The sequence below is a fragment of the Diadema setosum genome, chromosome 9 (genome assembly GCF_964275005.1).
Source record: "Diadema setosum chromosome 9, eeDiaSeto1, whole genome shotgun sequence".
Classification (NCBI taxonomy): Eukaryota; Metazoa; Echinodermata; class Echinoidea; order Diadematoida; family Diadematidae; genus Diadema; species Diadema setosum.
The window spans coordinates 36,184,984-36,307,097 of record NC_092693.1 but is presented as its reverse complement, the minus strand read 5'-3'; the positions used below and the strand labels follow the sequence as shown (position 1 = coordinate 36,307,097).

The 122,114-nt window shown below is 38.4% G+C and overlaps 3 protein-coding genes and 1 pseudogene across 3 annotated transcripts; 1 reads left to right on the top strand and 3 right to left on the bottom strand.

Annotated features, from left to right (window-relative positions):
- Positions 1 to 10,707: 10,707 nt before the first annotated feature.
- Positions 10,708 to 17,722, bottom strand: LOC140233076 (protein NipSnap homolog 3B-like; annotated as a pseudogene).
- Positions 17,723 to 21,543: 3,821 nt separating this feature from the next.
- On the bottom strand, positions 21,544 to 28,044 carry LOC140233425 (protein NipSnap homolog 3A-like). Its single transcript, XM_072313534.1, has 6 exons — positions 27,929 to 28,044; positions 25,749 to 26,019; positions 25,185 to 25,349; positions 23,242 to 23,391; positions 22,566 to 22,652; positions 21,544 to 21,720 (listed from the first exon to the last, which is right to left on the bottom strand). The coding sequence occupies exons 1-6, from the start codon at positions 27,968 to 27,970 to the stop codon at positions 21,647 to 21,649; spliced, it is 789 nt and encodes a 262-aa protein (XP_072169635.1). The 5' UTR covers positions 27,971 to 28,044; the 3' UTR covers positions 21,544 to 21,646.
- Positions 28,045 to 33,172: 5,128 nt separating this feature from the next.
- LOC140232607 (proteasome subunit beta type-5-like) lies at positions 33,173 to 43,192 on the top strand. Its single transcript, XM_072312705.1, has 7 exons — positions 33,173 to 33,321; positions 36,322 to 36,466; positions 37,331 to 37,442; positions 38,325 to 38,424; positions 39,179 to 39,208; positions 40,400 to 40,604; positions 40,969 to 43,192. The coding sequence occupies exons 1-7, from the start codon at positions 33,184 to 33,186 to the stop codon at positions 41,061 to 41,063; spliced, it is 825 nt and encodes a 274-aa protein (XP_072168806.1). The 5' UTR covers positions 33,173 to 33,183; the 3' UTR covers positions 41,064 to 43,192.
- An 11,157-nt stretch (positions 43,193 to 54,349) lies between these two features.
- On the bottom strand, positions 54,350 to 118,086 carry LOC140233447 (E3 ubiquitin-protein ligase Su(dx)-like). Its single transcript, XM_072313563.1, has 21 exons — positions 117,970 to 118,086; positions 104,842 to 104,945; positions 90,685 to 90,835; positions 76,354 to 76,478; positions 75,565 to 75,702; positions 73,606 to 73,839; positions 72,788 to 73,166; positions 71,998 to 72,093; positions 70,244 to 70,421; positions 69,208 to 69,265; positions 67,957 to 68,041; positions 66,779 to 66,910; positions 66,119 to 66,272; positions 63,961 to 64,049; positions 63,274 to 63,433; positions 62,326 to 62,459; positions 61,608 to 61,748; positions 59,435 to 59,555; positions 57,335 to 57,536; positions 55,640 to 55,712; positions 54,350 to 54,893 (listed from the first exon to the last, which is right to left on the bottom strand). Exons 2-21 carry the CDS (start codon positions 104,885 to 104,887, stop codon positions 54,794 to 54,796), a joined length of 2,796 nt encoding a protein of 931 aa, XP_072169664.1. The 5' UTR covers positions 104,888 to 104,945; positions 117,970 to 118,086; the 3' UTR covers positions 54,350 to 54,793.
- Between the last annotated feature and the right edge of the window lie 4,028 nt (positions 118,087 to 122,114).

Sequence of the window (122,114 nt, the reverse complement as noted above, 5' to 3'; positions counted from 1 at the left end):
GAAAACACTGAAGCGAGGGAGCAGATGAGCAGGATGAGAGTGTGGGCCCACATGAAGGGTATTATTCATTTTTAGAACTGAAATTCAACAATCTGGTACACTTTTTGGTGGGAAATACTTGGAAAATTGTTAATCAAAAAGCGAGAAATATATTCAAGAATAATCAGAATGGCTAAATTGAGGGGTCTGTCACCATTTTTTCCAATCTGCGTGCGTCTTCACTGTGTGCTAGAGTAAGTCAGGGGAGATGGATAGAAGGGAAGGGTGTGGGAGGGAGTGACCCCCTCCCACACAGGGAGCTTTTGCATTTCTATAACTGGAATTCAACGATCTGGTGCATACTTTTGGGGTTAATGTTCAATCAAAAAGTAAGAAAAATTGATATTCATAAGAATGATGTGAAGGGCTAAATTGTGGTGTCTGACACATATTTCTTTACACCGCGTCTGCGTCCTTTCACTGTGTACTATGAAAGTCTATGGAGATGAACCGAAGGGGGAGAGTGTGGGCCCGCACAAAGGAGATTTTTCATTTTTTGAACTGAAATTGAATGATCTGGTGCACTCTTATTTGGGGAAAGGCCCTCAAAAAAAAAATTGTATTTTGCAAAAATGTGGACCTTCTAAAATTTTTTTTTTTGGGGGTCATATGACTCTCACGACCCCCCCCCCCCCCCCCCCCGGAATACACCCATGTTACTCTGTGACCCATTTCCATGAGTCTGAAGAAGTCCTATCCGCTATAGTCTGTGGTCCAATCACAGTTCAGCTCATGATTCGATTCAATGATGATAGCTTTAGCAAACTTCTTCTGTGACGTCATACTAAGAAGCTCGCACCCTGGCAACACTACAAACTGTGTGATGCGCAGAAGACAACGAAGGCAACGTTACCTAGCAACACCTTCAATTACTCTTAATGACAGTTCAACTTCTTCATCTTCATATCAATGCTAATGGAGATCGGCACTATCATCCAACAGCGCCTCCGCAATTACTGGGTCTATGCGCCTTTAATATTTGGGGTCAGCAGGCAGTATTGTTTCTTCCTCAGACATCTGTAGGTCTAGATGGTATATATGGGTGATGTCCAGATTTTCTTGAAACGCTTCGAAGTACTACGACAACGCTTGCAACTTATCAGAATTGTGAGAAGTACACCTGGTACACCTATCCACCATCCAAAGTTTGGTAGTAAGTCGTTTGATGTGCCCAGCACTTCACCGACTGTCCGTGGTGTTTGCTGTGACACATTGGGCGTTCCTCCTGTCACCTAATACACCCAAGGATAAAACATAAAGATATATGTATAATAAAACAAGTCAGATCTATTGATAAAGTTGTCATTAAATGATACATGCAATTACATCATGCAACCAACAAAATGAAAAAGTAAAGAATCTGGATATCAATAAGAAGCAACTGTGATTTTTTTTTTTTTTATCTAAAGGGAGCACACAAGCATCTGTATGTCCAACATGCACATCTTGATGGACGTGTTTGGATTGCTGTTATTATGATGGGACACCTTCACTGTATTATGCATTGTCCCCAGACATGTGTATTGCAATGGGCAAGAAAGAAAAAAATGAAAAGAAGCCTTGGCCATTGTACAAGGCAACTATAATGAATCAGGGAAGGGAGCCTTTCTGGATTAACCTATTGACTCCCATGGAAGACATATCTGTCGCTTGATATATCTTTTCATCTTCCTTTTCACCGTTAACTGTGTTTCACGAGGAAGAGCTGAAAATTCTTCATATTAATTATGAGCTCTTTGTTGTTCACAATATTTTTTATGCCTCCGCCACACAAAGTGTCACTGGAGCTTGTATTCTGTTTTCGGGTTGTCCGTCCATCCGTAATCAATTTTGTGGACAGCGTAACTAAAAAAAAATGTTTGAGGTATCCTAATGAAACTTGGCATGTATATGTACGAGTGGGTGAGGTTGTGCCTATCAACTTTTGAGGGACACATGCTCAAGGTCAAAAGGTCAAGGTCAAATGCACAAAATTTCAATATTTCCCCCATATTTTTGCAATGCCTGAATTTTCTTGAAACTTAGTGTATATACATGAACTACCAAATAAAGATTCTCCAGAGTTTTTTGGTTGTGAGGTCAAAGGTCAAGTGAAAATATTAAAATTTCACTTCTCCATATCTCACAAATGGTTCAATGGATCTTCATGGAACTTAGTACATATATGCATGCACTGACTGGCAGATTATCTAGGAAATGGCCTAAGGGTCACGGGTCAAAGGTCAAGGTCAACTCCTCAAATTTTCACTACTTCCCTCTTATCTATGCAATGCCTGTAGGATTTTTCTTCAAACTTAGTGTATACATGTATTGCGTAATGGAGATCCTCTGGGATGTCTTTTTGCCATAAGGTCAAAGGTCAAGTGAAAGTGCTATACAGTTGTATTTCACTTCTTCCTTAAACTTATGAAAGGGTCAAAAGTCGAGTAAAAATTCTCAAATCCCCAAATACCTGCACTCTTAGACAATATAGCCATTCATCCAATTAAACCTAGTTCAAGGGAAGTGAACATTCAACACATTTGTGAAAAACCTGTCATTTTAATATTTTGCCAATTATGCGAAACTGTCATCACACATTGTCAAGACATTGTACTATCGACCTATTAGGAGAACCATGCATTATAGCAGAGGCATACCAGTCGCCATAGCGACATTTCTAGTTTCCAGTTGCAGTATTTTCACATCCTTTTATTCACTTATGTTTAAATGTTTAATGTTTTTACTTGAATATATTTATGGTAGCCATTGTGCTTCATGGTTTCAATGCATACCCAAATTTTCAAACCCATATTTCATTATGTGCCACCAAATTATTGGACACTCAGGTTTTGGCACCACACAGAATATCATGTGATTACATTAATCAAGTCACTGACTTGCATTTAGATAGACCGTACCCTATATTTGTGTGTATTCCAAATATGTACTGGCTTTACATCTTGCTGTTTTATAAAGTGTGCATGATTAAAGACATACTACTGACATGCGTTTTTCCTTCTTTTTCTGATAATGCATCAGCATAGTTATATCATTTGTTAATACTACATTAAATACAATACAGAAATCCACAACAAATCATATCAAACTATATCTACACAGCAGATCTGACTGGCAACATATTTGTTGAAATATCAACTTATGTATGCATTACTGCAATGTACACTTCATTATGCATACTGATTTAACTCAGTTCAAGACTGATTCCTTTAACATGGGTATGCAGCACTCATGAAAAAATGATTGTAACTAACTTGTTCAGTTGTCGGAGCATCTAGTTGATCGTCGACAAAGATTTCCACGGTGTCATGAAACACCTCTGATTCTCCTTCCTTGACAGACACATGTATCTGTCTCTGATCTTCTAATTCCAAGCCAGTCAGCGTAATTGACATTGTTCCTTGTACTTGGTTTTCAGCTATGCGAATGCGCTGACAAAACTCTGTTTCTATACAGATTGTCCCTCTAATGAAGGGAGTGAAGGTACCGTCGTGTATGTACCACCACTCAATCTGATAGTCCGATGTGGTCTTGTTATTCCGCGGGGGAATTTTTAACGTGACCTCTGCAGTTCCACCCTTTTTGTACATATCACGACTGGTTTCCAGCCATGCAAATGGTACTGCATCGTCTGTAGTCAGAGGCACCGCATACACTTGCAATGCAGGGAATATCACAGTCAAAAGCAGTATCAATTTTGCGTCCATTTTGTTTGTGCGATGAGCTGGGCGAGTTTATTGAACCTTGCTGATTGATGTGAAGCTGTCTGCTCTCTCGTATGTTCAAAGAAACCAAATCATGAAGCAAGTCGTTTTTGTCAGAGAGAAAAAAAAACACCACAGGACCGTTCGAACCTCGCTGGCGAAAAAAATTGTGCACGTAGTAGGCCCTTAAGTGCATGGGCACATCATATGATGTGGTCAGGTATTCATAGAGTACCTACATAAAGAGAGTAGCGACATAGAGTGTCCGGAATTTGATGGTTTAAGAACAAAATGGCCCCTGGAGTGATGTGACCATCAAAGTTACTTGTACACGTGTTATACGTGCACTGCGTGCGCGTGCGGCAGACCGGGCAAGTGAATTAAAATGGCATCAATGCGCAAGTTGTCGCTACTCGATCTCTTTATGTAGGCCGGTACTCTAGCTATTCAGTGTATGGAGCGCCCCTATGAAACATGAAGCATTCCATCAAGCACAGTATTATTTGTTTATATATGTATATATATATGTTCAAGAGAGAACAAATATATATCCTCTATAGTTTGTGTGTGTGTGTGAATGTAACCCACTTTCAACATTTGATCACAGGTGGAATCCATAAATATGATGATTTATGATCCATGCAGTCAATTAATTTACGGACTTGCATCTCGTATATATCACAGCATAAATGGATACCTTTGACTACCAGGCCAAGTGATTGAGTGGCATGTCAAGATTTATACAATGTTGAGATTATATTATATGGAGTCCTTGGGATAGTACAATTTCATGCAGTTACCAGCATTTATAATGACAAGTTATGTCCTGGTACCCCCCCCCCCCCCTTTTTTCTGCATCCTTTCGCATTTCAAAAAGAGGAAAGGTATATAATAGTGCATTGTGTTTGTGACTTATCCCCTGATTTCAGCACCAGGGCACATAATGGTATGCGTAGAGTTTCTGCCTGTGATAACCTGTCCACAAATTCAAGAAGAGATAAAAGAGATAAGCTAAGTTAGTGCTGATCCAGGGTTGTGCGGGGATGGGGGTGGGGGAACCAGCAACACATTTTCTTCTTCTTGAAAACAACTTGGTCAAATTTGTCACCAAACTTAGGGCAGTATCACAAGGGTGACAATTTATATGATATTAGGACTCCACAACCTGATATTTCAACAGTATAGTTTGCATTGTTCTCACATAATAGTCTGCAAGAATGTGTGAAAGGTGAACTTTCCATACAAAGGTCAACGCAAGACCCTTGGGTCTAATTGTTCACAACAGAATTTTGTCAGAGAACACAATGAACAACTTACTATTTTGTGAAGTATGAATGCAATGGATAATGCCTCTTGTCACAAAACTTAAATGGAAAGGACTTCTGACTTGCTTTACAAAGGATCCCAGTTCCTCTGTGACTACTGATAGAGCAAATCGAATAGCCAGGGTTTTTCTGCAGGATGTAGGTAATAATTGATAGTTTCATACCCTGAAACTGATTTTGAATAATGCACTACTTTTATGGTTATCATTGCAGAAAATCTGATTGTGTTTTTTTTTTCCTTGTTTTTTTTTTTTATTTATTTATTGTGAGTGGGGTGTGTGGTATAATGTTATACAGTGGAAACTCAGTATAGTGAGATCCTTGGGACCAAGACAATTTGTTTTTTATATCAGATACATTGTACTTTGTAGTATGAGTAGTCAATAACAATACAAAACAAATGAAACAAATTCTTTCGGACCAGAGAATGTAGTTTGTTGAGCTTCCACTGTAACTTTAACTTATTGTGATAAAAAAGGTGTCCTGAAATGTACTTTTTGTGGCTAAGAAATCCATTTGTTTGTTATTATTTCTTTTATAGGGGGTGCAAGCAGTGAGAAAAAGCATATTAGTTGTGTGAACTTGAGAAAGAGATAGCAGATGTGATTCTCATTCCTAAATGCATGTGACTTGGTAGGTCTGAGTGCGGTTGCTACATGTACATAAGCTTAGCATGATCAACGGAAATGGACCTACATGTAGTATGGTACAATACTTTCATTTCATGCCGAATTCAGTCCATAGACTAAATTAGATTATGGATTTGTTTTCCCAAATGACATAGGGACTTGTAGAGTCTTTTAACAGTGAAAAGATGGGGAGGGGCTATAATGGTACACAAAGTTTTACTCCCTCAAAAAATTACATTGTATATGTATACACAATGATTTGAATATCATCATCTTGTATTATTCTTTTAACTTCAAATTATCTGTTGTCTCTTCCTGCCAGGACAAGGAACAAAATATTTAAGTAGAAAGGTGTTTTGTGTATATTGAAAAGGAAAACATAAAATATACATGTACTGTCAAACAGTACATGGGCACAAGAACAGCACCACTTCCATCTAAAAAAGAATGGAAAAACAAAACAAAACAAAAACTGAAAGAATAAGACGCCATTTACAGTGAGTGAAAGGGCTGGGCTCGGCCGTGGCTGAGCCCGGCCTTTATTTCACGCTAAAGTACGCAAAAGGCCAAATGCGGTACCAAAATCGACCGCGCATTTGGCCAAACTCTGGAGGTAGTCTAGGCCGAGCCGCGGCTGAGCCCGGCCTTTTCTCACTGTAAATGCAATCTGGGCCAAATGCAGTACCAAACTGTGACCGGCGCGCTCCCAATAATAGTTGTTTGTTTACAAGTAGAGCGCCACTACGACAAAATATTGAAAGGTTTGAATTAAAAGCCTGAGCCGAGCCCGGCACTGTAAATGCACAAAATTGCATTATCGAGTACCGGGACTGAGGCTGGGTTTGGCCGCGGCTCGGCCTGGCCCTGTACTGTAAACAGGGTCTTTATAGTAAGGACAGTCCTGTGCATAAATGAACAGATTTCTGTGAATTGATACATCATAAAATACAAATTTGTTTCTTTTTCAAAGTCTTGTGCATAGTTTGCTGTCTCTTTTTACCAGATTACCATGCACTATGTGCCATCTCATTTCCAGTGTTGGTATCGAAAATGCAGACGATCTAATCATGGATCTGGAGCAGGCTCTTGAGAAGGCATAGAGTGCCCTCTCAGTCACATGGATTCCAGCTGCAGCTAGTTATCCACTAAACATGTGAGGATTTTATCCAGACAGCTGATGGAAACTTGATGGCACAACAAAACCAATGAAGCTTTTCTTTATATATTCTACTTGCATCAACAGGAGATTCTCCACACCTGTAGGACCCCTATTTCACCTTATACCTTTTACATCCACTTTCAGGTCATGTACTGCAGCTGTTTCATATAACAAGTTTTATGAAACAGGCCCCAGAAATGTGCATTTTAATATCACAAATTTCTTGAGAGCCAAGATTCCCCAAATTAAAATGCACATAAAAGTTCTTGTACTATATACATTGAATGCCAGTGGGAATTCGCAAAAATTTCATGCTGCGAAAAAGGCCGTCGGCTGCAATTTGCAAAAATGTCATGCCGTGAATATGTCGTTTTTCAATTCACACACAAGCACACAACACACACACACACACACACACACACACACACACACACGTACACACACACTATCTCTCTGTGTGGACCACTGAGAAACTAGCTGTTACTGCAACATTCTACTCATAAAACCTATTTGTAAACTTGTACATGGCCCATTCTCAGTAAAAGCGTTCAAATACGGAATTTTGGTGTCGCCGACATTCCATGACAATTTGCGGTTCCCTGAAACCTATTAGATACTATTTAAATGTTTATAATATATCACGAGGACTTTATTTGTTAAAAATAAACACGATCAAATGCGGTTGTCTGCCTTTTTGTATAAAATTTTGCTGTTAAACTTCGTTAAGACCCCCAAAACGCAGTGTCGCCGGCTATTTCAGAATTATGTTTTATTGCTCCTCTCCGTCCACAAACACACTTTCCAAATATTATTTTCATGGACAATGAGCATATCATATGTGCTAATCACAATACTCAGAAAGTTCCAAAATTTTTATTGACTTCTTTTTTTATAGCCTTTTGAAACCTGTCGCCAAGTTCACCGCCAGATACGTTACCAGTTTCTTTCGTGTTACAGCATTGCGAAAATAACAAGACTATGCAATGACCCTGTGTATATGAAACCCTGAGGATATACTTCATACATTGCAAGTACTTAGATTTTTTTGTGCAACAGCTCTTTTTTGAGAATACGGTACAATGTTTCAAATATCGGTTTTCTACACTTTTATTTGGACAGATACGTGACATACTTTTCACGCCACCCACTGCGACAGATATTGCAATGTCAGACAAATTGTATATCATACATTACTCCTCGGAATGACGCATCGATTCAACATTAAAGTTTAGTACAAGTGAGAAATATTTGGTAGATATCGCTCTCATAATAATACGATCGACCATATACGTTACCACAGATACGTTACCCCAGATACGTGACCGAATTTTGCTGATTGGTCTTGTGCTTTCTGGGGATCAAATCTGGTCAAAATTCATCCCTACACATTACATGCTTCGTTTTGTTGGACCTCAGGATTATATTCTTACACCATAAGGACAGAGAGGTGAAAAGATCAACACTTCCACATGATTTTTCTTTCTGCGTCAGTGTCTCACAACTTAATGCCAAGTTTTCCGACAGATACGTTACCACATAATCAAAATGCTGAAAAGAAATTGTAAATGTTTTTACAAACAAATCGTTGTGTGCTCATAAACTCCAAAGTTCTATTCTATAAAACCCAGTCACTTTCATAATCTATGCAACAACTTTGAACGTTTATTTTACAAGACGAAGCTAAGATTCAGCATATCAGTTTTTTGCTTTTCAGATTTAACAGATACGTTACGTATAATTCAGGGCACCCACGGTGGCAAATAATGTTATGTAAAACAAAGTGTTCATAAAACAATTCTGCATAGAATGACGCTTCCATAAAAAATTAAAGTTATGTTCAAATGAAGAATATTCAGTAGAAATTGCTTTGTAATTTCACCGACAGATTCATTTACGGTACGCCAGATACGTTACCAAACTTTGAAAGAGTAAAAAGTAGTTTATGAAACGCTTCCGAGAAAAGTTTCAGTGTTCTGTTGCATATTTATTCTAGTGTTTTTCAACATATGAAGAACTACTCAAGATTCATTGATAAGTTGAACAATTATTTATTCATTTTCATTAAAAGCGATGAACCAAATACGTTACCATAGGTCAAACAACTGTTTAGCATATCGAGTTCATAGAGACTGTACCTACTTCCTTCTAAATGCCTGCAAAAATATATTTTTTAAACCTTGTTTGCATTATCCATCAAAACTTAATGAATATTTATAGTCAGATGGATAAATACATTCAGACGTAAGATGAGAATATTCTGTGAATGAAGAAATCAGCTTTCACATTTAGGGCTCTTTTCCACTACATTTGATAGTTTAAATATTACGTACAATGTTTAAAATGGTTAATTTGGGCTTACATCATTCATTTTTACATCAATTCATGAGGTAAATAATTAAACAGGTGATATTTATTAATTCATACACAACTAAAATTATTACTTATATTTTACCAGATACGTTACCAAAGGTGATTCGATGTTTTTCAATAGTTATTTCCCTAGGAAAGCAATTCATATTTGTTTCCTGTGAAATTCCAAATTGGATCGTTCCCTTTGCATGATTTGTGGGATTCGAAACTTTATTTGTAAGCGAAATTTGCTAAAAATACAAAGTGAATCTTAAGATTATATTTCATTTCAGCAAAAAGCATATTTCAACCTACCACACAGAAATAATTTCTACCAGTTAGCAAGGGATGACAACATCTTTACCTCTTGAAAAACCCCAATATCTTTAGGGGGGACAGATGTCTTTTCCTAAACAGAAATTGGATCAAAACAATGAATTTAATTCAGAGTTAGGAGTCCATTACAACATGTAAATTTGCGGTAACGTATCTGATTGGTGATCAAAAATCATATATGATGCTCTATTTCAATTCATTTTTACTCAATGAATGGCCATCATTTAGAATGTTCCACTTTTTGTTTCGTATTTGACCGGTTTTGAAGTTTCCGAAAACACATCTTTGAATGTATTACTTTGTGGTTGATTTTTCGGTTTTACTCACATGGAATTGAACACTTAATCTGAGAATGGCCCACATGTACTGTTTAGATAAGCTACAGAAAAAAAAATACCAAAAAAATTGTTTGGTAACATTTAAGGATCACCTTAACCCGTTGAAGACTAGTCTCGAGTATACTCGGGCAGGTGTCTATGGGAAACATGTTTTAGCAAAATCAGCCCATCCTCAATGGGTTAAACATGATACCTCTATCATTGCAATACACATTACAAAACACTCATTGTGACCAGTAAAATCATTTCAATAAATATATGTTGAGATTCTGTCATATGATGGTTTTGAAAATTGGTGATAAAGGAACTGATTTTGGGGCAAGATAAATTATTCCTTCATGTTATATTAGAAGAGTTTTGTTATATCAGTGTTCTTTACGAGTATACTGTACCTTCTTGCTCTCTATTCTTAGAATATGATTAATTTGCTGTCATAACTCCTATTATAAGTCAGTCATATGAATTGTGCCTTTCATTGCCATATATATTTTGAAAGGAATATAATGTTCATTTTTATCATATATAGCATAGAGAGAAAATCAAGTTATACAGTAAACTGCATATGAAATATGCCTGTATCAATGTTCAAAATCCAGTTCATCTAATGAAATATTGTATATCTGTATGTTTTGATTCTGAACTTGAATTAAGACTCTTCATACAAATATATCTTTATACTTAAAAAACCAGCTCTTAACAGGCTTTGTTTGGATGTTCTCGGTTGTTGACTGTCTCATTCATTTTTCCTGTCATAAATCACTGCTAATATGTACAAATTTGTCATGAGAAACACTTAGAGTATTTTTAATAAAAATTTTATGTCTACACTTAAGGGTTGCATGTTTGCTGACTGTATCACAAGTGCTTTGATGCAGAAAAAAAAGGAAGCAGCAAAGATTAGTATTCACTAAAACACACATTACTGTTAAAGGCCCATTAATGAAATTATAGACAGTAAGAGAATAATTTGCACAAATCAAAGCTTTACAATGCACCAGAAGCATGGCAGCAATGACAACTTTGCATGTCATATTCAGGATATTTTGATTTTCAGGCCAAGTCATGAAAGGCTCCAAGAACCCTCACTTCATTCTCTGACAAAATGCAGCTAAAATAAACTTCCCATAAAATATCTTTCAATTGATTTTATTTCGTTGGAAACATATTGGGTAATTCATTACAAATACAATATCATAAATATCTCCAAGACCATCATCCCCACGCAACCGCCAGAACCAATCATGACAAGGGCATAATCAACTTCAAACAACTGACAAATTGCTCTTCATGGACGTAAATAACCACCGATTATTCATTGTTTCAGTATTAGCCACGAGAAATTATGGGCATACATACTCGGGTTGAACTAAAAGTGACAATCTCCTGATTTTTAGATGAGCGTAGCTTCCTCTAACCACTTGTCCCTTAATCACGAGATGGTTGGTTGGAGTTCACGACAAGACTTTTGTAACCTGTAAAGACAGGCCAATATCTTGAGCCTTCGTTACAAGCATTGCATGACATGGCAAATGTCTCTGATACCATCTCGCGCACAGAAAATTGTTGTATTTCAGGCAAAGAAAAAAAAATTAAAAATGTCCCAACTACATTTTACATAACCCCTGCTTCTATTTTTCCACTGCTTGCTCCATATCGCACATCATTAGTTACACGGGATCTTCCCTGTAATTGCCGTATACTGCATTACGCTGCACATAGAATCGCTTGTTGACCACGGCTATATAATGGCTCAGAAATCTCTTCCTTCCAAATCTGTCCCCCTTCCTCAACCCTTGAAAAGACCAAGCCAAGTTGGATGGCACATGACATAAACCTGCTGGTGTGCTCATCCGAGGGGTGAGAAGGGTAGTGAAAGCATGATCTTTGTCTCCATCTGTGGCGTCAGGGCATCGCACACCGCTGGGTGTGAAAGATTCAAAATGAAGAAACGACATACCAATAAAACAACCTATATTTTATTAATTGTCTAGACATTGCTTGTTGTAGAATAGTCTGTGAAATCATTTCACACAACAGTGCGGCAAATGACAAAAAGTTGCCAGTTTTGATACCAACTGTGCTGACATTTTTAAAGGGTGTGTACAGTTCTGGTCGGGGTGAGGATTTAGCTTTTAACGTTTTGCGAGATATTCAGAAACCACTCTGTGAGATGTCAAAGAGCATGCAATTCTTAGGGGTATCAAAAGTTTATTTGATAAAAATCTGTTTTGAAATGTCTGAGATATCCAAAAACAAGGTGAAACAAAGAGATCCTAATAAAGGTGGGGCATGTAGCCTTTTATTATTATCACTTTTGGGGATATCTCAGCCATTTGAAAACCAATTTTCATCAAATAAATGTTGAATCCTTCTTAAAATCACATGCTCTTTCATATTTCATAAGAGGTTTCTCATTATCTCACTTAGGAATGTTCAAAACATGAATCCCCACCTCAACCACTACTGTACAGTCCCTCTAATTGTTGACTCGGGTAATTTTTAATAAACTCACTTGTCATTGAAAAAGGAGGACATGCATATCAAGAACACCCCATCATTTACAGCCAAGTAAATTACTATAAATGAAAGCACATATCTTCATGCTACTTGGTATACCACTAGTAATTGTCACATACTGCAGATGGTGAAATAAGAGCTGAACACTTCTGTGGAGTTTTATTTCTGCTTGAGTAACGAGTGAAATACAATTTAAGCTAATGCCTGAAAGAATCATACCTGATGTTGATGTAGAGATAATTTGTCTATTCCATTTACTGCCAAATTTCAGAAGTCATTCCTTTAAAAAAAAAAAAAAAAAAAAAAGTTCATCAAATCAAAAGCACCAATTCCAAGTAACCTGTCGCGGTTTCCTTCACTAACACTTGATTCTCCCTGTACGAGATTATTCATACACCTTTCATTTAACAAATGAACATTAAAATGAACATTAAAACAATTGCTCTCCCTGAAAATGTATGTCATCATGCCATTTTTGTTCAGAAGATATGCTTGAACTGGGTTTAAGTTTCTCTACTCACGTAAATTCTTAAATGCATCCATTTCCAACACAGCGTCTCTGGCCATCACTCTTTTGTCAGCACTCTCCCAGCTGTACAGATGATACACTGACAAGCATGGAGGAAGGAAGAAAGCAATAACATTAAAAATGAATAAATAAATAAATAAATAAATAAATAAATAAATAAATAAATAAATAAATAAATAAATAAATAAATAAATAAATAAATAAATAAATAAATAAATAAATAAATAAATAAATAAAACTCAACTACTGTACTGTGTGTATCTTGATCTTTGTCCACACCTCTCTTCTACCTCTCTTTGTCTTCTTCTATGAATGGTGAATTAATTGACGATATGAATTGTACTTGATTTAATCTGATCTTTTGCACACAGCATACTTCAGCAACAATGAAATTTGTGACATTCAAAATCTGTGCACTGATCAATTACGATTCTCTATGCTTAATAATTTCATCATACCTACAAAACAAATATACATAGAATGATAAATAATATCAGCAGAGCTAGCTGCTTTTTTTGAACTGAAAGCCTAACAAATACAATATTATGAGAGTCCAAGTAGTGCAGTGCAGAAACATTACTGATAGACTTGACTGAGGGGTACAAATCATTTTCAGGCATTTCAATGTCTTGGTAATTTGCCTTATAATTTATCATTATCAGAACACAACGAGGACAATTTTGATAAATTTGCAGACAAAAAACGTCAATATTGTACCACTCGGTGTGAGTTACATTATTTCATCATAAAAGTTTGAATTACTAATCCCTTACACTACCCTAAAATATTACAACATAGAGCAGAAAATCTACGAAATAACTTACGAGTGTTAATGTGCCCTATCTCTCCAAGAAATGCCCCAATCAGTTTGCCACAGTCAAGCTTGGTGTAGGCTTCATCTCGGAGCAGAATTCTGGACTTCATATCCTCCGCTCTCCCAGGCTTCATAACATACTGTCGTAGTTCATACACACCTGGTTGGATGGTAGGAATATGGATTATCTAAGAACCCAAACGATCTCCCTGTCATGGCATTATTAGCCTAATTTTGTATGTCTGCAATCGATCACACATACAGGTAAAAAATTATGAAATATAGTGCACTCCCGTTATAACGAACACCATTATAACGAAATTCCAGTTGCAACGAAGTTAAAATTCAGGCTGCAGAATTCTCCGCTCTATGTTTTTTTATTGTTTATTTGTTTGGTTATTACGAAATTTCAATATAAAGAAAGAAAACTGCCGGTCCAGAGGACTTCATCATAACAGATGTCCACTGTAGTATTGAACATGCTCAAAGGCTGATTGTATATCAGACAGATATCAAATTGGGAAGAATTACAATAGACACTTCATTTTTTCTTTTTTGTTGTTGTTACACAACTATGTTTCTGGACTATTTAGTTTATCTACTTACAAATGATTTGACATAACCCATAATCAGGAGTCATCCCCAACAGAATGTAACATGTTTGTTGTGAATATTTCCACATATTTGGATCAGTTTCTTGCTCTTTTGGTTTTAAACATGTGGGATTTATTTTGAACTTCTCTTAGATCTACATCCTCCCCTCAACATTAACAACTGCGGGGAAAAAAAAACCTTGATTACAAGGTTCAATTACAACATAGCTGTATATTTCTTATAAGAGATTGATCTAATAAATATGACTGAAAAATTGTCTGCGTAACAATTTGTGTTTGAATTCAAAACATCACATAAGACATAACTGCTCCAGTGTCTCACAAACTTTACAGGTTGTACCTCCTTCTTTGAAAGGTTTGTCCTGGAGGGGTTTCCAAGGCAACCAGATCCATGGCATTGAGCATGGGACGCACTTTGGACATGACTTCCGTCTGCCATTTTTCGTCTGTGTTCACAGCGGCACGCACAGCTTGCCTGGCAGCATAACTTTCTGCATATTAAACAAAGATAACAGGAAATAAACATTGTGTAGATACAAGTGATTGTTTAAAAATGGAAATTAGGTACCAGTATCAAATGACAAACTTCAGTGTTTTAAGAAGTCGCTCACTTCCACATATTACATTCTCTAGTTGAATGTCTTTGAATGATCAGTTATCAGCCTTTCAGCTAAGATCACTCGCTACTCTGTAAAACTTAAATTGATGGCAAAAAACAGCAGATTTTCTTTGCAATTACAATTTCCTTATCAGATAAGACTTTTTAAGCTTTTGGCTTCTTTCACAAAAATAATTATATTGGTACTTATGTAATATCATTTCATATATTGGCAAATCTTGCCTTATCTGCCTTTCAGAACAACAGAATGAATTGTTATGTTCAAGAAACTATTAGAATGAATACTCTACTTGTACACAGTAAACTGGTCACACTCTTAAAAAGAGAGTTGGTTCTTGCAAAACAAACACTATGCTGATTTCGGTAATGGTTTGTTTTTCAATCTACCAAACTCACAAATTGCCCAATTACAAAAGCTACAAAATGCCGCTGCACGTATTGTTTCTTTGTCAAGTAAACGCAGTCATATCACACCTATCATGAAGAGTCTTCTTTGGTTGCCTGTACAGGAGCATATTCGGTTTAAGATACTTCTTTTGGTTTATCACGTTATTGAGGGAACAGCTCCTGCTTACAATGTTTGTTTGTTTCGTCAATACCAACCTTCACAAACTCTTCGATCCTCAACTTCAGGTCTCTTACATATTCCGTTTTCTAGGAAATCTTGGGGGGGGGGAACAAGCTTTCGCTCACGCTGGACCCACACTGTGGAATTCACTTCCTTGTGAGCTGAAAGACTCAAGCTCTATAACATCTTTCAGGAGTAATTTAAAATCTTATTTGTTTAGCAGTGCATTTTGAAGACCAGTGCCTTTTGAAGACAGACTTTCATGTCTTTTTTTTTCTTCTGCTTCTTCATCTTCTTCTATTACGGTGATGAACTTGTATCTTCAGTCTGTTTGCTTTGATGTACAATTGTAAAGCGCCTTGAGCATTTAATCAAAGTGGAGAACGGCGCTATAGAAATTGTATGTATGTATTATTATTATCATTTTATTCTTCAAGTAAATTGTAAAAAAATGTTATACATGTATGTTGTAATGTATTTTGGGTTGGTGAAAAGGGTAAAAACGAAGCCCATCATTACACTATACATCAATATGCATATCAATTTTACCAGTGTATCAATTTTAACATTTAACAACATCAAAGTCAAAGTCAATTTGAACATCAAATCAATCAGCATCAATTATACACTTGAAATAAAGACACACAGAAATAAGATTAGAAATCCAATTGCTCTAACCATATTCCCAGATGTGAACCACTTGGTTAAAGGCTCCCAACTCTGCTGCCCAGAATCCAACAAGCTTTGAATGCCGCGTACGAATATGAATCTTCTCGTTGACCAGATTCACAAAGTCTAAAAAGTTGGCAGGCTTGATTGAATAGGTTCGCATTTCATACAGCTTCTTGCGCGCTGGTTGCTGTGATGACACCTCATCGTGGACTTTCCTCGAACATATTGCTGTTGGAGTACCAGCTAGTTTTAGCTGAGGATATTTCCACGAAGTTGAGCTTGACAGCTTAGGAATGACCTGCATTGGCTGAAACAACATTAATTTCCATTTTTATATTAAAACGTGATTAGCTCTGGTGAGTACTTCTTAATTATATCTATCACATACGAGGTCTAACCTCCCGACAAAGCTCATTTTGTTGCATACATATAAAGTGAACAGACAAATATCAAAGTAAAACGTATGCTCACTCATTATACTGTAAATAAATGACGAGTGTAAATGCTCATTGTATAGGTAGGGTTAGCCCGACCAGACGCTGTTAATACGCTACGTAGGGTATAAGTTCCCACTGTTTGGAACACAGTAGCAGGGGCCGCGGAAGCGGGGGGGCTGGGGGGGGGCTGCAGCCCCCCCACACTTTTGGTTCGTAAAAAAAAAAATAAATAAATAAAAAATAAAAAAAAATCGAAAAAAAAAAAAAAATCGAAAAAAATCACAACACTCATGAATTTCAATTCCTTAGATTCTTCCCGTCTAAGCGGGGGGGGGGGGGGGGGGGGGGGGGGGGGGGGGGGGGGTCTTGACCTTGCCACCACCCCCCCCCCCCCCTCCCCCCGGTCCCGCAGCCCCCCCACACTGAAAAACGTTCCGCGGCCCCTGAGTAGGCCTACTACACATAGAAAGATACAGCCGTCTGGTCAGGCTAACTGCAACAGTGCCAGCTTGTTTTTTTTTTTGTTTTTTTTTTTTGATGTCAAAGATATTGATACCGGTACTGCAGAACAAGGGCAATATGTTTCAGCTTCAATGTACGAGTAATGTCAGATTAGACTAAAAAACAACAAAATCAAATTCTTCGAGAGTATAGAATTCTTATGATTGTGGCATTGTTTCATTTCCGTCATTTTGAAGCGGTCACAGCCTCAGCAGCCCCCGGGATCGCGACCGAGCGGTGCCCGGCGGTAGCGGTGCAACGGAGAGAAAGAACGTGGCACGCGGGTAATCAAGTATCCAAGCTCCTGCCGGCCATCCACGGATGCCTCCCACCTCCTCCGGGCACACCGTCGGGTAAGCAAAGCTATCCTACACAACTCGAGTACGCTCGGGCGCCCCTGGCTACTGGACGGAAGGCCTGATAAACAGGCCTGAACAACTTACCCGTTGACGGCAAAACAGCATCGATGAAGCCCTCAAAGCCATAGCAGAACTCCTGAGAGTGTAAATTCAGTTAACGCGACGGTAGTTTGAGCCAATGTTTGTCCGCCTCACTCGCAGCTCGACGACCTGACAGGACGGTTCTCTCAACCTAATATCCTACACGTAACCATAAAGATGTACGTGGACGCATACATGGGATGGATCATGGATGGGCAAACATCCACCACATGAATAGCATTGGGAAACTAGCAAAGCCCCCCATATAAGCCAGCTGCTATTTATAGCATTATAGCTAGCGTAACAACTAACAGCAGGTGCTGCGCTGCCATAATATACATTTTTTTTTTTAGCTTCTCGCCTGATGGGTCATGAAGAGTGATGACTGTCGTGTAAGATACTGACACCTCAACATTTGTTTGTTTGTTTGTTTGGTTTTTTTTTTTGGTTCCTATCTGTGTTGTTGTCTTGTTTCAGTCTCCAAAGTTAAGCATGAAGAGGAAAATAATTGGGTATGATAGATATGCAAAGATAAATGTTCACTCTTGCTACAGTTCAGCATTAGGCCTACTTTCTTGCACACTTCTTTGTTTACCTTTCTGCATTGGTCTTGTAAAGTCACATGGAACCACAGATGGAACACACACTCTGACTACCCAAGGTAGACAAACTCAAGCACATTCGGATACACACCACTATGAGCAAATTATACATTGTAGCCTATTTTTATACTTACTTACTCATCTTCTTGTGTGTGTGTGTGTGTGTGTGTGTGTGTGTGTGTCTTTTTTCTTGTTTTTTGTTTTTTTGTTCACTCATTTGATATTCCCAATGACTCAGTGTATAACATATGAAAACATGAAATATATTACTTTTATGTCACATGTTGATTCTCTGTGAATGGTTTTAATATGTACCGGTACAGGACTTCTGCATGACAACAAAACATTGGAATCTATGCATAAACAAAATAAAAGATATTTAATGATCTTTGACAAAATATCTGACAAAATGTTACCTTTTTCTCCTGTCACACAGGATGAAGACACGATGTACAAACATCATGTAAAAAAGTCTCAAAGTTTTTACAAAGTATGCAACATTATAGTTTGACACAAACATAAATGTTACAACAATGGCTCACACACAATTTTGTGACAACTTCTGTTGGCAGCTGGGTTTGAGACTAAATGCAATTGCCTACCAGTACGTATAGGCCCTACACATTGATTGCATTTCTGTAGGTAAACAAAAGACCCATTAACATATGTCATGCACTGCAAGATTTCCAAAATGTGACAAAATATGAAATTTGTTTGCAAAAACCGATAAGTCCATATTTGCCAAAGGGAGATATTTGCGATTAAAGGTCAAGAAAAATAAAGAGAATAACTAGAAAATATTTGCTTCTTTTGACCATAACTTCAAAAATATACCTTTATATGCAGTGACCAATATATCATTTAAAAGGTATTATTTTGTACTTTATGACAGAGATCGTACTTCAAAATCTTCAAAAATGGACTTATCGGTTTTTGCAAACAAACCCTTCATATTCAGCATTCCGTCAGTGTTTTGAAAAATAAGAGTTTACAGTAGGTCCTACTATTGACACCATGAGAGTTAAGACCTAATCTTTGAGCTTAGTGGATTCAACCTATCTATATGGAAGACTTGACCTCTGTGTACCTTGAGTGTCTATTGGCACAGAAATCCTAACAGTGTCCAGAGCACTGTGAATGGCAGAGAAAGGGTTAATCAAGTTTGAATGCATACCTTCATATAAAGTCTGAGAGGACATTAACTGGGCAAGAGTATATAAAACAAGAAAATAAACAAAACATTATAATATACATGTACGCCTATCTGGAATAAATTTCAAAGCACTGGATCACAGAAAATATTGGCAAACCTCATCGAAAGTTGGGAAGTTCTGACAATTAAAATGTAAATAACAAATTGATAAATAGGGAATAAGGATGACAGGCATCTGTACACACAGCCTGCTTGGTCGCACAACTCTGATGTTCATTCATACAAAAGTCATAATATATGCCTATCTGGAATAAATTTCAAAGCACTGGATCAGAGAAAATATTGGCAAACCTTATCGAAAGTTGGGAAGTTATGACAATTAAAATGTAAATAACAAATTGATAAATAGGGAATAAGGATGACGGGCATCTGTACACACAGCCTGCTTGGTCGCATAACTCTGATGTTCATTCATACAAAAGTCTTATCATATAGTTTTGTGCACAAAACAGCCACTATAGCAAAAAGACTGAATTTACTTTGTGTTGGTTGTCACAAATCATGCCTCAGTAATCATATGACATGGTACATTATACAATGAAAATAAGAAATTGTTGAAACCTCAAAATTTTTGTTTGCCATGCTTTGAACTATCTCCCTGCTACCCCATGTATACTGAACAGAAGACAAAGACTTCTTCATGCACTAATACTGAAAGAATGCAATGATGAAGGGTGCCATCTTACTGTTTTCACAAAGTATACATCCAATCATCATTCAAATTTGATTGCCAAACTAGAGAATTTCAACAGTCTCTAATATCTCAAAAGTTTCTTCTTTGCTCACTTTTGACACAATATTATTTATTGCTGGAATCCCATTCAGAATCATGTAAAGCAATTTTATGAGAAACATACTGCAGTAAATCATTTTCAAAAGAACTGAATGTTAAAGACAATATCCAAGAAGACTGAGAACTTGAGTTTTTACCTTGAGTACAACATGGAACTAAAGTGTGTGATAAGGTATACAAGACAAACATAAAATTACATCCCATGTTGTAACTTTGTTTCATTGCAAATACAAAAAGCAATCCTTTTCTATACGAGAAGTTGATACATAAAAATTCTACCATTCCATTCAGGGAATTTATCTTTTTCAAAATTGCTTGGCAAATTTATATGCTGGATGATATGCTCTGAACAAATATTTTGAACATGAAATAGCATTCAATTATATAAAATGAAATTGCAATGCAAATGAAATACAGCTACTATGTAACAGTCATATCCAAAATGCATAGCAAATTGCTATGCGATATATACCTGTAAAATTATTTACTGCCAGCTTAGTTTCATCAGAATTTGTGATTTTGGGATGAAACATGAATGTGGACATATAGCTATAATATCAGTGGTACCAGTTATCAAACATTTTTATAAAACATGTAATTAAAGAGTCACAGAAACATCTCCATCAAAACCCACTGACATCTGCAAATGAGATTAATATTGCTGTTTAAAATGTAGGCTTAAATTTTTTAACAGGAAATGTTTTGAAGCTTGCAAATGATTTAAAAATAAAGTTCCTTTAATAAGGCACTATTGTTGACAGAATTATCAAATAAGCACCAGTAATCACAAATTACTGTACAATGCTATCAACCCTCTACATAGCACACAATTTCTACACACTGCTTGTGTGTAAAACCTAATTGGTAATTACTTGCATATTCAAATATATATACAGTATAAATAAATATATATATATATATATATATATATATACACATATATTATATATATATACACATATATATATATATATATATATACCAGTATATATATGTATATACATATACATATATATATATATATATATATATATATATATATATATATATATATATATACACATATGTATATTCTGCTATTGTTCTCTTAGAATCAAATCACTTGCCAAAGAGCAGGGAGCCCAACAAATTTGTGTGTTCGTCAAGTAAATTGTTGGTATTGACAGCATGATACATTTCTTGAGTTCTGTTCTATTTTTGATAATTATATATATATATATATATATATATATATATATATATATAATCTTGATCTCTCTGAAGTCTCTTACGATCAATCTCCCTTGTAGTATATATATAAATATATATATATATATATATCTAAAGAGAGAGAGAGAGAGAGAGAGAAATTGATTGTAATGATGGTAGTTCATTGTAAAACATAAAGGATATGCCAGCTGCAATTTCACTTATCATGTCATAGAGCAGGTGTATTTTCTTCCCTCTTTTCACTGGAGGGGTGAGAATGGAAGTGGAGATAAGAGTTTGCTGTCCATTTGTGGCGTCAGAGCATCACACTTAGCTGTTGAAGAAACAAAACAAAACATAGTGTTACTGTTAAGCAATATCTCTCTTTATGACAGTTAACATTACATAATTATCAAAGTAAGCATACTCTCGTGTCAAGTGCTAATATATATCATGAGGGCAATGCGTCATATTCTATATCTTTCTGCAAATTCATTTCTAATCAATGTTTGCAAAAGTCTTGAACCTCCTTACAAGTATAATGAATACTTTCTTGTTCTATAGGGATCATCTCAAACATCTTTGTCACTTTTGGACACTTTTCAAACTTGTCTACTGTCTCTTTGCAGGAAGATGACCATCAACTGAAGGTTGGGCATCACAGGGTTAAAGACATCGATTTTGGCGCACTAATTAATCAGTTGAGAGATGATACATTTCCTTCTAGGCTGTGATAAGAAACAAAAAGACTCACCCAATTTTTAATCCACTTTTTATATACAAACCAGATAAATACTACTTCAAGTGACTTTAAGCTAGAAAAGTGTTCAAGAATGGCAACTTCAGTGCTGAGGTGTCTGCATCCTTAGCACCCAGACGAGACTATTAAAATTATACTATCATAACTATCATAATCATTACAGCCATACAAGCTCAATTTTGCATTCAAGCAGAGTCCACTATCAGAATGTGTGCATTACACGACATCTACACTCATTGCCTGTGTATATATACCCAGTGAGTATGTGTAATGTCTGCAGTAATGTCAGAATCTTGCACGATGAGATACAAAAACATATAAGGGATTATATATAACACGATGCTAAAAATGCATAGTTGCAGCATCAGGACCACACACGATGGTATTTCTTGGAAGCTGAAACTTGCCGCTCTACTTACGTAAATTCTTGAATGCATCCATTTCTAAAACAGCATTCCTTGCTTCCACCCTTTTGTCGGCACTCTCCCAGCTGTACAGATGGTAGACTGAAGAGGGAAGAAGATTTTGAAGAAAAAAAAATATTGTTAAAACTTTCCAGGTAGCCAGCAGTGAAAAGTAAACAAACACAAACACACTGTAGGCCTATGGCAGAGACTCCATCCTCTCTCTTTCTTTCTCTTGATTTGAGGCCTTTTTTTGAAAATCTCCTGCTCTTCTGCTTGAATTCAAATTTCTCCCGCTCCAGCTGTGCGTCTCCCACTTAAGATATAGATTTTTGCTCCAGGTTAAGACTACCTTTATCCTGCCAACTTAAGTTTTGTCCTATATGTTCAAAAATAAGGCTGAGATACCACCACAGAGCATCTATAACCTTAGAGCTTCCAGTGCCCCTAAACAGTTCCTTTCGCTATATCGAAATTTCATTTCAACCAAACAAATAACATAGAGCAGATAGTGTCGTGGTCTGAAATTCCATTCGTTGACACCGGAATTTCATTATAACCGTGTTTTCATGATGGAAGTGCACTGTATTCACAGCATAGTCAACAACATCCATCATCAAATCATTCTACTCACTATCCCTTTCCTTACTATCATGAACATCACTTTTATCTCCTCATCCTTATAACTTACACATGTTGGCATTGCCCAGGTCTCCTATCCATGCTCCGACCATTTTGCCACAGCCAAGCTTGGTGTACGCCTCGTCTCTGAGCAGAATCCTTGGCTTCAGGAGCTCCACACTCTTGGGTTGCAGGATGTACTGTCGCAGCTCGTACACGCCTGAATGATGTGACAGTGTGCATTTGAGTTTATAAAGCATTCTTGCCGATGATCATAACAACAAAAAGATAAATATTTGCTAGGTTGATAACAAATGTGATGTGGTATACAGGGTATTAACCCTAATCAGGCTGGGGGGGTGGAATCCACCCCCCCCCTCGACGTTTCGCGCAATATCTTCACAACGCGATGAGCTCCCGCCGCGATGTTTCATGACTGTTTTTCTTTCAAGTATCGCGCAACTTTTGAGACCCAAATTGTTGCGCCCGCGCGTACCGTTTTGACGCGACGCCCGTTCGAAAAAAATTTGTCAACCCCAAAATTGCTCCAAAACGTGATTTTGTGTACAAATCCAATGCAAATTGTGTTTTTTCAATTAATTCACATAAAAATTCATATCTTCACTTAGAATGGCCGAAATTAATTTATTTTAGCATAATAATGCGTTGAAAAATGTCTGTGACAAATTTTGGCCAAAAAACAAACAAAAACAAAAGGTCAAAAAGCAAAGAAATACATAAGAAATTCAAAAAAAACAATAAAATACATAAGAAATTGATTTCGATACAGATTTTTTTTTATCCTATGTCTCAGAAGAATGATACAAGAAGCATTTTTAAAAAGAAATTAGCTTAATTGGAGCATAAATAAGTGATTTAGAGCCCAAAACTGATTTTATGCATAAATTACAATTATTAATTAATATAAAATATAAGAAAAATTTTTCGGAGAAAGCAACCATACATTTTGATAGAATACGTCGCGGGCGTCGCGTGTGCCGATTTTCGGTGCGATCGCGCGTTCCATAGGCGAGATCTGAAGGGGGGGCGGAATCCGCCCCCCCGATATAGCATAGCCAAAAAAGCCCAGCCTGATTAGGGTTAAAGGGAAGATAAACCCCAAGAGCAATGTGGATTGAGTGAAAGCAGCAACATTAGTAGAACACATCAGTGAAAGTTTGAGGAAAATCGGACAATCGATGCAAAAGTTATGAATTTTTAAAGTTTTGGTGTTGGAACTGCTGGATGAGGAGACTACTAGAGGATATGACGTATGAGTGGACAACAATACAAAGAAAATATAAAGGAAATTCAACAAAAATTCACTTTTCTAGAATCATGAAAGAGCAATGGACCAACCTCTTTCAGAAAGCAGGGGGAATAATTGCTACCCTTAACATATGTCAGTATCAAGTTGATGGAATTTGTAATTTTCATGAAAAATGGATTTTTGTAGAATTTTCTTTATATTTTCTTGGTATTGTTGTCCACTCATATGTCATAACCTCTAGTAGTCTCCTCATCCAGCGGTTCCAACACCAAAACTTTAAAAATTCATAACTTTTGCATCGATTGTCTGATTTTCTTCAAACTTTCACTGATGTGTTCTACTAATGTTGCTGCTTTCACTCAATCCACATTGCTCTTGGGGTTTATCTTCCCTTTAAAGAATAGGGATAGGAAACAAGCTTTTAATGATTTTAAAATCATATCCAGTTCTCTGATACCCGAGTAGATAAAGATTCAGAAATTGCAAATTGTATGTGTATACCATAGACCAGTTAATATAAAGTAGGCCTAAAATGTCTTTGGTTTATACATTCCTAATGGCTGAAGAAAAACAAATTATAAGTATAAAAGATGTTATGAATATTAATGTCAGTATCTCTTCGCAAATTCCTCAAAATCTGCCTTTCATCTTTGTGCTTTCATTATGTTCTGTGTACTCAGTCTTATAGATTACACATTAAAAAAAAAAGCTTGGTAAATATGAACTCCACATTGATTACCTACCTCCTTCTTTGAATGGCTTATCCTGGAGGGGCTTCCATGGTAACAGGGTCATAGATGCATTCTCCTGAGCTTCAAACATCTGTAGGGCCTTTGAGAAATATTCACTCTGCCATGTTTGATCGCCTGCCAGGGCAGCACGCACAGCCTTTCTTGCTGCAAAACACTCTGTTGGAATATTAATAAACACATAGTGATATTCTGCAAGGGTCTGGACACAGGGTTTAATAAAATCTACATTAAAATTTAAAGTCACATGATAAAGATCATTCTTTTAGCACCCCAATTTTGTTCTTTTACTTTTATTTGTAAATGATGTAAACTTTGAACACAAGTCTCATTTGAAATGAGCAACTAAGAACAATTAAGAATGCAGTGCTTAAAAGATCTAATAATGTGCAGACGCCAAAATCCAGTTCATTTTTGTATATCTTTCTTTTACATAAACAACGAAGAATTGGATAATTTGGTATTCTTGCCATTTTCAATTTTATCATTTTAGTTTATACAGATACATCTTTCGTTTTAGTAAAATTTGAGGTAGGTCTCCATAATTCCAGTTCCTACCATATTCCCAGATGTGAACCACTTCGTTGAGGCCTCCGATGTCTGTCGCCCAGTAGCCGATCAGTTTGGAGTGAGACGTGCGAAGGTGCATCTTTTCATTGGTCAGCTTCACAAACTCCGGGAAGCTGGCAGGCTTGATCTTGTAGGTGCGAAACTCATAGAACTTGTTGTCCGAGGGCGGGTCCGAGGAGGACCCATCATGGTGATGTCTGGTAGAGGAATAGATGCTGGCACCAGTTGAAGCCTGTCCCCACCTTAATGACTTCGCCACCTGTTTGGAGTTGGTGGGAAATAATATCAGCTCCGGATCATCATCTGAGATTTGGAAACCAACTTTGCTCAATACAATCCCATGTAAAGTCCAAGTCATGTATATCTCGGGTAAGACCAGGATAAACAGGGAGTCTTTTAATCCAAAGTCTGACATGGATATTTACAAATTATCTTGCCCAGGATGGGGGCATGGGGAAATAACTAAGCACTTTAAAAGTGAGGTAAATATTGATTTATCAATTCATTTCCACTCGATCGTCAGGGTTATGCATGGAATTGTGTGACTCTGCAGTATCTCAGACACATTATGCTATAAACACACCACGCCCAGAAAAAAAAAAAAAACCAGAAGAAATGGTAAGTCCTTTAAAAATTGTGACAAATAGGGCTAATAGACCTTTTGATAACAGAGACCTCCTTTTGAAGTAATTTCATGGCACCAAAGGTGAAACTTATCACAATCTTGATGTCCTCATCAGAATGTCATGATGCAGTAGCAGATCCAGGAATTCCATTAAAGGGGGGGGGGGGGCAAATATATTTTTGGTATCACTTTCAGGTTTAATCAGCTGATGAGCAAAAAAAAAAAAAAAAGAAAGGCTATGGCCGTGCAATTTTTTTTCCCACTTACGCGTTTCATCGGCTGACAGGTAAAAAAAAAAAAAAAAATTGGCTGCAGCACAACTTCAGCTTTGAAAAAAAATAAAAGGGTGTCCCATTTCAGTTTTTTCCTAAGGGGGGGGGGGGGTGCACGCCCTGTTCGCCCTGCTGGATTCACAACTTGTGATATAACTTAAATTGTGCTAAAATAACCGATGATAAGAAATAACAAAAAATACCCCCAAAATAACTTTAAATGTAATTATGAGGATACAACAAACTGTAATAATAACCATTCCATGCCATATTTAATATACTTTTACCCTTGGGATAAGTGACCCTTTAATAACCAAACAAACACCCCTCCCCTCCCCCTCCCCCCCCCCCCCCCATGCAATGCTCCTCTGCCAACTATCCAGAGCTTAAATTTTCGCTCTTTAATATATGATGTATGGTGTAAATAATGACATAGAATTTTGTACATGTATACATTTCTTATTTCTTTGTCTTAAGTTTTATAGATGTAGATTTCAAGGTTTGACTCTGAATTTTGATGCATTTATGGCTTCACTAAAGTATAAACAGAAAATTGAATATGCTATAGCACAAAAGAAAGGTAAATTGCAATGCCATTTGAGGAAGTGGTCCATGCTTTTGTGGTTGATCCTCTACTTTTATATATTTTATCTCATAGACATCCATCTTCTTTTGTTATTCCATTATGGCAGACAGTTTAAGGTGACTTGTTTAAACCCTTTTTATTGCTATAGGCTGGTCATTTGTACATTGTTTATATTGTTTGTTTTGTTTGTTGTTTGGTTGCATTTAAACAATTAAAAAAAAAAAAAAAACCCTACCCGGAGCTGCGTAGAGTCAATACAGTATTGTATTAATACGTGTATACAACAGCCCCGCCCATCCCTCCCAATCTGATGTATTTGAGATACCGGTACCAATTATCTATTTAAAAGAATGGATCGGCTGTATTAAGATGAGTTTGCTCACACTGCTAGAAAAGCATTAGCAATGTATGTTTCCGCTCGATCTTGCCTAGTACCTCCTTGATTAAACCACTTGTTTACTGCGCACGAGGTTCTTCACAGGGTCAATACGGGGGTGGTCAAGTCAATAGGTTGTGCTCCTGACCATGCTGGCCGCAGCTACCTGCGTGGTACGGGACCTCTCTACTACAGTTAGGCATTGAACGCAGTCAGGATAGCGGACAGCCTGATTCAACAACTTGCTCGCTCGCTGATAACAGAACATCAGTAAACTAAAAACTTTTTTTAAACTACAATATTACTTACCTGTCTGCACATTCGTAGAGATGATGCTATACTAGCCATCATGTAAGTCCCTGGTGCGTTTATAGATCAAAGAAGAATATGAACTAATTCGTCGGTGAACAACGCACAAGTTAGAATAGGTGTACCGCGACGTTCACATACAGACCCACTTGGTGATTGTTTGGGTTGAACTTTGCACCTTGAAACCTGGGCATTGCAACCCTGGTGGCATTCTACGATTGTCTATTACAAAATGTCCGATAAAATATACGGTGACATCCAGTCAGGTTTATATGATGGCGCTTTAACCTGTGATTGCGATCGTTTTCCTCGATGGGTTGCAAGAGCAAAGGAAGTATATGAGCATGTAGCGATATGAACAAGTTTATAGTATGTAGATGTACATCTTCTTTTATGGGTCAAGCGCCTTTTCTGCAGAGAAGAGGACATATTGATATTGGATACAGCCTTTATGTCAAATCTCACTGCCAACTTTTTCTTACCACCTGCATATGTTTTACACTTCATTGGTGCTCACAAAATGTTTTTGTATTTAAAAATATGACACATTGCACACTTTTTTTTCACTTTTGTTAGAAAATTCGTTTAGTTCTCTTGTATATCAGCTTTCATCAAAACATTTAGTAATGTTTTCACTGTATCATCATAATATGCAAAATCTGATTCAAAACAACGTGTGCGTTGAATCGACATCTAAAGGTAAGTGAAAACAAATTTACCGGAAAAAAATAGTTTGGCTATAATCCTGTAGTGTTTGAACTTTAATCATTTTCGTATAAATGGACAATAACTAAATGTCATTGCAACAAATTAAGTATATGTGACATAACCACAAGGTTGTCAATCAAAATATGGAACAACTTTAAACAAACAGGTCTAGTCGATTTGGGATTGCCTGAATGGAAACGATAACATGCACTGCCGCCACTAGTGTGGATCGGTATCCTGTGATTTTGACTGACTGTAAATCATTGATAGTGAAAGAACATTAAGACACCACGATGGCTTGAGCATATAGACTGTCAATATTTCTATTAAGAGATATTATCTAGGGATCTATTAAACACAACAGATACAGCTCAACAAAACACTGCCAACCATGGACCATTTCTGTAATGTAAATTCTCTGCACGTATATTTCACCAAATACATTGTATTTTCTTTATACGTTATACAACCACAAAAGCTTCCCAATCTTGCTGGTAAATACTAAAAAGTATTCGTGTGAAATAAGAAACTCAATTAGGGGGAGCAGGTGAATAGAAATAGTGCATTCGTATAGCTGTATTGAAAGAAACGCCCATGAACTTTGATGTCTGTTATTCCAAACGTTTGTAATGAAGTCCGGTAATGAAGTGTTTAGGTTCGTTACTTCGAATGTTCGTTATTTCGTGCAACACATATAAGTTCATTACCGAGAGGAAATGAAAAAGCCATCGGAGCATTGATTTTGTGGTGTTATTCCAAAGGTTTATTAATCCGAAAATGAAATGTGGTTATCATTCCAAAAGGTTTGTTTGGAGTGAAAATGGTTCGTTGTAAGTTCGTTAATCCTATAAAGATGGATATAGGGTTCATTATTCCGAAGGTTCGTTAATCCGAAGATTAATTGAAATACATTACAGAAACAGGTCTACTGCCATGGCCTGTCCAATTACAGAGGTCACTCACTTTATATTCATGACATCGTAATACTGTGCCGAACGGGTGATTATTCACTTCAGTGTGAACAGACGGACAATGGAGCACGAGTAGGTTTGGCGGCTTATACGAATGACTGAAAACATCTGCATGCGACAGACGGAAACACGCTTGGAGTATCACTCCGCTTTTCTTCAAATCACTCAACAGCAAAAACAGAGGCACAGATTGAACAGACAAACGTTTATTGAAATACTTACAAAGGGTACGAAATTTATGGACTTTTAAAGAACTACCATGTTTGCTGTTGTTGTTTGTTTGTGTGGACAATCAAACAAAGATATATGATCCACCTATTGTATCTGTCCCTAAAAAACAACTTAGTTGTGGACTAAATAAATTGATTTGATGGACGAATGGTGAACGATCAGGGATTATAAGATTGCTGACACGTTTTTATCATAGGTGGTATCACAACTCGTCTTTATGATGATGAAATCTTACGGAGATTATGAAAAAGGATGCTTATGTATTATGCATTTTGGTATGCTTTTGTCCTGGAGGTATAGGCCCCTAGTATGAAAATAAAGAGAAGTTGGCAAATCGATATGTGATATTCTAGAACGTTCAAATCATGAACAGTGGACATGAGAGAGGACTCGAAAATCCCATTATTGGATATTCTACTGATCTACCTCTTGGTTGATTCGCCGGTCTTTGGTACTATAAAAAAAAAAATCAAACAACACGAGAAGAGAGAGAGAGAGAAAAAAAAAGTCCTCAAGCTTATATTGCATTAGCTTACATGGACTTCTTAGTATGTAAGTCTGCTTATAGAGGCGTGTCACTTCCTGAAAATCGGCTGATACGGACGAAAGTTATCATATTTTCATATTTTATGCATTCATTCAGTTCTAACTGCGGAACAACGTAAAGTACTTGTAACACACACACACACACACACACACACACACACACATATATATATATATATATATACATATATATATATATATTTAAATCTTGTTGTTCTTGTTTTTGTTCGGCAAGTTTTGGCGTCCGGCCTTTGCTGCCAGACATATCTAGATCAGTGGCGTATCTAGGGAAAGCGGCGCCCGGGGCAAGCACGAAAATTGCGCCCCTAATTTCTGAAAAAGTGTTCAACCCCAACCCCATCCCGGTAGCACTTAAAAGGGATCTGATTTAAATGTAATGAATTTTGATAGATTTTGGCGAGCGAGCCGAAAATTTTTGTATTTCAGCTTACAAAACATGGAATTCTTATCATTTTTTGCTTATTAAATCTCACAATTATAGTGACGACCTTATAGATAACGATTTATACCAACAAAGTGAGGACTTGAAAAAATACTCTAAATTAGTACGAGCGAGTGAGCCGAAATTTGTATATTTCTGAGTCATCATTACGTTTTTTTTCTTATCTTTTTTATTTTTTTTTTTGCGCCCCCCTCCCCCGTATGTTCCAAACCGTTGGCGTCCTCTTTTGATAAAATCGGCGATCGCTTCAGAACGAATGAAATTGCAGACGCTGCTCCGTGTAACATTTTTCCCGCTAAATATAAAATGACATGAGTGAACACAATAGACATTGTCATTTTGTCCGCGTCATCGTCACGTTTTGTTCTTATCTTCTTCTCTTTTTTATACAAATTTTGGCGAGCGAGCGCAGCGAGCGAACCGAAAATTTTTGTATTTCAGCATACAAATCATGAAACTCTTGTCATTTTTTGCTTATTAAATCTTACAATTCTAATCAAGATAATAGTGACGGCCTTATAGATAACGATTTATACCAACAAACCGAGGACTTGAAAAAATAATCTAAATTAGTACGAGCGAGTGAGCCGAAATTTGTATTGTTTGATTCGGGGTTTTTTTTGCGCCCCTCCCCCCCCCCCGTATGTTCGAAACCGTTGGCGCCTTCTTTTGATCCAATTGGCGATCGCTTCAGAACGAAAGAAATTGCAGCCGCTGCTCCGTGAAACATTTTGCCTGCTAAATGTAAAATTACATGTGTGAACACAATAGACACTGTCATTTTGTCATCATCACGTTTTGTTCTTACCTTCTTTTTTATATAGATTTTGGCGAGCGAGCCGAAAATTTTTGTATTTCAGCTCACAGAACATGGAATTTTTGTGTGAGCACAATAAACATTGTCATTTTGTCCCTGTCATCATCATGTTTAGTTTTTATCTTGTTTGATTTGGTTTTCTGCCCCCCCCCCCCCCACCATTCTCCCTCCCCCCTTCCGGGCGAGTTTGTTTTGTTTTGTTTTTTTCCTTCTTCTTCTTCTTCTTTTTTTTTTTTTCTTCTTCTTCGTTTTTTTTTTTCTTTTCCCGTTTTTTTTGCGCCCCCAAGGAGTGGCGCCCGGGGCACGTGCCCCCCTTGCCCCCCCCCTATAAGATACGCCACTGATCTAGATGCGACAAAATGTAGATCATTGCATGGCCGGCGGAATCGGAGGGGTGGGGGTGGGGAGGAGGGGGCTCGAGCACCCCCTTTTATTTGCACAATACATAGAAAAACATAGGGTGGAACCACTTTGCCCCCCCCCCCCCACACTTTTTTTTTTCACCCCGGAAGTGGGACCAGAAAAAAAAAAAAAAAAAAAACCAATAGATTATGGTCAAGCTCTTGACGTTTGCGCCGGTAAGGCCCTCGTTATTAGTTTTGTTTTGTTTTGTTTTGTTTTGACTTGTCTTTTGTTTTTTGTTTTTGTTTTTGTTTTTGTTTTGTTTTTTGCTTGTCAGGTAAAGTTGCACTGAAGAACTTTTCTTTCTTTTTTAACCCGGAAGTGTCACCAGATACTAGTATATAAAGTGGGCCCCACTTTTCAAAACGTGCCACCCGGGCCATTGTTGTTCCAGATCTATAATTGCATGTACTAATACTCGCGACTTGCTCGCAACGAAATGGCTGTGTAAAGTTACAGACTAACTATTTCTTAAATAAAATAGCTAAAAGTGGATGACGTTAACTATGATTTTTTTTTATGTACTCAAGTACACGTTATGCATGATGTAAGTAAACTCAGTGCCTAATGTGCCATGTGCCATCTTGAATCAAGAATCTTCAGCTTATTGAAGGAGGCAGAAGATGAAGAAGAAGAACCACTCGTGCGCGCTTTTATTATGTTCAATATCAAGCTAGGGTATCAAGATAGGGTGTGAGCCTGTTTTATACCGTAACCGAGAGATCTCTAACGTTAGGGAGCCGTTGCGGAGATGATCACCTCCTCCAGTGGGGCCCGTTGCATAAAACTCCAACCGGATTTTTTTCCGGTTGAAATCACAAATTCCGGTTGGAAGCTCCCAACCAGAGTTTTTATGCAACGGATTTTACATTCTTAGGTTAGTAACCTTAAAAATTCTGGTTGGGCAAATTTTTAAGGTTGCTAAAAAAGTTTTATGCAACGGGACCGACGTCAGGAGGTGCTTCCACCTCACCCTGGCTCCTCCCTAGGCCCTCCTCGCTTTTACATGCACGATATCACACGCGCAAGCACTTTGTAAAATCGGTCTATACGTACGTACCAGTCTTTATGGTACATAGACAGAGTAGACGTACACACCGTACACACACTCGTAAAAATGGCGTTGGCATCGGTATGCGAAGAAACTTTCGGGAAAAGTTCCTCCAGGTTATGCTCTCGACCTGCCTTTGGTGTAAATTTTGCGGGACATGATCCTCTCTCAGATGCTAAATTTACAGTTCCAGCTATTTCAGAGGTAAGAGGATGATTTGCCACTTACGTTGCCATCATGATTCATGCCAAATGCTTCGCTTCATCTGGACAGGAATGTCGGAATGACATGACAAAGCAAAGATTGTGTGTTACAATGAATTGGCCAATATGCGTATGGTTATTCCGGTCAATGCTTTAAATGGTGGTTCTATTCCATGCATTCAGTTCAATTTACTTAGCAAAAGCAGTGCATGGTAAATAATGGAGTTTATATGTTTTCATGTCAATGACAATTAACATGATTGAGGGTAGATCTACTGCTAGGCCCTAGATTCTAGAACTACCTGTAACGTTGGTTAGACGCTTGTAATTAAATAACGTTAGTTCCAATTATGAAACCGACGCAGCATGCCATAAAAAAGTAAGCAGCAGGACTTGTCAGATTAGGCTTGCTCAATAGAAATCAAAACAATGTTCTAACATTTTGTTACGCTCTTCAAAAGAACACTCATTGCAAAGTAAAAAAACACAAAATCGTACCTTGTGCCTCGGAACTTAAAAAGTAGGGTAAGGGCACCAGTATTCGGTCAGCCCCCGGTCTTCGGTCACTTATCACTAGTCACCAGCCAGTAAGTTCAACTGTCACAACACACGCAAATCACATTAATTCACATACTTGCACACTCATTCACAACAGGAAACTCCCTTAGCAATACTTAGCCCCCTCCGAAAATCCATCCAAAATCCCAAATTTTACCGTCAAAAGTGCAGAATCGGCGCTACTTTCCAAAAGCGCGCGTGGATAAGGCCCAGTTTTAAGAGTACGGGTCGCCGAAAAAGCGCTAAAAATCGAGAAATACGCCGTTCTCTCGCGGCATTTTTCGCCTATCACAAGCTTGGAGTGTAATGGTATCCTCAAAAACGCAAAAGAAAAACAAAATTTCCGTACGTGCCGATACAGTGTCCTAACGTACAAGGGTTGAATGCAAGTGCCGAGGCCCCAGTATTCGGTCACCAACGGTTGCCGCAATGTCCCCGATGCAATTTTGCGCCAACAAGGTAGCGCACGCACGCATTTTTCAGCTGCTTTGAACACGCATTGACTTTGAACGCGCAGATCGCGTGACCGAATACTGGAGCCGGTGACCGTATACTGGGGAATTTTCAAGGTGAAATATTTCAGGATTTTGCGCAATTCTGTGAGATATTTAACAAAATGAAAGTTGAGATTAAAGAAATTTGATATATTTCACATACATTGCTGTAGATATGATGTATGTATGTATTATTTTAGTTTGAAAAATATTGCAAAAAAGCTTAAGTGACCGAATACTGGGGATGTTACCCTATGCTTTTAATTAATAAAAACTGACCCTGAAATTTGATTAAATTTAGATGCAAGAAATTACGTGTTGATTTTTTTACCACAAACCACTGGCGATATCGCACGATAGCTGTGATCGAACCTGGTGCGCGTCCATATTTTTAAATGTGCGCTCTGAATTCTATGTTGTCTGCTACGTTGCCGCTCAGCGTCTGCTAGTGACGGGTGCGCGTACCCGTCCACGGCATCAGGAAGTACCGTTTCGCACAAGGCATTGCCTGAAGTACCGGTGGGCAGATTATGCTGTATTCGTTTGTTTTTCAGGGTGGCCTCGCGGCGTTCGGCGTCATGCGTATATGTCAAAGTCATATCGCTCATTACCGAAATGAGTGCATATGTCAACGGCTACCCACAGAGAAAGAAGGAATTTCTGAATGACTAGACTAAGTAAGTTAGGTTTTTTTTGTGTTTAAATTTAAATTAATGACGAAAAGGAAGCAAGTTTGTTGCGTGGCATTTGTATGATTGTATGCAAACTTCAACGTATACAACTCCTATAGACGCACACACGGGTTTGTTCCCGCGCGAGCGGAGAAAATGCAACAACATGCAAACTGAAAATGGTCTTGCAGTGCCCTACTTCCAGCTACCACAGACCTGTTGCGCTGGCTGGTGGAGCTTAGGTTGTGCATTGAAGAAATCGTTAATCACCTAAGCTTTCCAAAAATGTCAAGCAAAATAATGAAGTTTGCATTTAATATAGGTAAATAGACAAACAAAAACAAAACTTAACGAAACTTAAGCTTCAAATTTGGTACATGCCGTCACGAATCATCACAATTTGCGCTGAAATTCCAGCTTTCCGAAGGCAACTGTCACCTTTGTTGGTAAGTGAAAATCCTGTATTCTCGATACATATCGAAAAATACCTGTTTACACAAAGTGAACACTAATATCCTTCCACATTTCCATTGACACATGCACTAAAAATTTGCAGCGATAGCACAACAATAGCTGGCATACAGCACGAATGCCTATGTGGATACAGTGACGCACAACGCACATTGAATTTCGGTGCACATACGCGGCAGCGCCAGCTAGTGCCATTGGCAGTGCCTAAATAGATTTGCCATTGGCAGTGCCTAACTAGATTTCCAAATTTAACCACAAATGAAGAAGAACTACATTTGTAAGAAGACCTAACATTAAAGTTAACATTAATTAAGTTGTGGCATACTCATGAATAAAGCCCCACCACTGCGTGTCCTTACTAATACTACGGCAGCTTGCCTGATTATACTTATGAATTCAGCAGTTCCACTGTGGCTGTAGGTGTACATGCTGTACAGATTCAATGCAGATAAACGGACCAGTAACCTTGAAACTTGGAATGAAACAAGTCTATATGTGTTGCTATGTAACTTTACTTACCCGTTGACCTGCTTATGCGAGCTGACCTTGGGAGGGTCGAGACAATGATTTCAGGGGTCTGGCGACGTGGTTCACTGTTGTGCTCTTCGGAACACGTGTGGTGGTAGTTACATAGATGTTCTAGTTTGAAGTTTGCACTTGATTTGCGCCATTTTTATTCATGAACTTTGAGGGAATGCACTAGCTACCTTTATATTCGTAAGAGTGGTCTATTCATGGAATCCGTCGAATCAAGGGCAACATGCTTTACATACGTACACACTTTCACTGCCCCTTTCCCACATGTAGCCTGCTGATTTCCTGGCCAATATAGCAGACAATGAGAGCGGCCCCAAGATTCGGTTTCTCCATGGTACCACGACACTGGGGTTCAAGTTCCAACATGGTGTCATAATTGCTGTGGATTCGAGGGCAACAGCTGGTTCTTACATTGGTAAGACAACACTCTCCCATAGGCATGATCCAGGATTTGATAAAGATTTGTTGAACTGCCTTGCATGAACAGAAAGTGCATACGTTTATTGCAGAACCTCAACTCTCTTTGCTACCTTCCAGATGTACATATTAACTTGGCAGTCACATTCTTTGGTAGCCTTTCTGTAACTCTGTCTTAAATGATAAACTTAAACTTTGTCTGCATTTTTGTTTGTATTGTTTTTAGATGAAATTGACTTTTTCACAACAAGACAAGGTCATTCTGTAAAATTGTGTCTTGAAAAAAAAGAAAAGTTTTGTCCACACTGCCCAAGAAACATGGCATTAATGCAGTTTGTGTATTTTACTTTTGTACCAAGAATTTGTACAGTGGAATCAAAAGGGGGCCTGAGCTTTTGATCCTAGCAGAATCTTCGTCAGAGGCAAACTGACAAACAGGCAGGGACAGCAATCACATATAAGGACTACACACAAGAACAGTCAGGGGAGGGCTAGGGACACAGAACAAAGGAAACGAAGGGGAGGGTTGGAGGTCACAAGCAAGGAGCCCAATAGGTAAAGGGAGGGGAATTAATGAGGGTGGACAGACAAAAGGCAGAGGAGGGTCAGTGATGATCCCAGGACCATGGGGGCAACCTTTGAAGGATGAGGATGAATAGGGAGGCAACATCAAACAAGATGAGGAACAGCAGAGGGATAAAGAAAGGAAAAGAGTGATATAACAACAGCAAGAGTGAAGGGTGGGGGGGGGGGGGGGCTGAGCAAGCAGCAAGCCCTGTAGAGTCTTACTTTGTGAATAGCTTCTCAAAATGTCAATGTTTTGCCTCTGTTTAATATTTGTCATGTATTTTGACTCTTTAAGCTTCCCAGGCGGTGAAGAAAGTGATTGAGATCAACCCCTACCTCCTGGGAACCATGGCTGGTGGTGCGGCAGACTGTGCCTTCTGGGAAAGGGTGCTGGCTGAGCAGTGCAGGTGGGACTTCTTATGGGACCTCCTGTGTGCACCTATTGTGTGGTCAGGGGTTGCGATGGAGCCAGTCTATTTTTATTTTTTTTTTATTATTTTTTTTTTATTATCATTTTTTTTTTTTTTTTTGGGGGGGGTGTATTAAGAATAATTCTTCTGTCGCAGATGTTAAACTCCGAGAAAATGTGATAATTGTGATGATAAAGATCATCATCATTATCATCTCCATCAACATTGTTATTACTGATTAATCGAAGTAATAGAAGTACATGTAATAATGATAATATGTGATGATAGTTGATAACAATAATGATATCCAGAATTGTTATCAATTTGACCATTATTATCATAATTATGATTCTGATTTTTATTATTATTATTGTTATTATTAAATAGCAAATTATCAGTAATCTGAGCAAATTATCAGTAATCTGAGAAGAATTTATTGATAAAAAGATCCTCTTATTGATAAAGTTATTGATAAAGTTATGGTTATTGGAGTTTCAGGGGGTCATATATGGTATGCTGTTGGAAGACTAAAGGATCTTTCACCATTGTGGGACAATGACAATGTTTGAATAAGATTCTGTACGTATTACATTATATGTTGAATGTTACAAATTTTGTATCTTGTCTCTGAAGTGAATATCTCCATGATTGTGTTTCAGATTAATCTTCTGAACATCACCCTTGACCACACTTAATAATAAACATGCTCAACACTCATTCATAAAGTGTCATAAGAGGAGTCATTGTGCTTGGATGCAAAATTATTGCAAAGAATAGCAAAACAGCTAGAAGGACTCGGGTTATCATGTATCTATATGGAGTTCAATCCTTTTGCATGCCTTTTAGTGACTGAACCTTTGTAAAACTCTCGCTTTACAGAATTTATGAATTGCGGAACAAGGAGAGGATATCGGTGGCAGCTGCCTCCAAACTTTTGGCCAACATGCTGTACAACTACAAGGGCATGGGACTGTCTGTGGTAAGGAGGCCTTCTTTCTCACTGGCACAATGATGATGTTAAATTAGTACAGTACATTACGATATCAATAATATGGTATTAAGCACAATAATGATGATTAGATACAATACTAGTTTGTTTTTGTGATGATTTGCTAGACGCTGATGTTCGCAAAGATGAGGATATACCAATGATGATACATGTATGATAAATTGATGAAGTGACAGCTGAAGTTACCTAGACAAGTTTATAGTTTGTTTACATGGAACAGAGATTAAGGACAGAAGAAAAGGGCAGTATTTGATTGACTGATTTGGGGGGGGGGGGGGGGGGATGATGATGGAGTGATTACACATTGATGCCTTGCCAGGCACCCGATATGAACCTTTTTATGTATTTCAAGCAGTTCACCTTGAAGTTTTTCCATGGTAAACACATTTAATCAACTTGATGCTCGATCTCTCCCAACCTCTCAGATATGAGTAATCATCTATTCATTTTGCCAAGTGCAAGTCAGAAACTGGGGGAAAAAAAATGGATAAACAGTGTTTCTCTCTACATAATGTAGTTTAGTGGCTGTTATAAAGACTGTTGATAATTTTTCATCCGTCTTATTCTCCATTATCCTTTTTCTTTGTTCCTATAAATTTCAACGACACTTCCGTCTACAGTATCAGTATCTTTACCTGTATTCATCAGGGATCACATCTATTGATGGTCTTGTCTTTGTAATTATTCACACTCGATGTAATTCTCGTTTCTGTATTCTTCTCAGGGTACCATGATCTGCGGATGGGACAAGCGAGTAAGTTTTATTTGGGAATAACGGCTACAATTACAAGTCGCTGATTCTGTAATGAATTTCATGGATTGTATAGTCTTGGTTGAGTTGAGGGAATCAGATTTTAACTTTTTGCGAGATAATCAGAAACCATTTATGAAATGTCAAAGAGCACAGAATTCTAAGATGCTCTGCCATTTCAAAATCAATTTTCACCAAATCAGCTTTGAGTTCATCGTAGAATTGTATGCTCTTTCATTTTTCATAAGAGGTTTCTCATTGTCTCACCAAAAAAAAAGAAAAAAAAGTTGGAAACCTGAAGCCTCGTCTAAACCAAAACTATACCCTGTCCCTTTAACCCACCCATAGCAACCACCCAGAAGAAGTGGCACATGTTACTGCTATAAACAGGTGGTCACTGCAGACAGGTCAACAGCTGTTCTGAACTTTGAACACATGTAATAGGGTGTGAGATGGCAAAACAACGCATCTTCATGCAACTTCTTTTCCAGTGGAACAAGTTAAAGTTTTGCAAACGTACAGCTCCTTTGGTGTTTTTTCTTTGTTTGTTTAGGAGAAATATTCTCGAATACAGCACTTTTGAGCATTTCATGCTAGGGGTGTACATATATTATTACCAGTTTATCTCTCCCTTGATACCTAGCAGCTGTCTGTATTTACAATAACACTGCTGATAAAGGTGTCTCAAATACTGGTGGTCACTATAAATTTCTATAATCTCTGCTTCAATAGCAAAGGGTTGATTGATGTCCATTCCTCCCTGGTAGACCCTGGTACAAGGTTTGTAGGTCTATAAACAAGCAATCATCATACTAGTCTTTCAGCTACAGCATTGTAGCAGGATTAAGTTATAGTCTGCTGCAATGATTGGAATATGTCCCACTGTGTACTCTCGCACGATAATGGCTGAACATGTGTTTGTTTTGAGTGAGGTTTGGCACAGAAAGTTGACATCCGCATTGACAGAGAGATCTGGTTAATCAATAGCTTTGTAATCTAGGTCAGACTGTACTGATGACCTAGAATGATCTAACCTCGGGGTTTGAAGTGCTATTTTGGGGAGGTTAGAAGTCCCAAGACAAAGTTTAAGGACCTTTTTACCTCCCTCAGGACCATTTCAAACTCTTCAGACAGATCATTCCATATTTTCTTTCTCTCAGTGGTCATTTATTTACTCTTTTTTGCATCATTCAGGGGCCTGGTCTGTATTATGTGGACAGCGATGGCAACCGTTTGACCGATAACCTCTTCTCTGTCGGCTCCGGGTCAACGTACGCCTACGGTGTCCTCGACGAGGGCCACAAGTGGGAGTTGAGTGTGGAAGAGGCCTACGACCTGGGTCAGAGGTCAATCTATCACGCCACGCACAGGGACGCCTACTCAGGAGGAGTGGTGAACCGTAAGTAAAGCTTTTTCATTTTGAATATGTCATTCTTTGCTCCCATAATGCTGTTAAAGCGATTCAAACATAGGAAAGGGAGTTTCCTCAAAAGTATTTATGGGTGTAGTGAATGAAAGAAGAGTTGTGAAGCACCCAGTGAAAAATTTACAATATGTTTAAAAGTTATGAAAATTGCATGAATTTCCTTGTGAAATTCCTCGTATATTTTCTTGGTATAGTTCTACTTCTGTGGTATCACTCTCAGTTCAAGTTACGAGTAGAGTGAATTTAAACACAGGGACAAGTGTACAGGGACAAGTGTCCCTGTGAAAAAGATCTGCATATAAGCTTCAGTCTTACCATCTCAATCTCTCTCTCTCAGTATACCACATGCAGGAAACTGGCTGGATAAAGGTGTCACAGACGGATGTAAAGGATCTCCACTACAGATACGCTGAAGAGAAGGAGAAGAAATAATGAGTGGATTGACCAGGAGTTGTTCAATCGAGGAGTCGTTAAAACAAGGAGCTCATTTCCTGTGGTGACTATATAGAGCAGAAATAGTGATAAATATCATTCTTTGGTTTACAGAACATAATTCTGTTTAATCAGAAATGTTTGCGGCATGAGACTTTCATGAATTACCACTGGTATTCAATGCATCATGTAGATAACACACTTTTGCGAATCCCATCTCGCAAAATTCATGAATGCTTCATATACATGAAAATTTCTGGTTTTACAGATAGTCACTTAATACTCAATAGGGACAGCATAACATGAGAGACAATAGGAGACCATATTTTCACAATGATACTCATGTGATGAAAGTGAATGGATCAGTGGTATTGAAAGTGTGAGTTGAATTATTGGATTGGAAATGTGGTTTGAAATAACTTACTTCCCAGTAAAGCAGGTACTGCTACTTGCAATTACAAAGATGAGTGAGCATAATGATGACAGCAAAGCAATTTGTAATAGTACATAAGTTATGCAAGGCAATAATGGTATTGGCTAAGGGGATGCCATGCTCATGGGATTGTCCTAGAAAAAGATGCGTAGGAAATGCTTCTCGCTGCCCATTCCCGCTGTTCCCAAAACACTGATACATAATACATAGGACTAAATATGCATGCTGTGTTGAACACAGTGCCATTCAAGCCATTGACATCATGGAGCTACTGTGATTCTGTGGACCAAACCAAGGAAAAAACCTCATCAATTCCATGTATTTCTACATGTATGTACAAACATTCATTGCTTCATTAGCAGCCTTGTAAAATAAATTGTAGTATAACTTTTGATTCAAATCAAAAACACGTTTGTCATTTGTTTTTTCCCCCCACAGGAAATGGGCTTCTGCTAAAATAACCTCAAAGTCTGTAGAGTCCTGTTGAAGTTTGTATGACAAAGTGTAATGTTAGTGCATTGTAAATGAGTCGGAGTTGATGTCGGTCCTTTCCAACCGGAATAGAAATAGCACCTATCAAAGATGTGTAGCGGTAATTAAATGTGGACTAACTTGGCAAGGAAGCTCAGACCAGAAGGCCACCACCTTTTGGTAAGAAAGGTCAATGTGTTCCCATTGTACAATGATTCATTCACTGTCGGGGTGGTGTAAGGGATGTTAATCTCTGGTATTGCATGACCTTTTAGTCGCATGTTTTCTTGGCAAGAAATAAAGCACTTTTGCCTTATTTTCACTCATACTTGTTTCTGTGAGTAGTCGGTGGAAAGTTAGCCGGTACATTGTATACGATGAGAGTTTTTCAACACCTTGTCATTCAAACTTCACAATACAGAGTGTCCATGAGATTGCGTATGATATTTGGTGTTTGAGTAGTCGTTAATACAACTGAGCCAGGTGAGAATGATATTCTCTCTAACTTAACTGTTGTCTCATCATATTCTTGTTTATGTATCATGAGAAAGTCAAATCAGACCACCCTAGCAAACAACAAGAGAAAAATCAAGTCACTTTCAAATATTGGCATACTGGAGTGTTCACTACAAGTCTCATCAGAAGCACCTAAATCATACAGTTATTTAGTTAACTCAGTGAGATCTGTGCTTATCAAAAACCTGTTGAAAGTGTCTGAACATTCATGTGGATGATAAATGACATGATCACCGATTCTTCAATTTATAGTCGTATCATACTCAAAACATGCGGAAGAGTTAGCATTAATGTCATTATTTTCTTATGGTAGCAATGTCGTGGGTGTACCACAACAGGAAATGGATATCAGGTCAATGTATTGATGACTCTTAAGAGACTACATTACCTTCTTGCTTGGGCAGGAGGAATTTGTCTCTCTGAAACAAAACATTGAGATGATAAGAACAGCATCAATGAAATAACAAAATACCAACATTTCTGTCATGAGCTTGTGGTGTGCACTCAATCAATTCTGTATCTAATAGTCTTTCCTCACTGCTGGGAAGCAATAGGATAATTAAAAAACAAACAAACACAATAGCATAGAAATGCTTGTTTTAATAACATTCCCATATTTTCCCCATAACTTTTTGTTGGAATAATATGACATTATGTTATTTAGTGAAAATACATAATGAACTGTTTTTTTGTTTTTTTTTTGGGGGGGGGGGGGTTGTCAAGGGGTAAGCATGCAAGTGAAAAAATGTGTACATTTGTTTGTGTTTTTTCCTTCAGTCAGTGTGAGTAAAACCTGCCGTATGAGCAGAACGTGGTGAGAAACTGCAAACCTTTTTGATGTCTTTTCTTGGTTGAAGTGCAGTGTACATGATTCTGTGTTAACTGGCAAAATGGGACATGCACATCTGTGAGTCCCCGATGGTGTGTGGTGCTGATGTGTTAGCAGTCGTATCCCAGTGCTGTATATAAAGAGAGTCTGGCCAACTCTGTTTTCAGCTTATGAGTTTTGAAGCCTGTGATTAGTCAAAACTGATCCCATGATCTTCGTGGAGCCATGTCGTTACCAAAGTGCCCATTGTTCACCACCCCTGATTTGGCTTGCTTCCATTGTGTCTGAGCGTACACGCTAACCCTCCAACGTGTAATACGCTGAGTAACGACATGGCGTCCAATTTAGCAGTTGTCCAGACTCTCTTTATATACGGCACTGGCAGTCCCCGTGATAGGGTGCCCTCCTATGTTGGCTATCCAGATGTTAATACAATGTACTTGTACGTTGAAAAGACCTTCCATAATTACGTTGATTCCAGTAAATGGAGGAAGTTTTCATTGAATAGGAATTAAACCCAAATGATGTACATGTATCGTGGCTTGACACTAGCTTTTTTTCATTCAGGCCACTAAAATCTTTAAAAGTGAAATTTTGATGGCCAGAAAGATATATACGGTGGCCCAAACGAAAAGCAAATGTAATGATCCATTTTTATACAATCAAAGTTACCGATACCGGCCACCAAACGATAACCTTTATGAGATTTGGTGGCCCTGGGCAACTGCTAACATAGAGTCCTGTGTATGTGAGAATTTAGGGAATGCAGCAATATTAGTAGAACACATCAGCAAAGTTTAAGGAAACTCAAAAAAGACCAACAGTTTGTAACATTAATGAAATAAATAGCCACATTGACTGCATTGACTGCAACACACACCCAGACAGAGACATGGATGTACACACAAACACACACACACACACACACACAATGACGTGTGACTGTCGTATGTTAAAGAAGGGCACAACAAAGCAATTTTTGGTCCATTTCATACAATTTTCTGTTTATTCTTGTACATAAATCATACCAATCCATAATATGCTTTTTTGTAGTATTTACTGATTTACAAGTGCTTTATTACAAGTCTATTTTACACATTTTTCCACGCTAGCTGAAAACTCTCTCTCACACACACACACTCACTCTCTCTCTCTTTTCTCTTCTATCCTCTGCCACGAAACAAGCTCACACAAAATCAGAATGCAGAAATAAATTATGTACGTCATAAAATGGGGGGGGGGGGGGGGAGAGAGAAATATGCATAATTGCAGACAACAACAAAAAGCCTGTGTATGATACAATACTATAACTCTAACCAGACATTGAATACACCAAGTCAGATACAGGTATTTTCCAGACACATGGACCTGTTTCACAATTGACTGCTCTTTCTTTGTCCTCCCCTCTTTAAATATCAAACACTCGCTGCGGAAAAATATTTCTTTTTTTTTTCTATACAGAAAAGACTACTTGCTGCATTTCACCATTAATTTGCCAAATGTACATACGCAAACCCGGCAGCATCGACAGAGACACAGCATATACGCTCCTCTCTGCCCGAAGCCGACACTTCACAATCTCGTGGGAAAATGAAATCATAACACCCAAGTGTAAATGAGCTAAATTCAACATTAGACACAAAAAGCAACATACACGTACATCACATTTGGCAGAAATCTACAAGATGCCTGTAGATTATCGTACCAAGCTATAGCAATGAACTTTGTAAGAGAGTTCCATCAATTTCCATCAATTTCCAGCATTGGTACAGTTTTCTTACAAACCACACAAGATGACAGTCATCACAAATGTTCATCCGAGAGTGAAATACGTACCAATGCCAAGAGGGGGGAATTACAGATAGGCAACAAAACTGAAGAAAAAAATAGTAATCACAATTCTATGTATTTTAGTTAATCATATTTTGTCAGGTACTACATGTACTTCCTACATATGTTTTCTCCATCTGCTCGCAAGAAAACGTGTCAATATTTAATAACAAATACTGTAGTATGTTAAGACATCACACTTAGTTATAAAAAGAACAAAAAGACAAAATGCCTCATGAAGAAAGGAGGATAACACACTGACATCTATTGCCAAATATATATGCACATCATACACCAAACCGAGCAGGAGTCGAAAGGCTAATTCTGTGATAAGATGACGACAAACACATATCTGTATGTGGGAAAAAAACTACAGACGAGTGACAGACCGCGCTGACACGCTAATACATCATAACAATGGGAAGCTATCTTTCTAAAGTGAATTACATAATTAACTTGATCTCCTCTTCAATCTTTTTTTTTTCCTTATTTTTCTCTAACCCTTGGCAGTACGCTTACAAAGCAGAGTAGAAAGATCTAACTTCTCACGCACTGAGAAAGTTCTGAAGGCACTTTATAATATGTTATTCGGACTTGCGATTACCAATGAATATCTACCAATTCAGTGTTTTCAGAGGAGATCCTACATTAAAGATACATGCTGTACGACATACACCTGACTGCATAATTGCACCACATGTTAGTCTACACTCCACACTGCATAAAGGAAAACAAGCTGGACTAGTCACAAACACAAAACGTACACAGCCAGTGACGGATGCCCCTTTAAGGCTCGTCTGTTTCACTTGCGCCGTGACATAATTCCAAAAAATTTGTACGAACTTCTGCGTTACATATACAGAGTGATACGTTGTCTGCCAATGACACAAACCGCTGTTGAATGTTAAGGAAAATTAATCGGTGACAACTAGACATTATCTAGAGGAGTTATCTTCTTTTGCCTACCACAGCTGATACGGAGGTAGGCAGAGCACAAGACTACCTATAAATACTCTGCACAAAAACATGTCTAAATCATTCTCTTCTTCTAAAAAAAAAATAAATAAATAAAAAAAAAATCCACCTCTAATCCGCAAAACAGGGCTATGACAAATGGCCAAAGATCTTTCACACTCAGCAGAGATGCAATACTGTGAAGCAAGATATGTTTGCGGCATGAAATTTTTGCAAATTGGAGCCGACGGCCTCTTTTGAGAATTGCCATCGGCATTCAATGCATATACAGTAGACCAGAACTTTCGCTCTCATGAAATTCGCAAAATTGAAATGTACACAAACATTTCTAGTTTTACAGTAATCTTTCCTCCAAGAGAAATGTACCTTTCTGTACATTTCCTTACATTTCCTTTCCTTTTTATCCGACATGAAATATAGTGAAACAAACAAGTCGAACCAAGTTTAAAGCTAAGGATCGAACTGTGTAGACCGAAAACAACTAAGATGCATGGCATTAAGAAGGTAGGTATATGCTACTGAAAAAAAAAAAATATGCAAAGAGATAGACAGGAACTGTAAGCTTCTGTCTTCATTTTGCTTTGCTTCACTACACTCGAATGGTGGAATGCAATGGAAACTGTGGGTACTACTATGAAAATAATAACAATATCAAATACAGTGCACTCCCATTAAAGTGAAAACAATTGAAACAAAGTTCTTGTTAAGACAAATTCAAAATTCAGGTCCCAGAATTATAATCTATATATCTTTATATACTTAAGTGTTCGGCTATAACAAAATTTTGATATAACAAAAAAAAAAAAAAAACACCTGCCAGTCCCTAGGACTCCGAAATAACAGGAGTCGTCTGTACTCATATGCCTGTTCACATTGCGAAAATGTATGATGGTTCTTACTCTCGTACAACAAAGAGTTTGAATCCCTGCACATACAGACTAGCTCCCTCAAGATAACAGAATGCTCCATACATTAGACAATCCTGCCCCTTATTCAAACCATACAATGCATCTCATTTTATTCTTTTTTTTTTTTCTTTGGTCAATTTTCTGCCAGAATAGTAAAACCATATATTGCCGTAAGAATACCAAATGAGTTTCCTTTTCCAGATCCACTGTGGGGCACCTCTACTTTTGTAGAACACTGGGTCCTTCATTACATTCCACATCTCAGAAGCGAAGAGCTTTGATTTTTTTTTTTCCATCCAAACTAAAAGTTATACTAGTACCTCAAATAGTTAAGAACCTTAACGTCTCTTTATTCTTGTTTCTTTTTTCACAGTAACATTAGACCATCTTGTCATAGCTATGCAGGATTCAACATCTGGTCAGTGTGTAAGCCTTTGGTAGAGAGAACAGGTGCCCTAAATGATGCAGCTAAAAGCAGAGGACAAGACCAAAATCACCAGCCAGGGGACCACAGATACCTAGAATCTCAGACATTAAGAACATGTACTTTAGTTGATGCAAGTATGAGACCTGGACACAGTGTGTGGATATCATTTGGACTGTAAACAGAGCATGCCATCGCAGTGCGACTATCATTACTTACTTTATTTGCTTAAAATACGAAAGAAAAAGAAGGTTGCGTCATCCATGGAAAAGATACCCTTGAACTTCTCATCATAACCACAGTGGTAAATACAGCCAAATTCAATAGCAGAGCTCATTTGTACATTTTATTAGACAAAACTACCATCATATAAAAATATGCTGCACCAATGCATGATTAATTGCACGAAGGAGAAGAAAGCGAAATTTCCCAACCGAACACGAGATTCCCAACAGATACACGGTAGCAGCACTTTAAGAGTCACTCTCTTACCCAAGAATGAAATGACTCGAGTTTCAGACAGATTCTGTCAGTTACTGCAAAAAAATTAAAGATACACTGGTGTACAAGAAACTGGAGAAAGTGATGAAACATGTGACAACTGAAAAAAAAAAATGATGCAGTACATGTTAACAATACACAGCAATGCAAGTAGGATCTACAGATTAGAAGTACTAACAGCTTTACAACACAAATAAAATAGTAATACCTGCATCTTCTAATATATCTGTTTTCATAAATATATACAAATGCATAAATTCTGAAATATTGACAGGATCGAATGCAAAATTGAACACTTGTTCACTTTTTGAAGATTAAGCATAGAAAACAAAACAAAAACAAATAAAAAAAAGCAAAATAACATGAATATTTTCTTAGTATTCTGATAATTCAGATGACACCATAGGCTGAAGTACTTAGTTTTAATTATCTTAAATCTCCCATTGTACTTGGACAGCTCTTTACTCCACAATCGCATAGACATACCTCTTTCTATGTTTGATGGGGTACACAATCTTTTAAAAAAAAGGCCACAGAAGAAACAACTTTCTGCCATATCTGACCAAACAATCACCAACGTATCTATCTCAGCTAATTAGGTGATCCGAGTATCCTCTCGGATCACCTTCTGTATCTGTACGGATTCTTTGTTGGGTCTTCTTCTTCTTCTTCTTCTTCTTTCTTTATTTCTGGACAAAATTTGTGTATCGATTAGCTCAGAAAGTGTTCTTCCTATCAATGTCAAAATTATACCATATATGTATCATGTCCCAGAGACGACAGGTCAAATAAAATCATAGTGATCAGTCGACCGTGACGTCACTATGACGTCATTATATGAAAACACATTTTCATTCATATCTCATTAATGGAATAGAGTTTTTCAATGAAATTTACGTCACATATATTTCAAGTTATGCGGATTCTACTCATATTCTCAAAATTCATATTTTCTCTTAAAACGTGCGCGTACGCGCGCGTAGAAATATTTGTATGCTCAAATCGAGCTCAAAATTTTTTTGCACACGTTTCAGACCATTTGGAGCATTTTTTGAAAAATTGAAAAAATTGGACGGACGCGTACGCGCGTGCATATATACGCACGCACAGCTCATATGTCATAGAAATTTCCCGTTTTTTCACACTTATCGGATGCCTGAAATGTCAAGGAATATTTCTACCAAGTTTCAAGTCAATCCGACTCAATATGACGTCATACAGACCCGTCAAAGTTGAAATTCCGCGCGCGCGTCAATGGCGATATACAGTCCAACAATGCCAAAAAACCGCCAATTTCAAATCCGATTTTACTCGTCAGGATGGACGGTGACCCCCCATTTTCTTTACATATTCTGAAAGCTGATGAGTTGTACATGTCATTTCATGGGTTGACGATGCTGAAAAAATGATTAAAAGATATCAAATTTCTTAATAAAGTAAAAAAAGTAAATTTTCAAAATGACGTCATCAAATTTTAAGTTCATTCGAGCGTATCTCACTAATCCTTTGCCAATTTTCACCTAGATTTCAGTATGTTGTAGCTTATTAAATGCTCTTTCGGTAATATAATAACAACATTTTGATTGGATGACGGCATCATCTCGTAAAAATGGATTAAAAGTAACATTGTTAAATTTGACCAGTTTACGTGTTATCTCTATGGGAGTGCAGTTTTTCTGGAAATGAAAACTGACATGACTATCTTTATCGAGCACTAGCTCACTTATGCTTCGGTGAATTTCTCCCATATTTTAGTATGTTGTAGCTAAGACTTTGGGCTATCGTAAGTGTGCCCTTCGTTTTTTCATACGGAGTCGGCATCATGCCCAAAAACTTGGTTGAAATTAAAGCTTATCTTCCATGTATTTTCATATTCCTTTCTTTCTGCAACTTTCTTTGCAATAACTCAAGAAAAACAAGCTCTATCAGCCCAATATTTTGCACATGTTTAGTTTATGTCACGTACATTATTTCATAAAATAACAACTACTTGATCGGACACCTTCTTGGGTATGTAAATTAGGGTCAAAGGTCAAAAATGTTTCATCCTGTATCTTGGTGAATACATGTCTTATCTTTCCCATATTTTGCATACGTAAAGAACATGTTACAAGAATCATTTCACAAAATAACCACTTTTTGCTCAGACGCCATCTTGTCTGTGCAAAGTAGGGTCAAAGGTCATATGTACTTCTTTCTTTATCTTCATTATCACGTGTTATCTCTATGGGAGGGAATTTTTCTAGATGTGAAAATTGACATGATTGTCGTTATCGACGACTAACTCAATTACCCTTTGGTGAATTTCTTCCAGATTTTAGTATGTTGTAGCCAATTTAATACTCTTTAAGTTTTGTTCATCAAAATTTTAATCGGATGATGTCTTCACCTCGTGAAAATGGATATAATGTAACCTTGTCAAATTTAACCAGTTTACGTGTTATCTCTATGGGAGGGAATTTTTCTGGAAATGAAAATTGACATGACGGTCTTTATCGAGCACTAGCTCACTTACTCCTCGGTGAATTTCTCCCAGATTTTAATATGTTGTAGCTGAGACTTTGGGCTATCGTCGGTATTCGCTCCATCTTTTCATACGACGCCGAAATCACGTCAAAAAACTTGGTTGAAATCAAACTTATCTTCGATGTATTGAGATATTTCTTTCTTTCTGCAACTTTCTTTGCAATAACTCTAGAAAAACAGCCCCTATCACCCCCATATTTTGCACATGTTTAGTTTATGTCACGTACATTATTTCATAAAATAACAACTACTTGATCAGACACCATCTTGGGTATGTAAATTAGGGTCAAAGGTCATAAATGTTTCAACCTGTATCTTGGTGAATACATGTCCTATCTTTCCAATATTTTGCACACGCAAAGACCATGTTACAAGAATCATTTCACAAAATAACCACTTTTTGCTCAGATGCCATCTTGGCTGTGCAAAGTTGGGTCAATGGTCAAATGTACTTCATTCTGTATCTTCGTTATAGTTTATACCAGGGAGGTACCTCCCTGGTTTATACCGAATTTGATACCAAAGATGGTAGACCTGACTCTCTTTTGTAAATGAGAATCCAAATATCACACGGCCAATGTCTCTAAACACAGATGAAACCTATATGGTCATGCCTATTGCGATCAGGACTCGAATCATTGATTAAAAAAAAAAAATCGGATCACCTAATTTGTCAGTCTTGACAAATTCCGAGTCTAGTTTGTGTTTGCGGTTGCAAACCTCACTGTAATACATGTACATACTGCACGAGGTGATCCACTCTTATGCAAATTTCTACATAAATGCAGCTACACAAGGCTTCTATCAAAGATGATGTATAGAAGTACAATGCAACATAGATTATACCATCAGAACTGTGTAACTGTAAACTGTGTTTTGTGTAAACAGATTTTCATTGTTTCAATACACACAAGACAAATCAACACTAGAATCTGTCTGTCTGAGCAAAACCCATCAGAATGTACCGCCATGATTTCATTCGACCTGGAAAACCTGTACAAACTCGCTGAATTTCCTCTACATTGCATTTCTCTTGGTGTCCTGCACAATCACAGACAGGCGACAGCTAATTAACAATAATAGAATTACCGCGATACCTTCACTTTGCGGACATGATTTGAAAAGCTTGGGCTCAGAATGTGACTACCTTACTGGCCTGGGCCTATCAAAGGGGGGCTTTTGCCACTATATATTGCCTTTATATTCTTTCTGCCAGTCAACGCTGCTTCATCGAGCATGTGGAGGGGGGGTAGTGATCACATCACTAGTGAGTACAGTAATGCCTACAGGCTGCAAGCTACAAGGTCATCAGAGTGATGATCAAATTTCAAAGAAACACAATACTTGCTCTGTGAGCTTTTATACACGAAGGGCTTTATCTCTGCAAATATTATGACTGAGTGGATTCAATTTTAGTAAAATTGTCATAATTACATTTACAATCATTCAAATAATATGTATATAGTTATATATTTAACATAATAATCTACAGGATCATTACCCAATTACCCATTACCCAATTCGAACAAACTTTGAACATTCCTTCTAAAAATGTATAATCAATACCAATACCTAACAGGGGATATTACATTTCAATTGTGGGAGACAAAATGTAAGCAAAAGTAATTCCTGTAGGGCTCATTCTTTGAATATTGCGGTCTGTAAAAAAAAAGTAGCCAGAGCTACACTACACGTACTGCGTCAGGAAACAAAACATGTTGATGCCACAACCACTGTAGGTGCTCATGTGGGTGTAGATACAGTGTATGTACCCATCCCAAGGGAGGGGCTACATCACACAAGACCAAGTGGGAGGGGCAGGATGCTAAGAATGCATCTCATACATCGAGAGCACTGGCGCACTGATGACATGCGGTGAACATGGGAGCATGTCCACTGGGGCCTTCATACACACTGCATCTGGTTTCATCCAAGCTGGCGATAAAAGTCTCAGGCATCGTCTTCAGTCAACCATGCTCCAAAATTAGATATTAATTTCTTCTTTTTTTTATATCTATCAAGAGAGAGAGTAATGGAGCATGTTTCAACCCAAAGCATCTTGCCGTCACACTCTGCAGCATGGGACAATGAAACTACTCCACAACTGCTCTCAAGTAAGCATTCTACAACAAATTACACTCTGCATAAAACCCCACCAAATATAACAACTAAGAAAGAAAGAACAAAAGACACCAACCCCCAAACCAACCAAAGTGTGCTATCATAGCCATTCATTGCCATGGAAACTGATAGAAACAACCTCATCGGGCCACAACATCTGTGAACAATATTGTTGGTAACCATGCCCTTTCCACGGCAGTTGAAAACCATCGCTCTCAACTACTAGTCAACCATCTAATCTTTGGGCCAGTAACCACTGACTGTATGATGTTAACAACCTGGTAGAATGGGGATACCACGGAGCGGGAAGGTTGGCCCAGCTCGAATATATTCGAGAATGCCCGTAATGAATTGTGTATAGCTTCATCACTGACCTCTTATGTAATTACACACATCCAAGGAATCTCAACTGAAGTCTGCTGTTATTGACGAGTGTACACTTGAAATGGACATATTTGCTGACCAGTGTGAATTGGTGATTTTTTTTTGAAGGTACCTCACTGGGCAGCAAATGAATGGGACCACATGTGAATCCTCATGCTTTAGGGCCTTTAATTCTGTAAATTGTCACTGGCAGAGGGGTGCAAACTGCTGAATGTGCTCCAGCAAGCAAACAAGTTGGATGCATTTGCACATTCACTAACAAAACATGAACACAGCACTCTCTTTCTAACCCCCTCCCCCTTCACACCTGACGAATCACTGGCATAGACAATCTCAGTCTGAATAGACCAACTTCCACTGAACAGAGATTCTTAAAAACCTGTAAACATTAAAACATAAAGAGTCCAGATGAAATTAGCTGCTGCATCGACTTCTATTCATACACATGAAAGTTAGACAAATATCCAATGAACTTTTTTTTTTAGAGTGTTTTGTTGTTGTCATTTTTGTTCTTTTCAGAAGATAGGATATGACCGTAAATGCTTGGCTGACACAAATAAGACTTTGCAACCAATAGAGAATATGTTAAAATAGATGTATCTATCTATGCTTCGTATGTACAGTGCTTTAAAGCATTCACGCAGGGAGGTTGAGTAGAATGTTTTGCAATGATAAATCCCTGATAGACATATAAACATTGCATGATAAAAGTCATGCAGGAATTAAGGTATTAAAGCTGCTTATTTTTTTTTCTAGGAGGCAACTCAACTGTAACATAATACAGAGCAGTCACAGCCCACATCGAACCAAGCTAAGATCTTGAGATACGAATGACTCGACAGTGTGCCATCATACAGAAGCACTACAGCATGTTAGTGAATGAAAATGAAAGTTAAAATGTGGTCATGAATAACTTATTGAATGAAAAAAAGGAAAAGTCACGCCACTTGCGATTCAAACACAAGCGTAATTCCAATGACAAACTCTCCAAGTGGAATCAGACGACACAATGCTTCTGTGAAAAGCTTTGATGAGTCCTCGCGATAAAGCCGTACAGTTCTCAAAAACTCTCTCGTCTGTCTCCTCGAAGCTCTCGCTGATTCCCTGATCATGATACTGCTTGTTGACTTTGAATCGAGGACGAGGTGATTTTACTAGAACACTCATTACCCATAGACACCTGCCCGAGTATACTCGGGACGAGTCATCAATGGGTTAAATGAGTAGCAGCAACCCAACGGAATCCTCCGATGATTTAGTATAATTCCTCTATTTCCCTACCCCCATCATAAAAAAGAGGGGAAAAAATTATGATCACAAAATTTTATGTGGGTGTGTATTACATGTTCCTCACATGCAAGGCCATGTCTGGCATATTGCGTGTAAGCTGCACTCTAATTGGGCAAGGAACACTGCTGCATTTACTTGACGATCACATGTTTCGAGCTGGTATGGTTCAAGTCATCAAAATGTTTAGGTGGTGTATCGCCAAAGACGTCCATGTGTCCACAATTGATGATCTCCTCTTCCTGGGTCAAGCTGAATACATCAGGAGATAAAGTTCATTCACCCAGTATATGTAATCAAAGATGCATTTCATATTTTGCAAGTCTATCTTTTGCGAAGAGAATCACACGACCATGTATGAATTATCTATCCTAAACCCACTCCGCGACTGGCTGAAATGATGCCACAGTCGCAGGCGATTCATAAGTGTTCTAAGTGTCATAATGGTCGTCCAATAACGATATCGCGCTGCACTGAGGAAATCACCAGGGCAGTCAGTCCATGGGCAGGGGACAGAAGGGGCTCTTATTCCTGGCCGAAGCCTTCCGTCTCTTCAATGGCAAATGTCAGCTTCTCCACCAGCTGTTCGTAGCTCTTGTACGGGGGTAGATCCAGACGGTTGAAACTGTGGGGGGAAAATGAAGGAGGTAAAACAACAATCTGAGGATTCACTTGCGGGCAATCAACACAATTCAGAATTGAGGCCACCATAAGCTTTATCTAGGGGAGCAAAAACAGCCAGATGTAATATGAGAACAATACAGCAACATTTACATGTTAACGTCTGCACACCTATGTACCTTATGAATAATTGATTTTATGCTCCCTAAATAGTACCCTTCCAGAAACAATCACTGTACAACTCTGCAAAAAAAATTGCATAAATTTTACAGTCTACGCTTACAGTTCCCTTTTTTAACAGAGTACATTGTAGCCTTTACCATTTACACTGTAACTGAAATTACGTAACTAATTTAAGGCCAATGTATGCAATTGTCTTCAACAAGGATTTGCCATGCTCACATCTCACAGTGCAATTATTCCCCTTTCTGGTTGGAAAAGTCTTTCAAATGAGACATGAACCTCTACAGATACACTATGATGAGCTGCTTGCAAGGCAGCAGCTCAACTAGTGGGCTAAAGTAGATGACAGAAAAGGGAAGATGAGCACAAGAAATTCTTGGACTTTGAATCTCCGCTCACAAGCCCTGTCTTGACAACTGATGACAACTGTGCTGACTACAAATATCTATTCACTTTGGTTATCATGCTGCATATACAATTGTGGTGCCAGAAACAAAGAAAAACTTTCTGTATGTGCTGCAAAAAACAGGCTTGCATCACCACTACCAAGGCTGGGGGCAAACGTACCAGGTGTGACTCCGTGGTAGCCAGGTCTCCTTGCCAACCTTCTCAATGCAGAACTTCTGAGGACCATTGCTCCCTGAAAGGTGAGAAGGAATGGCACAAACAATCAGTAACAAGATACACCACAGTCCAAATAGCATAGCAACCAGTTGCACAGATACAAAAAAAGAAAAGAAAAAAAGATGTCAACCAACAACCTACAACAGATATAAATATACTCTCTGGCAAAATATTTTTGACATCTAAGGGATACAGCTCGAGGTGCAGAGTAGAGAAGTATGTGCTGTGACTGGTTCATGTTTCATTTTTTTTTTTTAATGGACTGAAACCAAGACTACTGCTTCAAAAATAGAATGGAACAAAGAAGTAAAAAAGGGGGAAGAGTGTGCTCACTATTTACCATATTTATCAGCTTCAAGAGCATACTCTCATGTAATTCAGTTTGATTGGTTCAAGCTCATATCTGAGCATCGATCTTGAGTTGCTATCTACACTTTTATGTCAGTGCTCAACATTCTTCAAGATGTAAGTAGTCTACAAAATAAATCTTAAACCATTAACCCTATTCTAACTGGGCTATTTGAGACCAAGTTTTTACTGGGGGGGGGGGGGGGGGGGTCAATTTGACCCCCCCTTCAGATCTCGGCCGCCGATCGCGCGATCGCCGCAAAATTTTGCCTGAACATAGAGCCGGATGTCAACTACAAGATTACATGATCATACAATAAAAAAATTTTGATTTCATATTTTTTAATAAATTAATTATGCAAATTAACGCATGAAATCATATTTTCACCTATAACTCCATCAAAAAGACTGAATCATTATTAAATTTTTGTGTCAGAGTTCCTCAAGACACATCAAACAATTTTCTTGTAAAAAAATAGCGCAATCAAAATCATTTTCTTTTGTTTTTTATTGTTTTGTTAATTTCTTATGTATTTTATTGTTTTTTCGATCTTTTGTTTTCTATTGTTTTTTTGCCAAAATTTGTTGGTGGCACTTTTTCAAGCTTATCTACATTAGAATTGATTTATTTCAATGGTTAAAAGTTGAAATAATCTAATTTATATCAATTAAACAAAAAACCACAGTTTGCATTGGATTTGCACATGAAATCATGAATTTGAGCGGTTTTCGGGTTGACATGCATATGCAAAACATTGCATAACTTCAGAACGGTGTACCCGGACGTCGCAAATTTGGTCTCAAAATATGCGGGAGACTCAAATGAAAAAAGTCATGAAACGACGCGGCAAAATCTTTGCGCGTTGCGGAATCGTGGCGCGAAACGTCGAGGGGGGGGGGGGTCAATTTGACCCCCCCCCCCAGTTAGAATAGGGTTAAGGACGAGTCCCGAGGATACTCGAGCAAGTGTCTATGGGAAATGCATGGTGTAGCAAAATAAGTCCGTCCTCAATGGGTTAAGGAGCTGTTTCAGCAGTTCCGCTTTGCAACAATATTACAGTAATCAGTATTTTTCAGACTACTAACTCTCCACTTTCCATCTGAACCAAGTTACTAAATATATCAATGAGTTTTAGAAGGGAAACATTGCACACACCATCTAAACTCTAAAATGTATCACACAACCTCTAGTACATTAAAAACGCACTGCACAAAGAGTGCATCACTAATGATCATCCCAATCAGAATAAGAGAATCACTGGTGGGACAGGACTAAAGAGGCGGACTCACCCATGAGCTCCGTGAATCCTCCGACGGGCAGCCGGCACGTGCCCGTGACGAACTGCAGCAGCCGCGCCCTCTTCTCGTTGTCCATCTCGCGCACGGCGCGCCAGAACCACTGCACCTGCTTGCTCTCCCGCGTGTAGTGGCGGTAGATGGTGTGCCGGTACCAGTCGTCCACGTCAAACTCTTGCATCCCGCATAGCATCAGCTGAGAGTGGGGGGGGGGGGGGGGAGGGATTTGAGAGAGAGAGAGGGAGAGGTAGGTGTCAGAGTGGGTGTGTCAAGGGATGACATTTAACCAAGGAGGTTGAAGACATAAAGTTGTAACATTCTTATTCCCTTTGATCCCATGTTTGATGCTGCCACTTAGAAATATTATGAAGTACATGCCAAACTGGAGATGCATCAGAGATAGAAAGACAATGGATTCATAGGTCATTGCATAATTACCAGCCACTCTCTTAAAGGAAGATATGTCTTTATGATGGTAATTACTTTTCGCCATTCCTTCTTATAAAAGATGAGCTGTACATACTGTTACAGACACAAGGATGTGTGAACAGAAATTGTGCAAGGATTGATGAAATAAAAAAATAAAAATTATTTGACTTTACACGTCTTCACACTTATCTGACATACCGTATTCGCCGGCGCAAAGGCCGCAGCGCCGTATAAGCCGCACCCCCGATTTGTGCAACGCAAAAAAAAAAAAAAAAAAATACTGAAAAGAAACGTGAAAACCTGATGCTTGAAGACGAATGATGAAGACACTTTACAGTAAAAAAATACTTAAATTTTCACGGAAATAAACAAGTGGGTACCATACAAAATACGATGTTCTCGCACGATTGTCACACACGTAGATAAACTACATCGTTCAATCGAAAAACTCGAACAAACACTCCAACAAAAACTCACCTCCAAATTTTTGCCAGTGAGGTAATAACTTAACAAAAATGAACAAAACACGCTCAAAAGTACGATTGTACTCTGAAAATAATGTGTAATGATACAAAAGCAAAAGAAAGAAAATGAGGGAAAGGGACAGGAGGAAATCTAACGCTAGAGAACATACACCACAGGTGTGTGAGTTGCTAGTCGATCGAGTCACATTGTACAGTGTAATAGCATAGACAGGTGGTTGTCTCTGTACATGCAAGTCTATAGACAGATACATTGTAATATAGTAGACAGGTATTCATGTAATAGACAGGTGGTTGTCTGTACAGTCTATAGACAGGTACATTGTAATATAGTAGACAGGTAATCATGTATAGACAGGTACTACGGTACATTGTCATAGACAGGTTCATTGTAATAGACAGGTAATCACGTAATAGACAGGTTCTGACAAACACTTTATTACTCATTATTAGTTAGCACAGCGCTACGCTTTGTGTTTGAGCTTAAGTTTTATTTTTGCCTCATCAAAATTTCATAGAAAAGACAAAGAGGACATACTGATGAGGAACAAACACGGAATGCAGCTTTGCTTGTAAGATTTATATACCGGTATTCATATCATCGGGGGATGGTTGCCTCCTTGGTTGCCTATTGTGTAGTCCCATACATGCATAAATGTGTTAGTTTTTACTCCCGATTTGCCGGGTTGCAGAGAACAATTTTGGTTTTGCCGCCAGATAGGCCGCACCCCGACTTTTCACTTTTTTTTTTCTGAAAATACTGCGGCCTATACGCTGGCGAATACGGTATAACTGAATAAAAAGCGATACTTGAAGATTACACCAAATCAGTATCAGCTGTCTGAAGTGATCAGAAAAATGATAAAATTGGTGGCGAGTGTACATTTTCAAATACTTTCACCACATACAGCTCATATTTACACTTTTGCACCTATTTCTGGATGGGATTTACTTATGTGTCTTACGTTTTAACAGTAGGTGAAATTTCATTTCGTTTTTATAGATAAACATGCAAAATATAACCAACACTATGTTAGCATTCAAAACGAATTTTCAGATTGCTCAGAAAGATAGTGGCACTAATGAATGCTATGGTACACAAAGAAATAAAGGCAGTATTCATTTTCATGTTCTCGGTGATTGAAGCAGAGTGTGAACTGGTCCAGGAATCCCGTTATCTCACCTCTAGCTCCCTCTCGTCAAAGTACTGGAGCCACTGCAGGGGGACCACCTCGTTCATGCCTTCCAAGAAAGCCTTGGTCTGCTCCTCGATACCTCGGTTGAAGCGGAATTGGGTCATCAGGCTGGTGAGTAGATGAAAAGCAAAACTTAGTCACACTCATTTCACAAAATCACCTTTTCAAATTCATAAGATGGGGAGAGAAGAAAGCAGAACTGGGTAACACCCATCTTTTCAATATCCCCCAATCAGCAAATTAGTGGGAGGAGAGGAGAGGACTAGGTTACGCCCATCCCTCAAAAACCATCCAATCAACGAGCAGGTGGGAGGAGACAAAGAGAACCTGGCCCCACCCACCATCACCAATCCCCTATTCACAACTGCCAGTAGTTCCAGACATTTGAGTCAGGGACATGTATAGCCTTGTAATGAAAAACCAATCTTCCTAGCTTTCTGGGAAATGTTTGGGACTGTAGCACCCCTTAGCTTCCTCAAATTTTCATGATACGGTACTGTAAAACCAGAAAATTTCATGTGCATGAAATTTTTGTGAATTTCGCAAGGAGCCAAAATTCACAAAAGTAAAAAGCACACAAAAGTTTTAAACTAAACAATGCGTGTTTACATAGTAATATTTGCAATTTTTTTCATGGTAACGAGTTGCGAAAGTTTCATGCCACAAACGTTTCTGCTTGTACAGTGAATATCTACAAATTTCATCATCAAAGTGATTCTGGCTTCACTAGCTGGAGAAGGGTCTGTGATTACTACAAACTTTATGGCATGCTATATGACAAATAGAACATTAAGCTGAAGCACAGCATAAAGGTCACAATGAATATGGATGATTTCATCTCTTCCAGCTCACCTATCCACCACTCCATCAGCACGAGCTGAGAAGCTACTTTCACAACCTTCCATGAACAATCAAAACTGAAGCGATACCCTTAAATAAATCATGCCAATCCACTTCAATGCTCAAGGTAATATAAAACAAGTATACATGAAATGAAGGAATCTATCTATTTCCTTGAATGACACACTTGCTATTTCTGGATTGAGAAATACAGCTGGGGTCAACATTTTCCCTTTACTGAATAAGGGGCCTGCTGGGGGAAACAATTTCGCCAGAGTGCTGTCATCTGAAGTCAACCCGAAGCCTGGAATCTAAATCGGGCTCATGGCCGGGGAGAAGTGAGTCACTTAGAAACTTTAAGCCAGGCATGATAGTGGTGTGAACATGACCTCCTTCAAACCCAATACCTGTCACTGCCTCATTCACTCCAAGGATTTGGCAAGTGGCTCCAAAGGGCAGTGAGTGTTTGTCAGGACTTACTACAGTACCATATAACTGACTCATTTCAAAACTCACTCGCCTCCATTCACTATTCTCATGCATATAAGGGTGCCAAATTCCACGCTCTTTCAGATCACATTAAACAACTTTCAGCATGATTGATTCATACGAAAATAAAGAAAAAAGAAATGGTTTCACTAGAACGTCCCCTAAAAATTATAAAATTCAACTGAGGGCATCTTACAAAAACAAGCACTTTACCTATAAAAGTAACTTTAGATGTCAATACAACAATGTTCAAACAAAATACAAACATGTCACAGAGCATTGTGAATCTGTCATCTTTTCAGGGGTCTAGCCAGTGTATGCATTTGTGTGTGGATGAACAATACATTAGACTGATAATTCATGACAAGCGAGATAATAGAAAGACTGCCCCAAAATTCGAGAAGAACTTTGGAAGTATGTGTTATTCATTTTCTTCTTCATGAGATGGGCAATCACAGCACTATTTGGGCCATGAACTCTTCAAACATTACTGTATATACCACATATTTTGCTTTTTTTTCCCCAAAATTTTCATGAATTTTGCAAATCAGATCTTTTCGTTAATGTTAAAACATTCACATGAAAAGAGTAATCCAGATCCTGACATGAATGCAACATGCGAGTGTACACTTTTCCATCCAATGCCATACTCCACGGTCGCAATTTTACCCACTCGCAAAATTGTCGGGAAGTCCCATTTCACACTCACTAAAAAATAATAAACTTGTGAAATCGATGGTGTATGCAGTATGCTATTGCAAACATTATGTCATTTAACAAAAAAAAAAAAAGAGTAGACAAACACAATTCACCATTCCACTCCAGACTTACTGTATATATTCTTCCTTGTTTTCCTCTGTGACTTCAATATCTTTTCCTCCCTCCTTGAGCTCCACTGTCTCCACCTTGCCCAGGATCTCAAAGTCGGCTACAAACGTCATGTCCATGTCCAGCTCGTCTATGTCATTATCCCTAGTAGTAGAAACGTAAAATTGGACGTAAACAAAATGTCATTTACACCCATTCAAATACTCTGAAGCCAGTCATTTTCATGGATATAAGTACAAACGCTGTGCCCCGATATGGCACAAGATTTCAAGGCAGCAAGTTGATTTTATCTATTTTTTCCCCTACTAGCTACAATGAGAGAGCATATATTTGTACAAAACTAATTCAAGGGAAGTTATGCAACCTGGATTAACATTCATAGCTTATGGATTATCCATCTGGGCCCTGTTTTATGAAGAGTTATAATTGATTGTATAGTTAATTTCTATCATAAGTCTATGGCAGCCTGTGTGGTAAGGGAATTTACGATCAATTTTATCTTTTGATAAAACGGGGCCCAGGACTATAGTTCTGACCAATTTGATATGCTCACATTCATGGGCAGAAATTCAGACAGCTCTGAATCATGACCCAATGACAAAGAAGTCATATCACTAAATTCTAAGTTGACAAATCTAAACAATGCTTTTCTTCAGATGACAACTGTAACAAAGAAATGAGGACTTTGGACTGGGGAATGTCGAACTACAGCGAGACTCACTTGATCCACACCAGCGAGTTATAGAACTCGGGGTCTATACTCTCCAGGTCACGCAGCGTGAGGGGCTTGTTGAGCATGCGCTTGTAGAACGGCATCGTGAATCCGCTGTAGATGAACTTGCCGTGGTAGAGGGCCTATTGAAGAATTGAGAGTTACACAGAACAGGAGAGAATGAGTGCTTCAATTACTGACAGATAGCAAAGGAAGATTCAACTCCAGAGGGCCTAGGCTTACTGAGTACATAACACAGCTAACTCCACACATTCTCTAATCTCCTACAAAGTAGGTAGACATCAATAGTTCTTCAAATACGGAATGCCATCTTTTCTTTGTTTTGAGCAGTAATGAAATTGTCATTCCGAACAGCGATATTATGTTTTGCAACCAAAGAGCATATATGTCCTTAATAATCCATTGCTGAACACATCTTTTTGCTTTTTTTTTTTTTTTTTTTTGCTGCAGTTTCATGTTGCATGAAAAACACAAAAATTTCCATACTGCAAAAATTTCCTTTTTTCACAGTAATTTCCTGAGTGCAAAGTGGAAAAGATGCCCTAATTTCTCAAACAGATTTCATCACTAAAGTCAAAGAAGAGAAGCATCAACCAATTATAAAACAAGTCCTGAAACCAGTTCCATGACATTTGCTCCTGCAACAATTGCTCCAATTAAATATCTGTACTATAAGCCAAACATAAATTCTACCCACAAACATAACCCTAACCCTGATCCTAATCCTCACATCAAACTAAACCTAAAACCCTATCAAAACTCTAACTCTAACCCTAAGTCCTTGGAGAAATAAGACCAGAGCAATTGTTGCAGGAGCAAATGTTGTGGCAAATGTTGTGGCACCCCTGAAGCTACATCATGACAGACTCACTGCACTATAGGCGCATTATCATGCAAGAGCAAGAAGTCAAAACGTTTCCCTATATCACCACTCACCATGGCAATGAACCTCCCAACGAAGCGGAAGTACTGGAGATGGTCGGGGTTGACGGAGGAGGCGGGGTTGATTTGCAGACAGTAGTTGTTCTTGTTGGCGTACTCGAAGAGGCAGTACATTGGGTTCAGGACCTCGTGGGACAACATGAAGAACCACTCCCTGGGGGAAGGCACATACAGCAGATGGAGGAGGTCAAAATCATATTACAACATATAAGATGTGACCACTGAATGTTGAGCAATTCAGTCAAAATTTATCTCAGTGGAATACTGCTGATCATGCGATTATGACATAACTAGCACTGACCTCCTGATCTTGGGGGTGGAGGACCATTTTTTTTTTTTTTTTTGAGGGGGAGGGGAGAATTTCTTATATGACTGCTGAGAACAAATCAACCAATTACACATCTTCGAAAGAATAAAATCTAATGTTTCCGACGAATAACAAACAGAGCTCACTGTTCCTTTTCCTGCACAAAAGTGCAGTTTTCTACATAAGCAACAGCTGACACATTATTTACATTTAGCATAACTTCCAATGGTCAAAATTAAAGAAAGAAAAATAGCAAATTTTTCATTTTTGTGCTGCTACTAATGGTAAAGAGTTTTACACTGCTAAATTCAATGCATTTTTGATATTGCGGTGTAGGAAAAAGTTTTGAAGCCACCCCTTCTGCACTCTCTCACCTTGCCACACCTCCGTAATCGAGACCCTCCTCTCCTCTGAAGATGATGTAAAGTCGCCTCCGTAAGTCGTAAGCCTGTAATCTCATGATCTGAAGGGGGGGGGGGGGATGGGAAGTGGGGAGAATTAGTGTGAATGCACTGTTATTTATAATCACACTGAACAGACATTTAGGGACCTGCTTAACGGAACTGTCTGTAAACGTCATAAACTGTAACTAATTGCAGTCACTGCGGCAACAGTGTCAATGCTTACATCTAATTGGTTATTTCCTGGATGTTGCCATGGTGACTGTAACTATTGCAGCTCACAACATAATTGCAAGTTTAAAGTGGGCCCGACCACCCAAGTTTACATCATGTCACTATTCCATCAGACCTGTCACAAAGATTTAGTCTAATGCTAGTCTCACATGCTCACTGGCTTTTACAAGATCTGACATTTTGTTTTTTGTTTTGTTTTTGTTTGTTTGTTTGTTTTGTTTTCAGGTAAGCATTAGATTAAAGCAATCACAATGGTGAAACATCAGGAGGATTTCATGGAGCAGGTTAAGATAGCTTTGCATACATGTCACAATGCAAATTATTCTACCCGTTTCTGTCAGATTTGGAATGTATTAAAAAAACAAAAATGTTCTTCACTACTTTAAATACATACAAAGCAAGAAGAAAAAACAAATTACGGAAGGTTGCATTGACCAGCCATTCAATTTATCAAAAGGACACAACAGGCAAAGGAAGTCCATCTACAATGTAAGTATGCACAGATACGGAGCATACTCTGTTGAAAACAATACTACTACTACATGCCTCTTGACTTAACAAAACTGTATATTCAATGACAGCTTTAACACTGCTTTAGTGTACCGCACACTGTCCCCAGGGGTGACTAGACGTTGTATCTCAAGTTTATGAATTCTAAGGAGAGCAATGAAACTTTGCATTTTTGCAACATTTTTGCAAAGTAACATTAATGATGACATCAAACAATGCAGAAACATTGTTTTGGATTACACTGTTCTGCTTTAAAATTCATACCATTTTTTCTTTTGTGTTAAGAAATGAGTTTGGAGGTTTTCCAATAAATGCCAATTAAGACAAGAGGTCTAGTCATTCCAGGAAAGACATGCTTAACTCTACACAGTACTTGTAGTATTGCAACTGATTTACAAATAGCCCTTCATTGATGTAAGCAAGCACCACTTAATAAGTGTTCAAGAAGTACCCATGATAAAAAAATCAAGGGCATTCGTACTCTGGTTGGATTCGAACCAACGATCTCCTGATTACCAGACAGGCGTCGTATCCAGCGTGTACTGCATATTTATTTACGTCGATAAAGGCCAATTTGTCAATCAGTTGCAAATATAAACAACTTAACACAAATTCATTAATATGAATAACTTGTAGTATGATGCCTGGATCTCAAGTCTAGCTTGCAACATGATTCCAATCTTCTCTACTTTATACAGCTGTTACTTCAATTCCCTTCCTCCTATAGGGAAACATGATTTGTTATTTCTTCTCCAACCACAGGAAGCTAGAGGTAATGTGAGTGGTGGGAGTCATGGCACTGGAGCGGCTCAAGTGACCAGGAAAGACATGAACCACAAGCTAATGCTTGTGAACAGATTGGGATCTACAACCATTTCACTTTGTGTGTGTGTGTGATTAGACGAGCAATGTTATACGTATAATGCACAGGTGAGAGTGCATTAGTGGAGATGCAATGCCCTCGAGGGTATCTACAATGTACAATGGTGCAATGCACATGACATTGTGAATACCCAAGAATGCAGTGCATCTTCACTAACAACTAAGATATTAGACCTGTGCATTATTTGTTTTATAAAATGGATCTTTGACCTAAGCTATCAGCTGGTAAAACTTTGCACAGCAATGCAATGGGGCCACTCTTCAATGGGCCATGCAAACAGTGCGATTCAAAGCTTGGGTTCTCGCCGGATGCACAGCTAATCTGCACAGAGCAATCAGTAATCTGCCACAGGATAACACGCAGTGCAGTTATGCTCTTTGTTTTGCACTCCTTTTCTGTTAGTGAAAAATATAATGAATGCTCACATGACTCATTTCAGAGCTCCCGATTGGCTCCATTCTCTGAACCCAATTTATAATCTGCAATGATATGCATGCTCCTTACCTGGTGGAAGGAATCTTCAAACAGAGTGTTCCTAGATACGCTGATCTTGACGTGGCTTGGCAGTGCATTGATTTGACATAGATAGCGGAACTGGCCCAGTTTCCACCTAAAACTCCTCTCGTACGCTATGGGGACACCAAAGGCTCCCTTTGGACTGGATGGCAAAAGTAAAACATGAAGCAGATCTCAACATGAACAACATGAACAAAATGGTTTGACTTTGGACGGCTGCTTGGTTAGAAGCATACAGGCTCTATTTGAGAATCTATTCAGAGAAAGTTTCTAAAAACATAGTTGGGGCAAACTTATGAAAAACATAATGAGCATAACATAACATCAAATATTATCATTCTAAACACCATAACCATATCCAACATCATCACCATTATCTTCATTATCATTTTCATCATCAACACAATTACTACCATCAGCTTCATAACTCTCTTATCATCATCATCATCATCATCATCATCATCATCATTATCATCATCATCATCATCATCACCATCATCACAATTATCATCACCATCACCATCATCATCATCACCACCATCACCACCCTCACTATCATCACAACCATCACCACCACCATCATCATCATCATCATTACAACCACCACCACCACCATCATCATCATCATGAAGGACATCATATACTCACCCCTTGGAGGCATTGGGCCGGGGATCGGTGAAAGTCGTTCGTCTGTTGTTGTGGTCCACAAAGTAGCGGACGCCCTCCTTGGTGTATCGGATCTCCCAGCCGTCGGGCAGGGGTGCCTCCTGCATGTTTGCCCTGCTTTGAAGCGAGGGGGAAGAGAGACAAGCTCTTGTCATCTAAATGTCCGTTGCCAAACTTTGCTAGATGTGAGATGACTTACAGCTATTGCCAAGCTATATGTTGATTTACCTTTGTTTGTTTGTTTGTTTTTTTAATACCATCATCCCCTGGACCTATGTGTCTACCACGAAGTTGAAGCTAATGTCTGTTTTTTTTTCTTGCACTGAATTGGGTCTTTCTATCATTCAAGCATTACCTACAACACTCAGATCATATGTGAACACACCCCATTTCCTTGTGGTACAAATATCACTTGAGAGTTAACTTTCTAGCCACTGAAAAAATCTGTCTACTCAGTGAAAGCATAAACCGATACCAACAGGCTGACATATTAGTAAACCAAATCTGCGTGTACAAACTTTGATCGCATATCATGCTTATCAACATTCTGATTTTCTGCATCAGAATTCTTATGAATATTCTTTGACTGTGATCTGTTCAAACTGGCAGCCAACTGTCTGACGCATCATCTAAGGCTTTTATATAGCATACAATAGCTTCAGCAAATGGATGTGGAGCTTTGAATTTTTAATGGTAGTCAAATCGTGCACATTACAATCAGAGCATGGTCTCTTCCATAATTGAATTACTTTGTGGATTTAAAGAAAAAAAAAGTCTGTTTCCATTACATGTCCTTTAGCATGGACACATGCATGGAAAAATATACTAAAATCTACAATTCTTTGAAAAAAAAAAAAACCACCCTACTTAAATCATGTCTTTTAGCAATGGGACATGTACAGAAGGAAATATTCAAATTGACAATTCTTTGGGGGAAAAAAATTGTTTACATCATCTGTTCTTTTGCACAAACACATTAACGGAAGAAAATATTGAAATCTGCAAATTTTGGAAACACAATACACCTCAAGACTAGAAAATACAAGCGGTGAGAAGAAACGGGGGGGGGGGGGGGGGTGGAGGGGGTGGGAGGGGAGAGAAAGAAGGGAGAGTGAAGAGGGAGGGAAAAAGGGAAGTGATTCCAAGTTGGTGATACTAACCCCTGTGTCCTGGGGTCTTCCCATTGTGTTGTTCGGTTCAGATGATTGACAAAGTAGACTCGGCTATGGGTATCCGTTCGCTTTTCTGTCGACACAGACAAACAAGCAAACAAACAAACAAATCAAAAAGGCGCTCTTTTCTCTATTCCTATGTACTGTCAAAATATTTGAACTCAGTCGGCCCAGGCATTGTTGACTGAGCTATGCACTATCAGTCTTCACATGTTATACAAATAATGAATGTTTGTGAGTGCAATGGACAGAATATTTCAGGAGGTGAAAGATGAAATGATCCATTCAGCAAGGCGCAGCCGAGTAGAGTGGATCAAAGATTTCATCTTTCACCGAATGAAATATTCTGTCCATTACACGAATAAAAAACATTTATTATTTGCTTTATATAACGCCTAAAATAGATCCTTGTCATTTGATGTTTTACTTATTCAGAAACAAGAGAGAATCTGAGATCGAAAGAGCGCTCACTGATAGCTTTACGCTATAGCACGCTGTCGTTTACACACACTGCAAACGCAAGCCAGGCTCTTGGCGTGCATGAAATGAAGCATATCGTATGGATCCAAAATTGCACAGTAAATAGAGCCACAATTGCACCGATGATGATGTCACAGTGAAATGGGACGAATGATCAATGTCAAACAACCAATCAAATGACAACGATCTATTTAGGCGTTATTTAATAACTTCCACACTACAAAGGAAAGAGATGATAAAAGATTTTACTATCAATACAAGCACAGAAACTTAAGTCACTATTGAATGCTACGCTGTTTCATATAACAATTGAAATATTTACTGATATTACTGCTACTTCTACTTCTATTACTACATGTACTCTACTTCTACTACAACTTTTACTGCTAAGAAGAATTATTATTTTCTGACTTTGCACCTCTCAATCCTGTGAGGTTGCTGAAAGCATTACACACAAGCCTTCTCAAAATGGCATAGATGACATAATGTACCATCAAAATTTGATCTGATTTCTTTTGCTATTGTTGTTGTTAAATGCCTAAACAACATTTCTGGGGTCCTGGATTACAGTTTGAGGGTGTAGAATTTTCACTTGATTGACTTCACTGTAAGGAAATATGTACATGTCAGGTTGGTCGGAATACAGAGTGGATCAAATAGCAGCACATCAAATCTCCCACCATTCCTAGAAAAATACAAACATTTCTCGTGTTCATTCAGAGCAGGATAGAGAGAAGCAGTATCTTGTGAATATCTTACCCCAGCCAGCTGGCAAAGGTCCCAACGGATCACTGGGGTCTACTCCTCCTGCGGCTTGCTGTAAGAGTGAAACAGAAATCAATTCATTACCTGAGAATTAGTCTTACACCACAGTCCCACACACCCTTCCCAATGTATTTATTCATTCTTTTGTGGGCAATCTAGGCATCATCTCACTTTAAAACATTTTGTTTTTGTAACACATATGTAAAACCAAACAAAAATGCAAACACACACCTAAAAGAAGTTAAAAAGAAAATAAAACTAGAATAAAATCTCAAATTTACAATCTTAACATACAGGCCCAGTAACATCTATGCTATTGTCCCAATGGATATATCAAAAAAAATTATGTGATCTCAAACTAAACCACAAGAGTTCTCCCACTCAAACCACTTTTTCAAAGCCAGCATTGCTTCACACACAACCTCATCATTTATTGACTATTGTGTTATGACCTCATACCCAGCACATTGTGTGTCGGTCATTGTTGGCTCAGAATAAAACCTTAGCTTCAAATCATCCACTTCCTCCTCCGTATTTTACCTAAAAAAAACATACTGCATGTCATGACATGGAATTCTTAGTGGGTCATTTCAGTTCCTTTACAATCAGCATTTTCGTCTTGATGCGGAAGACGCTGAAAAGGCCTACGTGATATCAGTATCCATTTTCTACAATCACGTCGAGGACAGTATGTCTGTCTCCTTTTAGTGCTAACAACAGGCCGGTGGATGTGTCACAATGGTGTAGATGAAGGCAATTCATTCACACAAAAGGGCATGTGCTGGAAGGCATGACATTTATCTTCCCACTGAAGGCAAGATATTCATCTTCCAAACATCCTGGGGGGGGGGGGGGGGGAAGCTACGCTATAACAGAGCCAAGTCAAATAATATCTGTGATAAGCGGTGAACTCTGCCTCTTCCCCATCTCCCCCATCCCTCCCCCTCCCCCTCCCCCTCCCCCTCCCCCCCCCCCCCCCCCCCCATTCTCCTCCTTCCTGCAAGCGATCTGCAGCATTAAGCCGACTTACCGGCAGGTAGAGACGCTGCTGCAGTTGCTGCATGGCAGATTGCTGGAGTTGTGCGTGCTGCACCTGCCACTGCTGGTAGTTGCGGACAGAGTCCACTGTGGGTCGTTGCCAGGTGGTGGTGCGGGTGTTGTGGTCGACGTAGTATATTCTGCCCTGGGGATCTTTTCGACGCTCCCACCTGATGCATAAGCAAACAACATGAAAGAGATGTTAAGAGACATATCATTAATCTGCTTCTTGGAGCAGCTAACAAACTGGACATGATTTTTCAGTGATTAATTTTCAAATGCCTTTTTACATTATGAGATGAAAGAAAGATCTGCTCATCACAGCCTGACATGACTCTTATGGCAAGCTGCCAAATTGCTACATGAAGTGTGTTCCTGTATCTGATTAAGTATGCTACAACTGTATACATGCAAAGACGTCAGTGTTATTCATAAACAGCTTCTGCATAACTTTGGCATTTCACAACCACGATCTCACTCAAAAGTAAACACTGCAACACAGAAATAGTCATGGATCAGAGTGACCACTTTGATTGTACGACTAATTTGAAAATTGCTACAAAAAGGTCAGAGTCCAGTTTGCCTTGTGTTGCCACGGTCTAGGGCACAGCAAACTGACTGCGAATACCTTCAGTCAATGAATGCTATTGCAAAGGAGAGGAAGGCTGCATATTCAAGGGCATTACATATATATAGATATATATATATATATGTCACCGACGGGACAAATAGACGTCCACTCGGTATTTAAGTAAATACAAAAGAAATATAAATATTAAAGAGGGAGAGCAATTTTCTAAATCCGTTGTTCAAATAAGAAGACGGGGGGAGAAAGAACGACGCATTATTAGCAATTCTTTTAAATTGAATATTAAATTTATTTTTTTTTAGAAATTCTGAATAACAATTACAAAATAATATATTTTGGAATACAAGAATACAAAGAATGAGATTAAAATTTAAACTTAAAACAACGCAACACTGTGTTCAAGGTAGAGAGCTAAACCATCTCCATCGCGATCCAGGCGTTAAAACAGGAGACAGACAACAAAGTCCTTCTGACAAACTCCGTGATGGCGAGAGTATGCCTCAGCCACCGATATTAACTGGTGTTAAATGTGGTTTAATTATCCACAAAACAAACGAGAGTGCGGGGTGTCCGGTAACGTTGGACTCGGATCAGCTCAGTGGATGGAAGCGTTCTTTTGTTATGATTTCTTCTATGACAACCACAAACAATTGCGCATGCGCATTACCAAAAATACACAGAAATAAGCAGTAGTGTAGTAAAGGGGGCATACGTGTTGAAATATTTTGTATCATAACATATATATATATATATATATATATATATATATATATATATTTTTTTTTTTTTTTCCCCACCAGCCCCAATGGGCTTGTGCAAGTGCTATACTCTCAACATGCAAGCAGCATCACTGATCTCTACAGAAAATATCTGGATATCTCATTAGCTCATTCACGGTGTACAGAAAATTGAAGCCACAGCGCCACCATGCTAACAGCATGTTTTCCAGCAGAGACTGTCGCCAAGATCATGTGATGTCATTAGCTTGCGATGTGTGTGATAGGATGGTGGCTCGGTTGCTTCAAAACATTGGCCTATGAGACATTCAGATATATCCTCTAGAGATCAGTGGCAAGCACCCATTTCATTTATCTACTCCAGTCGTAAGTTTTACACGCAAGGGGGAGCGTGGACATGTCGCAACCCTGCCAACTCACCCCGGTGGTAGTGGCTGGGGCCTCTCCCACGTTGTGGTCTGTGTGTTGTGGTCCACGTAGTATGGCCTACCATGCTGGTCCAGTCTCATCTCCCAGCTAACAAAAAAAAAAAAAAAGTTGACGCAACATTAATCAATTGCATACCAATGTGTACTGACATCAATTTATTCTCCCTCAAGAATATATATCATGTGATACTTGAATTGGAATTTTCATCCAGAATTCAAGAATTGTTCTACTTCTGATATTCTTCAGTTCACTAATGTAAGAAAAAACATACATCTAAATTTGGCTCTATCTACAACATAAATACTGAAGCTCAGTGAAATTTTTGACTCTTTGTCAAAGTGTTCATTGAAGATGACAATTACAAATGAACTGATACAATGACAGATATTTACAATATGTGTATAACCAGGGCTCCACACTAACTTTTATTTTTGGTGGCCCAAAGGCAAACATCAGACCTTTTTTGGTGGCCCAATCAGGCTACCAAATTCTTCATTTCTGAAATTTTGGTGGCCCGATGTGCGTTTTTGGTGGCCCCGGGCCACCGGGCCACCATTAGTGTCGAGCCCTGGTATAACTGATGACCAAATATCACAATGTATGAGCTTTTTCAGTTTGTATTTCATAATCTTGTCCAGCTGCTTTCTTATTTTCATCCATTTGTTGCATAATTACAGATGGATGCACAAAGGGCATAGGGAATCTATCTGCGGTGATATACCCTATAGAAATGAGGTTTATTATTATGATTATTACATGTGTGTCTGTATTTGAGACGTACTTTGAAGGAAGAGGTTGATTGTTGAGGTCTACGCTCCTGCCCACAGGTGCCCCAGCACCCACAGGTCCGGCCCCCGGTGGAGCCCCAGTGGGTGCTCCTGCAGGCGGGGCACCTGTCGATGCCCCTGATGCAGCTCCTGGGGTGGCTGCTTGGGGTGGTGCGGCGGCTGCTGCGGTCCCCTGGACCGCCCCTGCTGCTCCTGCTCCTGCTGCTGCTGCTGTAGTGGCGGCGGCAGTGGCTGCCACGGCTGGGCCCGCCCCAGGAACCTGGGGGAGGGGCCTATTGGCCATGCTGTTGGCTGTGGTAGTGGAGGATGTGCGGCTGGCGGCAGTGGTAGTGGTAGTGGACCGTGTGGATGCAGCTGCTGAGGATCTTGGAGCTGTAAGTCATACAGGTAGAGCTTATTTACACAGCTCACACTAAAGGCTAGCTGCAGCGTTTAGTGCAAACACGTCATACATAGGCAATCATCATGTAGCTTGTCACAGATCAGATGCCTGTTTCAACAAAGCCTAGACAACTTATCAAAAAATACTGTCAAATACTCTTTCTTAAATCAAGTAAATGACACATTTCCCCCTCTACCCGCCCATGTCATCTCCTTCTTCTGTCTACCCTCAATCTTCACACACACTGGAATATAACACCTTTTCTCTCAGAGTTCTGACAAAAAAAGAAATACGAACTTGATATGATGTAGAATATATGCTAATTCTTTTTCCTATTTCTTCAATGTGCCATGGAGGATTCACACTTAAAAAAGAAAGAAAAAAAAAAAAAGACACAAAAGCACGACCACCAAAATTTGAACTTTGTACCTGGAGTGGGACCATTGGGTCTGGACGGAGGATTCTGAGGCCTGGCCGGTGCGGGGGCCCGCCTCTTGGCTCCCCCAGCCGACGGGGAATTATTGGCACTGCCACCAGAGTCCTGCTGGTTGTTTATGGAGGCTGAGACGGCCGCTAGAGCGGCCAGGCGGCTGTCTGAGCGGCTGCCGTTGGTCAGACCATCAGGACCTGCAGGCACTTCACCGTTGACCTGGGAAGACGGACCTTCGAGGTAGAAAAGAGGGGTGGATGTTATAGCTTACCTGTTTCTAAAGCTTTAGACTAAGACTGACAACTTTGCTTTTAAAGCAAAACTTTGTCTTTAAACCATTCTATAGCTTATGATATCTTAATGTTATCATAGATATGCCTAATTAATGATTAATGGTTACTGTATCATATAGAGCATTAATCATTATGTCAAATAACCAACTGCAAACACAGACTCTGCTTTCTCCTAAGTCTCATGACAGGCTATTCTATAAACCAAGTGTCGGATCACTAATTGCTTCTTTTTTTATTCCATTTGAAGATTACAGCAACTCCTCTCTGATGGACTGATTAGGAAACTGCTGACTTCTCAGACAGACATCTCTAGATAGTTGATGCCTCATATAGAATCAGAGAGAATGCCTGACACCACAAAGAAAACTTTCCCAAACCTTGTGCTCTCCAGCTATAACAAAATCAAAAGCACAGGGTAAGTGACCTACAATACGGAGCCACTGAGGGAACCCAGTGTCTAGACCATGGCACTCCTGAGAAGCAAATTAGGAACCAAAAACAAAGTGCCCTATTGGATGGTGGTTCCCACCTCCACAGTAAGTGAGAGTGAAACAAGGAAATAGACTGATGTATAACCAACATGAATGGTGTCATTTCCAAACTACTAAAGCAGAAGCTATAAAAGGGAAGGTGGTCTCTTCAGAAATTCTACACTTCACACGAATGTTCCTGTTTATTTTTCCACTGGACGGTCCCTGCCCGAAGACAGGAATGTTCAATTCACCCCGGCATTACCACAAGCATTAATTTGTACAGCTGTATGTTTGCAAATGCTTAGCTCAGAACGTAGCACACTGTTATCATATCCGTAAAAACATGTTTGCCTTTAATTTAGTTGCGTGTATGACTCAATATTTGGCACATGCTGCAGTTTCAAAAGTTGCTCCCGATTCCAACTTTCCCATTCCCATTCCTTACTGTACAATGGGAGAGAATTTCCACTCCTGAACATACATGTTCAGGTGAATTCTGAATTTGCAGTTATCTTTCATGGCTGTGTTGCTTTTGCATACTAATTAATTAATTCCTTTATTCATTTATCTTTTAGAATTTTTATGAGTGATTTTGTTCACTCTCGATATGCAACAAAATATCTTTCGAGAATTCCAGCTAACATGGATCCTTGGTTCAATAAATCATTTTTGTTCTTCTTTTTAAATAGGCAGGATACATTCAGGAACCAGTGGTATTTATGTTACTATTTCTATGATCGAAACGGTTGGGTGTGCCACGGGCTGCTAATGATCAGGTAACAAATTCCACAAGGCACCACCACTACGCAATCAGAGGGAATACTTGTGTCTACTATGTATCTCAGTGGGTGTAATTAATTTCCAAACTGGGGAGACTATTGTGTATTTCCCTCCCATCAGGATATGAAGAGATATGTTAAAGGTAAGCCATACTTCTCAGAAGGGATTAAAATTTATCTGCCAACATTTGGAAGTTTGCTGCATTTTTTACTAATATTTTGCATTTTCATCATTACCCAACTGAAATTGTGCTATCACAGTGTTATTTCACACACTTCTCATGCATGTGTGTACTTCTTAGAGCCAGAATTGACGGTTTCTGTAATGAGAATTGTTTTCCCTCCCACAGAATCAAGGGGAATTGGCAGGTCTGGGTGTGGTCGTGCAAGGACACGCCCTCGCATCATCTCACCATTTTGGCTGACTGCTCCCAGGGAGGACAGTAGCTCCTGGCTGACCGTCATCCCGTCCAGGACGATGTGGAGGTCTCCGCCCTTCTGTGACCCCTTCCCCTCCGCCTTCAGCTCCACAGGGAGTGCCAAGTTACTCACTGGTGGTAGGAAAAGAAAATACAGATCATACAAAATAGCAAGAAGCAATTGGTACCTGTAGTTGTGTACTGTAAAGCCTGAAAGTTTCACAAATTTCACGAGCCAAGATTTGTGAAAGTAAAATACTTGCAAACGTTTTTGTTTACACAATGCATTGAATGCTACAGTACATGTAGTCAACTCGAGGTCAGCAATTTACGAAAGTTTCACGCCGCGACAAAGGATGTTGGCTCCAATTCGCCAAAGTTTCATGCCATGAATGTTTCTGGTGTTACAGTACGTCAAAGTAAATCCATCACAATATTGCCTACTGGAGCTTTGGTGCAACATAATGGACTATCTTCTAATTTCATCACAACTACCTCCACTGGACAACTTCTGGGTGACTATAAAGACACTTCAATTTATGAAATGAAAATTATGGTTACTTTGTACAAGTAGGATTTGAAGATGTTGACAGAAATTTAACTTTCCAAGTACATGTACACTGTAATAAAATGACAATGTATACAACCATAAATATACATGGACAAATGCAACAACACTGATGATGTAAGCCTTTGTAAAACAGTGACCTGTATTACACAAGTAGGACTTTGTCCGTTTGATTTGGGGCAATTATCAGGTCATCATTTGATGTGTCCACAAACCTTTGCCGTTGTGCTTGGCCAGAAGTGGCAGCAGTTTGACCTTTGCTGTGCCAAGGATGACGTCGCTCTTGATGTTGAAGTGGTTGAGCACTCTGAACTGGAGCTCTGCCGTGGGTTTGACCAGGCTGTGTTTTCGGTATAGAAACAAATGAGAAAGACAATCCATGAAAGTAGATACGAGCTGATAAATGAAAGTATGATGTGATTTCTAATGATGAGTGCAACCCAAGCAATATATACAACGTATGCAATCGGAAACGTATGCCTCCAAGAACACTATAATTGCTTTAGTTTGTTTGATTGTTTGCTTTCATTTTCCGTCTGAAAAGATTGCTGAACAGCCCACATTCAGCTGCATGACATGTAGCTCGTCTTCCATGTGGTCTAGTTTGTCTGAGAAGACTGAATATTCAATTAATAAGTTGCTAAATGGCGAGAGATTCAACCGGCAGGATACAAAAAAGTACAAATACCCCCATCCCTTTCCCGTCGCCCATTTCCAACCATGAAGTTATGATGAAATTAGAAGATAGTCCATAACTCATGACCATGGTAAGTTTTGTATGTGCATTTCTGGCAAGAATCTTCATTGCATACAATAGTCATATAATAGCTCCTTCTGGAAAGGTAAAGTAAATAATCAGATGATGAAATTGGATAGCTTCCAAAAAAAAAATATGCAAAGACACTTTCTCATCCACTAATTTATGCCATGGAAAGGGCAACTATTTTCATGTGCAAATTGCACAATGTGCTAAAGGGACAATTGTTATGTATGATGAATGTCAATGAAGATTATGAATCATTTCTGCAGAACTTGCCTGAAATGAATATCTTACTAGGACAAGATGACAACTTTTAATAATTTTAGCAATTAGGTTGACACTATATTCCAAAATATTCCACAAATTTCCCTTGTGTTTGGGAGCACATGGATATATAATTGGATAGTTTATTGGGCTGAACAGGACGTCATGATATACAAGATTAGGGTCTCTTAGGCCTGAAAAAAATCATACTCTTTCCTATTTTCAATTCAAATCATGGTATACTTGATAACAAAAACTTTCATATTTTTTTTTTATGCACAAGTCTCAGATTTGATGTAATTGAATATAACATAACCAGCAAAATTATAATTCATACTTAAAAGAAAGGATAATCAGTAAAAGGCAATTACGGTTCAATCACTCTCTTTGAAATATAACTTCAAATTTTCCCCTCAAAGTATACTAAATATCCCCCACAACATGAGATAAATGTTCAGGAAAGAGAAAAATTATATGTTAGTTTTACAGTTTTACATGTTCATTACCTCCGCTAAGGGAGGAGGTTATGTTTTCGTTACCGTTGGTTTGTTAGTTAGTAGTTAGTTAGTTAGTTAGTTTGTCCGTGTGCAAAATAACTCAAAAAGTAGTAAACGGATTTGGATGAAACTTGCAGGAAAGGTTGAGAATGACACAAGTAACAAACGATTAACTTTTGGTAGTGATCCGAGAATTTTTGGGGAATTTATGAAGGATTTTTGACATTTTGGCAGGTAGGGTTAATGAACTTGGGAGTTCAGGCTAAGCGTATTGAGGTTTGCAAGCGCGCACTAAAGTGCGTGCTCTAGTTTCTGCTGGGCGAGGCGCGCCGTGCAGCTGAGGGTTTATGACGTAACAAAGGCTTCTATATTGGGAAATCGGGCAACTTTCAGCACACAGGTATGGGTGGAAATCACTGATATCTCTAAAGAAGAACAAGATCAGTGGTGGAAATCACTGATATCTCTAAAGAAGAACAAGATCAGTGGTGGAAATGAGCTGCATGCTTGGCGGAGGTCTGCGCTCTCAGAGTGCTTTTCTAGTTATGAATATATTAGCTTTACATGTTCATCATAAATTTCATGAGAGAGTATCATTGTCTGTGTATGTATCACATACACAGACAATGTATCACATACACAGACAATATACTGCTACCATTGAAGAGCTAAAGTAGTCGTACACAGTTTAGGAAGCCATCCCTTTGCATCTTTCTCATCCCCATCCCCCACCCCCACCTTTTATAATACAGCAAATCACATCAGTGATGACATGGTCTACATACAGTTGTACATGTACATGTCTGTGGGAATCTTGTGATATACATGTATTTGCCACAATTATACAAATGTGTAATTGTCTGTCGAAACCTATCCTTACATCAAAAGAATTGTTCATTGTATTACATATTGTATTTGGTACTAGCCAAATGAAGAGTAGAACATGAAGTTGTCGGGGACGACGAATACAGAAGAGCATGACCATGATTCTCAGGCTCATCATGCGGGCTCCGTCTACACGAAAGCTGATCTACCCACTCCCGACATCATGATGATGAGTAGGGCAATGATGGTAACACACCCTCACAGTGCACAGTGGGTACCGTGTTTCGACTGCATCTCCCGATCTTATTATATGAGATGCCCCAGATTATGTGGGAAGTGAAAACGGGTCAGAAGGCATCCATCCCTTGCCCTCTGTGGTGTGTAATCTCTACTGAACAGCACATGATGTAAAATCAGGCGCACTTTTAACCACAATGCATTGAGATCTGTCAAGACGTACAAAAAAGACGTCAAGGTGCTAAAGGTCGCTTCACGCCCAACTGCTCACAGGGGGCTGTGTGTATGTGTGTGTGTATGTGTCTGTGTACGAGTGTTTGTGTGTGTGTGACGCAAGTTGATATCTATAGAAACTGAAGATAAATAGTCAACTGCCTATTATTGCTTGATGCCGGGTACATACGTGGTGCCTGAGCTGCTATCTAATCTGCTTGTACAATGCAAGAACCAACCACTGCCCAGGTACAAAGAACACTCGTGCTATTTGCTCTGATTGATTATGTACAATACTGCGGGGTACGGTGAGCATGCAGATACATACAAAATGTGGGGACTGGTTCTTTTGGCAAACATCTCTCATACATGACCACTAATTTGACAGAAAATTTTATCATACAAAGCTTCGTTGCCTGCCTCAATGGAATCCTGATCACTCTACCAACGACTTTCTACTACTAAAAATCTGACAAATGCAATGCACATGAACATTCCCAGGCTACTGCCAAAACTACTGTTTGAAATGTATGTAATGATAAAGAGTGTGTCAGTAGTTTTGTTTTCATTTCATCATGTCCTTAAAGTGTCATTCAATCCTCTTTTCAAGTCATGTGCATAGCGGAGCTTGAGATGTTTTGAAGATGATTTTGAGATGGTGGTCATAATGAATTCACTGTCATATCCATCACTATATTGCTATATTGTCACAAATACTTGTCTTTCTCTCTTAAAATTAACAAGGCTACCATATAAACCATAATTGATGCCATGACTAATGGACTACTAAATGCTAATAACCTCTTGTGATAATAAAATACTCCGGGGTAAGATCAACGATATCCTCATTACCAAAGGCTTGTAGGAATTGTAGAAAAACTACATGAACATGTATGAAGGCAAGCCAGAGTTTCAGCAGACTGGTATAAAAACAAAACATTACTAGACTCGGAATTTGTCAAGACTGACAAATTAGGTGATCCGATTTTTTTTTAAATCAATGATTCGAGTTTTCACCTGAGATTAGGGACATTCGTCGTGTGATGTTTGGATTCTCATTTTGAAAAGGGAGTCAGACCTGCCATCTTGGGTACCGAATTCCATATACACTATCAAAGATGCAGAATGAAGTATATTTGACCTTTGACCCCACTTTGCACCCCCAAGATGGTATTTGAGTAAAAAGTGGTTATTTTGTGAAATGATTCTTGTAACATGGTCTTTGCGTGTGCAAAATATGGGAAAGATAAGACATGTATTCACCAAGATACAGGATGAAACATTTATGACCATTTACCCTAATTTACATACCCAAGATGGTGTCTGATCAAGTAGTTGTTATTTTATGAAATAATGTACGTAACATAAACTAAACATGTGCAAAATATGGGGATGATAGGGGCTATTTTTCTTGAGTTATTGCAAAGAAAAATTGGAAAAAGAAAGAAAGATGGAAATACATCGAAGATAACCTTTAATTTCAACCACGTTTTTGGACGTGATCCCGACACCATATGAAAAAACAAAGGGTCACGTACGATCGCGCAAAGTCTCAGCTACAACATATTAAAATCTGGGAGAAATTCACCGAAGGGTAAGTGAGCTAGTGCTCGATAAAGACAATCATGTCAATTTTCACATCTAGAAAAATTCCCTCCCATAGAGATAACACGTCATAACGAAGATAAAGAAAGAAGTACATATGACCTTTGACCCCGATCTGCACAGACAAGATGGCATCTGAGCAAAAAGTGGTTATTTTGTGAAATGATCCCTGTAACACGGTCTTTACGTGTGCAAAATATGGGGAAGATAGAACATGTATTCACCAAGATACAGGATGAAACATTTATGACCTTTGACCCTAATTTACATACCCAAGATGGCGTCTGATGAAGTAGTTGTTATTTTATGAAATAATGTACGTGACATGAACTAAACATGTGCAAAATATGGTGGTGATAGGGTATGTTTTTCTTGAGTTATTGCAAAGAAAGTTGGAAAAAGAAAGAAATATGAAAATACATCGAAGATAGGCTTTGATTTCAACCAAGTTTTTGGACGTGATCCCGATACCGTATGAAAAAATGAAGGGCACACTTACGATAGCCCAAAGTCTCAGCTACAACATATTAAAATCTTAGAGAAATTCACCGAAGCATAGGTGAGCTAGTGCTCGAAAAAGATAGTCATGTCAATTTTCATTTCCAGAAAAACTGCACTCCCATTAAGATAACACGTAAACTGGTCAAATTTGACAAGATTACTCTCAATCCAATATTACGAGGTGATGCTGTCATCTAATCAAAATGGTGTTATTATATTAATGAAAGAACATTTGTGACCCGCTACAACAAAAAGGTCCTAAAGTCGCGCACCGTCGAAGCCGTGAAAATCGAGTTTGAAGTCAGAGCATCATGATTGGTCAAAACTTACGATTTTCTGATTTTGACATATTATTGGAGTCTGACATGTCTTCTATCATCTGTCGAAATTTTGAAGCAAAATGATGAAAGGAAAGACCAAAAAATAGTGTTTTTCTGGGCCATGTTTTTGGCGTTTCAACCAAGCAGAAACCGGTTCGAAAATTTGGATTGAGCGCCACAGACAGGCTCCGCCCCTAACAACGACCGGAGTGATCTCATTGGTCAGTTTGCTGCTTGCCGCTAACCGAAGCGTGAAGCTCGCACACTGCCAAGTCGACTGGTTCGTGCGGGCGGGGTGCGCTATGCCCAGCCGCTTCTCCTGGCATCCTGGTCACTGATTGGTCGGTGAGGAGACCGCGGACGCTGTGCTTGAATGAACATTTCGGGGGTTGCTAGGGTTTACCTTCTATTGTCCGGAGGTGAAAACTGACTACATGCCCCTTGATCGCGATTGCGTCGCAAGGAAAACTTTTAGGGCGCTTTTCTCGAAACAGTGATTTCCCATACGTCTTGACATGCTCTCTTTTAAACATTGATATCTCCGCACCCGATTATTTTCATAAGATGTGTTATATATCAATTTAAAGCAGAAAGATTAGGGAATTTTGTCATGCAATTTTCAAATAATCGACCTCACCCGACTTCAGGATCATTTTGTTGTAGCGGGTCACATTTAGTAAGCTACAACATACTGAAATCTGGGTGAAAATGGGCAAAGGATAAGTGAGATACGCTCGAGTGAACTTGTAATTTGATGACGTCATTTTGAAAATTTACTCTTTTTATTTCATTAAGAAATTTGATATCTTTTAATCATTTTTCCAGCATCTCCAACCCATGAAATGACATGTACAACTCATCAGCTTTCAGAATATGTAAAAAAAATGGGGGGTCACCGTCCATCCTGACGAGTAATATCGGATTTAAAATTGGCGTTTTTTTGGCATTGTTGCACTGTATATCGCCATTGACGCGCGCGCGGAATTTCAACTTTGACGGGCCCGTATGACGTCATATTGAGTCGGATTGACTTGAAACTTGGTAGACATATTCCCTGACATTTCAGGCAGGTGATAAATGTGAAAAAACGGGAAATTTCTATTGCATATGAGCTGTGCGTGCGTATATGCGCGCGCGCGTACGCGTCCGTAAAATTTTTTCAATTTTTCAAAAAATGCTCCAAATGGTCTGAAACGTGTGCAAAAAAAATTTGAGCTCGATTGGAGCATACAAATATTTGAACGCGCGCGTACGCGCACGTTTTAAGGTATAGATGAATTTTGAGAATATGAGTAGAATTCGCTTGACTTGAAATATATGTGACGTAAATTTCATTGAAAAATTCCATTCCATTAATGAGATATGATCGAGAATGTGTTTTCATATAATGACGTCATAGTGACGTCACGGTCGACTGATCACTTTGATTTTAGTTCGATTGCCGTCTTTGGGAGACGATACATATATGGTAAAAGTTTGAAATTGATAGGAAGAGGACTTTCTGAGCTAATCGATGCACAACTTTTGGGGAGAAAGAAGAAAAAGAAGAAGAAGAAGAAAGAATCCGTACAAAAACAGAAGGTGATCCGAGAGGATACTCGGATCACCTAATAAATCACCTACGTACAACCTATGAATCAGTCCGCTTTACTCACATGTTCTTGGTTTTGTTTTGGGGTTTTTTGTACACAAGAAAAAGAAACAACAACAACAGCTAAAGGGTTTGGTCACTCATAAGCAATGAATAGTGCTTATTAATTGTCTCTGCAAATCTGTGACTTTTGCATCTTTTGTTCTAAATCTCTTCACTCTAATTGGGGTGACATTCTCATTTCTAGATGACCAATCATGGTGATTTTGAGGACGTCTTTCTCAAAATTTGTTCAATTTGACTGCATGGCCAGTGCCTAAGATATGTTAGCACACCCACATCACTCTTTTGAACAATGAAAAGGACAAATGGGGAGAAAAAGGTATATTGTATCTCTGGAATATTGCCATACTGTAAATTACTCAGGGATCGGTTCTGACATTCAGTATATTCAAATACTCCTTTTTTTTTTTAAGTATTGTTAACATGGGAACAACGGATGTAGCTTTAATGGACAGTGGTAGTGCATGTTATTTGTGATGACTACAAGCGCAGAGTTCTCCCTTGCCGATGCAGCATCTTTAACCATGACATGTCCATTCCAGTCCACTGCCTCCTCAAGTGTCCAGCCAGAGGATAAACTGACATTCAACTGACACTACCACTGACCATCACATCCTCCCTGCCAGTCTGCATACAGAGGAACATCATTCCAGTATCCTGTTGACATTACAGTATGTGGTACACCACTCTTCCCGGAAGTCATCAACACCATCTTGAAGTGGCATGTAGGGTGATTTCAAGTTCGGTGCTAACATGTTACTGCTGATGCTGTCTGCATATCAAGCTAGCCTACCAGCACCGACAATCAGATCAAGGAGGTTGAAGAGATGGAGTAACAACAGAGTTATTCCCTTTGATCTATGTTCGAAGCCGCCGCTCAAAAATATTTGAAGCATGTGCCAAACAGGATCTACCGCACCGATACAAAGACAATTGACTCGTGTCTCATTGCATAATCACCAGCCACTTTCAAAGGAAGATATGTCTTTGTGATGGTAATTACTTTTCGCTATCCCTTCTTATAAAAGCTAGGTGGTACAGACACGAGGATGCGCGAACAGAAATTGAGAAAAAAATGCTGAAATGAAGACGAAAATTACTCGACTGGGCATACGCGGGCACTAATCTGATATATCTATCAATAAAGAATTATACTTGAAGATTATTGCACATTAGTTTCATTTGGGGAAATTAAGTCGAAAAGTGATAAAACAAGCTTTCCAGGATGGTACAGTTTTAAACATTTTCACATAATACAGCTCTGATTTACACTTTTGCGCAAATTTCTGAACGGAATTGACTTTTGTTTTACATGCTTTATTATTAAGGGAAATTTCATTTCATTTAATAAATAAATAAGCAAAATATGGCCAACATTATGATAACGTTCAAAATGAATCTTCAGATTGCTCAGCAAGACGGCGGCTTGGAAAATCGATCATCAAAGGCACAAGTGCACCTGTGAAATTCTTTTGTACATCAATAGCAATCTGACAACTGTTTGAATAATTACAGCCAGTTGGAACTCCAAAACCTCCTTGATCAGATCAATACCTGTACATGCTACACCAATCACTACTATGGGTCTCTTTAACCATACCAAGTGTTACTGTACATGAAGTATCTCATTTTGTATGCTTTGTTTGAGACAAATGATGCGGAAGGAAGATTAAAGGTCCATAACTTTCTGAATCACATAGGGAGACCACATGCTTGCTTTTATCATTTTCTCTCTTTTTTTTTTGGGGGGGGGGGTGTATGGCTGACAAGAGAAAACTGCTCCAAAATTGGCAATATGCTAATTACTTATCAAATGACTGTGATAAATCGAGAGTAAAATCAAATTTTTTTTTTTCTTCTTTTATGCTAAAAAGGTTACATGGTTTATAAGTGACATCTCTGTGGAGACAATACCATCCAAAAGTACAGGGTAGTAACTGGTGTCATGGAACAGGGAACCACTGGAACTACTGAGCTACATTGTACATCTGAGGTAACTATGCATACTGAGTGCGTTGACCTCCCCGCTATACAGTCAGAAATGTTTAAAACATTAGAACTAAAATTTCTCTTGAACCCTCACAGATCAACCAGTTCTGTCTCTCTGCTATTCATTCCACAGATTTACCGTAGGGATGTGTTAACATGACAAGATATGACAGCCTGCGACGATATGTATGATATACATACACTATATTGTACATAATACACTGTACATATCACTTCACTTCTCCATTCAGATAACGCATAAAACTAGGAGTTATCCCAAACCTGACATTTTCACATTTGGGACTGTATCATATGCAGTACATGTGAATATTAACTAGCTGTACACTATACACACTTTTGAGTCTGGGTAAAGGCCATACAATGTTGTACGCATTCAATATTGCTTTGTCATTACCTTCTTATGCTAATTTCTACCATTGGCCACTAGCCAACAGGACCAGCCAGGGCCACAATAGGGACTTATAGATTTCGCACCCACAATGTGGACTGCGACGTGATGACGTCATTTCATGATATTGCACATGCTCAAGATTTTCTGGCACGTCCAGCGCTAGAATCGAGAACGTGTCTTCGAAGGATTTCACGTCCTCCCAAATTGAGGACAAGCAGCGTGCGCAGCATGTAGTTAGTGTGATGATTATGAAGTCATCACATCTGTCGAGTCGTACTCACCGTCGACTGAAATCTAAAATAGTTTTACTCTGGTGTCGACGGGAGTCACCGGGAACGGTTGGCTCACACTTGCGGGCGGCCTGTCCACTGCCGTGTCCACACAATCTAAAAGGCCCTAATGATATACCCATGATGTGTTACTGGACAACAATACACCTGTATGAAGACAGGATTTAGATGCAACTTATGTACACTCTACACGTACCTACTACAAGTGTATGTACAAGTGCTCACTATACAATTGTGGTTGTATCAGTTCTGGACTGTAATGGGGAATGATTTCATAGTGCCCAACTGTGTAGAATATGAACTGTGGTTGGTTAGGATGACTAGGCTCCATTTGACTGTCACTGCCTTCTGGTCATATTCATCTACATTATACATAATACATACGTGTAAGTAGGCCTACATAGTCACGCACTATGGCCATGGATTTTTCAAATAGGCAATCAATATGATTGTATCCTCCTTGAATACTTATAACTACGTACAACAAATGGTGACTGAAATGCATTCACTATTCATCACAGATTATGCATTTCAAATGCACACTTACACATGTACATGTGGATGTACAGTAATTAGCCTCCATCTCTTTTGCCAAGGGTATTACAGGGCACTGATGGAACAAAATTGCTTGTGGCCTATTATATTGCATGGTTGTGCATATAATCTACCATGGTAGTACGGTGCACTTCACCATACAATGGTTAGTAATTAGTGACCTTGGAACCCCATCTAAAGGGCTGCGGTGCGAATTTATCGCATTCACAGTCATGTGCTTCACATGTGTGTCATATCTACAGTAATCCTGTTTACAAATGATCCCTCCATGTTTGACTAAGATGCAGATAATCTACATATTTCCTTTTTAACTGATTTAAATGACTGATCCTTCCAAACAAATTGGACTGAAATCTACATAGTACCTGCATGTTTTCCACATACCGGTAAAAAGAATAAAGTCCAAAAAAGTTCAACACTGGGCTGTATTGTTCAAAATTGGGAGTAATAGTGATTTAAAAAATGTTTGAGTTACCACATTTGATGCATGTGATATGTATTGGTCAGTTGTATCACAAAACATCCTACCATATGAATAGAAATTTTGCAATAAAGCCTAAAATATAAGGAGATATCACTAATTTTCTCAATAAACCGTACTGTAGAGGATTTATTCTACTACAAGTGTATTGTTCACATTTTGTATCTATATATTTATATTCAACAATACTTAACATTGATTATACTGATTATCATGTTTACATTGGTTATTTCTATCCCTAACTCACATTCTTTAACTATTTTGAAGCATTCTAAATAGAAAGCAGGGTTTTGTTTCATCTGCAAATTGTAAATAATGCCTTTAAATGGCAAATAATGCCTATTAAATGGCATCACACAACATACTGAACATGTACATATGTCTACATGTACCGGGTACCTAACCACCCACTGACCGCTTCTCAGCAAACTAGATAAAATGTACGTCCAATAACTGTAAAAGTGGAAATTTGTGCGCATTTCGCGCAACCAGAAACTAGTGCGAAAATAAAAGCACACAAATATTTTTGCTTGCCATGTGTTCGAGTAGCTGATGGCTTGATTCCGCGGAATTAAAAACACATGAAACTCTTCTCACTTGGCCGAGCGCGAAAAATTAGTCGCGTGAAAATATCAATTTTTACAGTAATATTAAGGGCCATCTCAGCATGTTTCGTTTGCATTTTAGAGCTTGCTGCCTACACAGAGCTGCCTTTTTTCTGGGTCGTCAAAGGACACTATTTAAAAGATAGCGACCACAATTCAGTGACAAGTACAGATTCACTGTAAAAGAGAACCGATACCAACATACACTCAAATGTAGGGGGATTACTGGTACCTTAGTAATCAAAGCCAACGGCAATCTGACATTTATAAAGGAAACTACAGTCATATAGCAGGCCAAATATGAATGCATGGTGCTACTGCACATATGAACGTATTACACAAACAACAGCTGCTTATTTTTTGTTTTGTTTTGTTTAGTTTTTAAAGTTCTACTGGCATAAAGTCTGTCACCACGGTTCCGGTTGAAGGACATCCAAAACACGATGCCATCTATAGTTTTCAACACAGGGAAGTTGGTGCCACTAGAGGGGAAATCCCTGTTGCTAAGGCAGACCGTGCTTACCAGTAGTCAATCTTTTCATGCACCCCTGAACTTGTAGGACAAGAGCGTATGGTGCAGAACCACCCTACAGTGTATTCAATTTAAGAGGATACATGTATCTGTAATAATGAAAATAACCTCAAAGGGGTTTTTGCATGCTGCTGCAGTTGAACTGCTCATTATGATCGGTTCCCCCTCTGTACGCAATGCAAATGGCATTTCGCGTTGGCAGTCCCGAGAGCTTTTAAAGCATGAGTGATGACTCATGTCAATCAAATCAAATCTCTTTCAAGATAAATGTCGTCTTGGATGTGGGCTTTTTCCTAGCAAAAAATACGATATCATCTTGTGCAATCACAATTTACGAAACTCCAAAGAATTCATTAACAACTGAATAGTTCATAACTACTGGATGGATTGTCTGATTTTCCTCAAATTTCAGTTAATGTGTTTGCCAAATATTTCTGTATTCACTCAATCTACACACATGCATGGATATTTGAGTTTCATTCCCCTTTAGCAAAATAAGTTGGATCAACCTATCACAAGAAATACCAAGTACAGGGGATGGGTGCACGAAGATCTCTGGTAGCAGTGTAGGCAGGGGACTTGCAAATTTTTTATTTATTTATTTTTTTTTTTTTTTATTGATATGCACACACCTGCCATCATCTTGAAAACTAGTTTGATTTTGAAAAATGACAACGTTCAACCAAGCTGAGACTCCTATGGTATAACTTTCTGGAATGACAACACATGACATATGTTGTTGTTTTTTGGAACATCACTCTGTTCGGAAGATGGGAGAGATACCTAAAGGAGGTTGGAGGAGATAAAATTCCAGGATGATTCAGGAGGGAATGCAAGTACACACATACTGATACATGTCATACTGCACTCGAAAATCATTTCCGTCAGACCATTTGAGAGAATGCTGAATAATCAGCCAGCACATCGCAAGCAGCCCTCTGTGAACACATGATCCGCCCACGATACAACAGCATTACTGCCGCATGAAATCCGCATCGTCAAATATTTCGCTGGCACATTCTTTCATTCTTTTTCTTTTTCTCTTTCTTCCTATCATAATCCTCAGGAGACTCAGGCATACAGGAAATGAACACAGTATTATCATATAACACAGCAAAACAGAAAGAATTCTAATGGCTGACAACTATGTGTATAATGTACGCATTACAGGGATCATTTTGCAAGTATCGGTGTTCAGGGTCTTCATTTCCTTTACATGTGGGATGTCTCCATAACTCTGCTGATAATGAATGAGTGTGTTGCCAACTAAACAAATAGAATGACATTAGCTAGCTTCTCTTTATCTATAAAAGGGAATGCAAACCCAAAGAGCAATGTGGATTAAGTGAAAGCAGCAACATTAATAGAACACATCAGTGAAGGTTTGAGGAAAATCGGACAATCGATGCAAAAGTTATGCATTATTAAAGTTTTGGTGTTGGAACCGCTGGATGAGGAGACTACTAGAGGTAATGACGCATGAGTGGACAACAATACAAAGAAAATATAAAGGAAATTCAACAAAAATTCACTTTTCTAGCATTATGAAAGTGCACTTGACTAACTGCTTTCAGAAAGCAGGGGGAATAATTGCTACCCTTTACATACAGTATGTCAGTCTAATCAAGTTGATGGAATTTATAATTTTCACGAAAAATGAATTTTTGTGAATTTTCTTTAAAAAAGAGTGACTGTAAAACATGCTATTCATTTGCCAGTGCCTGCACTGGCGTAGACCTGTTCAGTTTGGGCATTGTTTTTAATGTTTATGTCTACTGTGTAAGCTGTTATTTATGCGTATAGATATTTTCGCAAATGAGATGATCTCGGACATTTTCGCAAGATGTTGTTTTTGCAAATTGAAATCTGGGGGTATTGCAAGTGTACTATTACCCTAGCACATGGCAACATTTTTGCGTGTCGTTAAAGGACAAGTTCACCTTCATAGATATGTGGGTTGAGTGAATGCAGCAATATTAGTAGAACACATCAATGAGAGTTTGAGGAAAATCGGACAATCCGTTCAAAAGTTATGAATTTTTTAAGTTTCTGCTCAGTCACGGCTGGATGAGAAGACTACTATAGCTTGTGATGTCATATGAGTACAACTATGTAAAGAAAGTACAAAGAAAATTCAAGATATTTTCTCTTTCTCACATAATAAAAGAACACTCGACTTCTCTCTTTCAGATGTCAGGGGAAATAATATTACCCTTAACATAAGTCAGTAACATGTCAAAGAAATGTGCACGTTATTCAAAAAGTCAAGTTTTGTGAAATTCTCTTTTTATTTTCCTTATATTGTTGTACGCATGTGACATCATACACTGTGGTAGTCTTCTCCTCCAGCAGTGATTGTACAGATAACTTTAAAAATTCATAACTTTTGAACGGATTGTCGGATTTTCCCCAAACTTTCACTGATGTGTTCTACTAATATTGTTGCCTTCACTCAATCCACGTGTATATGAAGGTGAACTTTAAATTTAAATTCTAGGTCCAACAATGATCACGAAAATTCGCAAAAAGAACAGCTACGACAGTATTTCAGCCATAACTGAGGGCTTCAGTATGCCTTAATAGTTGATTTATGCACCAACACAGCAATCCACTTGACTCACTGCATACAAGTGTATCCCATTTAATCATCTTTTCTTCACTTTTTGGAAGCCCCCCAGTTATAGCCGACATAAGTTACAGTGTTTTAAAACAGAATGGGTCTACTCTGACAACAGAGGTGACAAAGCATTTGATCTCCAGGACAGCTGCTGGTAGAAAGGAGTGTTCAATTTACTGCACCACTTACACAGTAAAGTGTTCATCCCACTTAGGATTCCAAGTCTTCTTCACGACCTCCGTCTTGCGAGGCGGTTGGGAATCGACGACCATTTCCACATAGGGATCGCCCTTTCCACTGAAGAAGCTGCTGTTGTTGTCCTTCAGGTTCGCAGATTGTACTGGATTGAAATAAAAAAGAAAAGAAAGGCAAAGACAGTTAGAAAGCCATGTAAACGAAATTAAAGGGATAGTACAGTATTGGTCGGGATGAGGATTGGGCTTTTAACTTTTTGCGAGATACCAAGAAAACACTTATGAAATAGTACAGAGCACACCATTTTAAGAGGAATTCAAAGTTTATTTGATGAAAGTCGGGTTTGGAATGACTGAAACATCCAAAAACGAAGTAAAACAAAGTGATCGTAATAAAGTGTGGGTCCCACACTTTAATAGAATCGCTCTTTTTTTGATATCTCAGCCATTTCAAAACCAATTTTCATCAAATAAACACTTAATTCCTCATAAAATTACGTGCTCTTTCATATTTCATAAGAGTTTTCTCATTATTTCACCAAAAAAACGTTAAAAACCTGAAATTAGGTCTCAACCAAAACTGTACGATCCCTTTAAGTTACACAACTTCTGATCCATTAACACACATGCTGTGGGTATTCATTCACATGTACAATCACATTGACTACAGCTGTGGGAAATATCAGTCAGTAATTTGATAAACATGAGCACATTACAGTGAAATATTTTGTTTGTTTTCCCATGGGGATTTTTTTTTTCTTAGTGTACAGCTGTCATAGCAAATACCAAGCCACAGAACATTATTTTTAGCACAATCAATAGATTTAGCACAATCCTAAAAACCAAACAACATATGATTTGTGACATGTACAGCAATTATGTCATATAAAAATGCCATGTGACAAATCTAGGTACTGCACAGCAGTTTGACAGTGCTGGTTGTGATGCTGAAGTTCAAGGTACAATGTAGGCCTTCAGTCTGTTCTCAGAGTACTCTAAATACTCTTACAGCACGTGAAAACTTAATTGTGTTTTGAGATTAATAAAATCTTCTACACTCAAGATTTGACATGCTAATTGCTTAAACTTGCTGGAAATTTCTAGCCATTTGCTGTAGCATGGCAAAGATTGAACTAAGTGTACCCCTTTCAGTAACTCTCTGGTGAGGGCCAGGCCTGGACTAGGACATAAAATTTTGTGTTTACGAATGGCGCCGGCCAAAATGGCCCACACCAGGCTCGGGCTGTTTTGGTGCTGCTGTAGCGCCAGGCCCATGCCAGGCCCGCGCGCCAGTCACCGACCAAATGGTTTCTGAATGACAGCAGCACCAGGCTCCGGCCCAAATTCCCTGGCCATGCCTCCACCAGAGCATGCGTTCAGTTACCATGGCAGTTATCCCTTGCAAAATTGTATGTGGCCGAGTTTGTGAATAAGTCGTCGTAAAAGTAGCGCAGCTCTGCTACACGTATAGTTACTGAATGCAATTTTTACTGTTTGGCACAGGCTACTTTCAAAGCGCAGGCCAGGAGCTGGCCAAAAATGGCCAAAAAATTTGGAACGCATCGTATTATACTATATGCCCGGATTATTTCATGGTGTTTTTATTTTCACATAAATATCATTTATTAACCAATATGGGAAATCACTAACTTTGCACTTTGGAAAGGAATACAAAGTGTAATAATTCTTTCTCATTCTGCCAATGTGGTTCTCCATTGCAACTTCAAGCATTTTGGAAGAAAAAAGTCTTAAAAATCAAAATTCACACACACACACACACACACACACAAATGTGGCATATACAGTAGTTCTGAGTCTTCACAATAGTTTACGATTTCTAAGCATGTTCATGTTGTACACTTCAACCTCATTTCATGAAGTACATGTATGAGTAGCAAGAGCACTTGTAACAACAAGAGCAGGTAAGTATTATGACAAGAGGAGTAAGTATTATGACAACAGCACGGTAATAAAACTCTCTACTCTTTCAGCTAACCTTGTACATGTAGCTAAAGAAGCTCCAGTAATTCTTAACCTGCCATAAAATAGCATAGCTCTTTACGTTTACAAACAGAATCACGTTTCATTCTTCGAGAAGTTTCTTGGATTTTGCTAGATCAATAACAAAAAACAAAAACAAAAAAATGAAAAGTTGTCATTTGAGAAAGCTGCCTGCAGAAATAGACACAGTATCACCTTTGTACTGTAAATGCACATGTGATATTAATCGAGTCTGCAAGCACGAGACTACAACTGACTGCGCCTTGTTGGTTTTCATACTTCGCATAAGGTTATCGTGTCAGCCAATACACGGATGGAGAATAAGACAACCGAGTGTGCGTTAAATGTCAGAGTGATGATGCGTGCCGTAGAGTATGCAAGACAAACACAATTTGGCTTGTCCCCTTTCACACAATTCTACTTCCCATCATCATTGATGCTTTCTCCTATTAAATGGCTGCCTAGAAGCTCTGGCCATGAAGAGATGGTCCGACACACACGGCATAAGGGCAGAAACAGATCAATTCAAAGGAAGATACTCCATCAACTGATAGAATAACTGTCACTTGAGCGCCAGAATGACATTCTGTGCCCTTCTGGTGTTTTCTGTTTACGTGTCTATGTTCTACATCGTATTTAGAACGGTTAAAAAGAGAACATGTTTTGCAAGCTATCATTACTGCACACTGCAATAAAAAAAGAAGATGCCAGACACACATTTGATGCCAGGTTATCTTCTGTATCTGAACGCAGACTGGACTCATGTTTCTTTAATCCTGCTTTGGAGATCATGTTCGACTAGAGAGTGCATGTTTGTCCTCTGAATGGCTTGCTCATGAAAACACTTGAGGAGGGAGAGCTCAGTTTGATGTTGTACATTCACTTCCAACCAACATAACCACTTTCCCTTCACGTACAGTAAAAAATTGTGTTTGCATGCATACATGTACACACATGTGTATGTTGTGTGCATGTTCTACATACCAGTACTCTTGCATGCATGCATACTGGGAGCTGTGTGTTTGAATGATATACTCATAGGCCATGGAGTTCGCAACACAGCTGTTGTGTGGAATGTTGTTTGCTGTTTTCAGCAGGTCTTCATGAGATCCCTGTCAGCCTATAAACAGCCTGTGACTCTTTTATCATTACAAACACACTAAAAAGACATGATTACAAGTGCGACATTTTGGCCATCTGAAGACCATGACCTTGCACTTGGGTACATTGCTGGACCTTACTGAACTCTAATGTCTGCAGCATAATTGAAACATTGGTAGTTACTATTTTGTTGTTGTTGTTACTACGCATATGATAAGAGACAATTTGCTTCTAAATGTAGAAAAGCCCTTTCGAACATATACACACCTTGTTTCACTGGTCTAGACACTCACATACAAAAAAGTTTGTCCTTCAGAGAGCATTCTTGTTTTAAACAAGACATTACATCAATATATTATGTATCAACATAATCTAAAAAACAACAACAACAACAACAACAACAACAACACACACACACACACACACACACACACACACACACACACACACACACAATGTATTGTAACTTAAATATTCACAATCATTTAAAATCCTCTCAGAGGTACTTATCCTCCTTGAAAATATGTAAGAAGTACACAGTTGTAGAGGCATATGAGCCTGCATTGCTTGAATGTAGACTAGAAGAAGAAGAAAGAAATTTATTTCATGGTTTCCTTAACTCTTATTAAAGATAGTCATTACTTTGGTACTGTTACAATGTACAATAATAATAATAATACATTTATAAGGCGCTTAATACAGATGTTTCTAAGCGCACAGTCTACCGGAAAAATTAATATTTAAACCAGAGTAATACAAAAATACCAAAATACAAGTAACACTGTAGCTATGACTTCAATCACTTGTACATGTACTGTACGAGCTGAAATTTTCGCGTACAGATATTTTCGCGAATTGCTACTTGGAGGACATTTTCGCGTGTTGTTAATTTCGCGGTTGCGAGGGTCTAACTGAACTTAGTTATTCGCGCGTTATTTTCACGGTTCAAAGGCGATTCGCGAAATTCGCGAAAATTAAACCACCGCGAAAATTTCAGCTCGTACAGCATTAAAGCGTACAGAGAATACCCTGAGGTAATCATTAAGCGCTTTGTTACTCCAAATTATTATCACTATCATTTAACATCATTATAATCATTACTATCATCAACTGCTTCACCAAGATACGTGTAAATTACATATCATGCCTAAAGGGCTTCATGCCCTATCCTCTATCTTGGAATATGTTACAGTCTTAAAAGGTGTGTACAGTTCTGGTTGAGGTGAAAATTTAGCTTTTAATGTTTTGCGAGATATTCAGAAACCACTCTATGAGATGTACATGTAAAAGAGCATGCAATTCTAAGGGGTATCAAAAGTTTATTTGATAAAAATCGATTTTGAAATGGCTGAGATGTCCAAAAACAAGGTGAAACAAAGAGATCCTAATAAAAGACGTGGCCTGTAGCCTTTTACTATTATCACTTTTTTGGGATATCTCGGCCATTTGAAAACCAATTTTCATCAAATAAACGTTGAATCCTTCTCAAAATTTCATGCTCTTTCATATTTCAAAAGAGGTTTCTCATTATCTCACTTAGGAATGTTCAAAACATGAATCCCCATCTCAACCAGTACTGTACAGTCCCTTTAAAGCATGCATAACGGGTAATTTACGATGGTTGAATCTTTTCTCTATCCCTGTACAAATATAGTTTCACTGACCAATAGTAATGAATTAAAAACAAAAAATCATAATTTTCAGCCCAAGGCACTCATTTGTAAACTCTAAGAGGTAATCTTTAACTCTTCTTCGGTCATTGGCAATAAATAGACGATGTCATAAAGTTTATTTTGAGCTTGTAGTATATAAGTACACTGTCTGACACACGTAACTGAACCACCAGCTCCTATCAGTCACAAGAACAAAACATACAGGAATTAGACTTCGCCCTGCAGAACTTACGCTTTGCTATGGGAACCAACCGTGGCCGAGTATCGCGCAATATTTGCACACTATCTAAAACCTGATAATGCAATCACAACACTGTAAGACAGACTGATAAAATAAGACACCAAACAAAACAATACAAAACAAGACTAGAGCAATTAGACTGCTGTGCAGTTGACTACGTAGTAAGAAGCCTGGCTTCTTTTAATTATGCAATCACTATGTACATTTCTTTTAATGAATAATACATAGTACTTTATCTTTAACATTTATGAGGAAGTTCATAAAGGATTGACTTAGCTATCTTCTCTGTACTAAGGAAATATTTTGCGTATAAATTTGTTTCCATCTATCATCCCAAATAATAGTATTATTACATTTACAGTGTGCACAGTGTTTGCCTAGTGGAACTTATGGCCAGAAAATGACATTTAGCATTCACCACTACCATTAAGAGAGATAATTCTCTATTTTTACCCTTCCCATCATGAAATATTACCATTGCACATTCCGACATGAAACACATAACAATTGAAAAACAAAATGCCTCTTAACAAAAGTTCAGTCACCTTTGACCTTCATGAAAATTGCCTGAAATTTTACTAGCATACTGTACAGTGTACAATCTTGTATAGATACAACTCATGCAGCTTTCCCTGGACCAGGTACTATGAAATTCAGTTGTTTTGTTTGATCTGAAATTGTGATAACGAAACGTGGGATGGACAGACAGACAGACATAGATTGAACCAACGGACGACCTGAAGCACACAGGTGTATTAAAAATGCCTTCATCACTCTTCAGGGCAGAGGCATAAAAAACATACACTGTAATACAACAAAACAACATGTACATGTGTAGTAAAACCTGAAACAAAATGATAAACTAAACATCTATAGGCCTACAAAGACACATTCATAAACACAACCATACTAGCATTCAGTACTTTACAGACATTGAATTTACAAATATAAAAGAATCCTGAACAGTGTCAATTACAATGTACGTTTGTAGTTCACTACTACGGTATACCACATATCTCATAGTGGTCATGATAAAATAACAGATGCTGCCTACTGTAGATGCCCAGTCTTCAAGCTACAAAATACGGGGTAACAAAGGCCACTTCTACTGTAGGCTAGCCATATTGTGGCTGTGATTTGCAAGGGTGTACAAACTTGTGCATCAGTACACGTACATCCCCATTCATTTTGTACATATGTACATTCACACAGAACACCAGGTACAACCCCTGGTACCTGGATTGTTTCAGATGAACCATGAGCATTGAATAGGACCAGCATGTCCCATACTCATTTACAGCCACTTACAAGAATTTATCTTTGGTGACGAAAGGGTTATCTATAAATGAGCTTCAGATTCAATGGTTTTCTATTCTCCTGAGAACCTTGCACTGAACTATTTTTACACTAAAATGGCTCTGTATAGATTAAACCTCTTTTCCAATGTGGTCAGTACTCACATCACAGGAAAGTGTTACCATTTCCGCAATGCAGGAAGTAAGTGTCAAAACAAAAGCAGTGACCTCATCTGACCGTAAGCCCCTTTGGCAATTCCCAGAAAAAGATTTCTTCACTGCCTTCTTGCAGTAAAATATTGACTGTGTTCATTTGCGAAATGGTATTAAATTCAGCTTGTAAATTGTAGTTTTGAGACTGGACAACCCTGCCCCCCTCCAAAAAAAAAAAAAACAAACAAACAGCAACAACCCTATTAAAATAAACAAATATACAAACAAACAAAACACCACATTTATCATCTGGTAACAATGAACACAAAGATTCCAAATTAACACCCCCTTCCCCCTCCCCCCCCCCCCAAAAAAAAAATGATACATTTGTAACCATTAATATCATAAATCATTATCACAGAACTTTCTTATGAAGACATCCTGACAGGGTTTGGTGATATTCTCTGCTTGCAATACAGGTAATTTTCCTTCTTTTAATCTCCATCAATCAGAGTATAATTAACATCAGGAAGAGACTGATTACCATATCTAAAAGAAAAAAAAAACACTCTACTGGGCAAATGATTTAATTCTAAAAATAATAAAAACAATTAGAGTGAATCAATGGACTCAAAAGGGCATATATATATTCAATAAGCAGTAATAGACTATTTTAGTCACTGACACTGGGGATATTCTGAGCTATTTTCTTCACCACAATGTAGGTCATTCCATTATTAACAAGGTTTCATGTCACGGCCAATGGCATATTTCCCCTGCACCTCAATAAATCTCGCAGCGAGACATATATTCAATGAATCAGATTCCTGTGCTTGGGTCCTTATCGCCACTCCGGTCCGAGTTATCTTGTCGCAGCATCGTCCCCACGGAGAGCACGGTTCCCCTAACACTGCATACATCCCCCCTAAAGACAAGCCATGTTCGTGTCAACGGGAAACAATGTGTCACTCCGTGCCAACTACGACTTGTATTGCCTCCCTCCAGGAAAGGGAAACTAGCAAACTGAAGTGCGATATCTTTCGGTCTCTCGTCAAGCACAAGGGCCCAGTTTGCAGAGTCTGCTAATTGCGTTTCTTTTCCCTCCGTTCCACAGGAACACAAAATTTCCACGACAGCAGGCCTTGACTTTTATTCAGAAATCCACTTGGATGTTATCAATTTGGCACACCTGCATGCACGGACAACTAAACAATACATGCATCATACAGCAGTGCTGCACACTAAACCATTTTTTTTTTTTTCTACTGGTCTGACCTGTCTGTCAGACCAATAGGTACCCAGTTTTTCTATTTTTTATTGGGACATTCCTGAAAAAGTTACTGGTCTGATAGTGATTTTTACTGGCCAGGGACCATCGGACCAGTGCTAGTGTGCAACGTTGCATACTACAATGTATGTATTCCTTACATTGTATGTTGATGTACAGTCAGATATTTCTAATGCACATGTCTGGTATTTAAGCCACAGTGTATAATAGGACTCCTCTTCATTTCTACAGTTTGTACATTTCGTTGAGATTTAATTTTCTAATTAATGTTGCTGACATCTCAGACAACATACAATGTACACTGTATATCTAAGTTTGACTCCACATGATGTTTATTGCATTGTTTCCTCTAAAAAGTCTACAATTTCAAGAAACTCCCTGGAATGATTTCAGGGAAGTTCCATTAACATTGAGCATTGCTTGGATTGAATGTAGTATGCAAAGACAATCAGGGTGTGTGAGTCAGACACATCTCCCCCACCCCCACTGTATGTAACAGAACAATACCATGAGAGATTTTGACAGAGTATAATCTACAGTTCTGAAAGCAAAGCTAAACTGTAAACACATAATTCTTAAATTCATCTTCTGTTCTTTATCTGTGTAAGATATAATGTATCGATATATACTGGACATTATTAGCATACAAATATCTAATTAATACAGTTAGAGTGACATCATAACCCTGAATGATACTAGTATTTAACAGTCCAGCACTGTAAGTAAGTGATCTGCCACCTTGGGTGTCTGATCTGTTAGCATAAATCAATATCAGCATGCAGATCCACAATACTCAGTAGCTCAATAGGGTGGGTTACAACTTCCAAGAGCAGAAATGTACCTGTCTGAAAATTGCATACAATGCACACGTACACTGTAGGCTCATTCTCCTTGGGGGAAAATTGTGACTTAAAAATTCAGCAAGCTGCACACCATTACATGACAACAGCCTACTATCCGTCTCGGGTGTAGGGCCTAATGATTAACATTTAGCCATTCGCAAGTTAATTTGCACATTCATACAGCAAATGTTGAGTGTAGTGCATGGGGCAATATTCATGATTTTACTGTGTGTCAGTGTTCTGGTTGCAAATCATGACTGTACACACCATTAACAAAAAATCGAACTTCTGTGTGCTACAGTGTATGTCACACATTTTACAGTAAGTACCTAAATTATCATTTTGCATCATACTTCTTCACTGTCAGTAAATGACCCTTTTGACGTACTGTAAAATGAGGAATATTCGCATGCATTTTAATTTCGTGAATTTCGCGAGAGCCAAGATTCGCGAAATCAAAATGCACACAAAAGTGTTGTCTACACTATATATGCATTGAATGTTAGAGGCAGCTTGTGAAAATTTCATGCCGCGAAAATATCATGTTTTACAGTATCAATTTTTTAGGTCCTTTCTTTCTCTCTCTCTCTCTCTCTCTCTCTCTCTCTCTTTTTTTTTGTTGTCGTCTGGACTGGACGTGATGATTGTTAATCCTATGGAAATTGCAGCCTTTTTACCGGTATTCTCATGTACAGCGTTGTAGATAGCCAAAATGGAATGAATTTCACCTCCTAAGAACTGAGCGTCGACAGAAAGTTCAAATTCTTGTAAATCAAGAAAAATACGAAACTTGGCACGGGAATACTGCTTGCTATAGGTTAGTGCGCAAACAGTAAAATGTACTGAAGAACCAGAAATATTTGTGGCATTAAATGTTTCGCGAATTGGAACCAACTGCCTTTTTCACGGGATGAAATTTTTTGTGAATTGCCCCTTGCATTCCATTCATACAGCCTAGACAAAAACTTTCAAAGTTTCATGTGCATTTTAATTTTGCCAATCTTGGCTCTACAAATGTAGCAAAATTCGCAATATTAAAATGCACAAAAAAAAATTTATGGTTTTACAGTGCTCAGACCTATTTAAATCACTGTGATACATGGATACTGTATACAATGTCATAACTGCCCTGTTGAAAGAACTTGTGAAAGTTTACATATGTGTACAAACCGTAGTTTATAAAGTTTGTAAATTGATACAACGGAACTGCCCATATCTTATAATTCTCAAGTTACTAATCAGCGCGTGGTTTCTGATCAAGGAAACACAGCCTACAGTTTTGACAAGCAACAAAAAGTGCTGTTCAAGTAAAACTAAACAAAACAAAGAATAGTACGAAAGAACATTACAGAAAACCAAACTAGACACAACATATACCTCGAAAACTGCACTTGAGATCCTCTTATACATGTACTTTGAGAGTCCCCGCATACGTACAACAGCTGTGAAAGTTTTACAGTGACTCTCCACATTGTATCCACTCATAATTTTGTATGACTTTTTAAACACAATGATGTAAAAGAACTGCACTGTACTGTATAATATCAAGTCAAATCATATATTTCGAATCATTAATGTTTCATTCATTTGGACTATGGAATAATCAAGTCACAGAAATTTGAAGTTTGACATGTTTCTGACAAACACTCGAGGTGCAATTCACAGTTGTATAAGTACATATGTCTATAAAATACCGCAATAACAATCTTTTGTCACTAGTTCAGCAACTGCATGTACAGCTGTACAGTGTATGGCAAACCTTACACTTGTACCTATATATACCATTCGCACTACACAATGATCAAACTTTAGAATTTAAAATGCAAACAATAAAATACCTCTAGGTAAGTTATGTATTATTTTTTTTTAAAGGTATCATAATAGCTGCATTCAAAATTACAAAATAGCAGGATAATGATTGCGATCCATATCTTGAGACTTTTTGCAAGCAGTCACACAGACAGAACTAGCGGGATTGTGATAATGATCCAAATCTCAAGATTTTTTGCAAGCATTCACACTCACAGAAATATCCCGCCAACAGTGTATGTGCTTCTCCATGCCCTTTGTTCTTGCAAGTCACAGTGGTGAAGTGCGCATGCTGTTGTGATGTGTGCTTTGAATGATGGGAAAATCTCAAGATTATTTGGTCCAGCGTTCACATGGTTAACGCGGGGTCAATCATCACGATAATTCAAAATAAGTGCAAGAGTTCTTGGGAGTTGCATCGCGATGGTGATCGCGATAATTTTGGGATTTTTGTGTCCACACTGGCAAAAATCTTGAGATTTCAATCGTGTTGCAAATTATATCTCAAGATTTGTATCCCTCTAATTTGCATATAAATGTGTGAATCCCACTAATGAAGATTTTTGTGATATATACATCCCGGGTTTTTAAATTCAAGACCAGCACATCAATGCTGAAGTTAGCCAAGGAGCAGGAGTCTCCAGTATCCATAGGAGGCAATAGTATTGTTTCAAGTGGACAGAGTGATACGATATCAAGTGAATACGAGGTCACGGTGGACATACAGCTGTAACTCCTCCAATGTGTTTCACATTGTGAATCAGCAATCAAGCCTATTTTAATTGTTGGAATATACCTCCCAACAAACATTTGGCCATCTGGTGATTTGAAGAACATCTGTGATTCAGGTTGGTTTTCATAGGCGCAACGGTATACTTTGTAGTTCAGTATTTAGTAACAATTGTAATAATAACTCCTCCGATATGTTTCATAATAAATGAATCAGCAAATCAAGCCTACTTTAATTGTTGGAATGTATACCTCCCAACAATGATTTCACCATTTGGTGATTTGAAAAACGTGATTACACATCTGTGATTCCGGTTTGCTTTCGTTGGCACAACAGTATACTTTGTAGTTCAATTAGTATTTAAAAAACTGTTTCGAAGCATCTTCCTGTACGAGTTCTCTATTAATAGCTACCTGAAAGAAGTTATTTTGCATCTGACTTCAGCGGTGCAGTCATTATCAGAATGTTATGAGTGAAATGTGCAAGGAATGTCAAGGGAACAGTGTACCAAAGTGTCATTGGCTTTACCCCATTTAACCAAAAAGTTTTCGTGGACTGGGTGTACGTACACGTATACATTGTAAGGATTGGTAAACCGTAGCACTTTATTCTACCACAAACGGTATCTTGGTAGATCGTGATGGGCCACGATGAAGCACTGTTTCTAATCTCCAGGACCCCGCTGGCAGATTGGGAGCACGCACGCGTGCCGGTCACTGTGTTTCTTTGAACTGCGGCTGAACTCGTCCCCGGAGAGGTCTGCAACCCCTCTGCATCAGCAGGTTATTTTCAGCGGGACCAGTGGGCAAGATGGCGGTGACTGGCACACAGCTCAGCATCCTCCACGCTTCTCCCTTCTCCCAGGGGATATCCTCTGCCAGCAATCTGCGTAATCACACTTGCTCCAGCTCCCCAGCATGATTCCCCATCCTCCGCATCCCCCACCAATCCCCCCCCCCCCCTTTCCTCAACATTTCATCATGCTGCTCTTTACTGAACATGACTACAGTGGGGCTTGGTTTTGTGTCCCCTGTAGAATGTTGTAAAAGTTTAATTATGTCTCTTTAAGGTCAAGAAGATGCTTAACAAACAGAATACATTAACAGAAATGGTCAGTTTTATTAAAGTAGAAACAAGAAGAAGGTATTTCAATTGTCTTCATTCCCTCCCCCTCCCCCTCCCCTCCCCCCCCCAAAAAAAGAGAGTACTAATTGGTTAGTCACACCTACGTGAGCATGTAAACACTCAACCAATATCACTGTCTCACAACTCTTCTATTGGTCTTTTTTATTAGATATATTACTAAAATCAAGTTTTTAGTAACTACTAAAAATCATTAAACCATATTTTTAGTAACTGATTTAGCAACTACCCCTCAAAACTTATCATTGCTGAGTTATCATAACTCTACGATGAAGTGACGCAATGGATGTAACATATTCCACATCATTTGAAACAAGAGCATTCGATTCAGAAAATCGGTACGAAGGTCAATGCGACTGTATCATCATGTTATCTATCTTGAATGACTTTGATATCATCACTGTTCAAAGAAAGAATATGAATTCTTTCACTGAGCTGTTCTCATTGCGACTGATTGACAAATTGCCTTTCATTGACATAAATATGCACCCATTTTTCAGTGTTTTTTAGTAATAGCCATGCTAAAAATATATGTCAATCAGTTGAAATAAAAACAATTTGACACAAGAATTATTAATTTGAATAAACAGGTGGTACCTGCTGCCATAGGGGATCAGAACCGTCCCTAGCTATCAGGCAGAAACTTGGTGATCTAGTAGATACGATGCCTGTATAGCAATCAGGAAGTTGTGGGTTTGAATCCTACCCGAGTACAATATGTATGTATGGCCCATCACCTGATTTTTTTTCCCCAAAAAATCATGACTACTACTAAAAAAAAATAATAATAATAAAAAAACACTGAATGATTAATGTAAATCTAAATCAGTGAAGGTCAATTGCCAATCAGCAATCAATCAGCTATATGAAACCATTTATGCCTCATTTCCTACTCTATGTTCCAATTTCTATAAAACATTATCATTCCATTTGTTTTAATTCACTCTACATAACAGATGCCATGCCCATATTTACAGATTACCGATACCAAGAGATTACAATGGTACATTGCAAATGTTGTTGTTGCACTGCTTTGTTGCTTTGCTGTTTAATTCCCTTTCTCCCTTTCTTTTCTTTTTTCTATTTTCAGATTGACCTTTTGGCAAGCTCTTCTCAGGAAGTATCTAGAGTAATATCTGGGCTTGTCACTGGATAGATGTGTCATTATAGTCAATACAGTTTGGTTGGACTCCAATCTTTTTTACCACTGTGATGACATCATCTAACCAATCTATCGCTAAAAACATTGTCATGTTTGTTTTGATTGGTCGACAGTTATGCAGATCAAATGACTGAGAACAGTTCCCTCAATGCAGTCTTTTCACCACAGCAGCAAGCTGCTAGCAAGTTTACAGCATAAGGCCACTTCTTGCATTTCGACAAAATCTCACCAAAAACCATGCTAGAAAGAGATAACGGTTGAAAAAAAGACATTTCCTGCAAGGATACATTTCTCCTCCATACATTCAGTCACATCATATGTTCCATTCAGCATCCCCTTCTAGTTTAAATCGCATGCTAACAGATCTACAGTACCTATACACAGCAAGAATTAGCTCTGTTTCCCACAAACACTTTGTTTCAATTATGCAACTGGTGATATGCCCCAACTCTTGCTTTCGATGTTACAGACCACATACTGCAATGACGGACACACTGCAAGAAACAAAACAAAACAAAACAAAACACAACCCCACCCCCACCCCCACCCCCAATGCTTTTTAAATACATCCAAATACATCACACATGCAGTCATCATGCATTTATCTATTGAATTTGTTTGACAGAAGCAAGTGTTTCCTAATATATAGCATACATGGGCAGTCTGGTTTGAATTATCTTTCAAATCTACCTCTGGTGGTAAGAGGAAACTTACTTGTCACATGGAGTTGGGATAGTGGCCCACCGTCCTGTTCCGCCATGGTTGCTCTTCACGGAAAAGAAGTCTTCCGAAACCAAACTATTTCTGTATGACAACACCTGGAGGATATAAATGAAGGAAAGATAGGTAGAGAGAGAGAAAAGAAAAGTAAAATATGGTTATTGGTAACAATACTGAAGTTGAGCCATCTTAGACATTTTATGATTTTTTTTTTCTTTTTTTTTTGTGATGAGTGATTAGCGAGGAGGATTGTCAGGCAATCCAAGTTCATTACTCCAATGTAGCCTGAACATGACCGCAACCAACTCAACTTCAAACAAAAACAAACAAACATAAGAAAAGAAATGGTCTACCATAGAAATATGAGCACCTCTGTCTCACCATCAACAAGGCTTGCCTGAACTGGTCAAAATGACTCCATGTTCTGCCTCTTATAATATGTACGTACAACTTGTAAGACTAAACAAACATGCAAGTTTCATAAAAACTGAAAAACAAAATGTTGTGGAAGTTTCAAGTTTCACATGTTCATGTAACAGAGACATTATTCCCAACTATCATGCTAACTATACAAAGTGACAATATCACAGACTTATTCAATTCTTCACTGGTTTGTGTAATATAGAGAACAGGTTTCTGGTCATTCATTTACTGTAGTAGATCCATCAATCCCTTTCCTTATGAGGGTCATCATTGGTGAGTTCCTAAAACTGTTAAAATAATCTTATGTGTATATACTGACTGACTGAATGTAAGAATGAATGAATGAATGAATGAATGATTAAAGTGAATATAATTCCTATTGGAAACACACAAGGTCATCCGTGCTTTTGCAACAGCCAGCACAGAAACACATTGTATGTGACAAGCACAGAAAAATTGTGAATTACACTTCTAAGTCCATGTTATAATCACACACTTATCGTTTTCTGTCATGAAAATTGCCTGATGAGAAATGTCATGGTCATAAATATCAGAAAGGTGGCCCAGTTCCTTCAGAAAAAAAAAAAATACAAAGCAGCGGCACTGCTTTGATTTATGAGCCATTTAGTCTTACTGCTGAAGACTACCTTTGCACAATTCTGTGCATTGACAGAGAGAGAATGAAGGGCGTGTGACATTTTGACGAATATAATCATATGGAAGTATGTCACATAATTCCATTCCAACAAACACAGGTGCACTTTGCAGCAATTGAATCTCACATCCTCGTACACACCTTTGCTGAAAACACTTTCCTAGTTTCAGCTGTATCTACCTCTTGATTTAATACCACTATTCACTTCATGACAAGTACGAGTATACATTACATTTACAAGTTCTTTTTGAACGCCCCCTTTAATAACAATAAGCATCCACAATAAGTTGCTCTTACTTTACACAGTACAATTGTATGTGCATGTCTATCCATTGGATGTTATACTGTATACGCTGTTATTTTTGCGTACAGATATTTTCGCGAATGACGAGGTCACAGACATTTTCGCGAGATGTTGTTTTCACGAATCGACGCGGACGCTTATGTTAATGCTCTATTAACACAGCGCATTTTCATGTGTTGTGAAATTCACGATCCAACTGTGATTTGCGAAATTTGCGCAAATTAAAACCCTCGCGAAAATAACAGCTCATACAGTACATTGCATTTTACCTGATCATAGGCAGACAAATATACTGTAATACACGCACACACATAAACACAAGCTGTACACACACACAAAGGAGCTGAAGAATAAGAAAAAGAAGCAAAACGCAAGTATGACATTCCATCATTCAAGCCCAGAGTATATCACCATGGAAACAGGCTTTCTTTTTCTTTTCTTTTTTCTTTATGAATGTGAGCATAAGCACAGCTGGGCATGTACATTGGAGCTAATCACATCACACAGTTAACTGTCTCTGCTCTTAAACTGACCTTTATTCCTTTGTGTGAGGACCGACACCCAATACCTCCCACATTTGCATTGTAATAATCAGAGTCACAAATTAACGATCAAATTCAGTATGGAATGATAATTACACTTCTGCAGCATAAATAGTACTGAGAAAACATGTACTGTACTGTACCTACAAATAAAGTACAGTTGTACAGCTGTACACACAATGCTTACCGGTAATATCTGTTTGGTGCTCTGCTGTGAGAATGCATACATGTGCGCTGCCATAATTTGAGAATTGCATACAGTTTATGCCTTTTTGACACAATGTCAGATTCATGGGAGTGCGGACAGTTAAGTCAGATACAGAGAGATATAGGCTTACAATATATTAGTACAAATATCAGACAACCTAACCATATGGGCAATATGGCAAATATCACAAGAGTATTGAAGAGCCTATAGTGTAAGTTTTAAAAGCTAATATTGTTCTGTTTCAGAGTATAGTGTTTTGCTGATTAGTCGGGGGGGGGGGGGGGTCTCCATCTACACTGTATGTACAGTATCATACACCATACACCATATTGTATAATACATCCTTACAATGTTAAACATGCAATGATTCGTGGCATACTGCACATGCTCAGTTGATTTGCAGCATACTCTATTAAACTACACTATCCATGTGAGCATAAAAATTATCAGTAGGCCTATACGTATATTGTACAGCACTTTGCTGCATCTTCAATGGGTTGTGTAACTGAATCTGTACAATGTATGAGTTCTATGAAAAATTGAAATGCAGTGCAGTGATCCACACTGCCACACAATAGCCTTACTCATAGTCACTCCCATTTCTCCCGTCTCTCACTCTGCAACAGTATACCGCCATGGCAACCATAGTGCTATCTCAATTACGCAAAAACGAGGCATAATAATGACAAATGCACTCGGGGTTTTAAATTCTTTTATAGGACTGTACCCTATTAAGTGCTCTGTGTACATACGATAGAATTACACTGCACTGTATGAATATTAAACCAGCAGCACAGATACATATGCATGGCATCTCTCTGGTATAAATAGTACAGGTGATGCATTTCACCCGTGCCTGCACTTCATTAATATTTATAACTAGAAAAGCACTCTGAGAGCGCAGACCTCCGCCAAGCATGCAGCTCATTTCCACCACTGATCTTGTTCTTCCATAGAGATATCAGTGATTTCCACCCATACGTACTTATAGCATTGTGTGCTGAAAGTTGCCTGATTTCCCAATATAGAAGCCTTTGTTACGTCTTTAACCCTCAGCTGCACGGCGCGCCTCGCCCCAGCAGAAACTAGAGCACGCACTTTAGTGCGTGCAGGCAAACCTCAAATACGCGCAGCCTGAACTCCCAAGTTCATTGACCCTACCTGCCAAAATATAAAAAATCCTTCATAAATTCCCCCAAAATTCTTGGATCACTACCAGAAGTTAATTGTTTGTTACTTGTGTCATTCTCAACCTTTCCTGCAAGTTTCATCCCAATCCGTTAACTACTTTTTGAGTTATTTTGCACACAGACAAACTAACTAGCGAACACACACACAAACCAACGGTAACCTCATAACCTCCTCCCTTGGCGGAGGTAATTATTCATACTCTGACCACATGCATATTGCAGGCCGTGACAGTTCAGTTAATCATGTACACTTTCTATTTAATACCCATCAACTTTGACACATGAATGAGCACTATGTGACAGTATGAAACATGAGATACTTTGACAAATTATACAATTGTGTATCTCCTACTGGGCCTCTATTATGCTTAATCTGTACAAAATGCATTCTAATACATATTCTTGTCACAAAATACGAAACAATACATGTATATCAAATTTGATGTACAAAAATGTGCCATACTGCAGGCTGGCAGTCAAGCTACATAATCATGGTCTCTTTCAATGAAACTTTTCAAAGGTTTGTTCAAAATTGGGGCAGAGTTTCCTTTTGTTGAAAAGCTTTTTATGAGTCATTTCATGTCTAGACAGTAGACAAGGAGAGGAATAGGTGAATATTGTGTCGGATGCAGATCTACAAGTAAGGTTCAAATCCCCTGTCAGTTGCTTTCGATAGTGTACATGTACATGTAGGTACTTTGTATAGGGGCAAATTTCCCTGCCAGTGTCTTCCCAAGCACTGACCCAGGCTCTGTTGCATGAATAAGAAATTCTCATGGGAAATATCATATGCACCAAGCTGACTGGCTGCTAGCCAAGCTTAGTTTGATCTTTTGGCATATCACAACTCCTAATACAGTACACAGATGTATGTACAAAGGCCCTACATACTGTAATTATACCTGCAGTCCACATTTCTGCAGTCAAATCAGAATTTTTCATTGTGTCCCACTCCTGGAATATATCCCCTCCTAATCAAAATATCATGTAAATTCATTAGAAAAGCAAAAGGGAGGGCACACATCTACAACTGCAGAAAGTGACAGATTGTTGCTTGTATGGTAAGTTGTCAAATCTTTTTGCTTGTTACATATTGATCACTTCCCTCTGACAAAAGAAAAGTAAAGGTTGAAAAGTATACTGCATTCAGACACACAAATGAAGCTTTGTAAATTCAAAAGACAAAAGAAGTACATTGTATGAAGTGAATACACGCACCATGGAGCTACAATGTGTACAACAGATCTAGTAGCTCCATGCACTCATGAATAGGCAGATGTTGCGAACAATCCTTGGACAATATGATGCAGAGTGTACATACATATGATATTCCTAAGGTTCAGCTTTCATGACTTGTCCACAAAAGCACAAACTCCCCTCGCATGCATGACTGGCTAAATACTCACAACAATTCACAGAAGGTCAGGCTCTAGAGATTAGCGTAAAACCAGGGAGGTGGGTCGTGCTAAAGGCATGTTGTACAATATGGCTTTAATACACTGTATATATGCAGCATGGAAGGAATCAACACACATGTTTGTATGGAAACTTAGAGAAGAGGATGACACATGCAGAGCAACAAGCAAAAATACTTGGCGTACAGTTACAAACACAGTGAGTCTTATTTATAAGCGGGATAGGAAGTGGCCCATTCACAGGTGTGTCTTGCAGCACCACTGAACACCTATCCACAACCACGAGGCAAGTTGAATGACACTGGGCATAAATGGGGGTGGGGGCTCACCATTTTTTTGACAGCTGGGGGAATAAATGGAGGGAGGGAGGGAGGGCAGGGGTACAGGGAAACAGGTGCCTGGATCATTGGAAACAAATGCTGCTCATGACTCAACATCCAATTCTCCGCTTTCGGGAAGTGGAAAACGGGGATACTCCTAAACAGGTCCCCTCAGCAGGACCTACCCCTATATTTTCTTTAATTTCTATTTTTCTTTTTTGAATAAAGCATAGGCATACCTGCTAAGGGGAAGAACCCTAATACAGACTAACAGTGTCATGGGAGAGTCTAGCCAGAAGGTCTTCTATGATAATCCACAGAATACAATAGATGCTGTTGATAATAAGCCACAAACAACATGACAATATAAGGCCCGTTCACACACAAGGGAAAAAGTGCGATTTCAAAATCGATTTTCTTATCGCGATCAAAATTTCGTTTTTTCCTGTGTGGACAGAAAAATTTCAGTAATTTTCGCGATCCTAATCGCTATCCAACTCGCACTATTAGTGCGATTTTTCAGAATAATCGCAATTATTTTGCCAAGCGTCGTGTGTGTGAGCGCGATCGAGATTCGGAAATCGGTATTTTTAATCTCATCATTCGTAGCACATGAAACTCAACATTGGGACCGCGGGGTCAGTCTTCGGTCATGCAAGTTTCGCGCATGCGCAATTTGGCCACTGATCGTTCTTTCCTTGGTGCGAAGTGCGATTTTTCCTTGTGTATGAACGGTCGGAAAAAAAAATCGAAATCTGGATCGCGATTGTAATTTTGATTTTCGTTGTGTGTGCACGGGCCTAACAAGTGAAGGCCACATGGGCAGATGAATGCAAATTAGATTTTCCGCAAAACCAGCACCATTAAAAGCTTCTGGGCGACAGCAGCAGATATCACCGAGTTGTAAGCAAACTTGTCATCCGTGACCAGTTCACCCATTCATAGGTTGAACAGATGAGCAACACACATTCTGTTAACATTTCAAGTCTACATAAATGTATGATACAACAATTACATGTACAAATACTTGTAATATAGACTGACAGAAAACACATACATGAAATGATGGGTCCTTCCTGTATGAAAATTCATTAAAAATTAATATCATTGATTGCTGTCATGGCAAAGGTTGGGGATTTTGACAGTCAGACTTAAAAGTCATAATTTATGTTAATACAGGTTGTTGCTGTTTTTGTTTTTGAAAGGGACTTTCCTTCCGTAAAATGCTAGGAACATAATATCAAGGGTTTCAGTTTTATTGTTAACATGTTCTTTATTAATTAAATTAGATTTTAAACTACTAATCAAGCTGCCAAGCACATTTAGGCATCCTACATACACGCTTATTGAGAGCACAGGCTCAGAACTACTCCGTACGTCTTAAAGGGTGTGTACAGTTCTGGTCGAGGTGAGGATTTAGCTTTTAACGTTTTGCGAGATATTCAGAAACCACTCTATGACATGTCAAAGAGCATGCAGTTCTAAGGGGTATCAAAAGTTTATTCGATGAAAATCGGTTTTGAAATGGCTGAGATATCCAAAAACAAAGTGAAACAATAAGATCCTAATAAAGTTGTGGCATGTCGCCTTTTGTTATTAGCACTTTTTGGGATATCTCAGCCATTTGAAAACCAATTTTCATTGAATAAACGTTGAATCCTTCTTGAAATTACATGCTCTTTCATATTTCATAAGAGGCTTGTCATTATCTCACTTAGGAATGTTCAAAACATGAATCCCACCTCAACCAGTACTGTACAGTCCCTTTAAGCTCTGAAAATCAATTTACTCCCCTGCTACTGATGTATATTGTACATGTACAGTTGAACCTCTCGTATCCGGACAAGTCGGGAGCGGGGCTCATCCGGATAAGGGATTTGGCCGGATACGGGAGACTCAATGCTTTATACATACAATACATATACATACACATGTACTGATGTAGCCCATTGTAGTACCACATGTAGTAATGTGTATACTGCAACCTTTTCATTGTTACACTCAGTAACAGACCCCCAAATAGAGGTGTATATTAATGTTGGAAGTAATATGTAATTCATGTGTGTTTGTGTAGGAGTTCTCAAGGAGTTGGGAATCCCCCTTTCCTCCCGTAATTATTAAAAAAAAAAAAAAAAAAAAAAATCATGGCGAGATTGCGTCCGTATAATAGAGAGATCCGGATAAAGGGAGGCCGGATAAGAGAGGTTCAACTGTATTATATTAGTCTGTAGGCCTATTGTACACCTATGTCCTACAGCCATTGTTAATGCCCACGCAATACATGTAGGCAGTTCACATAGCTCACAGAATGTTTCAGTAGTCATACATGCATAACAGGCATTGCTTGACCGAGGGTAAATCTAATTGCATCAGCTTTTGCTCTGAGCCGTTATAATGGAGCAAACTCGGGTACTCTACCGACCGTGTAGTGTGTTCACACTTGTGTATGTGTTAAAGGGACTGTACAGTACTGGTTGAGGTGGAGATTCATGTTTTGAACATTCCTATAAGTGAGATAATGAGAAACCTCCTATGAAATATAAAAGGGCATGTAATTCTAAGAAGGATCCAACGTTTATTTAATGAAAATTGGTTTTCAAATGGCCGAGATATCCCAAAAAAGTGACAATAATAAAAGGCGACAGGTCACGCCTTTTATTAGGATCTCTTTGTTTCACCTTGTTTTTGGATATCTCAGCCATTTCAAAATCAATTTTCATCAAATAAACTTTTGATACCCCTTAGAATTGCATGCTCTTTGACATCTCATAGAGTGATTTCTGAATATCTCGCAAAATGTTAACAGCTAAATCTTCCCCTCAACCAGAACTGTACACACCCTTTAAGTCTTAGGGTGACTCTGCCAACGCAGAAGCAACTAACAACTTCATGTCTGGTTTATTTGTTGTCATTTTTGTGTAGTTTGAACACTGTGTTCTGCAGTTGTATGCAGTCCCACCTTTTGTGTAAAATCTAATAGAGTGGTTTCATCCACCACAAGTAGGGCAGCACATGCAATATTTTTCTGCATGTGAACAAAAAGTGAGGGTTGCCCTGCCTGCCTCTGTAATTTTGCATTCAAATTGTTGTTTTGTTGTAAAGAATGCGTGCATGTTGTTGTTGCTTCTTTTTTCTTTTTCTTTTTTTTTTTTTTGGGGGGGGGGTTTACTATAGTCATGTACAATTGTAAATGTAGCTTGTCCTGCTACAATACATGTAGGTGTACATATTGTAGGTCAAACTCATTTTGAATTTATCTTGCTTATAATTTCTGGAATGACAGTACTTCTACAGGTACATACACAGTCTCTAGTATCTTAATGCTCCCCCAAAATGTTTGCACGTTTAAATTTTGGCGCTTGTTCAGTGAAGTGCAAAATATGCACTAAATTTCTATCCCCCCCCCCCCCCACCAGCGTATTCTACGTTTAGAGTAGCATTTTAAGTGTCAAAACAAAGGACTGCAGCTTGCAGCTTATGTTTCATGATACCCACAGGACACAATGTTCATTCATGATTCAGAACTTGTACCGGTATTCAAACAATCATGCTGCATTTAACTGATTTCATTCCAAGCATTCACTGAGCTGAGCTGCTGTTTCAATCAAAGTCACATTCTCCTCATCGATAAATTCACCTACCCTACTTGTACAAGATGGTCAAATCGGCGAACTCGACGGCCACTGCTTGCAACAAAGAGGGTCATGGTTCACCAAAGCGTTTAAACTCCTTGAAATAAAGCTATGTCTGTACACAATACAGTGTTACAGCCTACTGAGCAGTAACAGGTAACTGTATACTTTTTATGTACATTTCGATAGATTGGAACTCGAGCTAAAGCTAGGGCACAGCCCTGTACCTGAGACATCGTACAAAGCCCTACCCATTGTTTGCTAGACATAACAATACCACTGTTCACTCTTTTGTTACTTGCACAATGACCGCTTGCTATGATGTCTCTGTTCAGTACTACAGTATCTCTGGCCTCTTTGCTATCAAGTACAATTCCACACTATTTTTAAGACGACTGTTTAAAAAGAGAATAAAACAGAGTGACAAAGGTTTTCTCAAATCAGACATTGCAATCAGAAAGTAATGAATTTTAAAGTTTCATGTTTTTTTACAAGACAGTAATACAGGAGGTACTAGTAGCAACCACACACAGTGCACCCCCATCATAATGAAAATGGTTACAACAATATTCTCTACAATGAAACAAAAATTGAGGTCCTAAAATCATCATCTCTATATCTTTATATACTTTGTACTATTCAGTTATAACGAAAGAAAACTGCCAGTCCCCAGTACTTCGCTATAACATGAGTGCACTGTACTCAAATTACAAGATATACCAATGTATTATAAGTTGATGATGTCACAGCTTCGCAAGTCTCTAGTCTCCCATTGATCTACACACAAATCTTCACTCTTACCTTTTATTTCAATGTTGTTGTTTTTCACATGATATCAATTGCAGCAATAACCCACCTTACCAAAGGCATTTGTTATTGTTCAATAAGCTGGTAATGGTGACTTGTTTTATTTTGTTTGTTTGGCTTTAGGTTGTTTGTGTCTTTTTTTTTGGGGGGGGGGGAAGGGGGGAATTATGACCCTATTTAATGTGTATTGTAAAACACTGTCAAACACACAGAAAGTCAGTATCACCATCCCCTTTCTCATGGCCATTACGTCGTTGTCACTAATATCACTCTGCAGTAAATACATAAATAAATAAATAAATAAATAAATCTAAAAAATGTGAAACATTAACGTACACCTTATTCCAAGTCCATTCATTTACAGCTGTAACTGCAATTTATCCATGCTCGGATTTGTTGTTGTTGTTTTTTTTTATTTCTTTTATTATCAGCTACACAGCACATGTAGGGACTAAAGTGATATGTACATACAATGTACACGAATGTGGTTGTATTATTATCATAAATATAAATGCACATCCAGAAAATGTTTTGTGTGTGTCTGTGTGTGCGTGTGTGTGTTATACATTGTAAGCAAATAGGTTCTTTCTCCCCTCATTTTTCTTCTTCTTGTTTTAACTTTACATGTCACATAGGCCAACCTGATAAAATCTAACAACAAATTACATTTACAGTGAATTGTGAAAGTAAACACTTAATTCATTCTTGCGATCTCATTTGCAGTCACTAGAGAAATATGACTTACAGACTTACTGTGCGCGTACATTGTATCACTATCAAAGCCAACACACACTTTCTATGTTTACACATCTTAAGGTCTACAAAAGAAAACTTCATACTCTCCCTTCTCTAGAGAATTAATCACACTAAACAAAAGTGCTAATGAGGAGGTTCTAGACTCTTCCTTACAGGAAGGATCTAGGTAAACATTACTGTGTCTCAATTACTTTAGTTATAAAGAAAAAGTGTGTGCCTTTCCTGCTCTTTTCTGCCAAGTCAATATCATTTCCTGCTCGTGTTGCAAGTAGTGTGACTTGCTCACTTGAGTTGGCCCATGGACAAAATAAAATATTTATAATCTGGTGGGAGGGGAGATTAGGGTAGCCAACTTGCATTACACTATACAGTGTACCTCTTTTTTTTTTTTTTCATCTCCATGATGAAACTTAACTGTCATAAAAATTGCTTGGCCATTTTCACTTTGAATGTTGCACACAGGGCAGCTGTTTTTCTTTTGTTTTTTGTTGTCGTTTTTTTTTTTTTTTTTAATGCAACTCTCATGCCACTGGTAAAAGTGCACTGACAGGACTTACTTGTATTTCAAGAGTGCCCCTGCATTATAAGCATTTTTCAAGTTATTGATGAACCATCAGAAACTAATTGTATTCATCTTTGACATATAATGATCAGCGGAATTGCGTTTGTTCCTGCCTGAATGTAAAATGACTTTATGTAATGTACAGGCCTATGTAATCAACATGTGCATAAGGAATAAACAACAAACTTTTGGTTTGTGCCATCACAACATTTTTTTTTTTCTTTTTTTTTTTTTTTAATTGGCAGAAATTTCAAGGAATTATAATCTAATTCACACTTGCTATCATTCAACATCAACGTACACCTGGTATGTAAATTATGAGTTCACCATATGAACACTTACATTAGCAGGGCCGGCAGAACCATACAAAGGAATACATAAGGTGTCACCACTTTGCCCCCCCCCCCCCCCCCCCACACACACACACACACACTATGTATCAACATAGAACACAAAACAAACATACGTGTACAAAAACGTCTCACATCAGATTTCTATATCTATGTTTAACTGCTTGGTGTAGTGGTCAGCATGTACAGGTAGCACAGCCACTGACTGACTCAGCTTGTACTGATTCACCAGGGTCCCTCCTCACAAAATGAACTTTCTCGCTCTCTCTTTTTTCTCTCTCTCTTTCCAAAGAAAGAAAAGTATCTCACTGGTAGATACAGGTGTATGTAAAGCAGTACAACATGTACTGTAGATCCTTCTTAATAATGAGAGGTTAAGTCTTCATGTATAGTAGAACCGCTTCTCTAAAGAACATTATCACTTACAATAAGTTGTAGATATGCTCTATATGTTAGCAGTGTAATTGTAAGGGTCTCTTTGTATATGCTTGCACACTACATGGTATTACTGCCTGGCATACTGGACAACATGGTAATTCCAGAAGCGCAAATCTCTGCGTAATAATGACATTCAATACACGCAGGACTTCAAAGACTAGCCTTACAGTACTGAGCATTGAATGAGCCGAAATTCGCAAAAATGTGACACACGAATGTAGAAATGCCAAGAAATTGACATTTCACCTCAGATTTTAATAGAAGAAGATGTCGATTTATCACAAGATTTTATTGTGCAAATTGTTCGAAATGTTCATGTTAAATCTTTTACCATACAATACTACTGGGTCTCATTTGCCAATTTTTGTTGTCCGCTCGGTACGAATGTGTACATGTACAATGCATCGTGGGTATGAATTGTGATTCTGGTGCAAGGACAAGATGTGAAAGACGTCAATTACTCCATTACAAAAATTGTGTCCAGAATTTAAATGCGATTTTGCACTGCGCTTAAAGTCAACTTTTTGTAGAAGGGTTAATTTGAAGTGTATTTTTCAAAAATTGGAGTGAATAATTAACATAATTTTGTATCAGACTCACAAAGGGGTTGCCTTCTGAACACCTGGCGTTACTCTGCTTTTCATTACCAAACAACTGTAAACGAACATCAAAGTACAATTTCCATCTTTTCGCCGTCCCCACCACCATGCCGCTGGACGTAGACTCTAAAGTTATGTCCTAACAACACAACAGTTTGCATTTTATCCACATGCCACACAACCACTGGAGTCATTGCGAATCTTAATGTTACTGTGTTCCTTTTTACAGCAGAAGCAGACTTGTGTATATTTTAGTCTAGCTAACGTTAGACTCTGCATTGACTGGGGAAGCTTCAAGAGAATCAACTGACATGTACGAAGTAGAATCTAGGCCTTGTAACATGTTAGACGTCTACTTGTAGAGCTATACTCATAGAATTCCACTTTCCAGTAATAACATAAATTTACAAACATAAAAAAAGGCAAAAAAAAAAACATTGTCATGATTGTCGTTGACATTAGTAAGTGGACCTCTCCTGACTAACAACGAACGTTACAATTTACACATAACATAACCAACAAGGCCAATGAAGGCCTACCAAAAAGTCAAAGACTTTCAAACAGAATAAAACGAAGGGAATATTTCTTCAACTTCGGCTGCTACAGTTTAACTGTTCCCTCCCGCAGGCGCAGCCTACATAATATATATTTTACAAATGCTCTTTTTCCAAACGCTATCTCTTCCATAGACAACACTGCGACTGACTGCACTGCATGTAGATAGTCAGTGTAGCCTATTTTTACACACAGAGCATACACAGGCAATGCATAAGTCATTGAGACCCATTGACCCACACGAAGAAACATTCGTCGAACGAATTTTAAATCCCACGGAAGTGCCAAATTTTAACCTATCAAAGTGCATGTTTAGCTAAATACGAGTACAAGCAGCATGTAAATACATCTTGCCGACATACGTACCGATTCTCAGGTCACAAGCTGTTGAACATAATTATAAATTCATTTAACAAATAGTCCAGTGATCATGACTGTTCGTTGTCTCCGGTATTCGTTTCAATGGGTTACATGTAACAAACAGCAACACAAAATACGTGGGGGTTGGTCTCCCTGAGCTGCCTGCTGCGTTCCGTTTTCGTACAGTCAGTTCCAGTGCCAGTCACAAGATGGATTCGTTAAAAAATAAAGAGATCACGTGATCAACTCACCGATGACGTGATGTTCCGGTGCTCTCTATAGAGGGCGACTTCACAGTTCCAATTACAACGAAGTTGTCACAACGTTACCTTTGGATTTGTTTTTCCTTCTTCGTACAAGAAACTGCAGCAAAAAGGATTCCCTGTTGTCTGGGAGTTTCATCTTTGAAGATGCTTTATTTTACGCGAAGCTGCCGGATGGGTGGGCCTGATAGCCGTGATCTCCATGGTATTATTATACCCACCCCACCCCACTAATGAACGATGCCAAAAGATGGTCTTCTTTCCGAAGTTAAGGACAACACAAGAAAAAAAAAGTCTTATTCCAAAACAGGTTAAAATATACCTTGATGTACTGAACAATAAAAGTACCAACTAAAACGCAAAGCATGCAGATTTATTTCCATATTCATATCTATACTAGACGTCTTGTATCTATATGTGTATACCATTCATAATTATCTTAATCTGTATCTAAATCTACCATCTATCGCTGTTTCTCTTTCTATCATTATTGTAATATGCACTCAGCAAAAAAAGGGATAGTAAACACTTTTTCGAGTTCATAATTTTCATAGAAGATTTTGATGAAAATCAATGTATCATATACCACATTAATGGTAATTTAATTGGCTCTCAACCTTGTAGGTCAATATAGAGCAAAACTTTACAAGGCCGGGTTAGGTATAACAGTGATTTCTCCGAACCCTTCCCAATTGACAACGGTGTAAAGCAAGGTTGTGTTCTTGCACCGACCCTGTTTACCATCTTCTTCAGTATGATGCTCAAACAAGCCATGGAAGAGTTCAATAACGAAGATGCTGTTTACATCCGGTACCGCACAGATGGCAGTCTATTTAATCTGAGACGTCTGCAAGCTCACACCAAGACGCATGAGCTACTCGTCCGTGAGCTACTCTTCGCAGATGATGCCGCTCTTGTTGCTCATTCAGAGTCTGCTCTCCAGCGCTTAACGTCCTGCTTCGCAGTTACTGCTAAAGCATTTGGCCTTGAAGTAAGCCTGAAGAAAACCGAGGTTCTTCATCAGCCGGCTCCTCGACAGGATTACCAGTCCCCCCACATCACCATAGGGCAAACAGAACTCAAAACAGTTGATCAATTTACTTATCTCGGCAGCACCATCACATCAAACGCAAGAGTCGACAAAGAAATTGACAACAGACTTGCTAAGGCAAGCAGCGCCTTTGGTAGACTGCACGACAGAGTCTGGAAAAACAACCACCTGAAAAAGCAGACAAAGATCAGCGTGTACAGAGCCGTTGTCTTACCAACTCTCCTGTACGGATCCGAGTCATGGGCCCTCTACCGGCATCACCTACGCCTTCTTGAGCGCTTCCACCAGCGATGTCTCCGCTTCATCCTAAACATCCACTGGAATGACTTTATCACCAACATCAAAGTTCTTGAGCTGGCAGAGACTACTAGCATCGAAGCCACACTGATGAAAACTCAACTGCGCTGGGCTGGTCATGTCTCGAGAATGGACGACCATCGCCTTCCGAAGGTCATGCTGTACGGTGAGCTCTCTTCTGGACACCGAGACAGAGGTGGACCCAGGAAGAGATACAAGGACTGCTTGAAAAAAACCTTGAGCACCTGCAACATCGATCACCGACGGTGGGCTGCTATCGCCTCTGATCGCACATCTTGGCGCCTTACTGTTCGACGAGCAACAGCCGCCTTCGAGGATGATCGCAGGGCCCGACTCAACAGAAAAAGACAACAGAGGAAAAACCCAACACCCAACATCAACCAACCGACTTTCCCGTGCAACCGCTGCAACCGTGCCTGCCTGTCCCGCATCGGACTCATCAGTCACTTTCGAGCCTGCAGCAGACGTGGACTTCCTTAAATCTTCGTTCGCGAAGCAAAGCCATACACATGAGTGAACAGTTTGTCCTCCAAGACACAAATGTAAAAACTGCAGAAATTGACATTACTTTTTGTCTTTCATTTGCAAATGCCCTTTAAGATAACAATGATAACAAAAGACCAATTTAACACAATGAGAGACATGAATGAAATGGCAAAAATAAGTTTTCGTTCCCTTTATCTCTTTATAACTTCAAACAAAATCAAAGTTCTTGTTGTTGTGTTTTAAAAAAAGAAGAGAGAAAAGGGCGTCTACAGGTATAGTAATTGCCCCAGACAATACTGACATAAATCAAACAATAAATCTTAACGGTATCAATAACATGAGTATTAGATAGTGTATCACATAATGTGTCGACGAGGGATCTCATATTGGAAGTCTCTGCAAGGGGGCTAGATGACATACAAAATAACTCCATAAAGGAGCTTATGCAAATTTTGATCATTATGGTAATATTATTCAGTACTAAACATAATAGTAAAAAGTAATAAAAATCAAAGTGAGAAACTTAAAGGGTAAATTTTTTTTTCTTCTGACAACTCACACTTCAAATGAAGTATTATATGGAGTAAGGGCACGAAGATGATTAGATTAACAGAATATCTTTATTTCATTCATTAAATTTAGTTATTTAAGAATTCATGAGACAAATCCAAGAACCAAATATGATTTACAATTTCCCTAATTTGAGAAATCAATTAAAAATCCTACTATTTTTTGTCAATATTACTTTTTCTTAGAATTTGGGTTTGACAGAAAATGTTTTCCTCCATTATTTTTAGCCTTCATAGATATCTTGGGCTTCAAAGATATTACAGAGATTAAAGGTATATTTTTGCAACTGAATTCATGTTTTTCATTGTGTTGCATTTTGTCTTTTGTTCTTATTGTTTCATGGAAGAGCATAATGTACGCATGAATGGCAACTTGCTCATTTTTGCAATTTTTACTTTTGTGCCTTGGAGGAGAAAAACAAAGGTATTCACTCATGCGTAAAGTTTCCCTTTTTATTGACTAGTTGATAGCAAATTAAACAACCTTTCATATGGTATATAATACATTAATATTTAGTAAAAAATTCTATGAGAAATATAAACTTGAAAGAGTTTTTACTTTTTTTTGTTTTTTGGCTGAGTGTATGTCATACGTAGAGAGGGCAGCGTCGGGCAAAATGCATTTTCGTTTACATTTATTGTTATTGTCATTGATCTCAAAATCACCAGGCTAAAATTTTTCACCAAACAATTTCAAAAATCACCAAACTGATCACCTTTTTGGGTTGCCGAAATCACCATCTGGCAACGCTGAGAGAAGAAGGGGGATGGAGAGAGATAAGCATATCTGTATAATTCGCATATTGTGTGCACATTTGGTGCCATTGGCAGACCAGGGGGTGTTTCATAAAGTTGTTCGTAAAGTTACGAACGACTTAAGAACGACTGGTGATCAGTTCTCATGCAGAATTATGAAAATTCTGGTAAGTATAGCACATCAGAACTGATCACCAGTCGTTCATAACTTTATGAACAGCTTTGTGAAACTGGGCCCAGGTCTGTAGATAAGAAGATTATACGAGAAAGGTAAGACTGATAACTCTGAGTACCCTATTCTATACAGTCATGATGAAGTTATTTTGTGTGTCACAAACGCGAGCAGGGCCTGCTTCTGAACACAATTGACTCAACACACCAATGAAAGGGTTATAATGTTCTATTTTTCTTGACGATGAATAAATAACCAACGTATAATCTTACTTTTTTGAGAGAAAGTTTTCTTATTATTTAATCCGAAGTGTGAGCCAGATAAATGAATTTAAACTCTTTAGAAATGCAAAGGCCATTTGTTTATTAGCTAATGCGGGAGGGGCATATAGGTCCTATATTCGATCTTCAAATAATTTGAGTAGCAGGCCATTTTAATGAGAAAGTCACACAGCAGTATTAAATTGTTAGTATACTGTTTTATGGGATAACAAACATATTGTATTCTTTGTGCAGTGATTTTTTTTTTCAATTATC

Excerpts from the sequence above, each read along its gene's own strand:
- LOC140233425 (XM_072313534.1), bottom strand. The coding sequence starts at position 27,970 with ATGATGGCTAGTATAGCATCATCTCTACGAATGTGCAGACAG. Across the intron at positions 23,392-25,184 it reads TAAGCCATTCAAAGAAGGAG|GCGTGTACGAGCTGCGACAG; the intron begins GTAGGTAATCAA and ends CACATCATTCAG. Across the intron at positions 21,721-22,565 it reads GGATGCATTCAAGAATTTAC|CTAAGTGTGATGCTCTGACG; the intron begins GTAAGTAGAGCG and ends TTTCTTCAACAG.
- LOC140232607 (XM_072312705.1), top strand. The coding sequence starts at position 33,184 with ATGGCGTTGGCATCGGTATGCGAAGAAACTTTCGGGAAAAGTTCCTCC. Across the intron at positions 38,425-39,178 it reads AGGGCATGGGACTGTCTGTG|GGTACCATGATCTGCGGATG; the intron begins GTAAGGAGGCCT and ends TATTCTTCTCAG. Across the intron at positions 39,209-40,399 it reads TCTGCGGATGGGACAAGCGA|GGGCCTGGTCTGTATTATGT; the intron begins GTAAGTTTTATT and ends TGCATCATTCAG.
- LOC140233447 (XM_072313563.1), bottom strand. The coding sequence starts at position 104,887 with ATGGCGGAACAGGACGGTGGGCCACTATCCCAACTCCATGTGACAA. Across the intron at positions 76,479-90,684 it reads TGGGATGAACACTTTACTGT|CCTGGTCAAACCCACGGCAG; the intron begins GTAAGTGGTGCA and ends CCGAAAACACAG. Across the intron at positions 69,266-70,243 it reads AGCAGCGTCTCTACCTGCCG|CAAGCCGCAGGAGGAGTAGA; the intron begins GTAAGTCGGCTT and ends TCACTCTTACAG.